This window comes from Tachypleus tridentatus, chromosome 9, assembly GCF_004210375.1.
Source record: "Tachypleus tridentatus isolate NWPU-2018 chromosome 9, ASM421037v1, whole genome shotgun sequence".
Taxonomy (NCBI): Eukaryota; Metazoa; Arthropoda; class Merostomata; order Xiphosura; family Limulidae; genus Tachypleus; species Tachypleus tridentatus.
In genome coordinates this window covers 41,496,327-41,640,505 of record NC_134833.1, presented here as the reverse complement: position 1 = coordinate 41,640,505, position 144,179 = coordinate 41,496,327, and the positions used below count along the sequence as shown (strand labels likewise).

The window sequence follows — 144,179 nt, the reverse complement described above, 5'->3', positions numbered from 1 at the left end:
CCCGCGCACGAAGAATCGAATAACGCTCGGTAAGTATACGGAACGCGCATTTCAATTGTTCATACCATTTAATTTTATCAGTCCCATAAACTGACCAACTACGACTTCTGGCGATCAACAGCTTAATGGCTTTCACATATTCGGCATCCCTCAATAACTGGTTATTGAAGTGCCAGAAATTAGGACCTCTGACAATTGGTCGCAGAGTAAGGTCGAAGCCCAATAAAGCGTGATCTGTAGCAGGAAACCACAACGTACGGAAACGTTGGACAGTCCCCTGCAAGGTAGAAGAAAGCAAAACCCTGTCAATACGTGACGACATCATCTCACCATTAACAAAACGCTTCCATGTGAAACCAGGTGTAGTCGGCGATATGAGTGAATGCGCATCAAGCAAATCAAACCTATTAAGAAACTGGACAAAAGCCGAACGGCTGGCGTCTCGGTAGAAACGGACCGGAAATCGATCGCGTGCCACATCCACCACACAATTAAAATCTCCCACAACAAGCAATCCTGTGCAACCATCCAAACAATACTCCAAGTTTTGGAAAAATTCCCGTCGCTCGGAGATATCGCGAGGAGCGTACACAGATGATAACAGATAAGACAAAGACTCGAAACTGAATTTGACTGTCAGAACCCTACCCACCCCATCAGAAGAAACGAATGTAACATTATCACACAAAACTGCTGTACCAAGATGGCAACCCCTTGTCGGCCAGAAGTAGAATTATTAAAAAAAAGCTACACCTGGCCAAAATTTCAGAACGACATCAGGAAAATCATCAGTAAAAACGTTTCCTGTAAACAAACAACATCAAAATTAGTAACAAAGTAATCCAGATAATAAGACAGCTTACTAATATTACGCAACCCATTACAATTCAAAACTCCCACCCTTAGTAAATGTACCATGCTAAAGAGAAAGTAAAGGTACAAGAATTGAAAGGAAACTGTCACAAACACAAAATAACAAGAATAAATGTAAAGATCTAAGCAAATATGCACAAAGTTCAAATAACAATAAATGACAGTCTTACACGAACTGAAACAAACAAACTGTCACAAAAAACACATTTAAGGCTGCGACACCGCCTTCGCCTTCGCCCGAGATATCCGTAGTATTGGCACGTCCGACACCCGTTTTCGTCCACTGCCCTTCTTAGAAGTGTCACCAGGAGACATTGCCACCACACTAGCATACCTCCAACGACGAGGAAGAGGCACCTCCACATCGCCGGCGGTACTCACACCACTAACCGGAAGTGGCGGGAAGTGACGATCAAAATTGCGACTTGCAGCAGGGGTGACTACTTGCCCGTTCCCTGGCCCCACCAGAAACCGTCGATCGTCGGGCAGAAACATCGTCCACCACCCGATGGGTAGCTGCAGCCTTCTTTGAAAGGGGAACCTCCGAATCAACGCGTGGACAAACAGAAATGGTGTCAACATCATGAGGCACTGCACGAGAGGGAGCAGCCGTGTCTACTTTAGCGGCGTCACAAGAAGTAGTAGGCGTGGCCACTTCAGCGTCGTCACTAGAGGAAGTTCGAGGAACAACAAGCTTGGGACAACGTTGACGGACGTGTCCCTGCATATGACAATGTCGGCATATAAATTGGGGGCAATCGCGATATAGATGATCCGCCCCCAAACATAAATTACATACTTTTGACTGGCGATCATGCTTCACTTTTACCAATACCGCCTTGCCCAAAGGATCAAAAACCTTTACTACGTACGGCAAAGAGATACACTTCTCACTAAAACACACACGAACATGGCGTATACCTAAGTATATGCCCTGGTCCCTCTTCCACACAATAGGGCTTTTCACCTCACAATCATAATCTTTAAGTTTATTTAGAATAATATCATCGTCGATATATTCGGGTACGTCCATAAATGACACAGTAATAGTACGTTTAGTGACACCATTAGCCGAACAGTGCACACCATTTACAGTTAGACCAGCATCTATAGCCAGGTCCACATCGTCGGGAAGAACAAAAGTTACCTCATATCCACCCGGGCGAGGAACTACGGCAGTGACCGAAGCAGCACCAAACGTAGAAATAACAGAATGGATAACGTCCCCATGGCTTGAAGTTGTCGTTTCCACAAAAACTGTACGACGCATAACTTCCATGACCTTCTTGGTTGATGAAGACATCGTCAAACAACTTGAAAAAAATACAAAATCTAGCAAAAAAAAAAGAACTACACGCTCACTAGGCTTAGCTGTTAAATTTACACTAAGGCAATGAGGAGCTCGAAAACACGTCTGTACTCGTTGACGAGAACCGGCGCTTTCAACGTGGTATGAACGATGACAGTTTAATTCTCTTTCTTATTTGGTGTTTTAAGTGTTACTCTAAAGAAAATCGTTGTCGCAGCCCAAAATTTCCTAGTTGTGAAATATAAGAGATGCTTTAGGAATTCACTTTTACTGGAGGACGCTGGAAAGTGGAGCCTGATAACTCTGGTTTGCGTTACACATCCCCGGAACTACACGAGTGTCATTTCGGGGGTATGGAAACTGTCGCTCACAGGCGTGTGTGTCATTCACATGGAACACTTAAATTGATCAATTTAGCCTCTGAGAACTTTTCTCAAACGTCTTTTAGTCACATGTTGGTGTTTATGTCTTCTTTATATTTCTTTCGGACCTACTTTCGCAAAATCTGGTATTTTACTCTCGTTACACAGGCCCACATCCCATCACTTACAGATGTGTGTGCAGAATTTAGATTTTAACACGAGCTTGCATCGGGATTAGAATTATTTAATATTCACCTTCTTTTATTCGTCATTTGGCTATACACATTAATTTACCTGTGTTTATTAACGTGTATTTTGGTTTCCATCGGGAGAAGTCGTGTGTACTCGCCTCCTTCTCCCCCTACAACAAAATAGTATTAAACGCTGGTTACCGTCTAGTGGGAGTGCCTCAGAAGTCGCTCTTTTGTCTCTCGCTAAAGAAGTGTATGGATATTAATGAAAGTACGTTGCAAAACTGGGAATAATTCTCTGACGTTATAGAAACAGAATGAATAAAGGAACAGCACCTGTCACACTCGGCTACTACCGTTCGCGAGTCGGAAGCGTGCCACGTACCGAGTTCCTACTTATCTGAAGACGTTTCCTTCGCGTTTTGCTTGCACTGCTATGTTTACAATTTTGCTTTTACTGTTTTGTAACTTTTTTTTCTTGTTGTTTCTACTCACCTATTTTGTTTTATACTCCAATAGCAAAGACTCTTGTCGTTATTGGAAAGTTAATTTTCAAATGTACATACATATAAAATAGATATTTGATTTATAAATAAGGTGTTCAATCGTCGGTGTCTCCGAGTGAAGTCTCTCTCTGCTGGGTTATATTTCTAGACAAAGTAATTTTACAAAACGTAGCGAACGAACGTTATGTAAGGAAACTCGAAATATTTGTCGCATCGCCTTTTCTGTGTAGCAGACAGATCCCTCGACAATTGCTTTTCTCAGGCAAAACGTGCACGAGCGAGACAATTTTGTGAAATAGGGAAACGTTTTAAATTCCATCTGTATAAGACTGCCTTAGATTGATGTGGGCTGGATCTACTCGTTAACGAAGTTTCTGTTTTGTAGACTTCGCACCCTTTGTGCATTCCGAAGATCGACCCGCGAAGATAGTTTATTTCTTTTCTCTCCAATATACGTCTGATTGGAGGAGTTTGGTTTAAAGTGAAATGGAACGCGGCTCACGCCACCTGCTTAGAGAGCTGCTACTTTTCTTGAACGATCGCAGGAAATGAATGTTTGAACTTCGTTTTCGAAGCGTGTTTTATCAACTGACTTGTTGATGGAAAAGTTGATTAGTTCCTATAACAAAATGTTTTCCCAACAGTTTACCATTATAAACACTTAGTATTAAGGCACTTCAATTGAGCCAACCACTTTCTTTCTCTCTTTCGGGAAGGATTTTTTATCTCTTAAATCAGAAATTGTGAAAAAAGTGAGAGGTATCGATCAGCTCTTTGCGAGACCTACAAATTTCAACGTGAAAAAAAAAAAAAAAAAAAGTCATCATCACCCGGTATTCCCAGGTGGTCACCCTCCCAAGTACTAACCGGGCCCGCCGTTGCTTAGCTTCGGTGATCGGACGAGAACCGGCGCTTTCAACGTGGTATGAACGATGACAGTTTAATTCTCTTTCTTATTTGGTGTTTTAAGTGTTACTCTAAAAGAAAATCGTTGTCGCAGCCCAAAATTTCCTAGTTGTGAAATATAAGAGATGCTTTAGGAATTCACTTTTACTGGAGGACGCTGGAAAGTGGAGCCTGATAACTCTGGTTTGCGTTACACATCCCGGAACTACACGAGTGTCATTTCGGGGGTATGGAAACTGTCGCTCACAGGCGTGTGTGTCATTCACATGGAACACTTAAATTGATCAATTTAGCCTCTGAGAACTTTTCTCAAACGTCTTTTAGTCACATGTTGGTGTTTATGTCTTCTTTATATTTCTTTCGGACCTACTTTCGCAAAATCTGGTATTTTACTCTCGTTACACAGGCCCACATCCCATCACTTACAGATGTGTGTGCAGAATTTAGATTTTAACACGAGCTTGCATCGGGATTAGAATTATTTAATATTCACCTTCTTTTATTCGTCATTTGGCTATACACATTAATTTACCTGTGTTTATTAACGTGTATTTTGGTTTCCATCGGGAGAAGTCGTGTGTACTCGCCTCCTTCTCCCCCTACAACAAAATAGTATTAAACGCTGGTTACCGTCTAGTGGGAGTGCCTCAGAAGTCGCTCTTTTGTCTCTCGCTAAAGAAGTGTATGGATATTAATGAAAGTACGTTGCAAAACTGGGAATAATTCTCTGACGTTATAGAAACAGAATGAATAAAGGAACAGCACCTGTCACACTCGGCTACTACCGTTCGCGAGTCGGAAGCGTGCCACGTACCGAGTTCCTACTTATCTGAAGACGTTTCCTTCGCGTTTTGCTTGCACTGCTATGTTTACAATTTTGCTTTTACTGTTTTGTAACTCTTTTTTTTTCTTGTTGTTTCTACTCACCTATTTTGTTTTATACCCAATAGCAAAGACTCTTGTCGTTATTGGAAAGTTAATTTTCAAATGTACATACATATAAAATAGATATTTGATTTATAAATAAGGTGTTCAATCGTCGGTGTCTCCGAGTGAAGTCTCTCTCTGCTGGGTTATATTTCTAGACAAAGTAATTTTACAAAACGTAGCGAACGAACGTTATGTAAGGAAACTCGAAATATTTGTCGCATCGCCTTTTCTGTGTAGCAGACAGATCCCTCGACAATTGCTTTTCCCAGGCAAAACGTGCACGAGCGAGACAATTTTGTGAAATAGGGAAACGTTTTAAATTCCATCTGTATAAGACTGCCTTAGATTGATGTGGGCTGGATCTACTCGTTAACGAAGTTTCTGTTTTGTAGACTTCGCACCCTTTGTGCATTCCGAAGATCGACCCGCGAAGATAGTTTATTTCTTTTCTCTCAATATACGTCTGATTGGAGGAGTTTGGTTTAAAGTGAAATGGAACGCGGCTCACGCCACCTGCTTAGAGAGCTGCTACTTTTCTTGAACGATCGCAGGAAATGAATGTTTGAACTTCGTTTTCGAAGCGTGTTTTATCAACTGACTTGTTGATGGAAAAGTTGATTAGTTCCTATAACAAAAATGTTTTCCCAACAGTTTACCATTATAAACACTTAGTATTAAGGCACTTCAATTGAGCCAACCAATTTCTTTCTCTCTTTCGGGAAGGATTTTTTATCTCTTAAATCAGAAATTGTGAAAAAAGTGAGAGGTATCGATCAGCTCTTTGCGAGACCTACAAATTTCAACGTGAAAAAAAAAAAAAAAAAAAGTCATCATCACCCGGTATTCCCAGGTGGTCACCCTCCCAAGTACTAACCGGGCCCGCCGTTGCTTAGCTTCGGTGATCGGACGAGAACCGGCGCTTTCAACGTGGTATGAACGATGACAGTTTAATTCTCTTTCTTATTTGGTGTTTTAAGTGTTACTCTAAAAGAAAATCGTTGTCGCAGCCCAAAATTTCCTAGTTGTGAAATATAAGAGATGCTTTAGGAATTCACTTTTACTGGAGGACGCTGGAAAGTGGAGCCTGATAACTCTGGTTTGCGTTACACATCCCCGGAACTACACGAGTGTCATTTCGGGGGTATGGAAACTGTCGCTCACAGGCGTGTGTGTCATTCACATGGAACACTTAAATTGATCAATTTAGCCTCTGAGAACTTTTCTCAAACGTCTTTTAGTCACATGTTGGTGTTTATGTCTTCTTTATATTTCTTTCGGACCTACTTTCGCAAAATCTGGTATTTTACTCTCGTTACACAGGCCCACATCCCATCACTTACAGATGTGTGTGCAGAATTTAGATTTTAACACGAGCTTGCATCGGGATTAGAATTATTTAATATTCACCTTCTTTTATTCGTCATTTGGCTATACACATTAATTTACCTGTGTTTATTAACGTGTATTTTGGTTTCCATCGGGAGAAGTCGTGTGTACTCGCCTCCTTCTCCCCCCTACAACAAAATAGTATTAAACGCTGGTTACCGTCTAGTGGGAGTGCCTCAGAAGTCGCTCTTTTGTCTCTCGCTAAAGAAGTGTATGGATATTAATGAAAGTACGTTGCAAAACTGGGAATAATTCTCTGACGTTATAGAAACAGAATGAATAAAGGAACAGCACCTGTCACACTCGGCTACTACCGTTCGCGAGTCGGAAGCGTGCCACGTACCGAGTTCCTACTTATCTGAAGACGTTTCCTTCGCGTTTTGCTTGCACTGCTATGTTTACAATTTTGCTTTTACTGTTTTGTAACTTTTTTTTTCTTGTTGTTTCTACTCACCTATTTTGTTTTATACTCCAATAGCAAAGACTCTTGTCGTTATTGGAAAGTTAATTTTCAAATGTACATACATATAAAATAGATATTTGATTTATAAATAAGGTGTTCAATCGTCGGTGTCTCCGAGTGAAGTCTCTCTCTGCTGGGTTATATTTCTAGACAAAGTAATTTTACAAAACGTAGCGAACGAACGTTATGTAAGGAAACTCGAAATATTTGTCGCATCGCCTTTTCTGTGTAGCAGACAGATCCCTCGACAATTGCTTTTCCCAGGCAAAACGTGCACGAGCGAGACAATTTTGTGAAATAGGGAAACGTTTTAAATTCCATCTGTATAAGACTGCCTTAGATTGATGTGGGCTGGATCTACTCGTTAACGAAGTTTCTGTTTTGTAGACTTCGCACCCTTTGTGCATTCCGAAGATCGACCCGCGAAGATAGTTTATTTCTTTTCTCTCAATATACGTCTGATTGGAGGGGTTTGGTTTAAAGTGAAATGGAACGCGGCTCACGCCACCTGCTTAGAGAGCTGCTACTTTTCTTGAACGATCGCAGGAAATGAATGTTTGAACTTCGTTTTCGAAGCGTGTTTTATCAACTGACTTGTTGATGGAAAAGTTGATTAGTTCCTATAACAAAAATGTTTTCCCAACAGTTTACCATTATAAACACTTAGTATTAAGGCACTTCAATTGAGCCAACCAATTTCTTTCTCTCTTTCGGGAAGGATTTTTTATCTCTTAAATCAGAAATTGTGAAAAAAGTGAGAGGTATCGATCAGCTCTTTGCGAGACCTACAAATTTCAACGTGAAAAAAAAAAAAAAAAGTCATCATCACCCGGTATTCCCAGGTGGTCACCCTCCCAAGTACTAACCGGGCCCGCCGTTGCTTAGCTTCGGTGATCGGACGAGAACCGGCGCTTTCAACGTGGTATGAACGATGACAGTTTAATTCTCTTTCTTATTTGGTGTTTTAAGTGTTACTCTAAAAGAAAATCGTTGTCGCAGCCCAAAATTTCCTAGTTGTGAAATATAAGAGATGCTTTAGGAATTCACTTTTACTGGAGGACGCTGGAAAGTGGAGCCTGATAACTCTGGTTTGCGTTACACATCCCCGGAACTACACGAGTGTCATTTCGGGGGGTATGGAAACTGTCGCTCACAGGCGTGTGTGTCATTCACATGGAACACTTAAATTGATCAATTTAGCCTCTGAGAACTTTTCTCAAACGTCTTTTAGTCACATGTTGGTGTTTATGTCTTCTTTATATTTCTTTCGGACCTACTTTCGCAAAATCTGGTATTTTACTCTCGTTACACAGGCCCACATCCCATCACTTACAGATGTGTGTGCAGAATTTAGATTTTAACACGAGCTTGCATCGGGATTAGAATTATTTAATATTCACCTTCTTTTATTCGTCATTTGGCTATACACATTAATTTACCTGTGTTTATTAACGTGTATTTTGGTTTCCATCGGGAGAAGTCGTGTGTACTCGCCTCCTTCTCCCCCTACAACAAAATAGTATTAAACGCTGGTTACCGTCTAGTGGGAGTGCCTCAGAAGTCGCTCTTTTGTCTCTCGCTAAAGAAGTGTATGGATATTAATGAAAGTACGTTGCAAAACTGGGAATAATTCTCTGACGTTATAGAAACAGAATGAATAAAGGAACAGCACCTGTCACACTCGGCTACTACCGTTCGCGAGTCGGAAGCGTGCCACGTACCGAGTTCCTACTTATCTGAAGACGTTTCCTTCGCGTTTTGCTTGCACTGCTATGTTTACAATTTTGCTTTTACTGTTTTGTAACTCTTTTTTTTTTTTCTTGTTGTTTCTACTCACCTATTTTGTTTTATACTCCAATAGCAAAGACTCTTGTCGTTATTGGAAAGTTAATTTTCAAATGTACATACATATAAAATAGATATTTGATTTATAAATAAGGTGTTCAATCGTCGGTGTCTCCGAGTGAAGTCTCTCTCTGCTGGGTTATATTTCTAGACAAAGTAATTTTACAAAACGTAGCGAACGAACGTTATGTAAGGAAACTCGAAATATTTGTCGCATCGCCTTTTCTGTGTAGCAGACAGATCCCTCGACAATTGCTTTTCCCAGGCAAAACGTGCACGAGCGAGACAATTTTGTGAAATAGGGAAACGTTTTAAATTCCATCTGTATAAGACTGCCTTAGATTGATGTGGGCTGGATCTACTCGTTAACGAAGTTTCTGTTTTGTAGACTTCGCACCCTTTGTGCATTCCGAAGATCGACCCGCGAAGATAGTTTATTTCTTTTCTCTCCAATATACGTCTGATTGGAGGGTTTGGTTTAAAGTGAAATGGAACGCGGCTCACGCCACCTGCTTAGAGAGCTGCTACTTTTCTTGAACGATCGCAGGAAATGAATGTTTGAACTTCGTTTTCGAAGCGTGTTTTATCAACTGACTTGTTGATGGAAAAGTTGATTAGTTCCTATAACAAAATGTTTTCCCAACAGTTTACCATTATAAACACTTAGTATTAAGGCACTTCAATTGAGCCAACCAATTTCTTTCTCTCTTTCGGGAAGGATTTTTTATCTCTTAAATCAGAAATTGTGAAAAAAGTGAGAGGTATCGATCAGCTCTTTGCGAGACCTACAAATTTCAACGTGAAAAAAAAAAAAAAAAGTCATCATCACCCGGTATTCCCAGGTGGTCACCCTCCCAAGTACTAACCGGGCCCGCCGTTGCTTAGCTTCGGTGATCGGACGAGAACCGGCGCTTTCAACGTGGTATGAACGATGACAGTTTAATTCTCTTTCTTATTTGGTGTTTTAAGTGTTACTCTAAAAGAAAATCGTTGTCGCAGCCCAAAATTTCCTAGTTGTGAAATATAAGAGATGCTTTAGGAATTCACTTTTACTGGAGGACGCTGGAAAGTGGAGCCTGATAACTCTGGTTTGCGTTACACATCCCCGGAACTACACGAGTGTCATTTCGGGGGTATGGAAACTGTCGCTCACAGGCGTGTGTGTCATTCACATGGAACACTTAAATTGATCAATTTAGCCTCTGAGAACTTTTCTCAAACGTCTTTTAGTCACATGTTGGTGTTTATGTCTTCTTTATATTTCTTTCGGACCTACTTTCGCAAAATCTGGTATTTTACTCTCGTTACACAGGCCCACATCCCATCACTTACAGATGTGTGTGCAGAATTTAGATTTTAACACGAGCTTGCATCGGGATTAGAATTATTTAATATTCACCTTCTTTTATTCGTCATTTGGCTATACACATTAATTTACCTGTGTTTATTAACGTGTATTTTGGTTTCCATCGGGAGAAGTCGTGTGTACTCGCCTCCTTCTCCCCCTACAACAAAATAGTATTAAACGCTGGTTACCGTCTAGTGGGAGTGCCTCAGAAGTCGCTCTTTTGTCTCTCGCTAAAGAAGTGTATGGATATTAATGAAAGTACGTTGCAAAACTGGGAATAATTCTCTGACGTTATAGAAACAGAATGAATAAAGGAACAGCACCTGTCACACTCGGCTACTACCGTTCGCGAGTCGGAAGCGTGCCACGTACCGAGTTCCTACTTATCTGAAGACGTTTCCTTCGCGTTTTGCTTGCACTGCTATGTTTACAATTTTGCTTTTACTGTTTTGTAACTCTTTTTTTTTCTTGTTGTTTCTACTCACCTATTTTGTTTTATACCCAATAGCAAAGACTCTTGTCGTTATTGGAAAGTTAATTTTCAAATGTACATACATATAAAATAGATATTTGATTTATAAATAAGGTGTTCAATCGTCGGTGTCTCCGAGTGAAGTCTCTCTCTGCTGGGTTATATTTCTAGACAAAGTAATTTTACAAAACGTAGCGAACGAACGTTATGTAAGGAAACTCGAAATATTTGTCGCATCGCCTTTTCTGTGTAGCAGACAGATCCCTCGACAATTGCTTTTCTCAGGCAAAACGTGCACGAGCGAGACAATTTTGTGAAATAGGGAAACGTTTTAAATTCCATCTGTATAAGACTGCCTTAGATTGATGTGGGCTGGATCTACTCGTTAACGAAGTTTCTGTTTTGTAGACTTCGCACCCTTTGTGCATTCCGAAGATCGACCCGCGAAGATAGTTTATTTCTTTTCTCTCCAATATACGTCTGATTGGAGGGGTTTGGTTTAAAGTGAAATGGAACGCGGCTCACGCCACCTGCTTAGAGAGCTGCTACTTTTCTTGAACGATCGCAGGAAATGAATGTTTGAACTTCGTTTTCGAAGCGTGTTTTATCAACTGACTTGTTGATGGAAAAGTTGATTAGTTCCTATAACAAAATGTTTTCCCAACAGTTTACCATTATAAACACTTAGTATTAAGGCACTTCAATTGAGCCAACCAATTTCTTTCTCTCTTTCGGGAAGGATTTTTTATCTCTTAAATCAGAAATTGTGAAAAAAGTGAGAGGTATCGATCAGCTCTTTGCGAGACCTACAAATTTCAACGTGAAAAAAAAAAAAAAAAGTCATCATCACCCGGTATTCCCAGGTGGTCACCCTCCCAAGTACTAACCGGGCCCGCCGTTGCTTAGCTTCGGTGATCGGACGAGAACCGGCTTTTTTTTTTTTTTTCTCTTTATTTATCCCACCTCAACGAGGGGGTATACACAGAAATACAACAAATAAAACACAAGTTAATGAATTAGCATGTAACAATAACTCTATAGATTACCATGCTGAAAATTACCACAAAGTTAATAAAATTAAGGAAAAAGAAATAAAAGAGGTAATTGGAACAGCAGGTAATCCAACAAACATTATAATGAACATTAACAAACAAGAAATCAATGGATCTTTCATTGGTAACAAAAATATAATGAAATAACAACTTATCTTAACAACGTACACAAGAAATAACCTTGGGCACCTTGGGTTACCAAGCTACCAACATAAGAATACACAGAATAAAAAACATTTAATGAGTTATGTAACAAAGATCTATGATAATGAAGATATATATGTCTCCGTACACGCACTTTAAACATGGAAATTAAATGAATGACGCGATTTCGTGCCAAAGAAACTGAACGAGCAGAACATATAACCTGACGTGCCAAACTTGTAATTAAACGGAATATGTTCCAGCATCTCCTGGGTAACGAAGGATGAGATCCCACTAAGAGGCATCTCCTCCATACCCAGTTTGATATGGGACATCAAAATAAAATGCCAATAATTTATATACATATGACCACAAGGGCTGTACAAAAGGACATTGGAAAAACAGATGGTCTATGGTTTCTGGCGCCTGGGAACAGAAAGTGCACAACCCTGTGGGATGTCTGTCCATATGTATCAGCTTGACATTTGTGGTAATCGCCCGCAACCAGAGTAAATAATCCACATCACAAACAAAAAAACCCACAAAAGAAGAATAAGCGTTTTTACGAATGCGTTTCCAGTCTCCAGGAGGAACAATATCCCCCCAGTAGAATGGAGCAGGGAAATTAGTAGCGAGTGAAAACTGTATATATCCCACCAGTTGCCGCAGAGATAAACCTTGAAAATGAACTCGATTATCGGAGTGGTCCAGAAAATATAAATCCACAACACATGTGGACGACGGAAGAGGAGCCGGCTGGGTAGACAAAATCGGCAACCACTCCACAGGCAACGCCTCCTTGAGCATATGAAAATGTGAAAAAATTGTGCGGGCATTGGCCAACGGGTCAGCGTCCGTACACATTTCAATCACTGCCCCCACCGGAAGAAAAGCAGGGAGCACCTCGTACATTAAATGACGGACCTGAACCAAACCTGCGTTAATAAATTCAGGAAAATGAAATGTTCGGTGGCGAACATCAACAATAGCCGGATTGAAAAACAAAGGTTCATCAAAATTTGGGGAAAGAGGAGCTGGGACAATCCCTTTATCCCCAAGAAGAACCTTCCAGGCATGAAACATTTCCTGAATATAGAAAGGTAACGATTTCACAAAACGTGGCAAAATACGGCATTGAAGAATCCGAAAGCTTAAAGAGAGATTACCATAACAAGAAAAAAATCCAGAAAGAAGTTGTCGCAAGGTGGAAGGACAAGAAGCATCCAAACAACGCTGCAACAACTTCAAACGGAATGCGAGTTTACGAGTGTTAACATCAACCAAGTTGATACCTCCACAATCATAACTCCGAATCAGAATACCGTATGCCACTTTATGTATACCTCCCGCCAAATAAAATCCAGTATACATTTGCGAAATCTAGCCTCAAACTGTCTTGGCAACGGGAGTATATTCAACGGGTACCATAACACCGATGCCACCAAGGAGTTCACCACAAGAGATTTACCCTTTAGCGACAAAGAACGAAATCGCCACGACACCAAGACACGAGATACCCTGCGCAATACACCCTGCCACGTATCTTGCAGCATGACATCGAAATTAGAGTGGAAAACTATTCCCAAAATCCGAATAGGATCCTGGGAAATTCTCAACTCACCAAGGACGAAGTCTGCAGAAGAGGCCAAACACCCAACCCACAAACCCTGACTCTTGGTCCAGTTGATCTTCCCACCAGTAGCTTTGCCAAAAGTTTGGCAGACATCCAACACATGCGGCAAAGATTCGGCGTCTCGTAAGGTTAAGGTGGTATCATCAGCATGCTGATAAGTAAGTGAAGGCGTGGTGAGTAGCACATCACCACCAATACCAGTAATATGTACATTATGGACTAACATATTTCGTAACGGTTCGACACTGAGAACGTAAAGTAGAGCAGACATGGGGCATCCTTGACGAATACCCCGAGTAATAGCAAAATCATTAGTGAGAAATCCATTAAACTTTACACAACTAGAAATAGAAGTATAGCAAAGACGAACCCAATGAACAAAAGTAGAACCAAAACCCATACGCAGAAGAAGTTGAAATAGATAGTCATAGGCCACCCGATCAAAAGCTTGCATCTGATCGAGCTTCAAAAAGATTCCACCCTGGCCGGTACGTGCTAAAGATTGCAATAGCAAAACGAGTGTTAATGGAGTATCAGCAACGTCCCGTCCAGGTATACACCCGGATTGGTCATCTGAAACTAAACTGGAGATCACAGACGAAAGGCGACGAGCCAGCACTTTGGCCAAAAGCTTATAGTCAGTACAAAGCAATGTCAAAGGCCGGCTGTTAGCCGCCAACCGTCGATCCCCCCTTTCGGGATAGGAACAATTACCCCAGAACACATTGTACGGAGCAACTGTGGAGAGTGAAACAGTTGAGACAAGACAGATAAAAAGTCGTCAACAAAAGAGGTAGAAAATATTTGAAAAATTCGGAGGTAAAACCATCCAAACCAGGAGATTTGCCCAGCGGTAAACTGTCTAAAGCAGCGATAACTTCCGGAACCGTGAATGGAGCATCACAAATATTAGCTTGTTCACTGGAAAGAGTTCGATCAACAAATGAGAGAACTAAATCTATGTCTGCCTGCAGAACGATATCCTTAGAGTACAGTGCGGAATAATACTGATGTAAAACAGCAGCGATATCTTCCACACCGGACACCTCCACACCCCTATCAGTGAGCATGGATCTAAACTCAATTCTGCTTTGACGGACCTTTTCCATACGAAGAAAGTAAGATGTAGATCTCTCACCCTCCTCAAACCAACGAATATGAGATCGAATCCTCGCCCCTCTATGGTATCGTGATCCAAAGTCTCCAATGCATCTTCAAGTTCATACAATTTGACCTTAGATCTACCAGGGAAACGGGTCAGTTTTCGAAGCTCACGATTGATGGACGACTCAAGCTGACATTTGCGAGAACGGGATGCCCGCGCACGAAGAATCGAATAACGCTCGGTAAGTAAACGGAACGCGCATTTCAATTGTTCATACCATTTAATTTTATCAGTCCCATAAACTGACCAACTACGACTTCTGGCGATCAACAGCTTAATGGCTTTCACATATTCGGCATCCCTCAATAACTGGTTATTGAAGTGCCAGAAATTAGGACCTCTGACAATTGGTCGCAGAGTAAGGTCGAAGCCCAATAAAGCGTGATCTGTAGCAGGAAACCACAACGTACGGAAACGTTGGACAGTCCCCTGCAAGGTAGAAGAAAGCAAAACCCTGTCAATACGTGACGACATCATCTCACCATTAACAAAACGCTTCCATGTGAAACCAGGTGTAGTCGGCGATATGAGTGAATGCGCATCAAGCAAATCAAACCTATTAAGAAACTGGACAAAAGCCGAACGGCTGGCGTCTCGGTAGAAACGGACCGGAAATCGATCGCGTGCCACATCCACCACACAATTAAAATCTCCCACAACAAGCAATCCCGTGCAACCATCCAAACAATACTCCAAGTTTTGGAAAAATTCCCGTCGCTCGGAGATATCGCGAGGAGCGTACACAGATGATAACAGATAAGACAAAGACTCGAAACTGAATTTGACTGTCAGAACCCTACCCACCCCATCAGAAGAAACGAATGTAACATTATCACACAAAACTGCTGTACCAAGATGGCAACCCTTGTCGGCCAGAAGTAGAATTATTAAAAAAACTACACCTGGCCAAAATTTCAGAACGACATCAGGAAAATCATCAGTAAAAACGTTTCCTGTAAACAAACAACATCAAAATTAGTAACAAAGTAATCCAGATAATAAGCCAGCTTACTAACATTACGCAACCCATTACAATTCAAAACTCCCACCCTTAGTAAATGTACCATGCTAAAGAGAAAGTAAAGGTACAAGAATTGAAAGGAAACTGTCACAAACACAAAAATAACAAGAATAAATGTAAAGATCTAAGCAAATATGCACAAAGTTCAAATAACAATAAATGACAGTCTTACACGAACTGAAACAAACAAACTGTCACAAAAAACACATTTAAGGCTGCGACACCGCCTTCGCCTTCGCCCGAGATATCCGTAGTATTGGCACGTCCGACACCCGTTTTCGTCCACTGCCCTTCTTAGAAGTGTCACCAGGAGACATTGCCACCACACTAGCATACCTCCAACGACGAGGAAGAGGCACCTCCACATCGCCGGCGGTACTCACACCACTAACCGGAAGTGGCGGGAAGTGACGATCAAAATTGCGACTTGCAGCAGGGGGTGACTACTTGCCCGTTCCCTGGCCCCACCAGAAACCGTCGATCGTCGGGCAGAAACATCGTCCACCACCCGATGGGTAGCTGCAGCCTTCTTTGAAAGGGGAACCTCCGAATCAACGCGTGGACAAACAGAAATGGTGTCAACATCATGAGGCACTGCACGAGAGGGAGCAGCCGTGTCTACTTCAGCGGCGTCACGAGAAGTAGTAGGCGTGGCCACTTCAGCGTCGTCACTAGAGGAAGTTCGAGGAACAACAAGCTTGGGACAACGTTGACGGACGTGTCCCTGCATATGACAATGTCGGCATATAAACTGGGGCAATCTCGATATAGATGATCCGCCCCAAACATAAATTACATACTTTTGACTGGCGATCATGCTTCACTTTTACCAATACCGCCTTGCCCAAAGGATCAAAAACTTTTACTACGTACGGCAAAGAGATACACTTCTCACTAAAACACACACGAACATGGCGTATACCTAAGTATATGCCCTGGTCCCTCTTCCACACAATAGGGCTTTTCACCTCACAATCATAATCTTTAAGTTTATTTAGAATAATATCATCGTCGATATATTCGGGTACGTCCATAAATGACACAGTAATAGTACGTTTAGTGACACCATTAGCCGAACAGTGCACACCATTTACAGTTAAACCAGCATCTATAGCCAGGTCCACATCGTCGGGAAGAACAAAAAGTTACCTCATATCCACCCGGGCGAGGAACTACGGCAGTGACCGAAGCAGCACCAAACGTAGAAATAACAGAATGGATAACGTCCCCATGGCTTGAAGTTGTCGTTTCCACAAAAACTGTACGACGCATAACTTCCATGACCTTCTTGGTTGATGAAGACATCGTCAAACAACTTGAAAAATACAAAATCTAGCAAAAAAAAAAGAACTACACGCTCACTAGGCTTAGCTGTTAAATTTACACTAAGGCAATGAGGAGCTCGAAAAACACGTCTGTACTCGTTGACGAGAACCGGCGCTTTCAACGTGGTATGAACGATGACAGTTTAATTCTCTTTCTTATTTGGTGTTTTAAGTGTTACTCTAAAAGAAAATCGTTGTCGCAGCCCAAAATTTCCTAGTTGTGAAATATAAGAGATGCTTTAGGAATTCACTTTTACTGGAGGACGCTGGAAAGTGGAGCCTGATAACTCTGGTTTGCGTTACACATCCCCGGAACTACACGAGTGTCATTTCGGGGGTATGGAAACTGTCGCTCACAGGCGTGTGTGTCATTCACATGGAACACTTAAATTGATCAATTTAGCCTCTGAGAACTTTTCTCAAACGTCTTTTAGTCACATGTTGGTGTTTATGTCTTCTTTATATTTCTTTCGGACCTACTTTCGCAAAATCTGGTATTTTACTCTCGTTACACAGGCCCACATCCCATCACTTACAGATGTGTGTGCAGAATTTAGATTTTAACACGAGCTTGCATCGGGATTAGAATTATTTAATATTCACCTTCTTTTATTCGTCATTTGGCTATACACATTAATTTACCTGTGTTTATTAACGTGTATTTTGGTTTCCATCGGGAGAAGTCGTGTGTACTCGCCTCCTTCTCCCCCTACAACAAAATAGTATTAAACGCTGGTTACCGTCTAGTGGGAGTGCCTCAGAAGTCGCTCTTTTGTCTCTCGCTAAAGAAGTGTATGGATATTAATGAAAGTACGTTGCAAAAAACTGGGAATAATTCTCTGACGTTATAGAAACAGAATGAATAAAGGAACAGCACCTGTCACACTCGGCTACTACCGTTCGCGAGTCGGAAGCGTGCCACGTACCGAGTTCCTACTTATCTGAAGACGTTTCCTTCGCGTTTTGCTTGCACTGCTATGTTTACAATTTTGCTTTTACTGTTTTGTAACTTTTTTTTTTCTCCTTGTTTCTACTCACCTATTTTGTTTTATACCCAATAGCAAAGACTCTTGTCGTTATTGGAAAGTTAATTTTCAAATGTACATACATATAAAATAGATATTTGATTTATAAATAAGGTGTTCAATCGTCGGTGTCTCCGAGTGAAGTCTCTCTCTGCTGGGTTATATTTCTAGACAAAGTAATTTTACAAAACGTAGCGAACGAACGTTATGTAAGGAAACTCGAAATATTTGTCGCATCGCCTTTTCTGTGTAGCAGACAGATCCCTCGACAATTGCTTTTTCCCAGGCAAAACGTGCACGAGCGAGACAATTTTGTGAAATAGGGAAACGTTTTAAATTCCATCTGTATAAGACTGCCTTAGATTGATGTGGGCTGGATCTACTCGTTAACGAAGTTTCTGTTTTGTAGACTTCGCACCCTTTGTGCATTCCGAAGATCGACCCGCGAAGATAGTTTATTTCTTTTCTCTCAATATACGTCTGATTGGAGGAGTTTGGTTTAAAGTGAAATGGAACGCGGCTCACGCCACCTGCTTAGAGAGCTGCTACTTTTCTTGAACGATCGCAGGAAATGAATGTTTGAACTTCGTTTTCGAAGCGTGTTTTATCAACTGACTTGTTGATGGAAAAGTTGATTAGTTCCTATAACAAAATGTTTTCCCAACAGTTTACCATTATAAACACTTAGTATTAAGGCACTTCAATTGAGCCAACCAATTTCTTTCTCTCTTTCGGGAAGGATTTTTTATCTCTTAAATCAGAAATTGTGAAAAAAGTGAGAGGTATCGATCAGCTCTTTGCGAGACCTACAAATTTCAACGTGAAAAAAAAAAAAAAAAAGTCATCATCACCCGGTATTCCCAGGTGGTCACCCTCCCAAGTACTAACCGGGCCCGCCGTTGCTTAGCTTCGGTGATCGGACGAGAACCGGCGCTTTCAACGTGGTATGAACGATGACAGTTTAATTCTCTTTCTTATTTGGTGTTTTAAGTGTTACTCTAAAGAAAATCGTTGTCGCAGCCCAAAATTTCCTAGTTGTGAAATATAAGAGATGCTTTAGGAATTCACTTTTACTGGAGGACGCTGGAAAGTGGAGCCTGATAACTCTGGTTTGCGTTACACATCCCCGGAACTACACGAGTGTCATTTCGGGGGTATGGAAACTGTCGCTCACAGGCGTGTGTGTCATTCACATGGAACACTTAAATTGATCAATTTAGCCTCTGAGAACTTTTCTCAAACGTCTTTTAGTCACATGTTGGTGTTTATGTCTTCTTTATATTTCTTTCGGACCTACTTTCGCAAAATCTGGTATTTTACTCTCGTTACACAGGCCCACATCCCATCACTTACAGATGTGTGTGCAGAATTTAGATTTTAACACGAGCTTGCATCGGGATTAGAATTATTTAATATTCACCTTCTTTTATTCGTCATTTGGCTATACACATTAATTTACCTGTGTTTATTAACGTGTATTTTGGTTTCCATCGGGAGAGTCGTGTGTACTCGCCTCCTTCTCCCCTACAACAAAATAGTATTAAACGCTGGTTACCGTCTAGTGGGAGTGCCTCAGAAGTCGCTCTTTTGTCTCTCGCTAAAGAAGTGTATGGATATTAATGAAAGTACGTTGCAAAACTGGGAATAATTCTCTGACGTTATAGAAACAGAATGAATAAAGGAACAGCACCTGTCACACTCGGCTACTACCGTTCGCGAGTCGGAAGCGTGCCACGTACCGAGTTCCTACTTATCTGAAGACGTTTCCTTCGCGTTTTGCTTGCACTGCTATGTTTACAATTTTGCTTTTACTGTTTTGTAACTCTTTTTTTTTCTTGTTGTTTCTACTCACCTATTTTGTTTTATACTCAATAGCAAAGACTCTTGTCGTTATTGGAAAGTTAATTTTCAAATGTACATACATATAAAATAGATATTTGATTTATAAATAAGGTGTTCAATCGTCGGTGTCTCCGAGTGAAGTCTCTCTCTGCTGGGTTATATTTCTAGACAAAGTAATTTTACAAAACGTAGCGAACGAACGTTATGTAAGGAAACTCGAAATATTTGTCGCATCGCCTTTTCTGTGTAGCAGACAGATCCCTCGACAATTGCTTTTCCCAGGCAAAACGTGCACGAGCGAGACAATTTTGTGAAATAGGGAAACGTTTTAAATTCCATCTGTATAAGACTGCCTTAGATTGATGTGGGCTGGATCTACTCGTTAACGAAGTTTCTGTTTTGTAGACTTCGCACCCTTTGTGCATTCCGAAGATCGACCCGCGAAGATAGTTTATTTCTTTTCTCCAATATACGTCTGATTGGAGGAGTTTGGTTTAAAGTGAAATGGAACGCGGCTCACGCCACCTGCTTAGAGAGCTGCTACTTTTCTTGAACGATCGCAGGAAATGAATGTTTGAACTTCGTTTTCGAAGCGTGTTTTATCAACTGACTTGTTGATGGAAAAGTTGATTAGTTCCTATAACAAAATGTTTTCCCAACAGTTTACCATTATAAACACTTAGTATTAAGGCACTTCAATTGAGCCAACCAATTTCTTTCTCTCTTTCGGGAAGGATTTTTTATCTCTTAAATCAGAAATTGTGAAAAAAGTGAGAGGTATCGATCAGCTCTTTGCGAGACCTACAAATTTCAACGTGAAAAAAAAAAAAAAAAAGTCATCATCACCCGGTATTCCCAGGTGGTCACCCTCCCAAGTACTAACCGGGCCCGCCGTTGCTTAGCTTCGGTGATCGGACGAGAACCGGCGCTTTCAACGTGGTATGAACGATGACAGTTTAATTTTCTTTCTTATTTGGTGTTTTAAGTGTTACTCTAAAGAAAATCGTTGTCGCAGCCCAAAATTTCCTAGTTGTGAAATATAAGAGATGCTTTAGGAATTCACTTTTACTGGAGGACGCTGGAAAGTGGAGCCTGATAACTCTGGTTTGCGTTACACATCCCCGGAACTACACGAGTGTCATTTCGGGGGTATGGAAACTGTCGCTCACAGGCGTGTGTGTCATTCACATGGAACACTTAAATTGATCAATTTAGCCTCTGAGAACTTTTCTCAAACGTCTTTTAGTCACATGTTGGTGTTTATGTCTTCTTTATATTTCTTTCGGACCTACTTTCGCAAAATCTGGTATTTTACTCTCGTTACACAGGCCCACATCCCATCACTTACAGATGTGTGTGCAGAATTTAGATTTTAACACGAGCTTGCATCGGGATTAGAATTATTTAATATTCACCTTCTTTTATTCGTCATTTGGCTATACACATTAATTTACCTGTGTTTATTAACGTGTATTTTGGTTTCCATCGGGAGAAGTCGTGTGTACTCGCCTCCTTCTCCCCCTACAACAAAATAGTATTAAACGCTGGTTACCGTCTAGTGGGAGTGCCTCAGAAGTCGCTCTTTTGTCTCTCGCTAAAGAAGTGTATGGATATTAATGAAAGTACGTTGCAAAACTGGGAATAATTCTCTGACGTTATAGAAACAGAATGAATAAAGGAACAGCACCTGTCACACTCGGCTACTACCGTTCGCGAGTCGGAAGCGTGCCACGTACCGAGTTCCTACTTATCTGAAGACGTTTCCTTCGCGTTTTGCTTGCACTGCTATGTTTACAATTTTGCTTTTACTGTTTTGTAACTCTTTTTTTTTCTTGTTGTTTCTACTCACCTATTTTGTTTTATACTCCAATAGCAAAGACTCTTGTCGTTATTGGAAAGTTAATTTTCAAATGTACATACATATAAAATAGATATTTGATTTATAAATAAGGTGTTCAATCGTCGGTGTCTCCGAGTGAAGTCTCTCTCTGCTGGGTTATATTTCTAGACAAAGTAATTTTACAAAACGTAGCGAACGAACGTTATGTAAGGAAACTCGAAATATTTGTCGCATCGCCTTTTCTGTGTAGCAGACAGATCCCTCGACAATTGCTTTTCCCAGGCAAAACGTGCACGAGCGAGACAATTTTGTGAAATAGGGAAACGTTTTAAATTCCATCTGTATAAGACTGCCTTAGATTGATGTGGGCTGGATCTACTCGTTAACGAAGTTTCTGTTTTGTAGACTTCGCACCCTTTGTGCATTCCGAAGATCGACCCGCGAAGATAGTTTATTTCTTTTCTCTCAATATACGTCTGATTGGAGGGTTTGGTTTAAAGTGAAATGGAACGCGGCTCACGCCACCTGCTTAGAGAGCTGCTACTTTTCTTGAACGATCGCAGGAAATGAATGTTTGAACTTCGTTTTCGAAGCGTGTTTTATCAACTGACTTGTTGATGGAAAAGTTGATTAGTTCCTATAACTGATGATGGAAAAAATGTTTTCCCAACAGTTTACCATTATAAACACTTAGTATTAAGGCACTTCAATTGAGCCAACCAATTTCTTTCTCTCTTTCGGGAAGGATTTTTTATCTCTTAAATCAGAAATTGTGAAAAAGTGAGAGGTATCGATCAGCTCTTTGCGAGACCTACAAATTTCAACGTGAAAAAAAAAAAAAAAAAAGTCATCATCACCCGGTATTCCCAGGTGGTCACCCTCCCAAGTACTAACCGGGCCCGCCGTTGCTTAGCTTCGGTGATCGGACGAGAACCGGCGCTTTCAACGTGGTATGAACGATGACAGTTTAATTCTCTTTCTTATTTGGTGTTTTAAGTGTTACTCTAAAGAAAATCGTTGTCGCAGCCCAAAATTTCCTAGTTGTGAAATATAAGAGATGCTTTAGGAATTCACTTTTACTGGAGGACGCTGGAAAGTGGAGCCTGATAACTCTGGTTTGCGTTACACATCCCGGAACTACACGAGTGTCATTTCGGGGGTATGGAAACTGTCGCTCACAGGCGTGTGTGTCATTCACATGGAACACTTAAATTGATCAATTTAGCCTCTGAGAACTTTTCTCAAACGTCTTTTAGTCACATGTTGGTGTTTATGTCTTCTTTATATTTCTTTCGGACCTACTTTCGCAAAATCTGGTATTTTACTCTCGTTACACAGGCCCACATCCCATCACTTACAGATGTGTGTGCAGAATTTAGATTTTAACACGAGCTTGCATCGGGATTAGAATTATTTAATATTCACCTTCTTTTATTCGTCATTTGGCTATACACATTAATTTACCTGTGTTTATTAACGTGTATTTTGGTTTCCATCGGGAGAAGTCGTGTGTACTCGCCTCCTTCTCCCCCTACAACAAAATAGTATTAAACGCTGGTTACCGTCTAGTGGGAGTGCCTCAGAAGTCGCTCTTTTGTCTCTCGCTAAAGAAGTGTATGGATATTAATGAAAGTACGTTGCAAAACTGGGAATAATTCTCTGACGTTATAGAAACAGAATGAATAAAGGAACAGCACCTGTCACACTCGGCTACTACCGTTCGCGAGTCGGAAGCGTGCCACGTACCGAGTTCCTACTTATCTGAAGACGTTTCCTTCGCGTTTTGCTTGCACTGCTATGTTGACAATTTTGCTTTTACTGTTTTGTAACTCTTTTTTTTCTTGTTGTTTCTACTCACCTATTTTGTTTTATACCCAATAGCAAAGACTCTTGTCGTTATTGGAAAGTTAATTTTCAAATGTACATACATATAAAATAGATATTTGATTTATAAATAAGGTGTTCAATCGTCGGTGTCTCCGAGTGAAGTCTCTCTCTGCTGGGTTATATTTCTAGACAAAGTAATTTTACAAAACGTAGCGAACGAACGTTATGTAAGGAAACTCGAAATATTTGTCGCATCGCCTTTTCTGTGTAGCAGACAGATCCCTCGACAATTGCTTTTCCCAGGCAAAACGTGCACGAGCGAGACAATTTTGTGAAATAGGGAAACGTTTTAAATTCCATCTGTATAAGACTGCCTTAGATTGATGTGGGCTGGATCTACTCGTTAACGAAGTTTCTGTTTTGTAGACTTCGCACCCTTTGTGCATTCCGAAGATCGACCCGCGAAGATAGTTTATTTCTTTTCTCTCCAATATACGTCTGATTGGAGGAGTTTGGTTTAAAGTGAAATGGAACGCGGCTCACGCCACCTGCTTAGAGAGCTGCTACTTTTCTTGAACGATCGCAGGAAATGAATGTTTGAACTTCGTTTTCGAAGCGTGTTTTATCAACTGACTTGTTGATGGAAAAGTTGATTAGTTCCTATAACAAAAATGTTTTCCCAACAGTTTACCATTATAAACACTTAGTATTAAGGCACTTCAATTGAGCCAACCAATTTCTTTCTCTCTTTCGGGAAGGATTTTTTATCTCTTAAATCAGAAATTGTGAAAAAAGTGAGAGGTATCGATCAGCTCTTTGCGAGACCTACAAATTTCAACGTGAAAAAAAAAAAAAAAAGTCATCATCACCCGGTATTCCCAGGTGGTCACCCTCCCAAGTACTAACCGGGCCCGCCGTTGCTTAGCTTCGGTGATCGGACGAGAACCGGCGCTTTCAACGTGGTATGAACGATGACAGTTTAATTTTCTTTCTTATTTGGTGTTTTAAGTGTTACTCTAAAGAAAATCGTTGTCGCAGCCCAAAATTTCCTAGTTGTGAAATATAAGAGATGCTTTAGGAATTCACTTTTACTGGAGGACGCTGGAAAGTGGAGCCTGATAACTCTGGTTTGCGTTACACATCCCCGGAACTACACGAGTGTCATTTCGGGGGTATGGAAACTGTCGCTCACAGGCGTGTGTGTCATTCACATGGAACACTTAAATTGATCAATTTAGCCTCTGAGAACTTTTCTCAAACGTCTTTTAGTCACATGTTGGTGTTTATGTCTTCTTTATATTTCTTTCGGACCTACTTTCGCAAAATCTGGTATTTTACTCTCGTTACACAGGCCCACATCCCATCACTTACAGATGTGTGTGCAGAATTTAGATTTTAACACGAGCTTGCATCGGGATTAGAATTATTTAATATTCACCTTCTTTTATTCGTCATTTGGCTATACACATTAATTTACCTGTGTTTATTAACGTGTATTTTGGTTTCCATCGGGAGAAGTCGTGTGTACTCGCCTCCTTCTCCCCCTACAACAAAATAGTATTAAACGCTGGTTACCGTCTAGTGGGAGTGCCTCAGAAGTCGCTCTTTTGTCTCTCGCTAAAGAAGTGTATGGATATTAATGAAAGTACGTTGCAAAAACTGGGAATAATTCTCTGACGTTATAGAAACAGAATGAATAAAGGAACAGCACCTGTCACACTCGGCTACTACCGTTCGCGAGTCGGAAGCGTGCCACGTACCGAGTTCCTACTTATCTGAAGACGTTTCCTTCGCGTTTTGCTTGCACTGCTATGTTGACAATTTTGCTTTTACTGTTTTGTAACTCTTTTTTTTTCTTGTTGTTTCTACTCACCTATTTTGTTTTATACTCCAATAGCAAAGACTCTTGTCGTTATTGGAAAGTTAATTTTCAAATGTACATACATATAAAATAGATATTTGATTTATAAATAAGGTGTTCAATCGTCGGTGTCTCCGAGTGAAGTCTCTCTCTGCTGGGTTATATTTCTAGACAAAGTAATTTTACAAAACGTAGCGAACGAACGTTATGTAAGGAAACTCGAAATATTTGTCGCATCGCCTTTTCTGTGTAGCAGACAGATCCCTCGACAATTGCTTTTTCCCAGGCAAAACGTGCACGAGCGAGACAATTTTGTGAAATAGGGAAACGTTTTAAATTCCATCTGTATAAGACTGCCTTAGATTGATGTGGGCTGGATCTACTCGTTAACGAAGTTTCTGTTTTGTAGACTTCGCACCCTTTGTGCATTCCGAAGATCGACCCGCGAAGATAGTTTATTTCTTTTCTCTCAATATACGTCTGATTGGAGGAGTTTGGTTTAAAGTGAAATGGAACGCGGCTCACGCCACCTGCTTAGAGAGCTGCTACTTTTCTTGAACGATCGCAGGAAATGAATGTTTGAACTTCGTTTTCGAAGCGTGTTTTATCAACTGACTTGTTGATGGAAAAGTTGATTAGTTCCTATAACAAAAATGTTTTCCCAACAGTTTACCATTATAAACACTTAGTATTAAGGCACTTCAATTGAGCCAACCAATTTCTTTCTCTCTTTCGGGAAGGATTTTTTATCTCTTAAATCAGAAATTGTGAAAAAAGTGAGAGGTATCGATCAGCTCTTTGCGAGACCTACAAATTTCAACGTGAAAAAAAAAAAAAAAAAAGTCATCATCACCCGGTATTCCCAGGTGGTCACCCTCCCAAGTACTAACCGGGCCCGCCGTTGCTTAGCTTCGGTGATCGGACGAGAACCGGCGCTTTCAACGTGGTATGAACGATGACAGTTTAATTTTCTTTCTTATTTGGTGTTTTAAGTGTTACTCTAAAAGAAAATCGTTGTCGCAGCCCAAAATTTCCTAGTTGTGAAATATAAGAGATGCTTTAGGAATTCACTTTTACTGGAGGACGCTGGAAAGTGGAGCCTGATAACTCTGGTTTGCGTTACACATCCCGGAACTACACGAGTGTCATTTCGGGGGTATGGAAACTGTCGCTCACAGGCGTGTGTGTCATTCACATGGAACACTTAAATTGATCAATTTAGCCTCTGAGAACTTTTCTCAAACGTCTTTTAGTCACATGTTGGTGTTTATGTCTTCTTTATATTTCTTTCGGACCTACTTTCGCAAAATCTGGTATTTTACTCTCGTTACACAGGCCCACATCCCATCACTTACAGATGTGTGTGCAGAATTTAGATTTTAACACGAGCTTGCATCGGGATTAGAATTATTTAATATTCACCTTCTTTTATTCGTCATTTGGCTATACACATTAATTTACCTGTGTTTATTAACGTGTATTTTGGTTTCCATCGGGAGAAGTCGTGTGTGCTCGCCTCCTTCTCCCCCTACAACAAAATAGTATTAAACGCTGGTTACCGTCTAGTGGGAGTGCCTCAGAAGTCGCTCTTTTGTCTCTCGCTAAAGAAGTGTATGGATATTAATGAAAGTACGTTGCAAAACTGGGAATAATTCTCTGACGTTATAGAAACAGAATGAATAAAGGAACAGCACCTGTCACACTCGGCTACTACCGTTCGCGAGTCGGAAGCGTGCCACGTACCGAGTTCCTACTTATCTGAAGACGTTTCCTTCGCGTTTTGCTTGCACTGCTATGTTGACAATTTTGCTTTTACTGTTTTGTAACTCTTTTTTTTTTCTTGTTGTTTCTACTCACCTATTTTGTTTTATACCCAATAGCAAAGACTCTTGTCGTTATTGGAAAGTTAATTTTCAAATGTACATACATATAAAATAGATATTTGATTTATAAATAAGGTGTTCAATCGTCGGTGTCTCCGAGTGAAGTCTCTCTCTGCTGGGTTATATTTCTAGACAAAGTAATTTTACAAAACGTAGCGAACGAACGTTATGTAAGGAAACTCGAAATATTTGTCGCATCGCCTTTTCTGTGTAGCAGACAGATCCCTCGACAATTGCTTTTTTCCCAGGCAAAACGTGCACGAGCGAGACAATTTTGTGAAATAGGGAAACGTTTTAAATTCCATCTGTATAAGACTGCCTTAGATTGATGTGGGCTGGATCTACTCGTTAACGAAGTTTCTGTTTTGTAGACTTCGCACCCTTTGTGCATTCCGAAGATCGACCCGCGAAGATAGTTTATTTCTTTTCTCTCAATATACGTCTGATTGGAGGAGTTTGGTTTAAAGTGAAATGGAACGCGGCTCACGCCACCTGCTTAGAGAGCTGCTACTTTTCTTGAACGATCGCAGGAAATGAATGTTTGAACTTCGTTTTCGAAGCGTGTTTTATCAACTGACTTGTTGATGGAAAAGTTGATTAGTTCCTATAACAAAATGTTTTCCCAACAGTTTACCATTATAAACACTTAGTATTAAGGCACTTCAATTGAGCCAACCAATTTCTTTCTCTCTTTCGGGAAGGATTTTTTATCTCTTAAATCAAGGTGGTCACCCTCCCAAGTACTAACCCTCCCAAGCCCGCCGTTGCTTAGCTTCGGTGATCGGACGAGAACCGGCGCTTTCAACGTGGTATGAACGATGACAGTTTAATTTTCTTTCTTATTTGGTGTTTTAAGTGTTACTCTAAAAGAAAATCGTTGTCGCAGCCCAAAATTTCCTAGTTGTGAAATATAAGAGATGCTTTATGAATTCACTTTTACTGGAGGACGCTGGAAAGTGGAGCCTGATAACTCTGGTTTGCGTTACACATCCCCGGAACTACACGAGTGTCATTTCGGGGTATGGAAACTAGAAGTATAGCAAAGACGAACCCAATGAACAAAAGTAGAACCAAAACCCATACGCAGAAGAAGTTGAAATAGATAGTCATAGGCCACCCGATCAAAGGCTTGCATCTGATCGAGCTTCAAAAAGATTCCACCCTGGCCGGTACGTGCTAAAGATTGCAATAGCAAAACGAGTGTTAATGGAGTATCAGCAACGTCCCGTCCAGGTATACACCCGGATTGGTCATCTGAAACTAAACTGGAGATCACAGACGAAAGGCGACGAGCCAGCACTTTGGCCAAAAGCTTATAGTCAGTACAAGAAAACAATGTCAAAGGCCGGCTGTTAGCCGCCAACCGTCGATCCCCTTTCGGGATAGGAACAATTACCCCAGAACACATTGTACGGAGCAACTGTGGAGAGTGAAACAGTTGAGACAAGACAGATAAAAGTCGTCAACAAAAAGAGGTAGAAAATATTTGAAAAATTCGGAGGTAAAACCATCCAAACCAGGAGATTTGCCCAGCGGTAAACTGTCTAAAGCAGCGATAACTTCCGGAACCGTGAATGGAGCATCACAAATATTAGCTTGTTCACTGGAAAGAGTTCGATCAACAAATGAGAGAACTAAATCTATGTCTGCCTGCAGAACGATATCCTTAGAGTACAGTGCGGAATAATACTGATGTAAAACAGCAGCGATATCTTCCACACCGGACACCTCCACCCCATCAGTGAGCATGGATCTAAACTCAATTCTGCTTTGACGGACCTTTTCCATACGAAGAAAGTAAGACGTAGATCTCTCACCCTCCTCAAACCAACGAATATGAGATCGAATCCTCGCCCCTCTATGGTATCGTGATCCAAAATACATTGCATCATCTTCATAACACTAAACTTTGTCTACCAGGGAAACGGGTCAGTTTTCGAAGCTCACGATTGATGGACGACTCAAGCTGACATTTGCGAGAGAACGGGATGCCCGCACAAAAATCAAAAATAACGCTCGGTAAGTAAACGGAACACGCATTTCAATATTTCATACCACTTAATTTTATCAGTCCAAAACTCTAAAATACATTGCATCATCTTCATAACACTAAACTTTGTTGGAAGACTTGCAGAATTACCAACTTCACTGATAACAAGCTGGAACCATTATTAGCAGGCACATTGATTTAATTGTCAGCATTTAAGTTTATCACGAGCTTGCATCAGGTTAGAATTATTTAATATTCACCTTCTTTTATTCGTCATTTGGCTATACATTAATTTACCTGTGTTTATTAACGTGTATTTTGGTTTCCATCGGGAGAAGTCGTGTGTACTCGCCTCCTTCTCCCCTTATTATTAAACGCTGGTTATTGTTGTTATTGGTATCTTGATTTTTATTGGCCCAACAGGGGGTTATAATTCACCCCTTATTACATTGGTACCAAAAATAGATACTTTCTATATCCAATGTTTCAGTTTGGGTTTTTTTTTCTCATAATGTATCTCTGTCAAACTCAGCCAACTCCTATCTTGCTTAACACTATGGCATAGGAAGCCTGATTGTTTCCTACCTTCCCACTACTTGGATGGCTCTTTCCCTTTTGGGAATATGAGCATCACTCAAATCCCTCCTGCCTTTGAGATGAGCATACTAGAGATCCTTCAATGGCCTTTATGTGATCAAGGGATTATAAAAATCAACTCACTGGTGTCTTCACTTTCTTTATTTGGAATCATTCTTCAGTCCAAAGAAGTTACTGTGTAAAGATTGCTGTATACTATGCCACTCATCAAGTAATTCATTTCTTCAATAATTCTTCACTTCAGGGATGGAGTGCATATCCCAAAAGTCAAGAATTCCAGGGTCTAATTATGGATAATGAAGCTTCCCTACATAATGTTTTAATCCTCCTTATTCAATAGGCAGTATCTTATGGCCTAGGTTTACTAAAGAGAAAACAATTCTCAGGCTACACTCCAACAATTCCACGATAGTGTCTTGCATTTTCTATCCAGGAAATACTTTGTTCATGTCTCCTTCTTTTCAAACCTTGTATCTCCTTTCTTGGAACTGCTCCTATCATATCACCATACTAGCTTCCCATGTTCGATGGGTGATGATTGTGGTAATAGTTCAATTGTCTTGACCCAAACAGATTCTCCTACTAGACTAGACGCATCACAAATTTCTGTTTGATTGACTCTCCTTTTCAAATACTGATTATTGGTGGGTTGGCCATTAAGTGAAATAAGCAGATACTGGCAGTTTGGTCTCCAGTATTTTACCTTTTGGAATTTGGCAACGGATGCATGCCTTCAGGATAGGACTGGATTACAGCTCCAAGCGTTCCGTCAATTTTCTGTGTTACCAAAGATACTAACTATGATTTGTTCCAGCCTTTGTCGAGTCTTTTTTATTGCAACATATTGGCAGTTATATCATGGTTTCTACTTCTATGTTATTTTTAATATTGTCCACCTCTTGAACTTCCTCTTTGGCCATCTCCTTGGAGACAGCCATGATTTTGCATGGTATATCCTGCTATCCAGAAGTGTAAGCTTCAGATATAAAGGTTGTACAGCTCTTTGCACAGCTTCAGGGTTTAAGGTTATCATACATCTGTCTCAGTGTTTGCTTAATTCTGTGATTGTCATTTGTCAGTGAAAATAGAACACATGTTGGTTATGGTAAAGTTAAAGAAGGTTAAACTCGCTTTGATCAAAAATAGCAACTATAACTTGTTTTTTGACCTAACTCTTTGGCCTGAGTTTATCTTCTACAATTGCTGTGTATATGGCAGACTTATCAATTACTATCCAATAATAAAGAAAAACATTATTTGAGTCTCCAGTACTCTCTAGCTTCTTCAAGCTGCTTTGGGTCTTTTTGAAATGGCCATTCCAGTTACCTAACTGGTATATTAAGATTATATTACATGTTCTTTCTGAAAACCTCTTTGTGACCTTAGTCCAATATTTCATATGTCACCTTTACTGAAAATACATCAACAATTGGGGTGGTTTCAACTTGCTGTTCACAGAATGTTTTATCATTCTATCTTCTTTCTCACACTGGTTCTTCTTACTTGAGACAGTGCTGACACTGGGAAGGAGATAAATCCTTTTTCTGAACATTATCCATCATTTCTATGAGTTTAATTGTTATGTTCAATGAAGGTCTTGAAGGTTTTGTTGCCTGCACTTAGTGCCTTTAGAGATGGTAAACGATGGCCTTTTTATTCACTGGAATTATTCAACTTCCCAGGATTTCTCTTATGAGAAATAAGAGTTACACTTATGAGGTGAGTAAGCAGTTTATCCATATTGCTTATTCTGAACTATCTTAGATGAGGAATCTTCTGCAAATCATCAGATTCATTACATTCCTATACCCTTAGTAGCACAACTGTATTGCCCACTGAAGGACATTGTGCAAACTGGTATATGGATTTCCTTTAACACTATTATCTCGCATAATTTGCATGATCTGGCAGTTTATTCATATGAGGGTTTTGACTAACTCTCTCTTGTTATCTTAACCACTTTTCTTAGATTACATGAAGGTGAGAATATCTAGGTTGCATCAGCGTTTGTAAAATGAGGTGTTCCATAAGACCACCTAGGGGATGATTGGGTGGTATTATTGTATTGTGTTGAACTAGTACTCATGTACTATCACGAATAAAGCAAAAGTGGCTACTGTCCATCATTGCTAATCATTGGTTTAAATAATTTGGGGTCAGTTTGTTTTTAATAATAAAGAATAAACATGAGAAACGAGAGAAAGTACTTGTCCAGTATTCTTTTTCCTTGCTATTGATTGTTGGTTATACCTACGCTTACATGTTTTTTCTAATGGTTGTAGTACATTAAATGCTTGTTTATTTAATTAAATAACATACCAAAGAACATTGGTTAATAACATGCAGATAGCAGAGAATTTCCCCATAACACTCAAAATTTCTATGGCTTTCTAACTATTTGGCAAGAGCCATTACAAAAGCATCCCAACTATTCATTGATCTTGTTATGGGAATGAAGTTTATTTTCTGAGAGAAATTGATATTCATCTGTTACGAATACAAACAACATTATACAATTTGTCTAATTTTGTACATTTTGAAAGTGTGGTGAATAAAATAAAGAAGGTATCTAAAAAAAATGTGCTGCTGTGAACATTAGGTAAATTCAGGATTTTCTTTAGTATTTCATAATAGAATTAAGAACTTAAAACTTGTATACTATTAAAATATATATTATTAGTGATGTGTTTATGGCATATTAATTGATATTTCACCATTAAAAAAAATCAGTTTAATAAGATTTTGAATGTAAGACACTAAAACTTGTCATACATGGAGAGAAAAGATCAAAGAGAATCCAGTACTTTTATTTTCTTCAAGATGGATGTTTGTGTTTTTTTTTATTAATGAATCGGCTAAAATGCATTGATAGTAGGCTTGTGACTTGTATATTACTTTCTTAAAAGTCCTTTAATTATCATCACACATTTAGTTAATCAGCTATTGATGTTGCCTTGTAAAGTATCTCATAATATTATTGACTAATTAAAATTAGTTTTTGATTATTATTGTTTGAAACATTCAAATACTCAAAATATTGCCATTATGATCCCTTATTATTATTTTCATACAATTCAAGGTTTTTCTCCTTAATTAATTTTCATTATAACTTGTTTGAACATTCCAATTATCCAACTTTTATGCCATGAATTAAACAGTCGAATGATTAATTTGTAAATTCTAACACTTTAGTATGTATGATAATCCAGTGCAAATATAAAAACAAATGTATTTAACTGTTGCTGAAGAATAAACATTACCACAAATAAAATCTTTTTTTATTTGTTTAGAAAAAATATTAATTACCAATTTTAAATAATTGAAAAATGCTAATTAAAACACCAAACTTCAAATTTGAACAGACCACTTAATTAAATAAAAAAAAGTGTTAAGAAATAAGAAGGTTGCATTTGTGTACTATTATTTTTCGAAGAATATTGTGCATCCTTGTCTTCCCTACAAAGAGAGTAGTTTTGATCCAAGTTACATATCACTTGCATATATATTGTCCACAGCTGTGCAAGACGTGTTATACAAAACTCACTGTGAATAATGATGTTTATACTGGAGGGCTGCTTGGTTAAAATAAGAGTTGTGTAGTAGCTGGACTGTCCTCTCCTTTCTGGCAAGCAGGGAAGGTACTGACTGATTCCTTTAGATTTTCTTATTATTAAATTAATTAGAAAAAAAATGTTATCATAACTGTTGTGAGATGGGGATTTCTGCGAGAACACTTAAGGTATTCTCATATATTTACAAATATATATTCACTGAACTGTTTCAAACCATACCTATTCTGTGGAAAACGCCAGCATCAGGAAAATGTACTGCCTTACTCAATGGCTTGCATTTGCTGGCCTTTAAGAATAGTGTTTTGCACTCATCCATTGCACTCTCTTCAGTAACAGTCATTTCCAGCTGGAAGACTGGAGAGGATCTGAGCACTTTCTTGAGGTTTCTGCAACGCAAATTCTCCTCCCTCTTCATTGAGTAAAGCATGGGACACCTTTCAGACTTAACCCGTTCCAGAAATGGGGCAGTGGTGACACTGTTTGTGTATTGCAGGTCACCCCTTGTATATGTCATTCATGTAGCTTGTGCCCTTCTTCTGCAGCAGTGTTCACCCTCCTTCTATCCATGTAACACAGGTGGCTTTGTTACATTTTCCCTCTTTACTTTACAAGTGAAGAATATATCCTGAATGAGATGAGATGTGGCCTTACACTGAGATTTACCTATGGAGTAAATGCTATAGGATTTCACATATCTTGGCTTGCCATTAAGTAATTTCTGAAAGATGCTTATCTAAATAAAATTTGTTCAGATCTTTCCAAAAGTTTTCTGTGAGATTCTAATTAAACTGTATATGTAAGTGGGGTATTGTCTTGCAAATTAATGCTTTCTTCACCTGAAAAAATATTTCTGATCAATACTCACCTATGTACACATTATCAGCCATCCTCTTTACGTCTTATGCAACTTTTCCACTTACATCATGAAAGAACAAAGTTTCATGAGTACAAGTGTATAGGGGAAATTATTGTGCATGGAGTTGTGCCATCCTCTTATTTTTGGAGGTCTTTGTTGTATGATGATACCATCACGGACTAATGCAATTCCTGTAGAATTAGGAGGGAATTGTCTCAAGGCTAATGGCATGCAAATATCTGGCAGTTGCACGAAAAGGTAGCTAAACTGTGTATGGGGAAAGTATCTGTTGGAAATATATTTTTAAATAAGGAAAATATCTTTCACCATGTACTGATTATTTTTATGACTGTTGTACAATAACTTTCTCATAAGATTTACCAAATGTGATATCACACATTGTATTGAAAACTGACTAAAACTATTTTGCTGAAAATAATTTTACAGCAACGCAATTTGAGAAATAGAGAGCGACAGAAGCAGGCCCAGCTTCAGCAGCAGCAGTTGCAAGTTTTGTCCAAGGTTGCTAAAGGAAGAGAAAGGTAAAACTGTAATTGTTATTGTAAGCTACTTCACTCATCTTTGATTACAAGTAAACTAATTGTGTAAAATAAAGTTTTTAGAAAATTAGATTACTGATGATTATATTGATTTTAGGAAAAAAAATTTAAATTATTGAATTATGTTGTTTTCGAGATAAAAATATATATATACTTGTAGGATTTCTACAGTAATATATTAACTGCTATGTAATTACAACTTCTTCAACTAGTTAAAAACTCCACAATTTCAATGACTAACTAATTTTAAGACTACAAAACTACAACAATGTAAATGAAAGGTCCACAGTGAAGTGTGCTGAAAGTATTATTGATTAGCTGAGAGTCATTTACCATAGAGGTAAATGTTAAAAATTAATATTACGTGAAATAAAAACCATTAAAATTAGTTTTATACCATTGATGTTTAGACCTTTTGAAAGGATGTAAGCCAAAGCATCGGGTATAACAATATTTGTCTGAAGTTGTTTGTCATCTTCATTGCAAATGGATTTAAAATAATTAGTTTATTCAGTCATGGCTTTTTATGTTTTGTAACTAGTAGACTAAAAACATATCATTAACAGGGATAGACTTCAACAGCAAAGAAAAATACAGAAACAAATGAAACAGAAATATGATCACAAAGGACAAATAACTGTGAAGAACCGTGATGCATCTGTAATTGTTCGTCCAGATTGGCAAGTGATAGAAGAAATGGACTTCCCAAGTTTGGGAAAACTCTCATTGCCTAATATTGGTGAAGGCAAGGATGTGTAAGTAGATTGAACTTAAATGAGAAACTAAATAATAATAATGTGCATAAAACATACTTTGTTCTACAATATATCCAACTTTCTAACCATTGTGTAAAAGCCTTTTGTCTTACCTTAAGCGAAATTTTCAAATTGAAGACCAAGTAGATGATACTCTGTACTGAAAACAATGTAGTGTTCTGTGTCATTTGATGAGTTTAAAATCTGGCTGTCAAATTAGTTTTCAGAGCTTTAGATAAGATTCTATATCAATTGGTACTTGCTCCCTGGAATCCAACCGAATGGTGAAAAGCAAAATTTCGGTGAGCATTTGAAACAGTTCACCTTTATTTATCCTTGAGATAAAAATTCTTACTTATTATAAAGCCTAAGGCTTAGACTTTATAATACGTAAATATTTGTATTTTAGGGAGACAAAAAGGTACATGAACAAATTTACCTAGACATTGCTTTGCCACATAAAGGTAATCTTCTGTCTAAAAGTAGAAAAAAAACAGTTATTCCTTAAAGAACTCCTCTGCATTCCTAGATCACAAAATTAATCTCTGTTGTTTGACTAGCCTTCTCAAAATCTGATATGACTAGTTTAAGTCTTTACATCACAGTTGAATAAATATGAATTACTAAGCTTATAACTTACTAGTTTCTTTGCACTTCTTGTGTCTAGGTCTTTTACAGCTCTCCATTTGCTGAATGATATATCTTGAGCTGTGACAAGATTTAAAATATTCTAGCACTTTCTGTACATAATTACCAAGATCTTTAACAGTTTAATTTCAAAAACTTTCATATATTTACATGCTAAACTTCATAACTGCCTAACATATTTACATGTTAAACAAATATTGTACTTGTTCAATTCTTATGAGAGCTAAAGGACTCCTTTGGTTTCTTAGCCCTAGGCATACATATATGGTTGACTAAGCTTTCTCTTTCTACTTTTGATATTTTGTAAATTCCCATAGCCTGACTACCTTAACCAGATCATAATTTGATTCCTGAATATTACTCAGTTGAATATTCAAAACACTGTCTAGTGTTTTTTGTACCAATGATGCGACTCGTAACTCGAGGGTCGCGGGTTCGCGCCCGCGTCGCGCCAAACATGCTCGCCCTCCCAGCTGTGGGGGCGTTATAATGTGACGGTCAATCCCACTATTCGTTGGTAAAAGAGTAGCCCAAGAGTTGGCGGTGGGTGGTGATGACTAGCTGCCTTCCCTCTAGTCTTACACTGCTAAATTAGGGACGGCTAGCACAGATAGCCCTCGAGTAGCTTTGTGCAAAATTCCAAAACAAACAAATTTGTACCAATGAACATCTGTATTGTTTTTTTATTCCATTTTGAACATTAAAGGTCATATTACACTCAACAGTTGTAACAGCTATACATACTTATTTCACTCAGCTTTGCAAACTCAGTAATCTCTCTTTTATGCAGTTGTATAACCCTCTGGCACAGACTCTTAAGTAGGTAAATGTTTGTATGATTATGAAATCATACCATTTACTATGGGACATTCTTGCTTGAGCTTATCTTTGTCTAAGCGTTTGTTGACTTATTTTTGTTCTTCTCTTTGTTCATCAACTCCCTGAAGATTGCCATGAGCATTTACTGTTTGATCAGTTCCACATAATAGTGTAAGAGCCACTATTGGTTCTGGCATGAGGCTATAGTCTTTAAAAATTTCAGTCTTTTTTTTTTTAAATCTATGTTTTATATTCTTTTGTTAGACTGTATATACATTTTTTTCAGGTTTGACAATTCATTTTCAGTATTTTTGGAATATTTAAGTTTTTCTCCATTTAAAAACGCTAGTTTTTGATTCTGCTCCAAGTTCATTACAGTCTCTCATGCTCTTTAGAACATTTACATCTTCTGATTATAGAAACTCATAACTTCACTGTTGTTGCTTGCATCAATGGCTGTATTTCACTAAATAGCATTTTTTTTTATAACTGCTCACTAAGCATTGCTAGAACATCATGAATATTTAGCATAAATGACACTAGCATCACTGTCTTATTTTATAAAAAGTATTTGTGCAAACCATGGACAGTAGCATTTTTTCTTTTGCAAACTTTGAAAGGATAACTAGGACTGAGTTAAAACTCGTACACAGCTTCAACGGCATTTGAAGGCCCAAGTTTTCATATGCTATGTCACTCTTTTATTATAGGTTCAGCTTCACCTAACAGTTTTTGAATACTGTTAAGTTTTGAAGTACAATTACTTTTGACCCATTCATGAAACATGAAGAGAAAAGTACTCTGTTTTGAGTGTCGAACTTTTTAATTGAGTCTGTCACAGCTAAGTTTAGGCAATTGGCAATACAGTATATTTGTTATGCAGAGGCAGAATACTTTGATTCTGTCTGCACAATTATGCCTGTTTTTTAGCTGTGACTGTTGATGCACCATCTGTTGCTAGCAAAACAATCTTAGCTAGGTCAAGCTTGAGGTTGGTGAGGCACTTTATCAGGTGACTTGAAGTGATGTGAACTTTTCCATCTTCAGTAGCTACATTTGTTAAAAACTTTGTTTCTGTTTCACCATTTTCACATATCTTAAACGCATTATGTTTCTATATTGACAAATCTGTGCTTTCATCTATCATCATTTCATGTGGCTTGGACTGAAGGAGTTCTTTATTTAAGTGACCTCTGAACAACTCTATTTATATATGACTGCATATCTTTTATTGTTAAATAGCTTAAACTTTTATATTTGCTCCATTAAAAGTCTGTAATTCAAATAAAGTGTTGACTTTATCAGATGGTCACTCCTCCTATGGTACATAAAGGATTGTACAAAACAATATACTGTCATCACGTAATACAGAGATTGAAATATTTTCCCTGTCAACATCACTGCCATACATTTTCCTTTTCTGCCCAGATTTCTTCAGGAAACTTTTTTCAGCCTACTGTTGTTCTGAATACAGCCCATGCTTCTCAATAGTGTTCTTCTGAATATTAGGTTATATCCCTCACTCACCTGTAACATTTTGCAACAAGTGTGAAGTGTTTACACTTTTCTAGACTTGTTATTACAGACAATTCAGTATTGTTTCGCATGTTTATAAGCATTTTTTGACAATGTTTAGGCCTTAAGTATTGTATCTGATGTTACAAACATAACACATGCTCAAAATGAGAATGTTAAAAAAAGAAAATGAATAGTTGACTTAAAATTATATAAAATAGAAATATAACATAAATTACGCAACAAAAGGACAAACATAAATATAATGCTTAAATCATCACATAAAATAATTAAACATCAGCCTGTTTAAAGTTTAATTACTAGTTTTCACAAAAAAATTAACAATGGATATTGCAGCTAAGGAAGGTTAATGTGACAACATTCTTTGAGTCCAGTGAAGCTTGACTGCTATTCAGAATATAACCTGCACTACTAAATAACTATTCTTCAGAAGTACTGGTTGCTAAAATTGCTAGATACCTAACTGCAAATGTGCTAAGTTGCAGTTACAAATGAGCATTATTTGCCCAGAATCTCAGTGGGTCATCTCATAGAGTGAGTGGTCACTTGTATATTCATCACTTGTTTTTCAGCAGTCATTTCAGATGGTCTTTGTGTTGTACACATGTTGTTTTATTGTAAATAGACATCAACAGCTTTAAACAAACAGTTTTCTTTTTTCCATGAATTTTTTGCACATTTTTTGTGGTTGTGCAAAAATGTTTCTCTTTTGCATGTTTTGCCACTTCAAGCAGTACTGGACTATCTAGTAAAACATTAATTGAAATCCTGCATTACACATAATGTTTTATCTAAATATGAGATTAATAAAAGAATGTTTTTTTGATCTTAACCAGATTGCTCGTGCTAGGGTAGCTTGAATTATTATATTGTTAGTAATGAGAACTAAGTTATATATAAAATTTACAGTTTGTGTTGAAAATTATTTTGTAGATATTTTTAAGAGTGACAGACATGAACGTTTATTATTTCATGTACAGGTGATAAAATTTTATACAGTAAACACATACAATACTTGTATATACAATACAAGTATCAGTGGTTTTATATATTAAAAAAAAATATTTTTAGCAGTTGTATCTTTCACTCTTAAAGTTCATGAATTGTCATGGATTTTTTTCAAATGTATCTTGAAAATCACTTCTTTTGGAAAGCTAAACTTAGATAAATAATTGTTTTGTTATAGTTATACATGTGGAGCTGCAGAGTTTTATGTAAAGACCAAGAGATTGTATTACTTGTAGAAGAGAATTAATCGTTTTTCACAAAGTGACTACAACTGATGATCCCGTTATTCGACAGGTGTTGTCTTTAAATTTTTTTCAAGAATTTCATATATAATAAATATCTAAGATATGTAACTTTTGAATTTTTAATTGACCAAGTATACAGAATCACTGAAAATAAACTATAATCTGTGTTTGTATATATATATATTTTATATATGTATATATATTTCTTTAAAGTTAACGTATAAAGAAAAACATAATTTAACAGAATGTTCATGTTTTGGAATATACTTTTTGTGGTTTTCAGTATTTATTTTATAATGTAAATATAATTTATGTAGATAAAGAAATAAAGAGACTGCTTATTTTCCATCTTAAAGATTTGCTGTTTATATTGTGTTCTTAAAATTGTTTCTCTTCCTTTTTTTTTCTTTCTTTTGTAAAAACCATGTAACATTTCAACTAATGATCCAAATTTAATATGGTTGATGAACTCTATTTCCAAAGTTCTTATAAAATACTGTTTCCAACTGTAAAGGCCCAGCATGGCCAAGCGTGTTAACGTGTGTCACTCGTAATCTGAGGGTCGAGGGTTCGCATCCCGGTTGCGCCAAACATGCTCGCCCTTTTAGCTGTGGGGGCGTTCTAATGTTACAGTCAATCCAACTATTCGTTGGTAAAAGAGTAGCCCAAGAGTTGGCGGTGGGTGGTGATGACTAGCTGCTTTGCCTCTAGTTTTACACTGCAAAATTAGGGATGACTAGCACAAATAGCCCTCGAGTAGCTTTGTGCAAAATTCAAAAACAAACCAACTGTAAATTATATACTTTCACATAATTATCCAGTAGTGTTTATTTCTTGTATATATGGATCAAAGGTTCCAAGAATTTATTACTACTTACATTTATCTTAACCTAGTCTTTCAGAATCTTATATAGCTGCATTACTATAAATGCTATTTTCATGGGATGAACTTTATAATAATTTTGATTCTTGTCTTGTATTTTTCAATTTATAGATCAGATGACTTTGCTTTACATTTTGAAGAATTGTAAAATATCTTATGATTACTTACTGGTATAGAAATAAAAGTTTTAGATTATTTGTTCCTTGTCTGCCACAAGTCACTTGTTAAAATGCATGTCATGTAAATATATTGGTAAAATGATAACAGCTTTCAATTTTAATAAAGCTTCTACCGAACTAAAAAAAAAATTAAATTCTTATACTTTATTTCAAAAACAGAAGGAAATGTTTTTGCAACTGATGATGTTATTGCAACACTGATGCTACATGTTCTGTGTATACTTGGGATATAGTTGTTCAGGTAAGCTAGGTGTCTGTAACAAACCAGATTATTTCTACAAATATCATGTGCATTAGTGTGCTGATTTATAACTGAGTTAAAATTTAGATTATATAACTGTCTCAATTGGTATATTACTGTGAGACCATTTCACACCACAAGATTCACATCCACTCTGTTTTTTATATTGTAACATTTCAACCTGGTAGTTATACAGATATATTTTTGCTTCTAGTAATATATATTATTATATTTGTAGCATATATTACTGAAATCATGACTCATTACAGTTGTTCATGTCTCTTATGAGAGCATAAGTTTAAGGAGTGTTTTTGATCAAATCCATTATACATCTAAAATGGATTTACTTTTCATGTATTTTTTTGTGTTAGAAAATTAAAGTAAGCTACAAATAAATAGCATAATATTGTCTTTAGCCAGATAACTACCTTTGCTGATTTGTTATTTTCTACATTGTTTTATCATGACTTTTGCTACTTTGATAGCTTTGTTCTCTAGTAATTTGATTAAATGTATTCTGTTTATAATTTTCATCTTTTTAGAGAGTAGGAAACAAACTTTTCTTTAATAAAAGAGATGACTCGGAATTTGGTAAATTGTGTATATGGTAAAATGCTACATATTTTTCTTTGAAATATCATATTATTCTTAAAGATAAGCAATTTCTCATTTTTCTAAATCTTGATGAATGTTGTGAAGAAAGAAATAATAGTTGTGGAATAGATAAAAAAAAACTGATATTTTTTAATGCAGAACTGTAGCATACAAAGTGTAATTTTTTTTTCAACTTTGGTTATAGTGTATATATTACTGAAAGTATACAAATGGAATTAGAATTCACTGAGCTTTAGCACTTAGCCAAAGATATTCATCTTTTACTGATATTCGTGCTGCCAAATTTTGTTTTCAAAATCTTGTCATAAAACAGCTCAATAAGATTTTCTTCTTCAGCAAAGGGAAATTCAGATGGAGCTTTAGCCTTGCATGGGTCTTGGATCCATGCAAACTTCTCCATATCTTCTGGAAAGTAATTTTCAAATCAGTCACTGAGCTGTGTTAGGTGCTCCCCCCAAAAACAGATTTTAGTTTGTGGGTCAAATCAGTTTCATTGGATGTAACAAACTGCTGGAAAGTGGGGAATCAGTTTTGCCATCATCTTTTATTAACTACCTTGAGCTGGTAGTTCACGTGGTGTCTGACAAATGTTAATATCATGGTGTTTCACTTGAAAATTTGAAACATTCCGTGGCACAAAGTTTGGGAAACACCAACCTAGTTGTCTTGTACCATAAAATGACAACAACAACAAAAGATAGAATTGTAGTCAGTCCAGGGGTGTAGATTTTTTACACCTGATGGGGGTGTGTGATTTTGCAATCACTTATGTGGACTGTTCAATTTGCAAATTGGTTATCTCTCATTACATGAACCTGAAAGCTGTAAACATGCAGTCACAGAGTAATCCTGTTACCACGAAGCATGCCTATATTAAAGATATACATTTCAGCTACTGAAAAAGCCTACATCTAGGCCTAATTATGTAATTTGATTGGAAAGAATACAAGAACAAACACACAATTTGTAGGCCTCTGATGCAATAAAACAATTCAACAGACCAAACTGTAGGGGGGGTGATTATATGCACCATACCCCCCACCTAAAATGAAGGGGTAATGTATACCCTCCATCCCCCTAAGGATCTACGCCCCTGGTAGTCACATGGTGATATCAAAATAATCTTCTTTGGTGAGCAAGGCAAATTTGAAAAAATTGGTTGCAAAGTTTTTATTCACATTGGAAATGATTAATGATGACTGTACTGGATTGACATGCAACACCTTTGCAAGAATTCAAACTTATATTAATTCTTTAAAATTATTACTGTAAAGAATTCTAGCAATTGTCATTTATATTACAAAAGCAGAGTCCCACAAGTCCTGGAATTTTACGCACTTTGAATGATAGGTTTGGAGAAAGTGTGACAGGACTTCATTTAATAACTGTTTTAATTTCAAATACAAACATGTTGCTTGCTTTTTTTCGTGGGATGTTTTAAGTGTGGAAGAAGGTTTATAGAATGGTCAGTACAAAGCATCATTCGTGCTCTGTATGACAATATTCATAGTTAAAACAGTATGTTGTTATGATATATTCTTGATCTAGTTTAACTTTCTATTGTGTGGATTTATCATTTTATGTCAATTTGCTGATGAATTGTACTAATAATAGTATATTTTATGCAGCGAAAATGATAATTAACTACACATTGTTTCAATATAAAAAAAAATTGTCTGATCATTCCCTAGAATTACTTATAAAATAAGTAACTGAAGTGATATTTTCTTTTGATTGAAGTGCTGTTGAAAGGTTTTTAGATAAAGTAATAAAAAAATCTAAATCGTTAAACCTATATTTTGAACTTTCAGTTAAAATGTTATAGTGGTTATAATTTTTATTTTATAAATTTTATAATTTTTGAAGCTAGAAAATCAATTATATTGTCTGAAAGCTTGGATTATTTTCTTTTTTGTATCTGTATGTCATAGTGCTCTTTTCCCTTATTTACATGGATTGTAAAGTTTTAAAATTTCACTTAAGACACCTTGAGGCTATGTGGTGCTTATGCCTTGGAACATTGTAAATTAGTGAAAGTTTTGTATTGTTTGTGTTGCACAGGAAAGTTTATAAATTAACTTAATGACATCATGTTTATAGTTAAGACAAGATTTTATGTGGATGGAAAGATCATTAAAACAATAACTAAAATGGTGTTTGTGATATTTTTGATACATGGTGTGTGAAGTTATCAATTTTTGACTTATTACATTAAATGACAGTATATTTTAAATTGTGTAATTGCTTACTGCTTGTGTAATGTGTGAATACAAAGAAATAGAACTGCTAATTTTAAAGATGAAGTAATTATAGAATAAGCTTTATGAGTAAGTTTATGGCTTTATTTAGGATGGTGGAAGCACATTTAACATATAGTTATACAGAATGGTGCATTCATATTTATTCTCTAAAGCTAACTTTGTTGTGATTATATGCAAGAATGAGTGAGGATATTTGTGCCATAAAAATTTGAGTATTTTATATTAAAACTAAAGATATTGTTATTGTGCCATTAGAGTTTGACTTCTGCATGCTGAAAATATTGTCTAAAGTTTATAGAGAAGACTGGTTATATGCAGAAAATAAAGGCATGCAAAGATTTTGTTATGGTGTCTGCTTGTTGGTGTGATGTAGGAATATGGGTTGCTTGATTGCATTTTATAAACTCTTCTATGTAGATGAAAACTAATATTTTACATTTACCAGGAGAAATAGTGATTAAACAGATGAAGTCTTTCTTGCCAGAACAGGAGAGGTACTTTATTGCTTATGATATTTTGAATCATATCTGATAAAATTAAAAGTAGGCCTGTTATTGTCAGAAGATGATGAAAGGTTTTATTTTATTGGTTGTAGTCATGACTTTTTATTTAATTCAGCCTTTGTTGTGACATCATATTTATTTTAATTCATAACAATTTAAATCTGATATTATTGCTGTTATTTTTCATAATAAGGCCTTGACTGATAGGCCTTTGGAAAATATATTCTTTGACCCTGCATGAAATCACTCTGTGAAAGTTTGAAAATGAGGCCAGATATTTTGATATGAGAAAACAATGGTAAATTAAGAGAAGTTGCCAAAAATGTTAAAAATAGTCATTTGAAACTAAATGGAGAGAAATGTTAATGATTCAAGAATGTGGAACAAAATTTTGAACTTTAAAGACAGATGCTTGGTTTCAGCTTCATGTACATTTTAACAAGAAACATATGAGCCTAAATTTATCAAAGTAGAGGTGACATTGCTCTTGCAAGCAGAAAAATTAAGTTAAATAAAGAAAATGTATTGTAGGTTCAAGATGATATAGACTAGATACGAGGTTATGTAAAGATGAGTGAATCATAATAAAATTATTCCCAGTGGCTTAATCGTTTGTCTGAGGGTTTAAGATGCTAAAAACTGGGTTTCAATACCTGCAGTACGTACAGAAAGGTTTGCCCATTGTGTTGCTTTGTGCTGAATAACAAACAAATATTGGATAAAATACAAAAATTTGAAAAGAAGCTTGTCAATGTTTTAAATATAATTTCAAAAGTAACATTACTTAAATATCTTGCATTTGTTAAAAACAATAACTGTTGAAAGTAATAACATTTTTTAAGAGTTTTGAGATGAGAATTAAGTTGGTATGTTGATTAATAAATCAACTAATAAACTTGAAGTTAACAAGGGTGGTGGGAGGAATTTTTATACATAATCCTATCAGATTAAATATGTATTTTTAGAGCATTCTATACTCTCAGGTTTCTAAACAAGTAATTTTTTTTAAATATTTTATCAAATTGAGTTGTCATGAGTGGAACAAACAACATCTTTCATTTTTTCTATTAAAAATTTGAAGTTTGTTTTTTTATTTGGTGGCTGACTGCTTCAACAGTTTCTACTGAAATTATGATAAATTTAAAGTAGTTTGGTTTTTATATAGTTTTAAAAGTGTATAAAAATATGCTAATACTGAAAGAGTAAGACATTGTAAGCTTTAGTAATAATTGTTTAGCTAATTCCTCTGACACCTGAAAAGTGTTAGTAGAGTTAGAATCATTAATTACAATTTGAACATATATTTTCTGGAAGTAAAACCAAAATTGTGAACTGCTTTAATTGTTAATGCAAAAAATATTATCTTAAAGCTGTATAATGTTTTATTTAAATTTATAAAAGTAGAAGTATATTGGTAAAAAAATTTTGCTCTAGAAAAAAAATCGTGATGAATAATATTTGACAGGCATTACTTAAGTTACGTTAATTTAATTTCTCCTCTGTTAACTGTCAGGTTGTTTTTCTTTTTTCCATATGTCAGGTATTAAGTATATATAATATTTTGTGGATTATATTCTTGTTTTTCTGTTACCACAATGTTTCTTAGTTAATATAAATGTCTGAAAACTTTGGATATTAAGTTCCTGTTAAGAATAAAGTTGTTCATAGTACTACAAAGAGTACGAAAATCAGTACTCTTGTATTTGTTCTCCTTCTTAAGCTATTATAAGAGTCATCAGCTATTAAAAACACAGTATTATATAAAAGCTGCTTAAAAAACAACAATGGTATTATGAATTTTGATTTATATCATATGGAAATATTTCAAGTTTGAAAACTTATTTTTTATATTGAAAAACTTCTTCTATACATTCATCTATTATATTATTCTTCTATACAGTATCTGATATGATGGTAAAACCATTTACAAATGGTTGGATTTAGAATTCTTCTAATTCAGTAAAATTCACAACATTATTCTTACTTTGTGATTTATTCAGATAACACAGATTATTAATTTAATATACGTGTTGTAAATTCCAATAGTTAATATTTATAAGGATAATATCTCTTACCATATAAAAAGGTTTATTACAGAGATTATGAATAAAACTTAGCTGTGTCTCAGTCTTTAACATGGTGATGATGAGCAACTGCTGATACTATAAAATAGTAATAATGATAACCTCAAGTTTATTTTTATGCCAAATAAGAGTAACATAATCAGTTATCTTATATGTGTCTGCTACTTGAGCGTATTTTCACAAATGCTCATTTGATACATTGCACGCAATACATGATCAGAAAATATCTGTAAATTATGCTTATGATCATCATACATGTGAATACAAAATGTACATCATTGTTGCATCATCCATTGAATGAATCATTAAGCTGTTGGGTTAATGTGGCCCACTCTTCTATAAAAGATATTGCTAGTTCAACAAATACTGCTTGGAGTTGTATTACTAGTAGTTTACCCAGAGTATTTCATACTTGCTCAGTTAGATTATATTTCAGTTAGTCAGTGTTATGTTCTTGTAGAAAGTTGCTGACCAGTTGAACAAGATGGATGGATGCATCATCTTTTTTAATATGCATCTGATGAAATGCACATCTACATGGCAACACTACTAGTTGTAAGACTGTTTTGGTATTTTATAACATTCATTGTGGCATATCATGGCACATTAGTTTGGCCATCAAAACTGACAAATGTCCATATCAGTATACTATCACTACCACATGTATGTTCTCATTCATGAATTTGTGGTTGAATGTATACTGGCTCCAGAATTCATTTGTAAGGAAGGTATTCATCTTCATATTATTTGACCAATCCACATGTTCTTGACACCACTAAAAATGGATTGGTTTGTGATAATAGATTAAAGAAACTCATATAGATGGTAAGTAGTATAAAGGCCGACATTATGAAGCCTGAACAATGCAGTTACTACTCTTTAAACTGTTGATTCAATTAGGAAGTTGAGATCTCCTACTTGTAATGAGCATATGTCAAATAAGAATGTTTTACAAAGGTTGTAAAACAGTTGTCTGCCTCTTTTCAGGTTTCTGGCTAACTGTATTGGTGGTTTTAAAGGAAGTTCATTTCCTGCTAACTACATTTTTGAGGCTTCTAGCTTATATGCAATAACTTTTTGAATTTTACCAGTTCGTAACAAACAAGTTGCTCTCCACAGCATGGAAATTCTCAGTCTTTCTAGGAGCCCTGACATGTTTCTTTACCAATATGGACCTACCTTATTCACTTTATATTGTCCAGATTGTAAGTAAAAACATGTATTCCCTTCGCTCTTGTATACAACTAAACTGTGAATATCAGCTTATACAGCTGGTCACCAGACATTTGTTTTGTAAGAAAATTAATATGCTTTGTTTTTGACAATAACTTATTAATGGTTATGCATTGTTATAAGTCAGAATATAGAACATTTTAATGATACCTTAATTGTCTTGAACAGTATAGTATTTGTAATGTAATACAAAACGAGAAAACATTTAACTCCTGCAGTAATGCTAAGTTCCCATTAAATATGTAGGAATTTTATTTTCGATTTCTATTTTTGTAGGCTAAAATTCAAATAACTAGTGAAATATAAAATTCTGTAGTCATACCTTAGTTTTGTCAGGTGATGCAGTTCTACCTGAGTGTTGCTAGAATAATTGTATCTTTCTAAAGTGTTCTGGTGAAGACGTGTATCTTAAAAACTAAAAGGTAAGAATACTTTAGGTTGTATTTTTTCACTCCATCCCTTCCTCTAATGACTCAGTGGTCAGTGGTAAGTCAAAGTTTATAACATTAAAACCAAGTTTCAGTTCTGTGGTGGATATATCTTAGATGGATCATTGTGTAGACAAATCTTTTTCATTTTTATATTTAATATTTTGTTTGTATATAATCATACACAAATTCCCTGTTATTGTAGGATAGCGGTGAATATTTGGATTTACAACACTAAAATTAGCAGTTCAATTCTTCATGGTGGACATAGCAGATACTCTACTGTGGCCTTGCTCTAAGAAAACAGTGATTATATACACATTGAAATGCAATATATTTTGATATACTACTTTTAGAAATTACACGAACTTTCAAGGAGTAGATATGATGTTATACATGCATACACAATATTTATTAAACATTTTGCTCTTTGATTTGGTAATGTTTACTGAAATTGAACACAGAAAATTTTCTCTTACCAAGTCTTGTGTACCTATTCTAAATTGTTCTTACATTACAGAAGATGGAAATTTCATGTTTTACTTTTCTGTGGTTTGAGATCACAAAGACCTGCATATTCTTCAGACAAATTACGTTCCCAATTTGAAAATGATGAATTGCTACTTTTTAAGTATTATAGAAGTAAAACTTTGTTAATGCACTTCAATTCATTTTATAGCAACAATTGTTTTATGAAGCATAAATGATTGGAAGTAATGTTTGTTTTATGTGTCATACATAGCAGGACATAAGGATGATTCATTCATAATTGTGATAAAGTTGTCTTATATAATAAACTGATGTCATTCGTATTTTAGATCTATTGACTGTCAATAAGACAGCTGCAGAACCTCCTCATGAAGAAGGGACTAATATCAACTCTCCACGAAGTTTGGCTCTTGAAGCAACTTTTATCAATCACAGTTTTTCTCAACAAGTTCTAAGAATGGTGAATTATTTCTGAGAGTTACTCCAAAAAACAGCTTTGAATGAGTTGTGCACTTGAAACATTGCTATATTTATTAAGACAATTTCTCAAAAAAGTGTGTAAATCACTGAAGCAAAATATTCATAGTTAATTTATTAGTTTCAATGACTTTTAACCAGTCATTTATTAATTCATATACAAAACTGCATGATACACCTAAAATATGTTAAAAGAGCATTAATGCATTTAAGTGTTGTTAGGTTATAAAATATGAATTGCTGGAAACAAGTATAAATACAGGCATTAAAGTTATGGTTAATTGTTACTTAGAATTTAAAATGGTAAAATAGTTAAATTTCACTTGATTATTAGAAAAGTGTTAAATAATTAAAATTTTAACCATACACACACACACACACACACCTTTATATATTTCTTTCTATGTTTGAAACATTAAAATTAAAATTGCTTTTAATAATTTTAGAGAATCTGTAGTTGTCAACGTCTTTTTTTAAAGCTTTATTTTACAAATGCCTTTTGACATTTTGGTTTGTTTGTGTTAGGTTTTTAATATCTGAATCAGGACTTCTCAGTCATTATAGGGTTATTCAGCATAATAGATAGAGGTAGAGATACCAACCATTGCGATTTGAGCGTAATCATTACGATTTTGGTGTATACATTACGACTATACGCTCATACAGACAAATATTATGACTTGTTGCAACTCCCAAATTATTATGTATTATACAGGCCTATACAATAAAATTATAAATTGTTCCTCCAGGGCTTAAAAGGGATGAAAAGAAAATTTCTAGTGAAATACAAATAAATTTCGATAATAAATAAAAGACATAGTCCAAATGGCTACTTGCTTGACTACTTGTTTGTGCTTGAAACAATAAAAAAATATTTGTATCTCTGACGTCTTCCAATAGTCTGGGTGCGGTACTTCTCCATACTGGGTACGTGGGAGAATCCATAGTTACGTCATCAGTGCTTGTCAGCCAATCAGCGCTCGCGTAGATAGGTATTTCTCGTTTTCTAAGCGGCATAGAAACACCAATGCGATCATTCACAATTTGGAAAAAACGAGGCCTCATTTACCAGATTGTCTTGTTTCTGGCAAATCTAAAACTGTGAATCAAAAATTTACGAAAGAGTATAGTGCAAAATATCTGGTCATTGCATTTAAAGTCAGTGACAATCGTGCGTTTTGTACAGTTTGTCACATCGATTTTTCTATGGCACGTGGCGGGATAAACGATTGTTCCAGACATACAAAATCGGCATCTTACCAACAAAAGGCTGAGTCCAAGACAAAAACGATGCAGATAACGACATTTATGAGTAAGAATTCAGAATATGAAAAATAATTTCAAAATAATTTTTTAAAATTTTATTTATTAAATACACAAAACGGTCATAAATGAGCAATCTATAGCAGTAATAAATAATAATAATATTATAATAAACAGCTTTAAGAGACACTGGTCAGGCCTAGTAGCCGAAAATGATAAAGGGCTCTGTCTACAATTATTACTGTTCAGTCATTTGAAAGAGTTAGCATCTCTGTAGAGGTATTAAAGTATTACTTGATTAATTACTGTCATGAGTTCAGATTGTAATTGTCAGTTCAATTCCCTTGATCTCTGCAAAAATAAGACTTGAGTATTAGTATTAGTATGCAATAGTACATAAGCACAGCAGTAACAATTTGTTGCAGGTGAAACAAGGAAGACAAAATAATGATTATATCAAAACAAAATTAAAAATTCCACTTTAACAAAGTATATGGTTATTATCTCTTAACTTGCAGTAGAATTATAGCAAAAAAGGTAATTTAAATTAATGAAGACCAAACTTTATTTTACAAATCTGATCTTTTAGCACCAAAACTTTATTTGCTATAGTCTTTTAGTTGCTAACCAATCAGAAACTTTTTGTAGGTGTAACATATACTGTAGAAGATTAAGGATGTTGTATTTGCATGACATAATAAATGAGATGATTTGGTAAACTGTGAAAATATTTTTTGTAGTATTTAATGAATGTTAGGTAAATATAATTTTTTTAATCATAGGTATTTTATTTTCTACACTGTATCTTATTTTTTATTTTATTTTTAATAGCTGCTTTAGATTTTCAAAATTGATACAAGTTTGTCTTACTTCACTGTTACAGTATATAGTATATAAATGAAAATCTATCTTATTAAATGTAAAATTTCTGTCTCCTATATATTACACTATAGTCACTTAAATTTAAAGTCTAATATAAAAGTCATTTCTATAAATTTCATAATCAGTGTGCAATAGGCATAAACTATATCATTATGTGTAAAATAAAATATTCAATTTTATATACTTTTGCTGTTTTGTTTTTATGAGAATGCAAAAATTCTATAATATGTGCTTCAATGTAATTTTTATTGTGTTCCTGAATTATGTATCACACTGTTTTGTTTTAACTAAACAGAATGAAGAGAATTTGATAATCCAAATCCATTTGTACAAGGTGATGAAGAAGTGGATATGGCTTCTGTAGCTTACAGGTAAGTTTTCTAAAGAATTTAAAAAAAAACTCCATGCAAGTGGGGTTAATAGAATTTAGTTTTTGAAAGGAAGGCTCAACAGTAAATTCATTTTCAGTAGTTTTTACTGTCTTTTTTTAAAAATTTCTAAATGAACAAAAAATTTTCTTTGTATAGGTTAGTTTCCTATAGTCACATACATCTAATTATGAATAAGTTATTTTCTTCTTATATTACTAAATTGTTCTCCTGAATTTCATTATAATATTGTATGTTTTGAAATTAATTGGTTGTAGAATTCAGGTCCATTGATTCCTAAAGATAAGTATATGCATCTGTAAAAACATAACCAATTCACAAAATGTGTTTTAAATATGTGTATGGAACTTTGGCTATTGAAGTTGGAAAAAGAGAAACAAACATTTGCAAAAGCTGAAGAATCCCAAAATATCATAATGTTAACTCAGAATGTAGGTTCCTAATGCATCATCCAAGAACTCTAGATTAGATATATCAGTAATAACTTTTAGTATACAAATATCTTAAGTATCTCATTTACTTGTTCACATTTTTTTACTACCTGCCAACTCAGTAGCATCTTGCATCCTCCAGGAGAGTGATGCAGAAACATAGTCAAGCAAGTATAAGCTTTTCAGAGTGGTATGTCATTTCATATCCTGTTTACATGGATGTTAACTAACTAAATACAGAACAGATTCATGAAGATCTTCTGAATGTACATGAACAAAGATAAATATTATTTTTTGGTAATGGAAAAGTGATGTGTCAAATATCTTTTTATTCATTGACAGTATACTTTCACAATGTTGCAACAAACTGCCCCTCACTAACAAAGAAAAATATGTAAAATACTAAAAAAATTAACAGAAACTTGTTTTTGTAATGGAGGTGTCCAAAATTCTCAGTTTAGCTCCTCCCTAAATAATTGATTGTCCCTCCCTTTCACAAATGCTATTTCCAGGTCTGCATAATTATCTAATTACTTTTGTTCCTAGATAGTTTGTGTTATTTCTTAATTGCTTATGTTGTAAAAGTACAGAAAATGGTCATTATTCCCTTTAAACTTTGCTTGTGATGTGGATAATGAAATTTAGAAATTAACCTATTTTCTATGTGAAAATGGGCGAATTTGCACATTTTCATTTACATAAGGTCTCAATAAAACAACATGTAAATCAAGATTTACATGTATTTATACTAAAGTTATACAAAAATGTTTAGAAGTGAGTAGTTTTTTCGAGATTTGCTACTGTAATGTTAAATCACTTTGACGTATCAGCCCCCAAATATATTCTCCCAGTATGTTTTCGTTATACATTCCCAGGCCACAAAAGCAAAGTTTGAAGAGAAAAATAAGTCTTTTCCATTTAGGCATAAGCAATTGGGAAATACTTTCTGCTCAGGAACAGGAAAAAAGTGAACATTTTGTTACATAGTGTAATTGTTAATTTAAAGAGGGGAATAGGGATATTAAAAAGAAGTATAGAAATGAGTATTAAAATGCAAATATTATGTTTTCAAGCCTACAACTAGAGACTTGAAGTAAAAAAACTGGGTTTGGAATTGTGTTTATATAAATATATATAATTTATGCATCTTGATTCAACTTGTTTCTGTACTTTTATTTTGATAATCCCTATTCCCTTTTTTTAAATTAAGTTTCTTAATTATCTTGTTTCTTAAGTTTTTATGTCCATTTATGAAGAATAAATTTTCAAAGTACATTAAATGCATACTCAGTTTGTTGAATTAAATTACATGTTTTTCAATAATTTACTGGTGTATTGCCTTTTTTTCCTCCCACCATTATTTACTGATCCAGGTGGTTCTGTGCTCCAGGTTTCATGTTCAACAAGTTTCAAGTGCAGAGGAATATTCTTACAACAGTGTTGCATATATTGTGTATTTATGGTCATGCAAGTCAACTCTGATTGAAAAATAATCAACTTTTGAAAAGGTCATGGACATTTGTAGCATTCCAGTAGTATAATTTAGGTTTTGGTGTAAAATATGAAGCCAATTTTGAAACCTAAAATACACACCATTTCAGTAAAGTGCTAAAATCACTAGAACAAATCATCAGTTACAAGAGTGAGGAAATCTGCTATGATAATTGTCTACTGTTAAAAATCTTGTTATAATAGCTGTAAAAAAAAACATCTTCAATGAGATGAAGTACAACAGTGAATCTGAAAAACAATGAAGAACAAAGAATTTAGAAATGATAAATCTTTAATGCAGTAGCTTCCAATTAATAAAATATAAGTTGCACAAATTATTTTTCAATTAATATAAAACACTGGATTTTTTCAGTGGTGTAAAGTGAAGGACTTGGAGAAATTCTGCAGGACGAAAAATAAGGGTGCTTGAATTAAACATAAAACTACTGTATGACATTATAGATATTAGTACATACAGTTTTAATAGTATAAAAACTGTAACAAACATAAAATGGTTACGAGACAAGTTCCTGGAACTGAGCTGTAGTGAGAGGATTTACAAAAGACGAATTGAGTTAGTTGATTTGATACACATCAGAAAAGCTAGTAACATTACAAAACAAAAACTGTTGAAAGTACAAGTCCTTGCAGTATAACATTTAATTTGTCTTTTATATACAAGAATCAGGTTCAGATATTGGAATTTGAGATTTTCACCTTTGCAGGTTGTATGTATAGATAATTCTTCTGCATTTAGTAGATAAAATTGCTCATCTCAAAAGCTGCATAAAGTAAGATATAAATATTTTGTTAGTTGCGATAATGAACGTCATAAAGGTTTTTTCCATGAGTTTTGGTTGCATCAGAATGGACATGATATTTAATATTTTATTTTATTAATTTAACATATAATTGTAGATCAGAAAATACATAAATATTTGTGTCTTGTCATTATATTGGAATTTCTCTTTATGAATCCATCAACAGTTGTTGTGAAAATAAATTTAAACTTGAAATTATTTCATTTGTTAGTTTGAAAATAAACACGTTTACAATTTATGGTTTTAGAAATTTTAATAGCATGGGTTTTATGTATGTGATTAATAACTCAAATTAAGATAAAAAAATTAGGTAGATGTTTTGTTTGCAATGCTCAATGAAGAAAATATCAGTTGTTCATCCTTACTATTAAAAATTGTGAAACTACAAGATATTAAACAAATTGCAAGTTTTTATCAGTTTGACTATGTTTTTCTAAAACTATTATTCCATTTTGATTATTGTATTTTCCTCTGTAAAATCATTACCTCTTATATGTAGCTTGTACAAAAAAAATTAATTGTAGATGTATTTTTTGAAAATAAAAATGTGTATTTCATACATTTTTCAGACATGTCTCATGTATTCATGTTCGAGATTCATCCAAACATGCTATTCTTGGTACACAACAATTTAAACCCAAGGAATTTGCTGACCAGATTAACCTGAACATGGACAGTGCATGGGACATCTTATGTCATCTCATTGATAATTGTATGAAGCTGAAGGAAAGAAAGTATCTCATAATGAAAGATCCAAACAAGGTAGCTTAAAGTTTTAGTATGGTATAAAACTCCAAGTGAGAAATGTGCAAGTAGAAATTTTGTAAAGATGACTTCAGAATACATGAAGTGTTGTTGTGGTTCTTAAATTGACGTTGTTTATTTACTTTACTATTTATTTACTAATCTTTTCTCCCTAAGATTTCAATAATTCTTTAGTAGGTTTGATAAACTAATAATAAAGTTAATATATTTTGTGTTCAGTACAATGCTAGTTTTTAAGTTGTTTTAGTAATAAGTCACTTGTGTACTTGCAGCCTGTTATTAGATTGCATGACATTCCTGACAACACCTTTGAAACAGAGGAGGAAGAGGAAGATGACAATGATGATGAGGATGAAAAGGAAGAAGAAAATGGTAGACAATAATTTCAAATATAAATATAGTAATATTAAAAGAAATAATAGTAATATTAACCATGAAATGTATGGAGGAATTAAAAGCCTTGATATACATTTGGAATTAGTTTTAAGATTGAGTTTGCAGAGTAAGTTAATTAAACTTAAGGTAACTTAGAATCTTCGAAAGAGCAGCTATGTAATATGATGATTTCTGACTTCATTGGCATTCACTTTATAATAAACTGATCATAGGTTGCAATGAAAGTATTGTATATAGTCACTTAGTATTTCAAGGAATGTTAAGGGTTTTTTGTTTTGTTGATTTTGAAACACAACGTTTGTCTGTGTGTTTGTGAATTTATGCCATGTTTGTTATTTAATTTCTTAAACAAGTTTTTGGTTACATATTTCCTCTGCTTCAGACTGCGTCAGTTGCTTATTATGAGTCTTTAAATATGGTGATTTATTAAACACCATTTGTGGCAAGGGTTTATTATAAATCTAATTCCTTTATGATTACTGAAATGCTAAGAACTGGTTTTGTATATACTCTTTGTTAGACATTCAATTTCAACTTTGGTTCATTGCATCTTGCATTTTATTTGGGGTTGCATGTTAAAATTGTATCAAAAACATTGATGGTTATCTAGGAATATATTTTGTTTGAAAAGGATATGAACAAGTCTTAAATATTTCAACTAAAAAACTAAAAGTTCTTGTTTCATAAATATTGGGAAATATTTGGCTTATTACACAGTACTACTTATATATTGCACACCATCTTTAAACTTAGATGATTTATACTGTAGAATATTTTGCCACAGTTTACTCTTAAAAAAGGCAGAAATATTAACACCAGATTCAGTTCAAAACATATTTTCAAAATGTGATTCAGAAAGTTTTTATAACCCACAGAAAAATCATTGTTATTTACGATTTTTCATTGGAAATTGGCAAGTGAGAATCATAATTTTTAAGTTTTACTCAGTTTATAGTTTCAGCTTTTTTTCACATGAAAACTAATATAGTAAACAGTACATGTATGACTATCATTTTTGTTCTACAGATATTTAGTACATATTGAATTATTAAAATGTACAGAAATTTTTTTGTTGATAAGAGGTGTTGAAACCATATTTAAAGTAGGAATGAGCATACTTCTGGAAGTCATGTACACCTGAATTTTGTCACTCATATTTTGTTGAAATATGCTTGATAGAGAACAGACTGCAATTCCTCTTGTTAAGCAAAACTACATGCAATAAGATTTTAGGTTCTGTCTTTCACAGGGCATTCTACAACATTTGTAACAGCTCTTTTGAATTCATGTTGGGGTCCAAAGTTGTCTGAGTGTATTTTAACTTCGTGTGTGGTGTAGTAAGTTTGTTTTCTGTAAATTTGAAATAATGCAAACAGTGTTCAGTAGTTCAGAGTAGCATAATATTCCGAAACATTCATGATTTCTTTCTTTTTTTTAATTATAACTAGTGGACAATGTAAAAGCTTTGTTTAAAACAAAGATTGAGTTTTTTCCTTCTTACTTCTTGATATGCAAAGGAGCCCATAAGTTGAGGTGCATTCTGGTACTTGTGTGTGTGTTAAAAAGAATAATGCAATTATATGATAGCTTATTTTTCAATACATGGTCCAATTTTTTCTTTGTGATTTCTATTGTAATTATTACCTTCACCTCAATGTACAGCTGGTTTCACAATGTCTTGCCCTTGCTAGTAAGGAATGTTCACTGCCTGAGTAAATGGATTTACCAAAGTATGATTGACATATTTTGTCTCCCCCTCACAAAGTTTCTTTACAAATGAAACAACCTTTCAAAATCACTTGAGCTAATTGTCTTTGTAATGAAATAACCAAATTTCATGTTCATATATGTTTTCTAAAAAAAAAAAAATTTTCAGGTACATTTGAAGTTATTAGTTATTGAACATATGGGTCACTCTAACTTTTGGGACAAGAATTACATCAAAGTTTCATCAAAAAGTGCATATTGTTTGAAAGTAAAGCTATGAGATAAGATAATCATAGCTAAATAATGTTTCCAGTATGTAAATAGGATAAGATAATCAATTTTTTTATTTACCATGATTCATACTCTGTTGAAAGCACCAGTTTCTGTCTCGGAGTGAATCAGGCTGCTTTGTATCTGGTTGATAATACTTGCTATTTTTGGTGGCTAATTTTATCTATGCATGGGAAAAGCTGCATTTAAATGCCCATTTTCTGAGTTGCAAATAATGATAGTGTGGATAAGTTAAGTACTATGAATGTGATGTAGAGGACTATTTGTGCAGGTTTCTGTAATTGCACATAGTGAGAATGCACACGCAGTTATGGCTGAGTGATATTCTTCTCTACTGAAGGCTGTTTGTTCCTACTGGGGTTCACCTTGCATTGAAATGAAGATTATAAAGTGTGTGTGTGTATTGGCTTTGAATTCTTGTTTAAAAAAAGTGGCCTCTCCAGGATCTACTGGCTGGTCTTGTTGAGCTAGGGTCAACTGAGTACCAGTGTTAGGCTTTCTCAACAGGTGTTGTAGATATTCTGTCTGATGCTGATGTAAGAGTATAGTGTTCATGAAGCCTTGGTATTTATATAGTTTACTTGTTTGGCATTGTAGTGCATCCCCTTGTAGAACGTCATGATGGGTGGAATGAGGGTGCACCGAGTATTGTTTTTTATATTATGGACCCCCCAAATTCTAATAAAAATAGCTCATTGGTAAGTGACCACACATAGAAAATTCTGAACAACAGTCTCTACTCCATTCTGTACCTGTACCTCACTTTATCATACTCCATTCCTTGTCAGACGAAAGTCTAAAATTCACAAGAGATTAGAGGAACTTACTGGCTTGATGCAGATAGCCTAGTTGCTTTGTGCCATAAAACATGAAACCAACCAACTTACTGGCTCTCCAAAGTCAGCCAAGAAGCAACGTTCTGAGAACATCTTGATGTAAACATCTACCCCAACACACAGTGAACTCCTCTTGAACTCAAACACTGAGGTTACTACCCATCTCACTTTAAATTCCTCATGAAGTGATATTGTTGATAAGGGTTTGAAGAACATCCCAAAGTTAGAGAACCTCGTAGGTTTCTCCTACCATTTCCTTTTTTACTTTTTTCCTTGTATGTTACTTTTTTCATATAGATATTAGTAGGTCTCGCAAAGAGCTACTCAGTACCTCTCACTCTTTTACAGGTTTTGATATAAGTGATCCAAAAATCTAAACGCTGTGGGCTCAAGTGAAGTATCTTAGTAGCATGTGTCTATAGTCGAGCTCTTTTGGTAAGACAATTTTATCACGAGATCACAGGAACTAATTGTTTAAGAGCTAGCGACAGAAACCTCATGCAGGTAACGAACGAAAAGCAGTAAGTATGTTGTAAATTAAACACTCTTCCCAAACATATTATAGATCAGAAGCTTAAGGAAGAGGGAAGGGACGATACCCAATCTACCATTTTATGCGAACACTAACAAAAGTAGCGGCTCTAAGCAGGTGTAGCGAGCGGCGTTCTCTTACATTTTTAACCAAACCCACCATTCAAAGTTTATTTGAAAGACAAAAATAAAAACCTCCAGAGTTGTTCTCCGACCTTCGTAATGCACGTAGAGTGCAGGATCCACACAACAGAAACAAGGTGACACCGACGATTGCACACCTTATTTAGAAGCAAATGTGCATATATATGTGTGTGTGTGTAGCTACTATAGAGAATTAAATTTTTCAACAACGACAAGAGTGATTGATATTGCGATATTGAACAAAAAGGCAAGTAGAAAACCAAAAAACATTACAAAACAGTAAGAGCAAATCTGAAAATTTTACAGTGAAAGCAAATGTCTTCAGCATAAGTGGCAAATTGGTTTGCAGCACGCTTCAGATTCACGAAGGGTAGTAACCGAGTGTGACAGGTGCTGCAGTAGTAACCGTTGCAGTTTGATACACACACCCTGTTTTTTTACTCATTCTGTTTCAATAACGTCAGAGAATTACCCCCAGTTTTTGCAATGTACTTTGCTCAATATCCATATACTTCTTCAGCAAGAGAGAAAACAGCGACTTCTGACGCGCTCCTACTAGAGGGTAACAAGCGTTTAATACTATTTTGTTGAAAGGAAGGAGGAGGTGAGCACGCACGACTTCTGATCAAAATACGCATAAATAAATACAGGTTAATTAATGTGTGTAGCCAAGTAACCAATAAAACAAGGTGAAAATTAAATGTAATAAATAATTATACTCCTGATACAAGCTCGTGTAAAAAACTAAATTCAGAAAACACATCTGTAAGAGATGGGAAATAGGCCTGTAACGAGAGGAAACCACCATATTTTGTGTAAGTGAAAGAAATATAAAAAAGGAAAAAAATCCTAACATGTGACTAAATGACGTTTCAGACGGATCTCGGAGACCTAGATCAATTAAGTGTTCCACGTCGATGACACACATGCTTGTGTGGGACAATTTCTAACTTTGAAATAACACTCGTTGTCGTTCCCTATGTGTGCGTGCGTGTACACACACTACAGGGTGGCCCGTAAGTCCCTACCCATCCATATATCTTATGTATCCAGTGTATCTGTGTGCTGTCCCTCATTTCATGTACCCACGTACTTGTCAATACGTTCTTCAAGTGTAAATGGGCTTACATCGGCCATATTTCTCTGAAAAAAGGAAACATTTATAATACATGCGTAATTGAATATAGTACAACATATGGATGGGTAGGGACTTGTAGGCCACCCTGTAGAGTTATTAGCACTCATGTTCCACTTTCCAACGTCCTTCACAAACAGTGAATTTCTAAAGCAACTCTATATTCCACTACTAGATAAATGAATACGAAATTTTAATCTGGGCTAATGATATTTTTGTAGGTTTTTTTTGGAGATGGGAGAAATGCTTAAAAGCCCCGATAAGAAACAAAAGTAAACTGTCATCGTTCATACCACGTTGAAAGCACCGATTCCCGTCATATCCCCGATACTAAGCAGGTTGGGCCTTGTAGAGTACAGACATGATTTTCATGAGCTGTGTCTAATTATTGTCGAAACCAAGATTTTGTTCATCATGTTGATGATGATTTGGACTTTGATTGCTCTGTAATCATATTGTGTCCTTCTCGAAGTTGTCCTGATTTTCGAGCGGACATGAAAGAAGCACTGACAAGTATCGTAAGTATTTTGGATATTGCAGCGAAAGGTACTTTGCAGTTTAATCACCTGTGGTCAGTAATATTCAGTTCAAATGAAATATGCGATACTGTATTGAAACGTGGTATACTTGAAGTTAAGGATCTTCGTTATGTTATTAAATCCTTTACAGATTTCATTGGTTGCCGTACGAAGTGCCGGATCGCTGGATTGTGGATTTTTTGAGTCGTGATGGAGAAGTATCATCCATAACAAGAGAAAATAGTGTTACCGAGGGACTGGAACATTCATTTTCTAATATTCATCAGTTTATACTTAATTTATATGATAGTATAACTGTTAATGATCTACCTCACCTCGTAGAATTTGGTAATATCCCATCTCTATTAGTGATAAAAACCGATCACCCCTCTGTTTGAGATGTAAGCAGATTGGCCACGTACGTCTTTGGTGCAAGGAACTGTTTTGTCAGTGATTGTTTTACCTTCGGTCACGAGGTATCTACATGTCCAGGTAAGAGTTACATCTCCTGCATCTGGTATAGTGTAAGATGACGTGGATGTTAATAACCCGGAGGGTGATACTCAGCACACGCATGTAACAGATTCAACTCAAATACCTGCAGAATCAATGCAAATAACTACAGATTTACCTGGAACACTAAAGCAGATCCTGACATGATCAAGGATTCCTCTGTGAGTAATATAACCCCTGCAGTCAAGAGTCAGGATATGAAGACCTGTCAAAATACATCTTCTGAGAGTGTTCTTGCTCCTACACATGTGGGACACTCTAAACCAGGGGTTCCCAACCGGTGGGTCGCGACCCCCCAAGGGGTCGCGAAGCCTTGGCAGGGGAGTCGCGTAGCCTTGTTAGAAGTAGATTGGGATAACATTAATTTTATTTCATCAATTACATTTTCATGTCACGAGTGCCAAAAGGTTGGGAACCCCTGCTCTAAACGGAAGGTGCTTCTCTGTTTAGATAAATGTCAGATTAAACATTTTAACAGTAATGAGAACGAGAACTCTGGATTTTTAATTCCCAACACGTTTGATTTATTACCTGAACCATACTGTAATAATCACATTAGTGATGAAGTGTCTGTATCAAATACTGAGTTAAATTAATTATTCATATTATTATTACAATGAAATCATTCCATTATATTACTATTAATATAAATAGTCTGTTTCTGATTTATTTCATCAGCATTTGTTACTACAGTGTTATGATATTGTGTTTGTGCAGGAAACCCATTTAATTGCTAGACTTGCGCCACGTGTTGAATGTTTTCTAATTCTTATCGTTGTTTTTGGAGTCATGAGGCAAGTCATATTTGTGATGTTGGTATTTTTATACATAATCGATGTAACGCTCGTGCTATTCACACTGGCTGTGATTTTGAAGATTGTGTACTTTGGCGTGATGGGTTTTGGCATACGATTATACATATTGTTTGTATATATGCCCTGACGGGTGAGATTGATCGAAAATTTGTTTTCCGGAATCTGCATCAATATTTAATGTCTAGTCGCCCCCTTATTGTTGGTGGTGATTTTAATTATATTTCTGACCCACTTTTAGACAAATGTGAAGGGAAGTTTTTAGGCGGTATGGTCGCTTATGAAGATTTAAAGAATGTTATGTGTACCTATTCATTGTGTGATATTTAATAGAGGTTACATCTCAATTTAAAGGAATTTACTTGGACGAATGGATCTATTTCAACTCGTATTCACCGCTTTTTAGCTTCAATTCAACTTCATCAAGGCTCAGTATTTTGTCATATTCTTCCTTGTACATTTTCTGATCATGGTTTAGTGGAACTTTGCCTTTATAATATTTCAACGATTTCTGTTGGACCTGGTTATTTTATGTTAAATACGTCTACTTTGTTGCATGATTCCTTTACTAATGCTCTTCTTAATCTCTGGTCTGTATTTGCTTCAGCTCATCCTGATTTTCGTTGGTGGTGTAACTTCAAAACAGCTGTCAAGCTCTGGCAATTCGTATTTCAAAAGCAATTTGTCAAGAACGTCTATCTCATATTAAAGAGCTACAACACAAAATAAAAACTGTTAATTTGAATCCCCTCTTAACTAGCGATGAGACACGTATTAAATGTGTTTTGCGTAGTGCTTTAAACGATCTATTACAGGCCTGTTTGCGAGGTGCAATATTTGTTGTAATGCAAATTTATTGTCGGATCGAGAAACGGTCACAAATTATTTCATTTGTCGGGAACGTCACAAAGGTGAGCGAAAATGCTTATCTTCTTTGACAACAGACAGCGGAAAAATAACTGGTACGTCGAATATTTGACCTGTTGTAGAATCTTACTTTACTCATTTATTTGCTCGTTACAATTGTGATTCTTCCTTGGTTCCCTATTTTGTAAATAACTTGCCTCAACTTTCTTTCACACACAATGATAGATTGGCTGCAACTATAACGTTTGTCGAATGCTATATTGCTTTAAAATCGATGGAAGGTGGGAAATCGCAGGTTTGTATGGCTTACCTAAATTATTTTATATTCGTTATTTTCACTTATTTGGTGCTAAATTTGTTCAGTTACTAAATGGTGGTTTTTCACCTGATTTTGTTAGAGGTGTTATTACGCTTATTCCCAAAACAAATCATGATTGTACTTTAATTCAAAATTGGCGCCTATTACTCTTTTGAATGTTGACTATTAAAACTTTGGTTCAGATTTTACACTTTGTTTGCGACCCGTCTTCGCTGACGTCATTAGTCGCAATCAAGCTTGTGCCGTTTCCGGTCATCGTATCAGTGATCTACTACATCTCATCCGCGATGTTATTATGTTCGAGAACGCAAAGTTAACTTCACTACTGTGTCATCTTGATCAGGATTATGCATTTGACCACATATCACACGATTATCTGTCAGTGTCGGCTTTTCGGTTACCCCCTGTGTTTGTTAATTGGATTCGTAGATTATATCTATCTGCTGAAAGTTGTGTTGGTTAATGGTTTTTCATGGATTTATTTCCTACTCGTAGATCGTCCGTCAAGGTTGTAGTCTATCCATGGTCTTGTATGTTTTGCGTTTGGAACCACTTTTGTGTAAGGTAACACTTTATTTTGGCTGTTGTGGTCTTCCTATTCCTGGTACTGCTGAGTTTGTTGCATTTGCTGATAATGTATGGTTTATTTGTCGATCTCGAGACAGTGTACATCGTGTGTTTTCGTTACTTGATTTATTTTGTTCTTTCTTAGGAGCAAAGGTTAACCATGAAAAAACATTTGGTTTGTTGTTAGGATCGTGGGTGTCGATCATCTTTGACTTGTATCCTTTTCAGTGGTCTTGAGACAGTATTTAGATGTTTGGAGCTCTGTTTGGTGTAATCTCTGGTCGTGCTAACTGGGAGCGTCTTCTTTCTTTTTTTCACACAAATCTAAAGGATTCATTTTATGCTCACTTTTCGTTGCAAGAGAGAGCATTGTATTTTCATGCATTACTTTGTTTCAAACTGTGGTATATTGGGGTATATTTCCGATTGAACAATCATATCTGGCTGTTCTACTTAATAATCTTTCCAAGTTTATCTGGAAAAGTAAAAAATCGCTTATTCGTTGAGATATTTTAAATTTACCTGTCACTAATGGCAGATTGGGTGTGTGTAATGTGCAACTTAAATTACAAGCTTTGATTTTATTTCATGTAATTGATCTTAGTACCAGGCATGGGTAATGAAAATATTCTGCAGGATTTTTGTTTGGATTTCATTTGCGTCATTTATGGTTTGAATTTCTCTCTAATACTTTACAGCATTCTCCTTTTCATTTACAACATTTTTACAATTGACTGTTGGAGCTTTACAGGGAATGCTGTTCTTAATTTCGTGATTTTGACTGGTCGAAAGCAATGCTTAAAATCATTTATCGCAAACTTTTAATGGTATCTGAGACACCTTCTGTCTCCTTGTTGTATCCAGGTTTGGGATTAACTTGACAATGGAAGTATGTGCAACATACTACGTATCATCCTCGAGTTTTCAATCTTCATTTGAAATTATTACACCAAATCTTGCCCACTCAGTCATTTTTGTTCAGGCATCATATCATTGAATCTCTGTCGTGTCCTTTCTGTTCCTTACATGAGGATGGTGAACATTCAGTTTTATACATGTCGTGTAATTTGTCCTGTGTGGAAAAGATATGTTACTTTCCTCAGTTGTTGCTAAGAAACAGCATATAAAGAAATTTAGTTCGTTATGACTGTAATATTGTGATACTGGAAATGGAATACTGTTCCTGGCTGTGTCGTAATGATCGCCCTTTTAATAATACTATACATGATGCAGATTCGATATGGTATTATACTTGATAAAACATGCAATGTTTTCCGAGATACCTCAAAGTATGAACCATGGTGGCGAGTGTTTTCATTTTCGAAAGTAAAGTTGTTAATTTTGTTTTTATGTGTATTAACTGTTTGATAATTCGAGAAAATTCCATGTTTTTTGTTTATGATGAATGTAAATTTTACACATACAACTAGAACAACAGATTGTAAAAAAACTACTAATACCTTTTAATATTACTTTAACTACAGGATGTAAGTAATAGATACATATTAAACATAAATGTCTCGAGTGATTACTCTTAACCGGATACTAGTTAACGTATGCAATGGTCAGCTCTAGTTACACGAGCTTGATACCTCCTGTGCATTGACTGTTTCTCACAGAACACGGTAAACCTATTTAACAATGGACAGAGGACTGGCGACCAGAGTAGCAAATGTGTTGTAACTGTAAGACATACTGTTGACTGTCACATGACATTCAGTAAATCTTGTCGATTACAGTTCTCTTCCAGGCCACGTTGACGACGTCTGGCTTAATTTGTCACAGTCATGAGATATGCACACAACAGAGTTTATTGATGCTCACAACCTCATGTCCCTTACATTTATCTTCATTTATCATCTGTTGACAAATGGATGTTTCAACCCGATAATGCCATATCTGCTTTTACATTTCTCTTACTCGACTTCAGCACCAAGTGACTGACAGCTTTATGGTTTTGCTTAACTGACATAAGATGGTGCATTTACTTTCCACAAAGTCATTTCCAATATATAACATACCCCCAACCCCTGACAGTCAAAAATCATAATCTTGAACATAAACTCTAATATTAAAGTTAAATTAATACATTGTGATCTGTTGGCCAACATCAACTCCAAGTGCATGCACAAGACACTGTAATGCATTCAACCATCTGAAGAGTCAGTAACATTTTCTTCAAGGATGCATACCTTTGCTTCGAGTTGTACATAGTTGCCCCTTACTTTTTTCGCTTTCACTGCATGAACATGATTATCATCCCCTGGATGAGTATCTATGACTCTTTCCAACTCCCACTGGCCACGTGGGGCATTACCATCAGTCAACTTCAACAAGTTGGCTTTACACACTTGGTAAGCTATCTGTGCCTCATCGTGAATACGGACAAAAACTCTTTCAACCAGTGGTTGTGTACATGATTAGCAATTTTGTCTGTCCCATCGCTTCCTGCTGCTTATTTCTTGATGTGCAACAAAGTCAGGAGAAACAGCAACTTTTTTTCCAAACGGGAATTGATTTGGCATGAGTTCACTATAATTCATTCAAGTCTGCTCTGTGGGGGGTCAGTGGTCAATTATTTATCACTGCTTCCACTTCAACCAATGATGTCCATAGAACTGATTCACTAACATACAAATCTTTGATTGTGGCTTTCAGAGCTGTCTTGATGAATCTAACTGGTCTTTCCCAGGCATCACCAAAATAAAGTATCAATGGCAGATTAATGCACCACTTGATTCTTCTCAGAGCTAAGGTGAATCAAGATACTGTGAGAAATTACCTATTTGCATCCACAAAATTGGTTCCATTTTCACTGTAAATTGTAGATGGATGGCCTCTTGTGCCAATGAAATTGCACTAAACCAAAATAAAGTTATCAATTTGAAGTGAATCTGCAACTTCTAGATGAACAGCTCTTGTAACCAAGCATGTGAACAGGCAACCCCATTGTTTGTGCAAACCTCTACCATCACGAACCCGATAAAGGCAATCCCAGTGAATTAGAAGGGGCCTGTGACAACAGTGGTGACATTCAGGTAAGACTGCTATAACAAAAACTCTTGGGCTAATCCTCTATCTTTGACAATAGGGACAATTTATTACATGCAGCTTATCTCACATTTATTAGTCAATACTTCTGTTGCAGTTGTGCAATTAAATGTTCCCAAACACAGTGGTTATTGTTCACGTGAAAATCATCAATGAATAGTTTTGTGATTGCATGTCTTTCTGGCAGCAACAACTGATGCCAAGCCTACATTGAAATGCGAGCCATTTGCAGCAATTACTACCAACTCTAAAATATCTACCATCATAAAATGGCATATGAGGTAACAGAGAACTCTTCACATCACTTTGTTTTGTAGCTGTTCAAATTCAGCTAAAAGCCTGCCTTGTTGTGCTTGTCAAATTAAACAGCGTTGCTTCTTCATATTCCTCTGGTTTGAGGCTGGTCGATCTGATAGGTGCTAATTTAGTTCTTGGTAGTACTGACATGAAATTGCATATAGCACATAATATCTACGATGTCTGAGGAGTCTTCTCCATTTGGAATATTTCTCAGGATTAATAACAACATTGACAACTGTGACCTTACTGAGTAAGACATTTTCATTTTCTCCTTTGCAGATAACCATGGTTGACTTTGCAGGCTTGAAATCAGGGTCATCATCACTTGGTTCCTTTGGTGTCTTCATAAAATCAGTAGGCCACTCAGCTTCATCTGGATGAAGGAATTTTGGTCCAGTGAACCATGAAGGTTCAGATGTCAGCTCCTCAGCCTTTAACCCTCTAGGAAAATAATTGGTTGTGGTCATTTCAGAGGGCACATACTTCCATTCTGATGGATGTGACGTATCTAATATTTCTGATATTTGGTTTGAAATGAAAGGCTTGAATCTCTTAATTTCATTGTTCAAATAGCAAAGCACAGTTGAAGAATCAATCCAGAAAATTGATTGAGTGATGGGAAGATTCAACTCAATTACGAATGTTCAATTGGCATACAGACAACAGTGCTCCTTGGAGTTCTAAACATGGGATAGATGGAGCCCTCTTGGTAGGAGCAACATGTGTTTGGCTGCTAGAAAAGCACTTGCAACTATGTTTTCTGCATTTGCATAGTGTAGATAACCAACTTTCTCAAAGGACACCTCTGATGCATCTGAGAACATACGAACTACCATGAAATCGGAATTTGCAGATAGCCTTTCATGATACCTTGATAAGTCAAAATGCCAAAGCTGATCAACTTCAGCCAACCACAACTTCCATCTTTATTCCAAGTCATGTGGAAGGCTGTCATACCAGTCTATGCTCCATTGCCATAACTCCTGACTCAAGATCTTTGGTCACAATGTGTAAGGAGCAACAAATCCACAGGGATCAAATCCTCTGTTGCCATAACTCCTGAATCAAGATCATTGCTCACAATGTGTAAGGAGCAACAAATCCACAGGGGTCAAATCTTGAGCTAACAAAGCTCACTAATCCTCTATTAGTCTGTGGAACATCCTTCATTTTTGGGTTGAAGACAAAGGCATTTTGGCTATGTCCCATCTCAGACGACATAGAGCCTGCTGTACTGGAAGTTCATCCAATGGCATGTTCATATCTTGCAACTGAATTGAGGATTTTGACAGAATTGCACAACCATTTACAAATATGGAACCCACCCTTCGACAGCAGGGTTTGCAAGCTCTTTGACCAAACCCACTGCTTCATTCATGGTGTCCACTGACTTGATGAGGGCATCCATGTAGAAATCTAGGAGTAAAGTTTCTATGGTTTGCAAACTAAGTATTCACGTTATCCTTACCTGTGCATTTCAAAGCAAAATTAGCACAGCAAGGCAAGTCCTTTGCACCAAAGATGTGAACTAACATTTTGTATACTTTAGGAGTCCCTGGCTTATTAATGTCCTCTTTCCACAGAATCTTAAGACATCCAAATCCTTCTCTGGAACTCTTACTTGATGAAACATCACTTCCACATCTGCTACAAGAGCTGTAGGATGGAGTCTGAATCTCTGAAATACCACAAAAAGACCGTTGAGTAAATCAGGTTCAGTCAGGAGCTTTGCATTAAGTGATGTGTTCATGTGAACAGATGCTGCATCAAACACTATCATCTGTAGCTCTCCAGGTTTGTTGGGGCTGGTGACCTCATGATGAGGTAAGTACCAGGTATGTGGCGAGCTGTTTTCAACTTTTTTGTCAGTTTCCTAGCATACCCCTTGGAGATATAGTCAGTCATTCACAGTCTTGCTAGATGTGGATCCAAAGTTGCTGTCATTGTAAATATGCTGCTGTGCTGCAGCAAAGTTCTTAGGTAACTTTGTGTCACTACTTTGCCACAGCATCCCAATGTCATAGTGACTGTCTATCAACTTTATTGTGCTATCAAGTTTAGAATGAGCACGTCTATATTCAATAGACAAAGATGATTTGTCGGTGGAAGCAACACATACAGACTATCTTCCAGAACTGCTGTGTCTGCACATTGAGAAGATTATATTGAGCAACTGTAAAGTTGACTACTTTAGTTTCAACCTATTCTTGTGCTGTACCCCTATGACTGCCCACCCGAGCAAAGTATGAACTGCCACTTTGCATTTTATCACCAATTCTGACTTAAATTTGTATGAGTTTGTGGAGTACTAATACCAATCAACCAACATCTCTACTTGTCCTGGCGTGATGCTCTAGGTATTTAATCCTTGTGTGTGTTCCATCTCTGGATAAGCACACTGGGGAAATGCCACTGAAGGTGCCAGTAGCTACAGTCCATGCATCATCGATATCTTTTCTGCATCCAGTTCCTTGCAGCTTTTACACTAAATGACATTACAAGACTCTTGCACAGTCTCTGAGTTTAGAGTTCTCCTAGTGAGTCTTCTGCACACCCTTTAAAGTGAGCTCTTTTGCAAGATCATTTTGAATAAGGGACAGTTGACTTGATGAGTCAAGAAGGGCAAATGTCTGAAATACACGTCCATTTATTCCATACATACTAAAACTGGAACTATTTGAAACTAAACCCTTTCACTATTATTACTATTATTGTTTGCAGCATTCACTCGTATTTTGACAGTCATGTTTCGACCATTTGGAGTAGTGCCATTTTTCTACCTATGAATGTAGGATTTCTTGAAGCAGGTAACAAGGTATGATGTGCAAAATTTGACTCTGCACTGAATTGAGGGTAGACACGTGTCCACTATGCAGGCAGTTGAAACAGAGTATACGTTGCTTGATGAACTAATGTTTTGCATCTGTAAATATGTTCAGAAACTGGGCACACTTGCATACTGAATGCATGTCTGAACATACTGGACAGAGATTTGAACCTGGCTTATCAAGTCTTTTCAACAATAGCACTAGATGACAGTCCTTTACTTGTAGATTGTACAGTGGTGCTGAACGTCATCCTCTTCCCTCTGTTCTGTGGTTTGTTACTTTGTAGATGGGTATCCATCCTTGTGAACTTTCTCACACGAAATGGTTTTGCATAAGGATTATAATCAGCATCTACAAATTTCTTCATGTTCAGAAACTGGGTACACTTGCATACTGAATGCATGTCTGAATATACTGGACAGAGTTTTGAACCTGGCTTATCAAGTCTTTTCAACAATAGCACTATATGACAGTCCTTTACTTGTAGATTGTCACATTGGTGCTGAACGTCATTCTCTTTCCTCTGTTCTGTGGTTTGTTACTTTAGAGATGGGTATTCATCCTTGTAAACTTTCTCACAGAAAATGGTTTTGCATAAGGATTATAATCAGCATCTACAAATTTCTTCTACCAGATCAGAAGATCGATTAAACTAGGTTCTCGGACATGAGAATTCCATTTGACAGTCTTGTCAGATAGATGTTTTGCTTCTCTCAAAGTATCAGAATTATATAAATCAGAGCTGTAATGCAACTGTCTTAATGTCACGAGACAATCTCTATGCTCATATAGAACTGTTTTAGAGCAGAAAAATCACCAATCGCAACAGCAGGTCTATATGTGATAGCGTTGCAATAAGTTCTTGCAACTCTGACTGTGACCAAACGCATTTTTCAGTTCTTGTAATACCCGAGTATAACTGCAGCCACTATAGCCAAATCCTTTTATAATGAGCTTGCTTCTCCCTTTAAATTGGACTGAAGAAGAACCATTCTCCAGTTGTCAGAAATACCAAGCCAGCAGTGAACTTGTATGTGGAATTGTTCTACAAATTGTGGCCACTCCAAAGCTGCACTGCTGAACGTGGGCAAGTCCATAGCAGGCAGGCCTCGCTTGCTAACGAGCTTAACAATAACTTCTTTAAAATAGTCTGCAGATACACTTGAATTATTGTGAACAGTCTCAATTCCAGGAATGACTATCAATCTTGGCATTGATAGACTCATTCTCAACATTCATGGCTGTTGGAGATATACTTGGCACCTGCCCACAATCTGCAGTGACAGGCAGCTGCTGTCCTTGGTTTGGCATTATATGTGCACCACCATGATGCTCTTGCTGATGTGTGCTTACTGATACAAGCAGTACTGCATTGTTAATATCAAAGTTTGAAAGTCATTTTTCTGCCATGCTTTTGAATTATCAGAATTAACCACTTGGTCTTGTACACGTGTTTGATCATTCTTAGGCATTAACCATAGACGCTTATCTGTCTTTGGATCGACCTGTTGGTCCATAGTCTTTTCAATAGTCATTTGTTGACTTGTTCAGATGGTTTTATATCAGCCTAGTTCATAAGAACTACGCTTCCTTCATTTTCATGCTGTAGTGGTGCTTTTACTAACGAAAAATTAATCCCCTAGGGTGCTCAAAGACTAAACAGTCCTCCTTCAACTCCGCACATGGTAGGAAATGGGAAAAAGAATCATAACTGAATGATTAGATATTAGGGTCGAGGTTTAATGAGTATAATTTTAGTCACGTAAATGCTGGTCTGGGAAGCAGGCTGGATAAAATATGAATGATACATCAAACTCAAATGGCCCAATTCAGGGCTGAACATGGATCAATGGATCAAAGTGCCCTAGCAGGGATCTACAGATCCAATGCCTAAGATATAGGTGTGGGAAAAACGGGAGTACCCCGAGAAAACCCACTTTCACTAGACAGGACTGAATGAAGCCCGCCTAGTGCCCTTGAGATGAGCTGGTCCTGGGAAGTGAATTATACCTGAAACGAGACTGAAAAAGACATAATAGATTAGTAAAATGACAGATGGAAAGAGTTACGATGTGTTGGACTGATTCAGGATAACATTGTATGGATAAGTATTTACACTAAGATTTGGGAGTGGCTGCTATGTTCTTGAAGTTGGAGGTGAGTGAGTTGCAATGAGTGGACTTTTTGTAGTATTTTGTTGCAAGTTTGATGAATCGTTGAGAGATTGGCAGGATTTTAGTGTTTCTGGACATATGCTGCCGACGTGTAGTGTGGTAGATGACGTGCAAGTCGTATTACTCGATTTTGAAGTCTCTGTAATAATAATAATTGGTTCTTGTTAGTGTTGCATGTTACCATGGCTTCATATTCTATTAGAGGTCTAATGAATGTTTTGTAAATATATAATGTGGTTTGAGATCTGCAACTATAGAAATAGTAATTCATTTTACAAAGGTACGAGATTCTGATTAAGACTTTCTTCCTAATGTTTTTGAAATGAGAATTCCAAGTAAGTTTCGTGTTGATTGTTAGTCCGAGGAATTTAGAAGTATTAGAGAAGGAGATAGGGGTGTTATAGATTGAATTTGGCAGGTTTTACGCATTTTAATCTCTTGTTAAGTCTGCAGTGGAGGAATATAGCTTGGGTTTTAAAGGGATTAAGTGTAACTTTCCATTTATTGCAGCAGTGAATGATTTTATCTTATGCCTCTTGTACTTTTTTAGCTACTAGTGGGGGGCCCATGAAATGCACTATAGAGCAATGTCATTGGCATACTGTGATGCGTGAGTGAGTGACATAGTCAGCTGTGGTAGGTCATTAAGAAAGAGCGTATACAGTAGGGGACTGAGGACTGATCCCTGTGGGACACCTGCATTAAAGATGAATAACTGAGTTAGGTTTGAATTGATTCTGACTTTAGCTGTACGGTTTTCTAGAAAGTTGGAAATCTATCTAATGAAAGTGGGAGGTATTTTGAACTTTATGAGTTTGTATTTTAAAGTGTTGTGCCAGACTGTTTTGAGAGCTTTTTGTACATCTAAGAATACAGTGAGTGTAGCTTGGAGTTTGTTGAATGCCGTAAAACTTATTTCTATGAGCCGTATAAGGTGATCTGCAGTCTGTCTGTTTTTACAGCCTGCATTCTGAATATTGGACAGAATATTGTAATTTTTATTTCCAAAGCAATCTGGTTCTGATAATTTTTTCCAATAAGTTGCCAATACAATTTAATAAACTAATTGGTCTGAAATCACTAAGGTGTTGCGAGTGAGACCCTTTCTCGGGGATTAGGGTAATGATAGCTGATTTCCATGCACTTGGTAAATAACCAGAGAGGAAGGAGAGATTAAACAGGTTAGTAAGGTGTAAGAGAAGTTCATTGGATGCAATTTTTAATATTATGTTTGGGATGCAATCTTCCCATGGGGTTTTGTTTTTAAGTTTTCTTATATGTGTCTTGATATCTGCCATAGAGATTGAGGTTGTTATACCATTAGTGCTGTGGATATTAGTAAGGACAACTGGGAAGTTGAGTGAAAAAGTTTGCTATTGTTTGTGATGATTGTGTTTACTTTGGTCTCGTGGTGTTTGTTAAAGTTTGTGTATAATGGAGTACAAAATGTGTGCTGGAAGTATTTGGCAAATAGGTCAGTTTTTCCTTGTCACTGTTAGCGGTACAGTTATCATATGTAATTTTGCCGGTGTAAGAGTTTGCGCGGCATATATTCTTAAATGTTTTCCAGAAGGCAGCTGGGTTAGGTTTGAGATAATCAAGTTTATTATTGAAGTTGTTCCAGTTTTCTTTCTGCTGTATTCTTATGAGACGTTCTATATTGTTTTTGACATGGTTTATTTGTTGATTTAGTAATGGATTACATGTAGCGATGAATTCACGGCGAAGTTTTCTTCTTGTGATAATAAAAGTGAATTTCGGTGGTTAGCTTCCAGATGTTAGCTGTGTTTTGTGTTGGTTTTGTTGGGACTACACACTATATTGTGTTTGTTATGGAGTTTGAATTTTTTTGATAATAACGTTCCATTTCTTGATTGATTGATTTAATGTTTTATGACACAAAGCAGCTAGGCTATCTGCACCAAACGTCCAGTAAAAAGGTAAAAATAAAGTAAATGTAGTAAAATACATAAAGGAAATGAAGGTAAAACAAAACATCATTGAAAATCAAAAAAGTGTAAAACCAATGTTGACATCTAGTCTACAATGTTAAGAGAGAAAGGCAGAGTGAAAGAAGTTCTAAAGAACTTACTCTCGCAAAATGGTAATGATCATAACCCGCCAGGAAGACTAACAGAACATTCTATTTCACCTTTAGTGTTTGCAAGTTTTAAGTGTTTGGGGAGGAGTGTGTCTATAATTTGGTTAAAGGACGGCCAGTTAACTTTAGTTTGAGTGATTGGGTGTTTGAGTAGGTGTAGTTCTGCTGGGGTGGATCCAGTTTGGATTACTTATTTGAAAGGATAATGGGTTATGATCTCTTCTGATGTTATCGTGTACGTTAAAGTTATGTGTAAGGTGTATGATTGAGAGGGTGACGATCGCTAGATCAATAATACTCTGTGTTCCATTGTGATGTGTAGGTGTTGGTGAGTTACTATTAATTAACAGTTAGATTACATGTATGTACGAAGTTAGCTAAGATTCTGCTGGATGTGTTTGTGGTATATCCATGAAGTGCTGGATGCGACTCGTTAAGGTCGCCGAGTATGACTACGTTATTAAATATATTGATGACTGTGTTGAGAAATATGGTATCAGGGGTAGACTGGGGGGATATGTATATAGTTAAAAGGGTGATGTCGGGTAATGATGGTGACTTAATGTTACAGAAAATATGTTCATGGTGTGTAGGTATATTGTGGTCGATCGAGTTGATGTTTAAGTTGTGGTTGTGTAAGAGTGCAATACCTCTGATTTGAGTGGTTTTAGGTTTGGAGATAGTCTTATAATTGGGGAGTCGGAAATAGTTGTTGTTGAGTAGTTTCAATAATTTTGATAATGGAGGCATCTACTTTAATGGCTAAGTCTAGAAGTTCATATTTTTTAAAATTAAGTGCACCTTGAATGTTAACATGCAAGAAGGTGAAGTGATTTATAGACTTACCTATTCGGGGTTGACAGGAAGTCTGCCAGCGATGAGATTCTCGAGAATATCAAGTGATATTCCTCAGACCTTTAAGTGATTTGGGGCTGCTTTACAAACCTTTCCGATAAACTGTTGCCGATTTAGAGTAGTGTAGGTGGAATAAAAAAGAACTGCAATGACGAATGCAATGATAACTGCTAGTTTTAAGACTTCCCAATTGAAGGGCTGTTCTGTTGTAGATGTGTGTTCGTTCCATGGCAATTGTGGTTGAGACTTCAGTGTCAGCATAGCTGCAGGACTGCTGCTGCATGCTTGTTGTCTGTAGGTAGATACATGGAATTTGCCGGGGTAGTGTGGGGAACTGGCTGCTGGACGGTGGTCTGGGTTGTGCACACATCTGCCCTGATGCCAGCGACGACCTGAAACTTGAGGCAGCCTCAGACACATGCCACATGCTGGCCTCCACAGTTGCTGCACATTGTGTCGTATCTATCTTTTGGGCAGTTATTAACAGCATGGTCTCCTGGACAGCAAACACAGCGAGTTTTGGCAGTGCAGACAGTCTTCGTGTGGCCAAAGCGATGACAGTTGAAACACTGTATTACATTTGTCTCTGGGAAGTTGGGTTCTTCTACCCTAAATCAACAGAACCAAAGGGTTATGTCATTCTGTAGAAAGGTAGTTGTGCTTGCATAAGATCATTGATGGTGACTTTAACTAGGGGCATGAATTGTTGTCTTGAAGGATCGGATTCTTAAGAAGTTAAGAGAATATAACCTCGCGCAATTATACTTCTTCGTCAATTTCAATGGTCCGAGGTATCAATAGGTATACCTCGGATGACTATGGTTTTCCTCGAGGTATCCATGGGTACTCGTTGGGTCAAGGAGATTCTGCCAAAGGCGTTCAAGGGCCATGTCTTGAGCAGTGGCGTAGTCTCTGGGACTTTCACTTTTGATTAGGATACCTCCGCGAGGTAGGCGACGAACGTTGCTAAACTTGACGCTCAAAAAAATTCAGAGTTCAGAAACGATTTGATGTTGTCTTAAAATCGAGGGGATACCCTCCACTATGATTGCAGGTGGCATCTTGATGGTTGTAGAGTTTGTCGTGGTGTTAGCGTTCTCAGTAGTTTCAATAGGACGTTGTTTAGAGTTGTCAGTTCTGACTGAGCATACTGAAGATGCTGTGAGGGTGGATAGATCATCGATTGAAGTGTTGGGGTCCTCGTCGAATGAAAGTGCCGCGCTAGCGGCGACTACCAGTTGTACACGTTTGGTGCTCATCAGGAGTGGGCCATATGAGTGCATAGATGGTCTGACTTTCTTTGTCTTGTGGGCAGTATTCTTTGTGGCTGGTTGGTGATTGAGTGAGAGTGGACTCCCAGGGTGGGAGCTTAGCTAAGTGGTAGTCTCGATAATGGGAAGAAAACGTACAGTGTATCTAGTGTTGAAACTCTACTATAGATCAAAGGCAGTAGGTAGCCCTGTAAAGGACATAAATTCGTTGATTATGGCATAGACCAAGGAAAGAGCATTTACTAGGTCGACTGTTACAGATGGCGACTAGTAAGTGAGTGTCATGTAATACCTTTTACTAATGTCTGAAACCCTCTGGCATTTAACTGTGCTTTCTCTACACTTCATTTTCTGCCATCAATTCAGCTTTCTATTTCAATTTTTCTGTTTCCAAATCAGCTCACTCTCTATTTACCATTATTCTTCTTTTTGCCTGTTCTAGTTTGAGGGCTACTTGTTCAGCTTCTAGCTTGAGCTGACAAAATTGAGAGAATGCTGACTGTGACAGTATGCTGCCACTATTTAATGCAAAACCTGATCAAATTCTCTCTCTTTGTCTTTCAGATAGGCAGTTTAAACTGTTAATATACAAGATGTTCATTTGGTTCATAACAGCTAAGGAGTCACGAATATTTTCGTCATGAGAACTTAGTATTGTCTTTGAAAGTCTATCATGAACTGCTCATGTAGACACAGACATTCCAAGCCTGCAGTGTAAGTGGATTGCATAATTTTAAGAGTTGATATATTTTCAAACTTCTGTGTGACTCTCTATACCAGACACGTATATTACCTCTGGTACTCCTAACAAGACGACCACCAGGATGAGATTTGCTACCATGAAGAGGTGCCCTTTCAGTCACATTTGGCAGTTAGGTGGCGTGATTCATGACTATCACAAATTGTTAGGTGATATTGCTTCTGTGTATAAAAATTAACACAACACTGATATCAGTATATTCAGATTAACTTGAATGCTGTTCGAAACTGCAAGTGCACCAAGAATCAACAGTGGCTACATACAAACGTGATACATATGATATTCCCTCGTATAGTTTTACACATCACAGACAAAATTTATGCAATAAACCTTATAATGCTGGTTACTGTAATAGACTATAACCCTCATTTACTTAGTACTAAATGTTTCAATCACTTAAAGATATATCAGTGAATCAATATATTTTCACGAGTCTTTTCAGTTATACCATTTTGTTTGCAATATATGTAAATTTTATACATACAATTAGAACAACAGATTATAAAAAACACTAATACCTTTTAACATTACCATAACTATACCACGTAAATAATATAGATACACAGGAAACTTAAATGCCTCCAGAATCATCACTCTTAATCAGATACTTTGTACTTGTACGATGGTTGGCTCCAGTTAGACAAGGTTGATACCTCCTGTGCATTGGCTGTTTCTTACAGAACAGGGTAAACCTATATAACAATGGACAGATAGTTCAATTCAGCCAGACAGAAGACAATTTCTCATTAAAACGGATGAATTGATGGTTACGTTGTGTGGACTGGTGACCAGAGTAATGAATGTGTTGTAACTGTAAGACATGTACTGTTGACTGTCACATAACATTAAGTAGATCCTGTCAATTACAGTTCTCTTCCAGGCCACATTGACGACGTCTTTTGTTTAGTTTATCACAGTAATAAGATATGCACACAACACACAGTTAATCAACCAAACAATTTATTGATGTTCATGAAGTTATGTCCCTTACATTGATCTTCATGCGATGCCATTATTCTAACTGGTAGAAACACACACTTTATTGACAAAAGGTTGTTTCACCCTAATAACGCCATGTTTCCTTTCATATTTCTCTTCCTTCATTTGAGTGCCACATAGTAATTGACAGCTCTGTAATTTTGGTTTTGCTTAATTAGTATAAGATGGTGCATTTGCTTACCACAAATAATACATAACTGTGATTGTTAACAAGATTCTTTCATGGTACTGTTATTACAATTCTCTGGAATGTGTATAGTTGTTGACTTGATTTCAATCAATGAAAAAAGCAGCATCAGGCCTGATTAGTAAAGGTGCTCCAATAGTAACCGTTGCAGTTGGAAACGCACATCCCGTTCCTTTACTCATTCTGTTTCCATACACTTCTTTAGAGGAAGCAGCGACTTCTTAGGCGCTATCACTAGAGGGTAACAAGTGTTTAATACTATTTTGTGGAAAAGAAGAAGGGGGCACGCACGAATTCTGATCAAAATAAAAATACACGAGTAAACGCAGGTTAATTAATGTGTATAGCCAAATGATCAATAAAACAAGGTGAAAATTAAATGTATTCAACAATTCTATTTCAGATACGAGCCCGTGCAGAGAACTAAATTTAGTAAACACATCTGTAAATGATGGGAAATAGGCCTGTAATAAGAGGAAACCACCATATATTGTGTAAGTGAAAGAAATATAAAGTCGTTTCAAAAGAATCTCAAGAGGCACAATTGATCAATTAAGTGTTTCACGTTGACACAAACGCCATTATGCGACAGTTTTTAACCTCGAAATAACACTCGTTGTTCCATCAGTGTGTGTGCACACAGTAGTTGTTAGGACTCGCGTTCCACTTTCCAGCATCCTTCACAAACAGTGAATTTCTAAAGCAACTCTATATTCCACCAGTACATGAATGTATACAAAATTTTCATTTGGGATAATGATGTTTTTCGGGGAAAGGAAAATACAAACAATATTACACTGTCATCATTCATATGAAGGCAAAGCCTTCGACTGTGACTCAGCATAGTTGTCTGTAAATAATCTCCTATTATGTTTGGTGTAAATAAGGTATTTTGGACATTATATGTATCATATACATGGTGTATTTGCTACTAAATGATAATGACATTGTTCATATCACTACTGTTTTTGCACTAGATTAATCTGTTTTTCATAACCTTTTTGAAGTACTAAAATGATGCAGTCATTTTAAGTGGGGGTATTGGATTACAATGGGCTGCATAATGTCAGCAAATTGTCTTATTTTCGCATTACTTTGCTTCTAATTTTGATGTGGTATGCTCACAGGAAACGTTTTTCACTTACGATTTTATTGAAATTATCATGAAGTATTGGAAAGGTACTCTTTCTGTGAATAATTCAAATATTGGAAGACGGGGGGCTATCTTGTTACAGAGATATTTGAGAAACAATGTTTATATTCATTCCTCTGATGGGATGGGTTGGGTGTTAACAATAAAATTAACATTTGAGACACTTTCAAATTGTCTACAGTATATGCACCTTGTGACATTTATAAATAAGGGAGTTTTTCATTTTTTAGAACAGGAGTCACCATACTACAGCCCTCGAAGTCATTTTGTCTGGCCCGCGAGCAGTTAATAGCTCGGAAATAAAGTGACATTTCATCAAATGATAAAAAAAAAACAAGATTGTCACATGCATTTTTAAACAGTAGGAAAATTCTTTTGTCCTTGCTGCCCGTTTATTCATATCGAGGCATCTAACTATGAAAGCATTAGGATTTCGAAAACAAGTGCAGACTTAACCCTGTCCTATCGACTCATCTTCTACGGTTACCACTTCAGCAAGCTCATTTCTCTTAGTAGTTGGGTTACGAGCTTTTTATAACTCGTTCTTAGGTAAGTTTTGTGACAAACGTACGTTTCAATATATCTTGTTCATGCGTTCTTGGACCAGTATAATATTTTCTCACAGTGTTCTATGTTTTCATTTTCAGATCCTGTTTTTTCACCCATCGTTATGGCTGCTTTTAAAAGAAGAAAAGTGGACTCTGAATGTTGTGCTTTCAATGAAAACTGGGGAGAAAAGTACTTCTTTGTGAAAACAAAAAACCAGAAGGCTACTTGTGAGATATGCACCAAAAGTGTTGCCATTTTGAAAGAGTACAATCTTTGGCATCACTATGAAACAAAACATCTATCAACATACTTGAAATTTTCAGGAAAGTTCTGTTCTGAGAAATTTGAATTCATGAAAGGTGTTTCTGAATCTCAAAAGAATCTCTTCACAAGAAAGTGTGCAGAAAATGAATCTGTCACTAGTACAAGTTACAAAATAGTGAATAGGATGGCAACTTCATCAAAGAGTGTATGGTGGAAGTAGCAAATGAGCTGTGTCCTGAGAAATCCAATTTGTTTGAAAGTATGAGCCTTTCAGCAACTTCAGTTGTATGCAGAGCAGAAAAACATGGACAGAACATCGCATTACTGATACGTCAAAAAGCTAGAAACTTCCTATGGTATTCTCTGGCGCTGGATGATTCTACTGATATCTCGAGTACATCATAACTTCTCGTGTTCATTCGTGGAGTTAATTTGGACTTTCAGATCATGGAAGAGTTGGCATCAGTTTGCAGCATGCATGAAAGAACAACTGGAGAAGACATTTTCATGGAAATACATAAAACTTTCCAAGACTATAACCTTCAGTAGAATCAGCTTAGAAGTGTAACAGATGATGGAGGAAAAAACATGGCTGGAATAAAGAAGGGTCTGGTGGGGCTGATCAGGAAACAGTTGGAAGATCAACTCCCAAGCGCTCTGTTCATACACTGCATCATACATCAGCAAGCACTCTGTGGAAAAGACTTGGATGCTTCTTGCATATTGAAACCAGTCATTTCTGCAGTGAACTTCATTTGGGGTCATGCACTCAATCATTGCTAGTTCAAGGCGTTTCTTGAAGAAATTGATTTGGATTTCTGTGACTTCACTTATGACACAGAGGATAGGTGGCTCAGCTGCGGTAAAGTCTTGTCTCATTTTTATAAGCTGAAAAAAGAAATAGATATATTTCTTATCGAGAAATATAGACCCAATCCACTTCTCTCAGATCCAACCTAGTCGTCAAAGTTGTCATTTTTGGTTGACATCACATCACAGGAATGAATTGAACTTGAAACATCAGGGGAAGAATAACCTTGTCTGTGATCACTATAGAATCATTAAAAAATTTCAGAGAAAGCTGTCTGTCATTGTTTGAAGCGCATTTGGAAGGAGGAAACCTCTCTTATTTTCAGTGTTTCAATGAGTTTTATGCTGCTATCACAGAAGATATCAACCTGAAGTTTCAGAAAAAGATTATTGGCAAATTACATAAGCATTTTTAGAGAGATTTTCGGATCTCGACAGAATCGAAAGTGACATTCTCCTTTTTCAGAATCCTTTTGATTGTGTCATTGATGACGTGCCAGTGGAACTTCAGCTGGAGGTCATCGATTTTCAAGGAAATGACTTGTTGAAAGCGAAACACAGAGGGAAAACTGATCGAATTTTACAGTTGCATACTAGTCGGGCATGTAGAATAGGTCTGCCTGCACCCCCTATGATCCTCTGAAACCAACTTTTTAAAAGTTTTTAGGATACATTTGAAGATTAAATACATTTCCGGTTGCGCTTTCATGGTATGAGGGGGTTTTCGGGCTCTTTTCAAAATGGCTGCCACTGAAAATCGTAAAATTACACAATATATATGAAATGATCATTATTTGCATCCACTTGGCCTTTAATATTTAAATTGCTGTTATTCACTTATGTATAAAGCACAAATTGGACCAAAATATGGAATTTTGAAATTTTGTGACATGGCAGAAATCGAAGATGGTGGCCAAATTTTCGTGCATTTTCGCAAAATCGCTCATAACTTTTGAACCAGTTAACGTATAAAGTTGATTTTGGTGTCTAACCATATGTTTTACCACATAAGGAATTCAATAGAACTACAACACTGGTTTACAAAGAAATTGAGGCAAGCACAAAAATAGCTGTTTTAACCTAATTTGGGGGTGCTGAATTCAGATTTGAAATCCGTTTTTACTCATCACCTCTAGTTTTTTAGATATGCATACTGTACATTTTGTACACACTGTACATAAAGGCGTATATGCATTCAGGGTTAATTTCTAATATTGTGTGACTTATGTCTTCTTTTTAGTTATTATGCAATAAATGTAAGTGATAGCATTACATTATATATATATATATATATATAGCTATATATCAAGACGGATTTTGGCAGTTAAGCGTAGCCAACATGTCTCAATCAACAGCCAGTAGTGCACTGGCAGTCAGCAGGAGGTTGGTGTCCCTCGACAATTGTGTTACACAATCTTTTGGGTATGTATTTGTATTACAATTTCCAATGACGCACATAATTATTATTGCCTTACATATGATTTAATTTTACTTTGTTTTTTTTTCAGATTCTCCAATGGCTTCAAGCTCGTCAAAACACTGAGGATGCCTCAACAAGGCCAATTCTTTGAAAGAATTAACTTTGGAGAGAGCCACGAAGCTATGCAGATGATTGTTATTTTTGTCTAACAAATATAACTGGTTTCAATGCATCTTCTAGAAGAAAGATCAAGTATCCCAACCTTCCATCTGCTATGAGACCCGTTCCCCATTCAGATGATCTTCCTGTCCCATCACCTCCAGTAAATAAGGATCTTCTTTCCTCATCAGATGAAGAAATGCCTCCAAGGGAAGATTCTGCCAAGTCAATCTCTTATTATTCAGGAACAAGTGGCAACGAGCCACACTAGATCACGCAAGAAGACCTGAATGACATTGCTCGTGATATGTATCTGTCAAAACAGCAGTCAGAGCTCTTGGCTTCTCGGCTTAAACAGTGGAACCTAGTACAGGAAGATGTAAGGATCACCAGTTTCAGGAATCGGAACAAAGACCTTGCTTCATTTTTCGACATGGAAAACAAGTTGTGCTACTGCACAAATGTACCTGGCTTGTTCACTTTCCTTGGTTTGCCACATAATCCTTCAGACTGGCGTCTTTTCATAGACTCTTCCAAGCGAAGTCTCAAGGCTGTGCTTCTGCACAATGGGAATAAATATCCCAGCATTCCCACTGCACACTCTGTCCATCTAAAGGAGTCCTATGACAATATAGAGCTTCTTTCAAAAGCTGTTAAGTACAACCAGTACCAGTGGAGTCTGTGTAGGGACCTCAAGGTCATTGGTCTTCTTATAGGTATGCAAGCGGGCTTCACAAAGTACTGTTGCTTTCTCTGTCTCTGGGATAGTCGAGCTGTATCCCAGCATTACAAGCAGAAAGACTGGGGTCTAGAAGCACTTTCGTTCCTGGCAAACACAGCGTCAAGGAGAATCCTCTGGTTGACATGAAGAAGGTGCTTCTTCCTCCTCTTCACATCAAGCTTGGTTTGATGAAGAATTTCGTGAAGGCCATGGACAAAAATGGTGCTGCCTTCCAACACTTGTCTACTGTGTTCCCAGGTCTCAGTGCTGCTAAGCTCAAAGAGGGCATCTTTGTCGGACCTCAAATCCGAGAAGTGCTGAAGGATACTGATTTTGAGGAGCTTCTTACCTTAAAGGAACTGAGAGCATGGGAAGCATTTAAGTCAGTCTGTAGTGGCTTCCTTGGTAACCCACACGTACCAAATTACCAAGCCTGTATTGAGAAGTTGCTAAAGACTTATGAGGATATGGGATGCCGAATGTCACTCAAAATTCATTTTCTCCATTCCCACCTCAACTTCTTCCCTCCAAACCTTGGAGCAATGAGTGATGAGCACGGAGAAAGATTCCACCAAGGCAAGTGGAACCCCAGCATGATGGGAGACTTCTGCTGGATGCTCTTGCGTGACATCCCCGGAGGCAAAATACACCAGATCATCTAAGAAAACACACTTCTCACCGGCTGCAGTACTATGAATTGTGTACATTGTGTCATCCAAGTATATTTATTCTGTCAATGTTCTTTATCTATCCTATTTTATCTGTAATAAGCTGCTGCAACTGTTGAAATAAGCACGTCTATACTCTGTATATACTAAAATGAGACTATTTAAAAGCCAGAAAACTAGAGGTGATAGAGCAAAACTGTTTATAAATTTGAATTCAGCACACCCAAATTAGTAAAAAACACCTATTCACATTCTTGCCTCAGTCAAAAAATATTTTTTGTAAACCAGTGTAATTACCCAGCACGCAAGGTGACGTTGAATAAACGTTGAAATGAGGTTGGAAAGGTTGAAGAATGGTTGAGGTTGGATACTCAACGTCTAACCAACGTTGAGAATTGGTTGTATGGCCAACCATGCTAACTGCGTTGAGAGTGTGACGTTGACTAAACGTCGGAACAACGTCTGAATATTGACGTAGCCAATGGCGTTGAATATACGACATATAATCAACGTTGAGGACTTGTGGTATGGCCAACCATTGCAGTTACGTGGAGCGACAGACGTTGATTCATCGTTGCATCAAAGACAAATTATCCACGTGAAAAACACGACATTTATTCAATGTTGAGAACATGTAGTTTTGCTAAACGTTCAAATATCGTTGAGTGACAGACGTCAGGGGCGTAGCTAGAGAGTTATGAAAGTATATACGGTGTAGGGAGAGCCCCGCCCACCCACCCAGGTGACAACAAAATTTTACTGCAGACAGGTTCATAAACTGTAGGCCTATATGAAAACTTGGAATTCAACCATGAATTACTTAAATTACCATGTAATTTTCGAGTGACAGGCCTTAAGCGTTTAATTTTTATTTATTTATGTTTAAAACTTTCTGACGACTTTCTTTTACATGTAATGCCGATTTGCGAAAAAAATAATCACCACTGCTGCAAAACCAAAAATGTCATAATTAAAAGTTCTTCTTTCACTGAACAGTGGCGAATCCAGGGGGGGGGGTTAGGGGGTTTAACCTTGCCGGGAAAAATTACCTTTTTTTGCAGTATATTTCGTGATTTTTTTATATATATATATACAAATGGCTGACTAGCATGCCACGTAGATTTTGTGCTCAATGTAAAGTTTATATTAAAGTTGGTGATAAAGCCCTTCATTGCTCTGGTGAGTGTCAAAAATGGTATCATTTAAGATGTAAGAACTTAACTGAACAGGATTTGGAATATTTTAATGAAATTGGGAAAAGTTATGAATGTGATTTTTTGTATGAGAAAAAGAAAGTTAAGCCTAAATAGTGAATCTCCATTAAGAAGGACTGTGTCCATTTCGTTAGAGGGGGAGACAGTGAATCTTGTTGAGAATAGTGAGCTTGATTTAAATATGGGGGAGGCAGATATGAAGTGGCTTAAGACAAAAGTTACTGAAATTTTGTCAAGACTTGATGACTTTCACTTAATTAAAGTAAAGGTCGAAGAATTAGTGACTTCTTTTCAATTTTATTCAGAGAAGGTAGAAACTGAGTGAGGATATCACAACTTTGAGAGCTGAAGTTAAGGAGTGTAAACAGGAAAATAAAACATTAAAGCATGAAAATGAAGAATTGTGGAAGGAGATGGCAAGTTTTCGGAGGAAGATGTGTGACGCGGAACAATATTCTTATAACTATAATGTTTTGATTGGAGGTATTCCCAGAGAATCCTAATGAGAATTTGCAAGAAGTTGTTGAGAAGATTACAACTACTTTTGGGGTTGACTGTGCTCCTACAGATATTGACACTGTTCATCATATAGGAAAGAAAACAACTGAAAATAAGAGTCCGAGACAGATTGTTGTTAAGTTTTGTCGTAAGCAAATTAAATTTGATCTGCTTAAACTTAAGAAAACTAAATTTCGCTCTCTTAATACTAATGATATTAAGGTCTGTAATGAATCTTATCCAGTTTATGTTAACGAACATCTCTCCCCATATTATCGTGATATTTTCATGCAAAACGTAAACAGAAAAATCTTGGCTATAAAGTTCTTTGGGTATCGAATGGTAATATTCTTATTAGGAAATCAGAAACTACTCAGCCCATTGTTTTACGCTGCTTGATTGATCTTAATAATTTATAAACACTGCAATGGCTGATGATTTTGATGATATTGTTGGTGTTACACCAACTTTGTCTTCTCTTTCTGATTTACCAAATGTTTTTTTCTGTTGGTCATTTAAATTTAATACATGTTAACATTCGAAGTCTTACTCAAAATTTTGACCAATTTCTTGTTTTTATACAATCAAGCGTTGTTAAATTTCATATAATAGCTTTTTCTGAAACTTGGTTTGTTGAGGATGGATTTGTTTCCTTTTCGATTCCAGGTTACTCCTTTTATTCTTCATCTTCTGGTCTAAATAAGGCTAGTGGAGTGGCAGTTTTTGTTAAATTTGAGATACTGACTATGATAAAAGAAGTACAGTACATTAAGTCTGATGCTTTAATTTTATTTTGTATGATTCAAAATAAGAAATTTAATCTCTTTGTTGTTTATCGATCTCCTAGATTGCCTGTATAAATTATCTTATTATGGTTTTAGAGGCATTGTTTTTGATTGGTTTTTTTCTTACTTTCACAATAGAAAGCAATCGGTTTGTATCCATAATAATTATAGTGATTGGCTTACAATTAATGTTGAAGTACCACAAGGTTCTGTTCTGGGCCCTTTATTATTTCTCATTTATATAAATGATATTCTTTACCAACAGTTTTTGGAGATATCCAAGCCTATACCGATGATATTGCTGTTCATCTAATTAATAAAGCCATTATTTCTAGTGATCTTAATAAAATTAAAAATTGGCTTTTTTTGTAATGGCTTATCCTTAAATATATCTAAATCTTTTCTTCTTCAGTTTAACCTTTATGGTGTCATTCCAGCCTTTCCTTCTATTTTTTATCATTCCAGTGATTGTTATACTTACCCTAATTGTAAGTGTCCCAAATTGACTCAAGTTTCCTCTGTTAACTATTTAGGAATTATTTTAGAGCGAAAATTAAATTGGCAATTTCATATTAATTCTTTAGTTAATAAATTAAAATATAGTTCTATGCTAATTTTTGAACTTAGTCATTCTGCTCCTTATTATATTTTGTTAAGTGTATATTATGCTCTCTTTCAATCCTTCTTACAATATTGTATTTCAATTTGGGGTGGCACATATAAGACTTTTTTAATTCCTATTCACAAGTTGCAAAAAAGTGTTTTCTCTCTTATTTTTACCCATAGGCTTGATACCGATTTCAGTAAATTGAACTCCCCTCTTTCATATGATAAACTTTATTTATATTTTTTAGCTTTATCTACATTGCATGTTTCTTTTAATAGGCCTTTTAAAGTCACTTCATATTTTACACGACTTCAATCTTTTTTTCCAATTAATGTACCCACACCACGTAAAACAGTTACACTTGATCAATATCTTTATTTGGCACCTCGTATTCATAATTTTATTCCTTATAGTATAAGATCTTCTATTAATCGTGTTAATCAAAAGAAGTACTTAAAACAATGGATCTTAAATACTGATGATAATATTCTGGGAACTTTATTTTGATTTTGTAAGTTTTGATTTTACTTTATTATGTGTTTAACCATCACAGGACGAGTTAACTCTTTGTTGATGGTTTTATATTGTTATTTGATTTTTTGTGTCTAATTTATTGCTTAATAAATTTATTATTATTATTATTATTATTATAAACCCCCTCCTCGGGGCCTTGTTCATAGGGTTTCTCCAGGTCCCATAGTCTGAACCCCCCCTTTCCAAAATCCTAGATCCGCCCCTGCTGAAAGATCACTTTTGCACATAAACTAAGTATGAAGTTGAATTCAGAAACTAGTAGTACATACATATATATTGATCACATCCTTTAAATATAGTCAAGTAGAGATACAACGCATCAATATGAACACTTTCAGGGACGTATATTACCATTAAACCATGTATATAGACAAAAGTTGCGAGGGCGCGAAAGACCCGGGGGGTGGGATATTGAAAATTTTCCAAAATTACATTATAAATGGGCTAAATTTAAACATATTGAAGCTTTTAAACATATTGAAGCTTAGGAGAATGAAATTTATAGGACTGAAATTATAAGATATATAATTCTGGACAGCCTTTGATGTTAAGGCAAATGCCTAATGGTAATATACGCCCCTGACTTTGAAAAATGATACTGTAAGGAAAGTCAAAATGCTTTCAATGCTCTCTTCCTTAAAAAGCCATTGTTGTACACTATCAGTACAGACAATAATGCTGATTGTACTTCATCGTACGGGCAAATAGGAACATAGGAACTATATCTTAGGGCAGATGACTGCAGAGACAGGGATGAATCTGTGGCTGGAGCAATCTATTATGACGAAACGGTAAAGATGCGAAGGAAAAATTTTGGAAAATGACCTTGTTTTGCCATTTCACCCAAACTTCTGTGTTGGTAATTGATCTCTCCCCTCCCCTGACGGTTTTTTCATCTGACCATCACCAGACGGGTGCAGAGGGTTATCTATTTTCAAAGTGACTAACAGAATGGGTGGTTAAAATAGCAAACATCATACTCGGTTTTGGAAATCTCCCAAGACTGCTGTCAGACATAAATTTTCATTATTAAACTGATCGCAGAAAATTGTGGAATGTTGGCCGGAATATTTTGATCAGATAAAATTAATGATTTTTTACAATGACAACTATTTAAATTAAAAGTTTCTAGAAACTTAACATCAAACACGATGCCAACACACATTGAAGATCGAAGATTTGGAATCTTTACTGCAGTGCATGGTATTTTTTGAAAGAAAAGTATTTCTGTACAGAATTTCACCAAAATCTATTATACAGGCAAGTATTTCCATTCAATAATGAACGAACGATATAAAATAGGGCAGCCTAAAATACTACCTTTTTTTTGCTTGTCCAACCTGCGTCAGGAGGAGAGTCCCCCCAACCAAACTCCGCCGCCTATAACAATGATGCTAAAAGGCACAGGATAGGCCTAATTCTATATAGGGACTACCCTAGCCAATAATAATTATTATAGTCTTTATTTGTCGATAAATTGAAGTTGGTTGCAGGATTAATATCCCCTTCCCATATGATAGACAATTTGTCATGCATGCATAATCGCGAGGGTAGATCTACCAATTTAAAGTTTTCATAGGCGGCGGAGCAGGGGGGGCCAGGGTGGTCCTGGCGCCCCCAACATTCCATGGTCAATATATAAATTTTGTGTTATCTTGCTCCTTTAGCTTGCTAGGACGCAATTTTTTCCTTCGGCGCGGATTTATATGATTTTCCTTGTCTACCTGGATGGTAAACATGCGTTGCCAGCATGTGTAAATTGTTAATGCTCTTTCGGTATTATTCACAGGTGTGTGAGACAAAACAAAAGACCCTCTTCTATATATCAATTCCCATTTACATATATTTATGAACACGATTTAACGTCAAGCATGAGACCTTGTGGGATTGGGGACTTTTTTTTTTTGCTCATCGCATCCGAGCGTAGAGGTTGCACCACCCCCCCAACCAAAATTTCGCTCCGCCGCCTATGGTTTTCAAACATAATTTTGCGTATACCTTTATCGTTCCTACTTGCATTGGTATACGTGGACGCCTTATTGTCTTAATTATATGTTCACTTCTGTTTATTTTCACCTAGTTCTATTTTTATTAGGCCTACATTCTTAGGATTCTGTTATTGAAAGAAGACAAAAAACAATTTTTAAATGAAATATAATAATGAAATTACGCAGTGCATGAATCGTTTTGAGTTCTCACCCAATGAATAAATCAATATATTATGAATCATGGGTTAAAATACAGTAGCAAATTGATCAGCACTTTGCATTTGACAACCGCGGCATGGTTCCCGCGCCCGCCATTATAGATCGCCGTGCGTGCAAACGTGACACATTTGGTATTTCGCATCACGATCTGTTTAGACTTAGTTTGGCCTTGCGCAGTCCAGCTCGTGTCTACAGGCTGAGCGCGGTGTGCACCAAAGCGATGCGGGTGGTTATCTGATATCGCTGACCTACTAGTATCGCGCGCAAACCGTTGATAGCCTTTGTGTTAGCTGCGTGGTCACTTGCTGAAGGAGACATTGCTCGTTAAGCACGTTCAGTACTGCTACCGTTGCCATCAAAGAAACCTGATTTTTAATTCCAAAGGTTACTAGTACCAGGTAAGTTAGGTCCAGTGAAATTAAGTTTTGCCTTTGGATATTTGAAGCATTGCTTGCAGGTTTTGTGTATCCATCTAATTGGATAGAAACGGTATTAGTCAAACTGCATGTTCAAATTGGTGATTGTTGAAATTCAAAAAGATTGTGATTAAGGTTGTAGAAGATTGGTTTGATTAATCACAAACATCGATCTTGACGCCATTTCCGAGACTTCAAACCTACCTAGGGGCCTATTTAATGTAAGATATGCCGATCTTCCGATTTCAGTTGATTTTTTCACAAACTTGAGAAGAAATTTCAGTACTTTTTTAATACTGGTACTGTAGCTCTCAAAAGGCTACATCATAGTAGTATTAGGCATTGTTAAATAATGTAGCATAAGAAGTTTCTGATTCTGGGAAAAAATTTGCCAATCTACCCAAGGCTATAGAGTCTATCTAATTTGTACTGGCTCTCTGCTTGGTTCCAGTTGCTTACTCCTGTGGGCATTGTTTTCCTCCCTCTTCAATTTGCACTGTTGTAGGCCTTTATTGTTATTGAAACATACAGAGCATCTTATTAATAGACACCCAAAGTAATTTTTTCGCTATATCTAATTGTTAGCTTAGATAGTTATTGTTACAAGTAGTTTTCTAAAGTTTCAAATTAATAGTATAATAGACTTGCTGTCACAGCTGTGAAGGGCAACAGGACATTAGTTTAATGGACTTAAATGCTTAATATTACCATAATTTTGGCCATTTTGCCCTGTGACTATGTGATCACTACAAATTCAGGGTCAGGGTTCCCATACCTCCTATTTCTGGAGTTCCTTAAAATTTGGCTGCATCCTTGCACATCTTGAAATTTGCAATTTCTTCCTGCTGCACAAAGAAAAAAGTATTTAACCTTTGAATTAGAACCATTTAGTGAAGATCAATTGAAATATTTCAGTCCATTTTAAATTCCTTATTAGTCATAGGACTGTCATGAAATACAGAAACCATGTCTGGAAAAAGACCAGCTTCTGAGAGAGGTATGGGAACATCACAGTGGAGCCTAAAAAGGAGAGCTAAGCAAAAAGCTGAGGAATATATTCTAGAAATTTGTGAAAATGGCACTGAAAAGGAAATGCATGTGAAAGAAAATGAATATTCAGTGTATGAGGAAGCCCATGCTTATGTTAACAATAGCGGGAACATTACTTTTTGGAAGGGGTGCAGTGAAGATGGTGATTCTTCACCTTCAAAAAATGCAGGGAGTACAACTGTGGAAGTGGAAAGTGAAGGTGACATTTCATGTAATACCATGTCTCAAGCTGAAACAGATGACAGAGATTTATACGGATTCATGATAGGCCCCAGTGATCAGCCTTGTTTAGGTGATATTATGGCTCAAGAGCCAGTGAATAGGTTTTCTGATGATGATCACAATGATGATGAAGGTTCTGATGGAGAACCTGACTTGGCTGATGAAATAGGGTCTTGGGCTGCAAAACACAAAATTACACACAGGGCACTTGGAGACCTTCTCCACATTCTTTGCAAAAAAAAATCCAAGTTTGCCAAAAGATCCTAGAACTTTGCTTAAAACAAGCACTAGCATTACAGTTAAGCCTACTGCAGGAGGGTTGTATCACCATTTTGGAATATCTAAAGGAATTAACCAAATGCTGTATCCTGAATCTATTCCAGGTGTAAATTTGTTGCTCCAAATTAATATTGATGGGCTGCCATTATTTAAAAGTTTTAAACTGCAGTTTTGGCCTATTTTAGGAATGCTGGACCATAAGGGCTTGAAACAACCATTTTTAATAGGCTTATTTGCTGGTAATTCCAAACCCCAAAATTTGGATGAATATATGAAAGATTTTGTGGAAGAAATGAAATATTTAGAAAGAGTTGGATTGAATTTTGGTGACAGACATTTCCAAATACGGATATCAGCAATAATTTGTGATGCTCCAGCAAAGGCAATGATCAAATGTTGTAAACCCTACAATGGATATTTTGGCTGTGACAAATGTACACAGGAAGGGACATGGTACAACAAGGTCACTTTCCAAGAGACTGACGCAACCTTAAGGACTGATGCAAGCTTTAGAGACATGCTAGATGAAAATCATCATACAGACATTCCATCTCCCTTGTTGGAGTTGGATATTGGTATGGTAACTCAGGTGCCTCTAGATTATATGCACTTGGTTTGTTTAGGTGTGATGCGACGTCTTCTTTTGTATTGGATAAAAGGGTCACTGACTTGCAGGTTGCCAAGTAGATCAGTGTTGGAGATATCTGGTAGGTTGTTAGCTTTGGCACCTTATTCTCCAAGAGAATTTGCGTGCAAACCCCCGTGCATTAAGTGAGATAGACCGATGAAAAGCTACAAAGTTTAGGCAATTCTTGTTGTACACTGGTTCTTTTGTATTGAAGGATATATTGTCTGATACATTCTACAAGAATTTTGTTCTTTTCTCTGTAAGTATGTACATTTTGACCAGTCCACGTTTGTGTACTCATTATGTGGATTATGTTAGAGAACTTTTGGTATTTTTTGTGAGAGAGTATACACAAATTTATGGCCACCAAGAAGTTGTCTACAATGTCCATGGACTTGTCCATCTTGCCGATGAAGTGAATAGGTTTGGACCCCTAGATAATATATCAGCTTTTCCATTTGAAATTTTCTTGGCAAAGTGAAAAAAATGGTTAGAAAACCACAGCATCCTATCCAACAAGTAGCTCGCCGAATTTCAGAGTCACAGAGCTTATTTAGGGGATCTGCATGTGACCAAAATTATCCTCTTTTGAAGATGGAGCACAGCAATGGTCCTGTTCCAGAATTATTTGAAGTTTACAACCAGTATGGCCAACTCTTTTTACCAAGATTTTGTATCACTTTGGATCAGGCATACAATTGTGTGCTACTTAATGGAGAAATATGTATTGTGCAGAATTTGCTTGCCAAACATGGCCAATCTGAGGATATTTTCCTAGTTGTTAAACAGTTTGCAGAGGTAAATGACTTTTTCAAACACCCTCTGAGGTCTTCAGACTTAGGAATTCATCATGTTTCCAACCTGAAACCTGAATTAGTTGTGGTTTCAATTTCCAGATTAAATGGAAAATGTGCTCTCTGGCCTAGCAAGTCAGGCTATATAGCAGTTCCACTCAATCATACAAATGAGTAAATCAAATGCAGTGATGTGTCATATCAGGGGTTATTCTGTACACTTCAGGCCCTTTCCTACTAAAGAGAAAATATTTTTTATTTGGTTTTTGGTATTTGGTGAAGGGGGAATTTTTTATTTGTGTATGGGTGTATATGTGTGTCGGGGGGGGTATGTCAATTATAATAATTCTGCAAGGGAACAGGGGCCAAGGTGCTTTATCAGCTTCATACTTATGTATGAGAAATACCATAATGTTCAACTGACTAACCTGTAGAAAGGGGGAACTGTTATGATGGAGCTGTAACATTCATGTCACATTACATCTATGCAGCACAGGGTTTTCATTAGCTTTTACATAAGGAGGCAAGTTGAAAACTTCAGTAGCTAGGTTAAAATAGGTCTGTGTCTGTATATTTAACACTGTGAGGAACAAATTTCAGTGCTGGTAAATTGAACTGTATCACTCTGTAACAGGCAGTGAACCTGTTTACTGGCATTAAAAGCAAACCCTGACAGCAGCTTATAACAGGGGCCTTGAGAATATGCAGTTTGACTAATTTGGATGTTCAGGAGATATTTTGGTATTTGTCTGAGTCCATTTTACAATTATAAAGTGAAAAAGGATAAGGTAATTTCTTCTTTAGCAAAGACTGAGTGAACAGATAATTTTATGTAGGTAGAGCATATACATTTACACAAATGTCACATCTGCAAGCAAATTTTGACATTGATATATTTTATGAATATTACTGTAGTATGTTTAGTATTTTAAATGGAAAATTGTAAAAATTAGAAAATCAGGTTTCTTAAAGGCAGCATAGTTACATGGCTAATGTTGACAAATCCAACCAAATGGAGGTGGAAATTAGAGAATATGTGATAGTAGTGTTCACAAAGGACAATGAAGTTGGGGTGGCACCATCAGACTGGCTATTGGATGAATGCACCATTAAGTGGCCGAACAAAAAAGGTCAAAGCCTGAATAAAGCTGTTCTGGACAGAATGCCTCCAGAGGATCATTGGATGAGTATGATGTTAGAGTCATCTATTCAGTTGGTAAGTTGAAAACTACAATAATACATGGTGCATGGAAATTTATTTGTTTCCACTTTGTGTCCATATAGATCTTAGTAGAGGACGTGTTCTGTTATAAAGTATCTGTCTAGCAAAAACATCATGAGGTACATTCCATATATGTCAACATAAAAAAAATCAAAAAATTTTAAAACCTGTCCTTATCATAATTACATATGCATTTTAAGTAGTGGATGTGAACTGCATGTTGAGCAAGTACATGTAATGTTTAGTGAACCTATGAGATGTTGGCAAACTGGAAGAATGACATCTGTTCCTCCGACGTCTGTTAGCACACTGACACAGGCATGCATATACAAAGGTTTCTCAGGCCCTGCTCAGTGGAAGTCTACCTCTGTCTCCTGAATTTTTCAGATTTGAATATTTGAGTGACAGAAAAGTGATATACCTGTTACTTGAGACTCTTTTGTCTTTACAGATGACTATGTTAAGGTGAGAGGGAAATTAAGTTCTGCAGAGGACACCTCTTCTCTTGAAACAGATGATCCAGAAGCTAAAAATTCTGAAAATAGACCAAGAATTTGCACCAGAAAGAGAAAGTATGCTTTGCTAGTGACTGCAGTTTTAAACAATTTGTCTCAAACTATCACATTTTCAAGTTAACACATACTGGCTAAGAAAAATATACTCCAATTACTTTATCTCAAAACTATATGATAGCGGTACCTGTAAAATGTGAAGCTCACATTTGTTAGGGTTCAGCACTCGAATCACACACGTATAAGTAAATTGTAAATTGAAATTAAAGGGATGGAATGAGAATTAAATCAAGCCATGTTTTTTTTTTTCACTTTGCTAGAGCCTGACATAAATAGACAGATAGGGTGACCTTGCAGGAACAGTCTCAGCTTAAAGTCAATATAAAATTGTACATTTTGTAATAGAACTAAATTTATTCATAATATTTGAATCTGATTTTATATTATGATGGGTGGTTGGTGAACTGCAAGACCATGTCAGCTGAGTAGGTCTATATATTTTTAGAGTAAAAGATTCTTATTATGGGACCTCTCACAAGAAAAATGAGTGCATACTTGCCTTAGGCTTGAATTACATGTATATGTAGTTACTTGATCAAGGTGCCACTTAAGAATGAATGAAAATGATGTATACAAAAAAAAACAGAAAAATAGCACTGTATTTTAAATGACAAACTTATTTTCAAAGTGACAAGCTATTTTCAAATTGAATAACTTTTTGGGTCACTTTAGCAAAGCAATATTAGCCTTCTAGATACATTTTTGTAAAAAATATGCTTCTTTTTTGTATAGGCCCACACAGAGATTAGTTTCTGAGTCTGATAATGAGTCTGAGGCTGATGGGGAGAAGAATCAGCAAGTTCAGAATTCCAAATCACAAAAACACAAGTCTGCAATATGGTCAGATGATCATGTGGATTTGGCTCAGCTGACCATACCTAAGCCACCAGAGCCAATAAGCAATGCTGGAGGGCATGTGATAGTGACCCCAAAAAGAAGATGTGTGTCAGGTAATCTACACAGTAAAATGTTACTCTAATGATAACGGTTGCAGTTTCATTCAACATTTTTATTAAACTACAAGTGCATCTTCTGGTTTAAGCTTTGCCATACACTCCATAATGTTGATACCATAACTGTCATCTTGCCATAGAATTATGTCCTTTTCCATTTTGTAGGTGAAGTCAACAGAATCCAGAGGACACTAACACCCCTGACAAACCATGGTAATGCATTTTTACTTTAATCACTGGTAGACATAGTAATAGTATACACTCCTGTTCAGGGCATTCAGTAGATACAGGGCATTATGGATATGAAAATTTTTTTTAACCTTCTGAAATGTTTTATTTGCCTCATTGTATATCTGTTAAACATGAAAACCCTGCCTAGTACTGTATCATCATGACAGGGCCACAGCCAGGCTTAAAAGGTGACAAAATATGACATGTTCTTCATGCAATGTAAATGCACGTGTTGTAGATCTCAATGGAAGCTCTCTTGTTGATGAGAACCAGCCGCCATTAGCTGGGCCCTCTGGCTCAGGTTCATCTTCAGGTACAATTACTTGTGTATAAACCAAGAGCAAAATTTGCCATATTTTATATAACATCTTATTAAATATTTTTGAGAAAGGTATTTTAATTTCAACAAAGGCAGTTTCAAAATTTACAAACGTAGTTCTGTGTAACAGGGGTAGATACAGGGTTTGCTTAAGGAGGGTGCCAGCCTTCTCCAAACCACAAACCAGTATTTTTCCACTCATAAGCACTACTTTGTTAGGTGAAGTTAGAAACTGGAAAACATACAAATTGTACTTTAAGCATACAGGCACCCAGTCTTTAGGCCATCAATTTTCATGGGGGGGGGGGCAAGGTGGCACAAGAATGCACCACAACCCACCACCACCCCCAATCTGCCACTGTAATTAACCTGTTTTAATACTGGTATTTATGTGCTTTTTATTTGACCACAATGAAGGGCAGGGAAAATATATATTCTTAAATTCACCTACCTTCTGTGGGTTTTTTTGTTTTGTTGCCAACATTTCAAAGTATATCTGAAAGGTTCTGAAATGTTGTGGGTTCTGCAGATGTAACTGGAAATAAGATGTACCTGATTAACCTTATATGTAAGATATTAAAGAGTGGCAATAATTTAACTTGTAGAGATGCATGACAGTGATACAAGTAGGAGCTCCTCACCACAAAGAGAAATACACCCTGCCATTCACAGTACACCATATTCTGGTATGTATACACATACATTATTTTGTATTATTATTGTTAGTGTTAGTGCTGTTATATTACAGTTAGTGCTGTTATATTACAGATATATTGATATGCTGCATCTAAACACATACTTTTGGTGTTACATCTCTCTGGTACTTTGAGATACATTTTATTAAACTCATTCCAAGGAATGTAGTAAAGTAGAAAAGGCAGCAAGATGAATCATTTAGCAGTATGTTTCCCCTCTGGACAATCTGTTGCATACCATAACCTATCTAAAATTTTGGCCCAGATTAATTAACCTGCTCTTCTATATACTGTATATGTGTATCTGCAGGTCCTAGAAGAAAGGTGACCAGCACTCCTCAGGTAGCTTCAACTCCCACCAATGGTAAATATGAATGTTTGTGTGGATTTGTTAAATGATTATGATGTATGCCAGAAATGATAGGCAGTGTACATTAAAAAAATGTGAATGCCTGTACAATGCTGAGTTTCCATCGCTTTGGGTTGGGCTAGGCCCCCAGAAAACCTAGATTTACAGACTCCGGGCACTGGAGTTAGTGACTTGGACCATTTTTTTCTTGGTCTGGCCTAACTTGTAAATAAGTGTTTATTTTTCATGTCAGAAATTTAAACTAAGCTTCATTTAGTTTGTAGCAATATAGCAATCACCAGAATCAAGCAAGTAATTTGTAAATTTATCATGATAGAAGTCATACTTTTATTGTTTTTACAGTTGCAGCCAATATAAACACATTATTAATAAATGGAATTTTCCATTTTTAAATAAAAAGGTGCTGCAGGAATCACACAGACAGAAAGAAAAATTCTTCAGGTGCTAGCAGAGCTACAACAAAAAAGTGGACATGAATACAGGCCTTCTGCAGACTTTGCTGAGAGGTCGGCCTGCCAGCACCAACTCATCCATAAATCTGTCTGTGTGGCCACAGGGTCTCCCAGCTCTGCCGCTTAGTACAATGGTGGGTTCAACACCCTGAATGACAAAGTTATGATTCAGCATAATGCAGATGCTGTCGTAAGTAAATCTGAATTAACTAGATTTTAGGGAGAATAAAGGGATTTACAGTAGTGTATGTATGTCAAAGGCAAATGAATTGTATGATGACCTCCTCAACGGATGCTGAATGTTTCTGAGTTTAAACTATCATGGTTTCTATGCATGAACATTCATTCTGTTTTACAGGTACTTTATCCATAAATGTGTTCCAGAGATCTTACCTTTGAATTCAATGAAAAGAATGATGAATATTAAAGCATACATAATAATCAGTTTATGGAAATGTATTTTCAATATAAATTATGTGCATCAGTTAACACATGATAGATGCAATTTTCATTCTGGAAATATCATGAAATTTTGTAGGTGAGGAAGCTAAGTATGAGGGGTGGTGACAGTGTGGATGCTGTCACAAGAAATGTACTAACAGGTCTAATGACCAACAGCCTTGCCAGCCAGTTCAACTGGATGGGACATGAAAGGAAAAAAAGACAAGATGATGGGACCTTAGTTACCATACCAAAGAAGGCCATATCTACAACAAATTTGTTACAAGTCATTAACAGTAAGTGTCATTAACTGACATATTTGTCAGTCTTCCTTCATTTGCTAGATATTCAGAGCAAATTAAGTTCCTCTGTCAGACACTTAGATGGAAATTTGAAATCTTCAGCTATTGTCTCCTTGCATAGACAGTAGGTTGAAAATTTTTAATGATATCAGATAACATTGGGCATTGGGTGAGTGTGATGCTGAGTGACCTTGACTAAATTCCAATGTCACAGAATGTTGTTTTTTCTGGATTTTTCAAAGCTGGGGTTGTGACATGAATAAGTTGCAAAGGTTTAGAGATAGGAAAGTCAAATTTATATCAATTATGTATCTGGCCAAATTCTCAAATGTGTGTGATCCTGCATGTCCTTCACTTACTTTTCGAGGTTACAGCAAGGCTGGAAAAAGCAGTATTGCATAGAAGTTCGTGATGCAAAATGCACCTGCTGATCAAACCATGTGGTAAATACATGTACAGCTAATCAATTGTGATTAATTATTTTCAAGCCTTGTACAGGGTGATGTTCCTGAACTTGTTGAATTTTGGCTTGTGACAAGGATAAGTTGCAAAAATTTCGAGCTAGGACAGTCAACTTAACATTAATAATGCCTCTCATCCAGATCTTAGGAATGGAAATTAAAAACAATCAACTATCTCATCAAGATCTTGGCCAACTTTAATGATGAGTGATACTGACCTACTTTTCAAGGTCATAGATTAATTTAACTGAAATGTTTAAAGGTAAGCTTGTGGCATATGTGATATGGGATATATTGTTACAGCTTTATGCAGGGAGGGGATATTTTTCATTTGTATGTCTCTTCAAGATCTAAGCAAGGTTGATGATGATCCACTCTGATCTACTTTTCAGGGTCACAAAGCAATTAGAATTATTTTCATTGGTGACATGGATAAGTTATGGAAGGTTAGAAATGGGACTGATCTTTATATCAGTTCATCAGTTACCATTCTTAATTGTTTTCAGTGGTAGGCTTGGGACATGGATCAGTTGTGGAGGATAAGAGTTGGAGGTGTAGAATTTGTAACAGTTGTGTACTTTATCAAGGTCTTGGATTAGCTTTATGATGAGTAACCTTGAGGTGGTTTGAGATTTTGAGACTTTCCTTTACTGGGGCACGAGGGCTGAGGGGCGTTGCACTGGCCTGCAGTGCATTTTTATCCGTATGCTTCAACTGACAAAACAGTAATCCAAAAATAATGGGTGAGAATCTGCTTTATTCGACCTACTTTAATTAAAATAATAGTTTCAAAGGCAATATTTAGATAAATAAGTGTAAATAATGGGACTTTTCTTTGCAGGAGCTGTCAGGGATAATCCTGTGGCTGAGATGGCATCAGATGATGTCATCAAGAAGACTGCACAGAGCTGGTTCAAATATGCTGCCTCTAGGAAGCAGGAAAAGTGGAAGAAAGAAAACTTGGTACAGTGTGAGGACAATATAGGGTGTCAATACACATGAAACAGTTATTCTGTCAGATCCAAGATGACCAACTGGATTTGCACAAAATCGTCTGGATTTGCTACCAGTGACCAAGAAGATGTTCATGGACACTGTTTTGTCATATTTCATGCAAATCACAAAATAAAGTGACATGCATCAATGACAATAATGGTCCTTGCACCCTGCTGCATTTCTTATAATTCACCTTGTAGACTTATGAGAAATCGCCATCTACACACATCAAAGTCATCCCATGCTTTAGCTTATAGGAGGCAGTCAACCATAATTGTGGACAAAGTTTTCTCAGAGATCTGTGATAGGAATTTATTGCAACTTGGTACACTGTGAAGGCAAAATGGAGTATCAATGCATGTAAAACAATTCTGATAAGATTCAGTATGGCTGACTGGTCACGCAAAAGATGCAAAATAAGTGGAATTTGTTACCAGTGGCCATGAGAATGTTTACGGACATTGTTCTGTCATATTTCATACAATATACAAATTAAAGTGATGTTTATCAGTAATAAATTTCACTAATGCTTAAACGTTGTGTCATTGTTATCCTTCAAGATAAAGACTAAGTGAGCTGACCTTTCCTCCCCAACTCAGTGAAATTTGCTCAGTGAGCTTGTTTGGCCAAGTCTTTCCACAAAAAAAGTTACAAATCTCCCTTCACACATCAAGCTTTTAGAACCCTGATGTTACTGGAATTAGCAAAGTTGTAATACTATGTATCTGACTGATTCTTGATACTCTTAACCACTATCTATAACTTATTTAATCTGTTGCAACCAGTGCATGTTTTAGCTTAGTAATGTTTGTTGATTCTTGTATTAGTATGGGAGCAGACATTAATAAGCTTCTCAGCTTGCGTCCAATACCCATTGGTGTTCATTATCCAATAAAATATTCACAAACAAGCAAGCAAAGTTATATAAGGTCTTGTAAATGACCAAATATCAACGTTTAGCCAACGTATTCTCAACGTCATACATACCTAACTACACCATTGCAATCAACCTTTCTTCCACGTTGATCAACGTTTTTTTCAACGTCATGCCTACTGTACCCAAAATGTTCTGAGCAACGTTGCTTCCACGTTGGTCAACGTTTTTTCAACGTCATGCCTACTGTACCTCAAATGTTGGGAACAACGTTGTGAAGCAACGTTGATAAAACGTTGAGCAACGTGGAAGCAACGTTTTTTCAACGTGGACTCAATGTGCACATCAATGTTTATTCAACGTTGATGATCAACGTCTTTGCAACGTTATTTGCCAACGTTGTTTCAACGTCAAATCAACGCTTTTTGCTGGCTGGGTAGAATGATTCATCCAACCCTAGCCATATTAGCAACATATTTACTGTGCACAATGAGTGCAAAGTGATTCGGAAAATGCCCTGTTATTCCACTCTATACTCAAAGCTTCGTACATTTGATTTCCAACATTTTTCTGAACTAGGTACATAACAAATGACCTTATTCAGCAATTTTTTAGAAATATTTTGTACAAGTCTACACTGAATAAACACTTGTTAAAAAATATTTATTTCTGGTCACATATGGCACACACATGTACTACAGATCAGTAAAACAAAAATAACATAGTAATCTAAGATATACAAGTTGCAATATATACATGTATAGTAAAAACACTAAACATGACAAATAATGCATTGCAACATGTCATTTTAAAATATCTTTCTTTGCTATAGGTGGCATAATTACCAACCGACAGTGGTTAACAAGACTCACAGACTTAGAGCTTTCCCTATTCCTAGCAGTGTCGGTGATCTAATATTGTAGTTGTAGAGACACTTTAACATCTGTCTGCACTACCATGCCCAGTTTAATAAAGTGCTAGGGAATGTGAACTATACTAGAAATAGTAAATTACTGATTGAAAGAAGTAAATGCAGAAAACATAAAAATGACTTAGCTGCTTGGTATGATCAGTAATTTAGTGATATTTTACTTGTTAACCATAAATATGCAAAAATAGAAGCTCAAAACCGTAAGTATAAGCTTGCGCCACTAAAGTCAAAGTTACGTAGGGAGAACAATTATTTGTCAAAAGATGCTCAACGTGATCTTAAATATGCCTGTTTCTTAGAAAAACAAATAAACGATATACAGCTGGTCAGTACTGAAGAGGCTCTAGTTTGGTTATGTATTAAATGGTTTGAATTAGGAGAAAGGAGCACAAAGTACTTTTTTCATACAGAAAATAACAGAGTAAGAAATACATTTTGAAACTGTATGATGAAAATAATGTGCCTTGTACAGCCATAACAGATATTTTAAACTGTATATGCTTATTACTGGAACTTGTATGGATGCAGCAATACTCGACAGAAACTTCATGTTTATATTCGTGCCTAAATTAACTAAAAAATCGTCTTCCATCAATTGTGAACTTTGCAAAACTCCCATTTCATCAGAAGAAATGTTAAATGCCTTGAAAGAAATTAAAAGTTCAAATATCCTGATCTCAATGGTTTCACCATAGAATTTTTTATTGTAGATGAATATGTTAAAGTTGTTAAATCAGTTGTACTCACAAAAATAGGTACTACCAATTATGAGTAAAGGAATAATTGTTTTGCTCCTAAAGTAAGCGACAATACTAGATTACAAAACTGCAGACACAACTCTGCTATCTGTCTCTTACAAAATTCTATCCTGTGTTCTGACTTTGCGTCTCTCACGTGTTATTGCCAGTGTCTTTTCTATAGATCAAACATGTACTGTTCCTTGTAGGGATATCATTACTAATCCACTGACGTTGCATTTTATAATGGATTATTTGGATTTAGAGGGTGAGATTATAGTCTCTGTTGATCAAATGCAATCATTCGATAGAGTTGATCATTGATACATATTTGCAGTTCTTTCTTGAATGAGATTCGGTACCAATTATTGTAATTACATAAGATTGATATACCAACATCACTGGTCTCGTTAAATGTAATAGATATCTGACAAAGGAATTTATTATTTCTAGTGGGATGAGACAGAGGTACCCTTTGTTGACATTACTGTATGTTCTCTGTGCAGAACCTTTCAGAGAAGCCTTGATACATAACCTGCAAATTAGAGGTATTTCTCTCAAATACAATCTGTTTGACTTCACTGGTATACATGCATACGGATGATACTCAGATAACAGTGTCTGATGCTGACTCTCTTCCTGCCATACAAGAAACATGTAACGATTATGAACAGGCATCTCACAGCAAAGTAAACTGGGAAAAAAGTAAAGGTATGGGGTTTGGTTCATTACCTGATAACTAGGAATTACAGATTGGTAAAATGGCTATTGGAAATGGACCTCTAAAAATTTTTGGTATTCAATTCCATTGCAATACAACAGAAAACCCATGATCTGAACTAGAAAGTATAGAGTCAAAGAATAAGACATGTCATTGAAAGGCATAGTTATGGTTGTGAACTCGTTAGCTTCCAATACCGTTTGGTATTATCTAATGGTTTTACTGATGGAAAACATTTATCTGGCATTTAAACAATATTTCACTGTTTATATGGAATGGTAAAATACACAAAGTGATTTACGAAGTTTCGGTTTCTTTGAAACACAAAGGTAGTCTCAATTTAACAGACGTCCAGATGAAAAAGGCAATTTTCAGGTCAAAATGGTTCTTCAGATCAGCAGATTATAATACATTTCCATCTCTGTTTATCCTCTTTGCCCATCTTGTAAGTAAGTAGGGCAATTGAAATCTTGGGCAAGATGTTTGGTATTGTGACATTCTCCCAAAACTTGTGCTGAATGTTCCTTTTTTTTTTTGTGAAGTATTGAACACATTTAAAATGCTCAATAACTGTCGTCAAACATTCCCAAATTGTTTACTGGCAACCACTAGTTCTCAATGTTTTTGTTACCACTAAGGGATTAAGTAGATTCTATAATAAAAATTTTATTCACATAGGACTGATTTAAAGGGCTTCACTTACGAATTTCTCATGTCAATTTCCCTTAAAAACCATTATCAGGTTATGTCAGTATGTATTTGAAAGTGTGCTACCTGTTCAAGTTAGACACTATTACAAAGAGTTATATGAAGCTATTCCAAAAGAATGGAAAGACTTAGTCGAAAGAGAGATTCTCTAATTACAAGTATGACACAATTTACTTTTGAGGTGTTCAATCCAGATAGAGTAGACGTTATTCACACGAACGATTTACATACCAGAACTACATCTTCATTACAGAAGAAATTACTGCTTAGAAAGATATTTTAATAGATACTAACTGGAAAAAATACATAGATACTTATCACCTTTTCAGGGCTTTGCCTTTGCTGATAATTTGTTTTTCACAATTCCATAGACAAACAATAAAACTTGTTCACATGCAAAAAACGCAACACCAGTTTATGTACACTATGTGGTAAAGACACAGACAGTGAGACATATTGCCTGTGCCCAATGGTTCAACATTTATGGACAGTAGTTTCTGACATTTGCTTTATCACTCAAAAAGCAGTACCAATATACCAGAAAAAGCAAATTGTCGTACAAGGCTTCCTAGATGGATTATGAAAAGATGACAGCCTACAATACATGTTTTTGATCACTTATGCTAAATATTGTATAATGACTGTCAGGAAAATTTGTTCAACCAAAAATATTCATTTAAATCTATTTTCCTTTTATTAGGTTCAGTTAAGAGAGGAAATAAGTATTATATATGTTATTCATAATAATATTGATGCTTTCTTTCAATTTTATTCTAAACTTGTTCATCCTTGTTCAGAACACTACATAATTTTATGTCCTTTCCTATAAGCTATTAGAGATATTATGAGGCACATTTAATTGTACAAAACTTTATTTGACATTTGTGCATGTCTTATTTGTAATATATGTGATCATGAGGCCTCTTCAGGAGTATTCTTCAATAATAAAAAAAGCCTGCTCTCATCCAATCCCAAAGGTAAGCAGCATTGGGTCAAGTTAGTACTTGGGGGTTGACCACCTGGTAATATTGGGTAATTCATGATGACGTTTCTTTAATCTCTTCCCCCAATAAAAATTAATAGGTTTCTCAAAGAGCTTCTCCAAAATATGTTTTACTTCTTCACAAGTTGTGATGGAAGATACACAAAATCTCTTTGGTATCCAACCCAAAACAAAGAAAGGCTCAAGTAAAGTGCCTTAACAGAAGCTGTATATAATCAAAAACTATTGGGAAGACATTTTTACCTTTCGATCATGGGAACTGATCCCATTTTATATCAGCTAGAGTAACCAATGAAAATAAGCAAGTAAATTGTCAATTAGGAATGCTTTTTCCAGAGGGTTTAGCAAACAAAACGGAATTTAAACTATCATTCCCTGCAATCTTTAAGAAAAGTAGCAGCTCTCTAAGCAGGTGGCGTGAGCTGCATTCCCTTTCACTTTTAACCAAATTCCTCCATTCAGATGTATATTGGAGAGAAAAGAAACTATCTTGGTAATGCACAAGATCTACAAAACAAACTCCCTTAACAAGTAGATCCAGCCCACATCAATCTAAGGCAGTCTTATATACAGACATAATTTAAACTTCTTCCTACTTAACAAACTTGTCTTGCATGTTTTAACTAAGAAAACGAAACTGTCGAGGAGGTTTCTCTGCTACACAGAAAAGGTGATGTGACTACACTTGAGTTTCTTTACATAACGTTTCCAATGTTTTATTAAAATTACTTTGTCTAAAAATAGAACCAGCAGAGAGAGACTTCACTCAGATATACCAACAATTGCACACCTTATTTAAAAACAAATGCTTCTTGTACGTATATATCTATTTTATATATACATTTCAAAATTATCTTTCCAATAACAACAAGTCTTTCTATTTGGGTATCAAAAAAAAACGTGAGTAGAAACAACAACAAAAAAAAACTTACAAAACAGTAAAAGCAAAAAGTTGAAAATACAACAGTGAAAGCAAAATGCAAAGGAAAAGTCTTCAGATAAGTAAGAAATCGGTAAGTGACACGCTTCCGACTCGCGTACGGTAGGAACCGACTGTGACAGGTGCTTCAATAGTAACTGCTGAAATTTGAAGCACACACCCTGTTTCTTTACTCATTCTGTTTCTATAACATCAGAGAATTATCCCAAGTTTTTTTGCAATGTACCTTTATTGATATCCATACACTTCTTCAGCAACAGACAAAACAGCAACTTCTGAGACGCACTCACTAGAAAGTAACAAGCATTTAATACTATTTTGTTACGCACGACTTCTCCCGATTAAAACCAAAATACACGTTAACGAACACAGGTAAATTAATGTGTATAACCAAATGACGAATAAAACAAGGTGAACATTAAATGAAATAAATAATTCTACTCCCGATGCAAGCTCGTGTTAAAATCTAAATTCTGCACACACATCTGTAAGTGATGGGATGTGGGCCTCTGTAACGAGAGTAAAATACCAGATTTTGTGAAAGTAGGTACGAAAGAAATATAAAGAAGACAAACACCAACATGTGACTAAAAGACGTTTGAGAAAGTTCTCAGAGGCTTAATTGATCGATTTAAGTGTTCCATGTCAATGACACACACGCCTGTGTGCGACAGTTTCCACCCCTCGAAATGACAATCGAGTAGTTCCGAGGATGTGTGACGCAAACCAGAGTTATCAGGCTACACTTTCCAGCGTCCTCCAGGAACAGTGAATTTCTAAAGCATCTCTTATATTTCACAACTAGGAAATTTTAGGCTGCGACAACGATTTTCTTTTAGGGTAATATTTAAAACACCAAATAAGAAAGAGAATTAAACTGTCATCATTCATACCATGTTGAAAGCGTCGGTTCTTCTTCTCAGGTGCAGACGTGTGTTTTTGAGCCCCATAATTTGCTACTTCTTATATTTTGCTATGCCTCGTTTCTCAATATTAATTGTTTCTTATGTAAAAAATAGTTTTTGCTGTTTTTTCGCTGTGTAGTAGCGATGTCTTCTTGAGATGGGACAACTATTTTCTTTTAGGGAAGAACTTAAAACACCCAATAACAAACATATTTAAACTTTCATCATTCATACCACGTTGAAAGTGCTGGTTCTCGTCATCGAGTGCAAACATGTCTTTTTTTGAGCTACTGATAGACTTGGTGTGTGTTTACTTAAGCCTAGTGAGTGTAAAGTTATTTTTTTTCTGGTTTTGTGCTTTTTGGAATTTGTGTGAAGATGTCTTCATCAATGCAGGTTATGGAAGTAATGCATTGCAGTGTTCATGGAAACTTCAAATTCAAGCCATGGGGATGTAATCCATGCTGTTATGAATACGTTTGGTGCTGCTTCCGTTACTGCTGTTGTTCCTCGCCCGGGAGGTTACAAGGTAACATTTGTTCTCCCTCCTAATGTGGACCTGGCTATCGATGCTGGTCTTGTTGCTAATGGGGTACAATGTTCTGTAAATGGTATAACTATGCAAACTATTACTGTGTCTTTCATGAATGTACCCGAATATATAGACGATGATGTTATACTGAATAAGCTTAAGGATTTTGATTGTGAAGTAAAAAGCCCTATTCTTTGGAAGCGTGACCAGGGCATATATTTAGGTATACACCATGTTCGTGTGTCGTTTAGCGAGATATGTACCTCTTTCCCTTTTGTAGTGAGTTTTCAATCCTTTGGGCAAGGCAGTTATGTTAAAGGTGAAGCATGATCGGCAGTAAAAAGTGTGTAATCTATGTTTGGGGGCAGATCATTTATATCGCGATTGTCCCCAGTTCATTTGCTGTCATTGTCATGTGCAAGGGCATTTCCGGCAACGTTGTCCCAAGCTTCTTCTTCCTCAGCCGTCCTCTAGTGACGACGCTGAAGTGTGCACGACTACTACTTTTCGTGTCGATGCTGAAAAGGCAACGGCTGCCCCTTCTTGTGCCTTTCCTGAGGACGCTGACAGACTTTCTGTTCGTCCACCTGTTGATTTGGAGGTTCCCCTTTCCGGGGAGGCTGTAGCAACACATTGGGTGTGGAGGATGTTTCTTCCAGGCAACCAACGGGGCCAGGGAATGGGGTAATAGTCATCCCCCTGCTGGAGGACGTAATTTTGAGAGCCATTTCCCACTACTTACAATCAGTGGTGAGAGCACCGCCAGCTATGTGAAGGAGCCTCTTCCTCGTCATTAGAAGTATGCTACTGTGGTGGCGATGGACACCTCAAAGAAAGGTAGTGGACGAAAACGGGTGTCAGACGTGCCAATACTATGAATATCTGGATATCTCGGGCAAAGGCGGTGTTTCAGCCATAAATGAGGTTTTTGTGAGAGTTTGTTTGTTTCAGTTTTGTGTAAGAATGTTATTTATTGTTAATTGTACTTTGTGCATATTTGCTTAATACTTTACTTTTGATCTTGTTACTCCTGTGTTTGAAGCAGTTTAATTTGCCTTTACATACCTCATTTTTGTATTTTGCATGGTACATTTACTCAAGGTGGAGTATTGAATTGTAATGGGTTGTGTAATGTTAGTAAACTGGCTTATTATATGGATTACTCTGTTACTCATTTTAATGTTAGTTTACAGGAAACGTTTTTCACCAATGATTTTCATGATGTAGTATTGCAATTTTGGTCAGGTCTTGCTTTTGTTAATAATTCTCCTACTGGACGACAAGGGGTTGCCATATTGTTGCAGCGGTTTTTGAGGGATAATGTTACATCCGTTTCTTCTGATGGGGTGGGTAGGGTTTTGACTGTAAAATTAACTTTCGAGTCTTTGTCTTTCCTGCTATCATCAGTATATGCACAACACGATATTTACGAGCGACAGGATTTTTTTCCAAACCTTGGCATATACTCTGGATGATTGCACAGAATTGCTCTTTGTGGGGGATTTTAATTGTGTGATGGATGTGGCACAAGATCGATTTCTTGTTCGTTTCTCTCGAGATGCTAGTCATTCGGCTTTTGTTCAGTTCAAAACGAATTTTGATTTACTTGGTGCGCATTCTCTCTTATCACCGACTACCCCTGGTTTAACATGGAAGCGCTTTGTTAATGGTGCGATGGTATCGTCTCGTCTTGATAAGGTTTTGCTTTCAGCTACCTTGCAGGGGACTATCCAACGTTTAAATACTTTGTGGTTTCCTGCTACTGATCATGCTTTGTTAAGCTTCGAGCTTACTCTACTGCCTATTGTCAGAAGTCCTAATTTCTGGCACTTCAATAATCAGCTGTTGAAGGATGCCGAATATGTGAAAGCCATTAGGCTGTTAATTGCCAGAAGTCGTAGTTGATCACTATATGGGACTAATAAAATTTCTTGGTTTGAAACATTGAAATGCGCGATCCGTGCCCTTACCCAGCGATATTCGCTTCTTCGAGCACGAGCATCCCGATCTTGCAAATGTCAGCTTGCGTCATCCATTACCCATAAGCTTCGACATTTGTCACGTTACACTGGTAGGTCTAAAGAAAAATTATATGAACTTGAAGTTGAATTGGAGACTTTGGATCACGATACAAGAAACGAGGATTCATTCTCATATTCGTTGGTTTGAGGAGGGTGAGAGGTCCACCTCTTACTTTCTTCGTATGGAAAAGCTCCATTAGAGCAGAACTGAGTTTTGTTCCATGTTCACTGATGGGGGTGTGGAGGTGTCCAATGTGGATGATACCGATGATGTTCTACATGAATATTATTCTGCACTGTACACTAAAGATATTGTTCTGCAGGACGACATCGATTTTGTTCTCACCTTTGTTGATCAAACACTCACCCATGAACAAGCTCATATTTGTGATGCTCCATTCACGGTTCCGGAAGTTCTCGCTACTCTAGACAGTTTACCGATTGGCAAATCTCCTGGTGTGGATGGTTTTACGACAGAATTTTACAAATGTTTTATACCATTTTTTGTTGATGATTTTGTGTCTCTCTTGTCTGACCTTTTCCACTCATCACAGTTGCTCCATTCTATGTGTTCAGGGGTAAATGTTCCTATCCCGAAAGGAGGGGATCGACGGGTTGGCAGCTAACAGCCAGCCTTTGTTGTTTCTTTATACTGACTATAAGCTATTGGCCAAAGTGCTGGCTCGACGCCTTTCGACCGTGATATACAGTTTAGTTTCAGCTGACCAGTCTGGGTGCATACCTGGATGGGATGTTGTTGATACCCCATTAACTCTCATTTTACTGTTGCAATCTTTAGCATGTACTGGCCAGGATGAGATCTTTCTGAAGCTCGATCAGATGCAAGCTTTTGATCGGGTCGCCCATAACTATTTATTTTAACTTCTTGTGGGTATGGGGTTTGGCTCTACTTTTGTTTATTGGGTTCGTCTCTGCTACACTTCCATATCTAGCTGTGTCAAGTTTAATGGATTTCTGACTAATGATTTTGCTGTAACTCAGGGTATTCGACAGGGCTGTCCAATGTCAGCTTTACCTTATGTTCTTAGTGTCGAACCATTGCACAATATGTTAACTCAAAATGTTCATATTACTGGTATTGGGGTAATGTGTTCCTCAACACGCCATCCCTTATTTATCAGCATGCTGATGAAACCACGTTGACCTTATGGGATGCCATTTATTTCCAGCATGTGTTGGATGTATGCCAAACTTTTGGTAGAGCATCTGGGGAGGATTAACTGGACAAAGAGTCAGGGGTTGAGGGTTGGGAGTTTGGCCTCTTTAGCAGACCTTGTCCTGGGAGAGTTGAGAATTTTCCAAGATCCTCTTAGGATTTTGGGTATAGTTTTCCACTCCCATTTCGGTGTCATGCTGCAAGATACGTGGCAGGGTATTTTGCGAAGGGTATCTCATATCTTGGTGTCATGGCGATTTCGTTCTTTCTCGCTTGAGGGTAAATCTTGTGGTGAATTCCTTAGAGGTATCTGTGTTGTAGTACCCATTGCAAATTCTCCCGTTGTGAACACAGTTTGAGGCTCGATTTTGCAAATCTATATTAGATTTTATTTGACAGGGAGGTATACATAAAGTGGCATACGGTATTCTGATCCACAGTTATGATTGTGGAGGTATCAACTTGGTTGAGGTTAATGCCCGTAAACTTGCATACAGTTTGAAATTGTTGCAGCGTTGTTTGGATGATTCTTGTCCTTCCACTTTGCGACAACTTCTTTCTGGATTTTTTTCTTGTTATGGCAATCTCGCTTTGGGCTTTCGGGTTCTTCAGTGCTAGATTTTGCCACGTTTTGTAAAGTTGTTGCCTTTGTATATTCAGGAAATGTTTCATGCATGGAAGGTTCTTCTTGGAGATAAAGGGCTTGTCCCAGCTCCTCTTTCCCCACATTTTTGATGAACCTTTGTTTTTCAATCCTGCTATTGTCGATGATCGGAACCTAACATTTTATTTTCCTCAATTTATTAACGCAGGTTTGGTTCAGGTCTGCCATTTGTTGTAAGAGGTGCTCTTATGTTTTCCTCCGGTGCACGCAGTCATAGAAATGTGTACAATTGCTGACACCTTGGCCAATGTCCGCACAATTGTGTCACATTTTACCATGCTTAAGTAGACGTTGCCTGTGGACTGATTGACGTTTTTGTCCAACCAGCCAGCTCCTCTACCATCGACCACACATGTTGTTGACCTATATTTTCTTGACCACTCCGATCACAGTGTTCATTTTCAGGGATTATCCCTGAAGCAGTTGGTGGGTTTTTACAGTGTTCACTTGCTACTCATGTCTCTGCTCCATTCTATTGGGGGGATATTGTTCCACCTGAAGATTGGAAACTCATTCGTAAATTGATTGATTGATTTAGTGTTTTATGGCACAAAGCAGCTAGGCTATCTGCGTCAAGCCTCCAGTAAAAAGGTGAAAATAAAGTAAATATAGTAAAATCCATAAAAGGAAATGAAGATAAAACAAAAAGTATAAAACCAATGACACCTACTCTACAATGTTAAGAGAGAAAGCAGAGTAAAAGAAGTTGTAAAGTACTTACTCTAGAAAATGGTAATGAACATAACACGCCAGGAAGACTAACAGGTAAGTTCAAGAACCACCGTTAGTCACCTGAAGTTGGCCTTTCCAGTCCTGGTTCTGGGTTATGTGTCATAGCAGCCATTATCAAAATGTAAAAGAATAGAAGTTTTTAAAGACACATAGCAAAATCGTAATAATGAGTTGCCAAATGTCCAGTAAAAAGATAAAAGTCAAGTAAATGGAGTAAAATTTGTAAAAGTAAATGAAGGTTAAAACAAAACAGCAATTAAAACAGAAAATGGCGTAAAAACCAATGTTGACATCCAGTCTACAAAGTTGTAAAGGACTACCCATAGCAGAATGGTAATGATCATAACCCACCAGGAAGACTAACAGGTAAGTATAAGAACCACCGTCAGTCACCTGAAGTTGGTCTTTCCAGTCCTGATTCCAGGTTGTGTGTCATTATGGCCAGTACTAAAAGGTGAAGTATTAAAAGTGTGAAATGATATGCAGAAAAAGTGTAATAACAACTCGCCAGGATGACTAACGAGTAGTTTAAATGGATAGTTCAAACAGCAGCTTTAGTCACCTGAAGTTGGCATTTCCAGTCCTGGTGTCGAGTTATTTAATGTTCTGGCCATTTTCCAATATCAAATTGAACGAGAGAGAATAAAACTGTAAAAAAGGAACCACAATTAAAAAGGTGTAATGAATAAATAGGCAACACTTAAATGAGATTAAAAAGATTAATGGCCATTAAAAAATTAAAAACATTATCAAGGTGGACAGTGTCACTATCACCAATAACACTGTCGAATGTTACAGATAGACCCTGGGAAAAAATATGTTTAAAATATTGCTGTCATTGAGAATTGTAATGATGGCAAGGAAGTAAAACGTGGCTGATAGTGAGTTAAGTGTCACACAAACTACACATTGGTGCATCAGTTCCAGATAAAAGAAATTGATGAGTTAAAAAACTGTGACCAATGCATAGTTTAGTTAGAACAACTTCCTCCTTCCAAACTTTACGGAAGCCAGATGGCCAAAGTCCAATATAGGGTTTGATTTGAAAAAGTTTGTTGTCGCATTGCTCACTGAAAGTGGACTGCCAGCTGGCACGGAGCCAAGCCATGAAGACAAGACCATAGTCCATGTACAGAATAGGCACAGGGGTGATAGTGCCGGAGCAGATAGATTTAGCTGCCGTGTCTGCTAGCTCATTCCTGCAAATACCAACATGGCCAAGTATCCAGAAAAATTGGATAGAAATAGCTGTTAATGAGAAATGGGCCAGTTGGTTTTGAATATCAGCGAGAACAGGATGTGACCCAACGTGAAGCGATTCCAGGGCCAGTATAGAACTAAGCTAATCAGTATAAATAGTGCAGTTGGAGTACTGCTCAGCTGCAATATGATTTAGGGCAAGAGATATGGCATACAGTTCAGCAGTGAACACAGAAGCTGTACAAGGGATGCTGCACGCAACTACTGAACCACAGCAAACCATAGCAGAGCCCAATGAATTACCTGATTTGGAACCATCTGTATAAACGGGAACTGAATGAGTGTTCGAAAGATGTTCATTAAATAAAAGACGGTACTTCCAATCTGGAGTATCTGCCTTTCTTAGGTGACTGAAAGAAAGATAACATTTTGGGGCTGTAATATGACATGGTGGGATGGGCTGACCTGTGGAATCTGCAATGTTGTCCAAGGACAGACCCAATTCATCCAATTACGCCCAGATGCAAAGGCCTAACGGAAAAATGACAGATTGTGTTCTGAAAAAGTACGGCCCACCGAGGAAGGAAAACACACCCCCAAGTAGGATGCTTTGTTAAGGAATGAAGTTTCAAAGTATATTGTAAAGAGTTGCAAACAGCAAAGATGCAGAGAAGGTTCATGAGATTCAACATATAAGCTTTGAACTGGAGAGGTACAAAAAGCCCCAGTGCAGAGTCGAAGTCAGTGGTGATGAATGGGTTCCAGCATCTTTAAGGCCGAGGCTCTGGCAGAGCCATAGACCATTGATCCATAGTCGAGTTTTGATCGAATAAGAGCATGATATACCTTTAACATCGAACATCGATCTGCTCCCCAACTGGTAGAAGAGAGGACACGGAGGATGTTCAGTGCTCTTGTGCATTTGACCCAAAGCTGCTTTAAGTGTGGTATAAAGGTCAGCTTACAATCAAAGATAAGCCCCAAGAACTTGGTCTCTGGGAACACTGGCAGCAAAACTTCACCAATATGAAGTTCAGGATCAGGGTGGATACCCCATTGATGGCAAAAGTGCATGCATACGGTTTTAGAGAGATAGAAATTAAAGCCGTTCTCCATAGTCCACTTCAATACACGATTGAGGGCAGTTTGAAGTTGCCGCTCAATATATCTCATGTTCGACGACTGACATGAGATGTGAAAGTCGTCAACATACAGCCCATTCGCAATAGTGAGAGCGAGTTGTTCAGTGATGGCATTTATCTTTATACTGAAAAGTGTGACACTCAAAACACAGCCTTGAGGGACTCCAAGATCATGTACAAAAGAACGGGAAAGTGTCGAACCCACACAAACTTGGAATCTCCTGTCCATAAAAATATTTTAATAAACATAGGTAAATGGCCACGTAACCCATATGTATGGAGGTCTTGCAAAATGCCATACCTCCATGTTGTGTCGTAAGCCTTCTCAATGTCAAAAAACTATTGATAAAAGATGTTGGGGTTTGAGAAAGGCTTCTTTCATAGATGTTTCAAGACGAATTAGGTGATTTGTGGTGAAGTGCTGTCGTCAGAACCCACACTGGGTGGGCGAGAGGAGGTTGTTTGATTCAAGGAACCAAACAAAACGAACATTAACCATCCTTTCTAAGGTCTTACAGAGACAGCTCGTCAAAGCAATTTGACGGTACTTTGAAGGAAACTTGGGATCTTTCCCTGGCTTAGAGAAAGGTAAAATAACAGCCTGGAGCCAGGCATCAGGAAAAACATTCTCCTGCCAGATCCAGTTAAAGACAATCAGATGGACATCAAGAGAAGAAGGAGATATATGGTGCAGTATGTCATAATGAACATCATCTGGTCCAACAGATGTACTGGCAGACCGATGAAGAGACATTTTCAGTTCCACCAGCATAAAGGGAAATTATAGTCAAAGAAACATTCAGTTCGAAAGGAAAGAGGTGAACGCTCTGCCCGAGTCTTGATGGCCAAGAAGGCAGAAAATCAAGCAGAAGTGCTAGATACCTGGCAAAAGCTTTCACCTAGAGTATCAGCGATGCTCTGGACATCAGCCACCTCCTGACCATCAGAGAGTAAGATCGAGAGGGGGACCAAATTGTAGGGCCCATTAACCTTTCGAATCCTGTCCCATATGATCTTGGAACTGGTGGTAGAAGATATGCTAGTTGTGAACTTAATCCAAGATTCCTCCTGGCTTTGACGTCTTACCCACCTAGCATGTGCACGGGCCCGTTGGAAAGGGACACGGTTTGAAAGTGTGGGATATCTACGAAAAGTATCCCAGGCCCGTTTATGAGCCTTCTGTGCTAAGTGGCAAGCAGAATTCCACCACGGACGAGGATATCGCGGAAAACGTGTCGAGGTTTTAGGAATACACTGAGCAGCTGCTTGTATAATACAGCCAGTTACTGCTGCCACACAGTCGTCTATTGATGACTGATTTACGATGGCAGGATCAAGTTCTGCGAGAGCAGTGAAAGTAGTCCAGTCTGCCTGATCCAGTTTCAACCGGGGCACGCAGGTATACTGGCATCGACCACAGCCAGTATCTCTCAAAAGGATCGGAAAATGATCACTGCCTAGTGGATTACTGTCAAACCTCCATGAAAAATGGGAGAATAATGAAGGGGAGCAAACCGAGAGATCAATAGCAGTAAAGGACTCACTAGGTGCATGAAAATAAGAGGAAATACTAGTATTGAAAAGAGAAAGCTCGTTATCAGAGAGCATAAGCTCCACTGATCGACCTCTCCCATCAATAACAGCACTTCCCCAAAGGGGATGATGTCCATTAAAATCCCCCAGGATTAAAAATGGAAATGGCAACTGTTCAACAAGAGCATCAAGGTCTGATTCCTCATATGTCTCTTCAGGGGACAGGTAGAGAGAACAAACAGTGATGGTATGACCCAAGAAAACACGTATGGCTACGGCCTCCAAGGGTGTGTTGAGTGATAAAGACAGGGAGGGCACATGCTGATCAACCAATAGTGCCATTCCTTCATGTACTCGTCCATCACACAGCCTGTTATTTCTGTACAGAGAAAACTGCCGAATGGAGACTGTATCTGCAAGTTTGAGAAATGTTTCTTGTAGGTAAAGACAAACAGGATGGGAAGAAGCAATCAGTGTTTTGATATCATCCAGATTAGAACGTAAACCTCGACAGTTCCATTGTATCAAGGTGGCCATTTTTAAGAATGGGTAGGTAAAGTGGCTGGAGAGCCCTTCTGTTTTCGACCATGTCTTTTTTCCCTTACTGTCCTTAGTCGGAGGAGGTCTATCAACCTCCATGGATCCTGCCCTGGGTCGAGTGGGCAGGTCTGTTATTGGAAGGGGATTCCAGTGACTGAGGACGTAAACGAATGATTGTTTTGCCTCGTGTGGTGGGAGAAAAAGATGAATCAGAAGAAATGCTTGTATTTGAAATTGAAGGACGTGGATCTTGAGGTTTATTGGAACGTATGGGAGGAACAGAGATGGGTATGGAAGTCGATTCATCAACCTTTTTAACCACGAAGGTCAAAAGGCTTTTCATTTGTTTTGTAAACGATTGTCTTGGAAGCACAGAGAGATCTGTCTGCACTCCCACTGTAGTTGTGGAATAAAGTGCAGCAACATATGTCCGAAATGGAGTGGTGGGCAGCAATTTCCGAGCCTAAGGATAACTAATGTTATGTTTCGTTTTCAAACGCTGCACCTCTTTTTCCTCCAACCATTTTGGACAAGAACAAAACTAAGAGGGGTGAGAACCATTACAGTTGATGCAATGTGGGTCCATGTCACATTCATATACATCATAGTCCTTGCCCCCAAAATGAGCACATTTCAGGGAACCACGACATGAAGTCTTTAATTGGCCAAATCTCTGACACTGGAAACATCGGAGATGGTTTGGAATGTATGGCCGAACCCTGCAAATGAGATAACCTGCCTTGATGGTGGCAGGTGCACGTGATGAAGTAAATGTCAAAACGAGGGTATTTGTTGGCAGTGTAACTCCATCTTTGCGAGTACAAATGCGAATCACTGCAGAAACTCCTTGAGTGAAGAGACCAGCGAGAATCTCTGACTCGGGGACATTCTTCAAATCCCTCTCAACAACTCCTCATGATGAATTCAAAGTAGCATGAGGTGTAACCTCAATAGGTATATCCCCAATTCCCTTTGAATTCAAGAGGAGTTCACAGTGTTGGGATGTGGATATTTCAACCAATACGTCTCCAGAAACATGTTTCTGTTTCACAAAATTGTCTCTCTCGTGCTCGTTTTGCCTGAGCAAAAGCAATTGTCGCGTTCCATTTCACTTTAAACCAAACTCCTCCAATCAGACGTATATTGGAGAGAAAAGAAATAAACTATCTTCGCGGGTCGATCTTCGGAATGCACAAAGGGTGCGAAGTCTACAAAACAGAAACTTCATTAATGAGTAGATCCAGCCCACATCAATCTAAGGCAGTCTTATACAGATGGAAATTAAAACATTTCCCTATTTCACAAAATTGTCTCACTCGTGCACGTTTTGCCTTTGAAAAAGCAATTGTCGAGGGATCTGTCTGCTACACAGAAAAGGCGATGCGACAAATATTTCGAGTTTCCTTACATAACGTTCGTTCGCTACGTTTTGTAAAATTACTTTGTCTAGAAATATAACCCAGCAGAGAGAGACTTCACTCGGAGACACCGACGATTGAACACCTTATTTATAAATCAAATATCTATTTTATACGTATGTACATTTGAAAATTAACTTTCCAATAACGACAAGTCTTTGCTATTGGAGTATAAAACAAAATAGGTGAGTAAAAACAACAAGAAAAAAAAAGTTACAAAACAGTAAAAGCAAAATTGTAAACATAGCAGTGAAAGCAAAACGCGAAGGAAACGTCTTTAGATAAGTAGGAACTTGGTACGTGGCACACTTCTGACTTGCGAACGGTAGGAACCGAGTGTGACAGGTGCATCGATAATAACTGTTGAAAACACACATCGTATTCCTTTACTCTCGTTCTGTTTCTCTAACATCAGAGAATTATCCCCATTTTTTGCAAAGTACTTTGATCAACATCCATACACTTCTTTAGCAAGAGAGAAAACAGCGACTTCTGAGGTGCTCTCGCCAGAGGGTAACAAGCATTTAATACTATTTTGTTGAAATGAAAAAAGAGGCGAGTACACACGACTTCTTCCGATCGAAATCAAAATACACACTAATAAAGACAGGTAAATTCACGTGCATGGACGAATGCCCAATAAAAGAAGGATGAACATCACGCACGTATATTCCGGGTGTGCTAGTTGTGCACCGCACAGCCAACAAAATTAAATACGTAGCGAAAGAGTTCATCAAAAGGTAAGTATACTTTCTTGAATTTTTTTTAGAAAATGAAGTATAACATTACAGTCTTATGTTTTATTAGAGCCCTCATATCGCACTTCCTCTTCTAAATAAAGATTACTCTGCTAATTTAGTGAAAAAATATACATCGCAAGTCGTGCTGTAGGAACGCTGAACACCTTGATGGGCAGAGTCTTGCAGCTGCACTATGCCTCTCCCCGTAGCCTACTACAAAGAACGAAGGAAGATGATTGGTCGAAAAACAAATCAGTGTGCTACTCGTCGAGCGCACCTCGTACCATCTGTCGTTCTCTGTCCTATTTCTAGGATTCTCTTCAGCCTTCGTCCTTTATTCTCGCTTTCTCGCTGATAACGGAAAGAAGTCTGGAAGGAAGGTTCCTTCCTTTTTTTCTACCAATTGTGGAACATTATACTTTTCAAAAATTAACCGTTATCAGTATGGAAAATTATATTAATGAGTTGTTACGTTCTCCATTTTCCACAAAACATTATGCAGACAAATTAAGAATTCTTCAAGCAGGCAAGCCTAGGCAGTCTCTTCCAAGTCTGGTATCTATGCACAAAGATAAGAAAAATGAATATGTTCGACACTTTTCAGAGTCTCAATATACCATTAAATGGCTAACAGGATGTAAATTTCGATCCAAACTCTTTTATTGGCCGTGTTTGTTATTTTCAACAGAGAAGCAGGTGTGGAATCAGCAGGGTTATACAGACTTAAATCATTTAACTGTAGCACTTCAGAAACATGAAAAGTCTCGTGTACGTCTTCAGATGTGATGTCCAAATCACAATTATCAACAGTGTTGTGGTTTGTTTGTAATGGAAAAGTTTTCGAAAGGTTCATTGGTTTCTCTGATGTCAGCGTGGATAGAACTGCTGACGGTCTTTTTAGTCACGTTGTTGATATCGCCAAGGAATTTGAGATAGAAAATAAATTGTTCGGGCAGACGTATGATGGCGCGAGTGTAATGAGTGGTCACATGAATGGATTGCAGAAAAAAGTGTTGAATAAGTATCCCTTGGCGATTTTTACTTATTGCTACGTGCATGTTTTGAACCTGGTCTTGCAGCAAGGTCTTTTCAGCATTAAGGAATGCAGAATTTTTTTCCAAACCTTGAGTGGATTATCGGCATTTTTTGCAAGTATTCAAAAAGATTACAGGCTCTGCATGAATATGTAGGCAGAAAATTGCCTTTGTTGCACCCACGAGATGGAACTTTACCTCTCGTTTGACAAATACTGTACAACAAAATAGAGTTCATTTAACTGAATTCTTTACAAACATGATTGAAAATCCTGAAAATTGGGATACTGATGCTACTCCCAAATTGCGCGGGTTTCTGAATTTTTTGGAAGAATTTCAAACAAAGCTGCTTCAAGATATTTTCTAATGTTTTCTTAAACTGATACTCTACAACATTCTGCAGAGCAAGTTCTATGACATAATGTATTGTTGCAGTAAAGTCCAAGAGGTCTCAAGGCAAATACAGTATGACAAATAACAATTTTGATGATTTTTGGAAGGCAGCTTCGTCTAATGAAACCAGAAGCACAGAACCTGCATGCAAAAGATCGAAAGGTTGCATGTCTGAGAAAGATTATTATCTTCAGCTATACCACAAAATTGCTGATAACACTGTATCGCAAATGGAGTCAAGATCTTCTTCCCTTTCTAAGTTTGACTTTCTTAACCTTCTTTGGCACAAAAACTACGAATATAAAATCGTATTCACAGATAACTTGTTCGAGGCATTACACCGCCGTTATGGGTTAATCTGTGATTACGATCGCTTCAAAAATGAGCTCGCCGTTCTATACTCCAGCCCTGAGTTCTCAAAGCTGCAAATTTTTGAATTGATTGAATTCATTGTCCAAAATGATCTTGCAAATCCCTTCAAAGAGGTTTTCAAAATGGCAGAGCTGGTATTAACTATACCAAGCAACACGGCTTCAGCTGAACATTCTTTCTCTTCTTTGAAAAGAATCCACACTTGCTATCTCACCACACAAGGCCAGGAAAGGATGTCAAGCCTAAGTTTGTTGTCAATCGAAAAAAATCTCTTCGCAGAATTGAGACAAGAGAGAAGCTTCTACGATGATGTCATTGATCAATTTGTTTCACAGACAAGAAGAATTGAGCTGATTAATAAATGAATTAGTTTTCTTTCCTTTTATGCTTTGCATTAACTTAGTCCATTGTGAGGTTTATAATGGCACTAGGTTTTTTATGCCACACTTTTCCAAATGTCTATAGAATTAAGTTAATTTTAAATGAGCGAGAAAAAATTTACGTTTTTTCCTTATATTTGTATGGATGCATATTTTTATTTTCAATATCAAACTTTTGCTTACTACAATGTACCTTAGGTAGCATCCCACCCAAATACAAAACTCACGGTACACCACTGGTGAACATTAAATGTAATAAATAATTCTACTCCTCACACAAGCTCGTGTAAAATACTAAAGTCTACACACACATCTGTAAGTAATGGGATGTAAGCCTGTGTAACGAGAGGAAAATACCAGATTTTGTGAAAGTAGGAAAGAAATATAAGATGCGACTAAAAGCCGTTTGAGAAAGTTCTCAGGTCTAATTGATCGATTAAGTGTTGCACGTCAATCAATGAACACACGCCTGTGTGCGACAGTTTCCACAATTCGAAATGACAATCTTGTATTTCCGAGGATGAGTAACACAAACCAGAGTTATTAGGACTAAAGCTAAACTTTCCAGCGTCTGAATTTCTAAAGCATCTCTTATATTTCACAACTAGGAAATTTTGGGCTGCGACAACGATTTTCTTTTAGGGTAATACTTAAAACACCAAATAAGAAAGAATGAAACTGTCATCGTTCATACCACGTTGAATGCGCCGGTTCTCGTCCTCAAGTGCAGACGTGTTTTTTCTAGCTCCAGATTGCCTTAGTGTGAGTTTAGTAGCTAAGCCTAGTGAGCATACAGTTATTTTTTGTTTCTAGTTTTCGTGCTTTTTGCTATTTGTTGGAATATGTGTTCAGCTCCTCAAAAAATTATGGAAGTAATGCATTGCACGGTGTTTGTGGAAACTACAAATTCAAGCCTTGGGGACATGATCCATGCTGTTATAATACGTTTGGTGCTGCTTCGGTCACTGCTGTTGTTCCTCGCACGGGAGGTTATGAGGTAACTTTTGTTCTTCCCGCCAATGTGGACCTGGCTATAGATGCTCGTCTAGTTGTAAATGGTGTGCACTGTTCGGTTAATGGTGTCTCTAAACGGACTATTACTGTGTCCTTTATGGACGTCCCAAAATATATAGACGATGATATTATACTCAATAAACTTAAAGATTCTGATTCTGAAGTGAAAAGCCCCATTGTGTGGAAAAGGAACCAGGGCATATATTTAGGTATACTCCAGGTTCATGTCTCTTTTAGCGAGACCTGTGTTTCTTTGCCATATGTCGTGAAACTTTTCGACCGTTTGGGCAAAGCAGTTATGTTAAAGGTGAAACATGATCGCCAATCCAAGTTGTGGAATTTGTGTTTGGGAGCGGATCATTTATATCGCAATTGTCCCCAGTTTATTTGCCGTCATTGTCATGTGCAAGGACATGTTCGGCAACATTGTCCCAAGCTTGTTGTTCCTCAGCCTTCTTCTTGTGATGACGCTGATGTGGCCTCGCCTGCTCCTTCTCGAGACGACGATGACTTAGCCACGGTTGTTCCTTCTCGTGCAGTGCCTGAAGAAGCTGAAAGACTATCTGTTCCTCAACGCGCTGATTCAAAGGTTTCCCTTTCAAGGGAGGCTACAGCTACCCCTTGGGTGGATGTATCTTCCAGGCGACCAACAATTTCTGGTGGGGCCAGGGAACGAGCTAGTAGTCATCCCACTGCTGGAGGACGTAGTTTTGATCGCCACTTCCCACCACTTACGGTTAGTGGTGAGAGTAGCGCCGGCAATGTGGTGGTGCCTCCTCAGCATCGTTGGAAGTATGCTAGTCTGGTGGCGATGAATCCTGATAACACCTCAAAGAATAGCAGTGGACAAAAACGGGTGTCGAACGTCCCGATAATGCGGATATCTCGTGCAAAGGCGAAGGCAGTGTCTCAGCAATAAATGAGTTTTTGTCTTTTTTTCCCTTTTGTGCCAGTTTTTTTTTTTTTTGTTTCATTTTAGTGTAAAAATGTTTTATTGTTTATTGTACTTTGTACATATTTGCTCAATTCTTTACGTTTGTTCTTGTTACTTTTGTGCAAGATACAGTTTAACTTAAATTCTCGTACCTCTTTGTCGTCTTTTGCATGTTACATTTCATCAGGGTGGGAGTTTTGAATTGTAATCGGTTGCTTAATGTTAGTAAGCTGGCTTATTATCTGGATTACTTTTGATGTTCTTTGTTTACAGGAAACGTTTTCTACTGATGATTTTCATGATGTAGTACACAAATTTTGGCCAGGTATAGCTTTTCTTAATAATTCTCCTACTGGACGACAAGGGTTTGCCATCTTGTCACAGCAGTTTTTGAAAGATAATGTTACATTTCTTTATTCTAATGGGGTGGGTAGGGTTTTGACTGTAAAATTAACTTTCGAGACTTTGTCTTTCCTGTTATCATCTGTACATGCTCTTCACGATATTTATGAGAGACGGGATTTTTTCCAAACCTTAGCCTATAATTTAGATGATTCCACGAAATTACTTATTGTGGATTTTAATAGTGTGGTGGATTTGGGACGCGATTGAGTTCCTGTTCATTTCTCCCGTGATGCTAGTCGTTCGGCATTTGTTCAGTTCCTCACCAAGTTTGATGCACTTGATTCGCATTCTCTCTTATCGCCGACTACCCCTGGTTTCACGTAGAAGAGCTTTGTTAATCGTGAGATGTTGTCGTCTCGTATTGATAAGGTTTTGCTTTCATCTACATTGCAGGGGAATTTTAAACGTTTACGTACGTTGTGGTTTCCTGCTACAGATCATGCTTTATTAGCCTTCGAGCTTACACTGCTGCCCGTTGTCAGAGGTCCTAATTTCTGGCACTTCAATAACCAGTTGTTGAGGGATGCCGAATATCTGAAAGCCATGAAGCTGTTAATCGCCAGAGGTCCTAGTTGGTCACTATATGTGACTAATAAAATTTCATGGTATGAAACATTGAAAGGCGCATTCCGTTCACTCACCCAGCGATATTCGCTTCTTCGAGAGCGGGCAACCCGTTCTCGCAAATGTCAGCTTGAGTCGTCCATTACTCGTGAGCTTCGAAAACTGTCCCGTTACCCTGGTAGGTCTAAGGTAAAATTATATGAATTTGAAGATGCATTGGAGACTTTGGATCATGATACCATAGAGTGGGTAAGGACTCGTCCTCATATTCGTTGGTTTGAGAAGGGTGTGAGATCTAAGTCTTACTTTCTTCGAATGGAAAAGGTCCGTCAAAGCAGAATTGAGTTTCAATCCATGCTCACTGATGGGGTGAAGGGTCTGATGTGGATGGTATCGCTGGTATTCTTCATCAATATTATTCAGCACTATACACTAAAGATATTGTTCTACAGGATGACATCGATTTCGTTCTCACCTTTGTTGATCAAACTCTCACCCATGAACAAGCTCATATTTGTGATGCTCCATTCACAGTTCCGGAAGTTATCGCTGCTCTAGACAGTTTACCACTGGGCAAATCTCCTGGTTTGGATGGTTTTACCTCCGAATTCTACAAATATTTTCTCCCTCTTTTTGTTGACTACTTTTTTGTCTTGTCTGAACTGTTCCACTCTCCACAGTTGCTCAGTTCAATGTGTTCAGGGGTAATTGTTCCTATCCCGACAGGAGGGGATCGACGGTTGGCGACTAATAGCCGGCCTTTGACATTGCTTTGTTCTGACTATAAGCTCTTGGCCAAAGTGCTGGCTCGTCTGTGAACTCCAGTTTAGTTTCAGATGACCAATCCAGGTGTATACCTGGACGGGACGTTATTGATACCCCGTTATCACTCGTTTTGCTATTGCAATCTTTAGCATGTACTGGGCAGGGTGGGATCTTTATGAAGCTCAATCAGATGCAAGCCTTTGATTGGTTGGCCTATGACTATCTATTTCAACTTCTTGTGCGCATGTTTTACTTTTGTTCATTGGTTCGTCTTTGCTATACTTCTATTTCTAGTTGTGTTAAGTTTAATGGATTTCTCACTAATGATTTTGCTATAACTCGGGGTATTCTTCAAGGATGCCCAATGTCTGCTTTACTTTACGTTCTCACGGTCGAACCGTTACGCAATATGTTAGTTAATAATGTTCATATTACTGGTATTGGAGGTGATGTGTTCCTCAACATGCCATCCTTTATTTATCAGTATGCTGATCATACCACTTTCACCTTACGGGACGCCATTTCTTTACCGCATGTGTTGGATGTATACCAAACTTTTGGCAGAGCTACTGGGGGAAGGATCAACTGGACCAAGAGTCAGCGTTTGTGGGTTGGGTGTTTGGCCTCTTCTGCAGACTTTCTCCTGGGTGAGTTGAGAATTTCCCAGGATCTTATTACGATTTTGGGTATCGTTTTCCACTCCCATTTCGATATAATGCTGCAAGATACGTGGCAGGGTGTTTTGCACAGGGTATCTTGTATCTTGGTGTCTTGGGCTTTCGTTCATTGTTGTTCGAGGGTAAACCTCTTGTGGTGAATTCCTTGGTAGCATATGTGTTGTGGTACCCTTTGCAAATTCTCCCGTTGCCAACACAGTTTGCGGCTCGATTTCGCAAATGTATACTGGATTTTATTTGGCAGGGAGGTATACATAAAGTGGCATACGGTATTCTGATCCAGAGTTTTGATTGTGGAGGTATCAACTTGGTTGATGTTAATGCCCGTAAACTTGCATACAGTTTGAGATTGTTGCGGCGTTGTTTGGATCCTTCTTCTCCTTCCACGTTGCTACAACTTCTTTCAGGATTTTTTTTCTTGTTATGGCGAATCTCGCTTTGGACTTTCGGATTCTTCAATGCCAAATTTTGCCACGTTACCTTTGTATATTCAGGAAATGTTTCATACCTGGAAGGTTCTTCTTGGGGATAAAGGGATTGTCCCAGCTCCTCTTTCTGCACAAGTTTTTGATGAACCTTTGTTTTTCAATCTAGCTATTGTTCATGTTCGGAACCGAACATTTAATTTTCCTGAATTTATCAACGCAGGTTTGGTTCAGGTCCGACATTTGTTGTACGAGGTGCTCCCAGGTTTTCTTCCGGTGGGGGCGGTGATTGAAATGTGTACGGACGCTGATCTGTTGGCCAATGTCTGCACAATTGTTTCACATTTTAATATGCTTAAGGAGGTGTTGCCTGTGGATTGGTTGACGGTTTTGTCCAAAAAGCTGGCTCCTCTCCCATCAACCACACGTGTTGTAGATTTATATTTTCTGGACCACTCTGATAACCGGGTTCATTTTCAGGGTTTATCTGTGAAGCAACTGGTGGGTCATTTACAGTGTTCACTAACTACTAATTTATCTGCTCCATTCTACTGGGGGGGATATTGTTCCTCCTGGAGATTGGAGACGCATTCAAAAAACGCTTATTCTTCTTTTGTGGGTTTTCATGTTTGTGATGTGGATTATTTACTGTGGTTGTGGGCGATAACCAATAATGTCAAGCTGGTACATATGGACAGACATCCCACAGGGTTGTACACTTTCTGTTCACAGGTGCAGGAAACCATAGACCATCAATTTTTCCTATGTCCTTTTGTACAGCCTTTGTGGTCATATGTATATAAATTATTGGCGTTTTATTTTGGATGTCCCATATCTAACTGGGTATGGAGGAGATGCCTCTTAGTGGGACCTCATCCTTCGTTACCCGGGAGATGCTGGAACATATTCCATTTGATTTCTAGTTTTGCATGTCAGGTTATGTTCTGCTTTGTGGTATTTTCAGCATGGTAATCTGTAGTTATTGTTATATGCTAATGCAATAAATTGTGTTTTATTTGTTGTATTTCTGTGTATACCCCTTCGTTGAGGTGGGATAAATAAAGAGAAAAAAACAAAAGCCGGTTCTCGTCCGATCACCGAAGCTAAGCAACGGCAGGCCCAGTTAGTACTTTGGAGGGTGACCACCTGGGAATACTGGGTGATGATGACATTTTTTTTCACGTTGAAATTGGTTGGTCTCGCATAGAGCTGATCAACACCTTTCACTTTTTTCACAATTTCTGATTTAAGAGAAAAAAAAATCCTTCCCGAAAGAAAGACAGTGGTGGGCTCAATTGAAGTGCCTTAATACTAGGTGTTTATAATGGTAAACTCTTGGGGAAACATTTTTGTTATAGGATCTAATCTACTTTTCCCTTCAGCTATAGAGGAAAAATCCGTGGAAGTAACAAACGAAAATCAACAAGTGAGGTAATTAAACACGCTTCCAAAACATATTCTTGATCAGAGGCTTGAGCGAACAAAACGTAATTCAAACTATCATTTCCTGCGATCGTCAAGAAAAAAGTAGTAGCTCTCTAAGCAAGTGGCGTGAGCCATGTTCTATTTCACTTTTAACCAAACTCCTCCGTTCAGACGTATATTGGAGAGAAAAGAAATAAACCACCTTCGCGTGTCGATCTTCGTAATGCACAAGATCTATAAAACAGAAACTCCCTTAACGAATAGATCCAGCCTACATTAATCTGAGGCAGTCTTATATTCAGACGAAATTTGAAACGTGTTTCTATTTCACAAAATTGTCTCGCTCGTGCTCGTTTTGCCTGAGCAAAAGCAACTGTCGAGTAGTCTGTCTGCTGCACGAAAAAAGTGACGCGACTAAACTTTCGAGTTTCCTTAGATAACGTTCGCTAAGTTTTGGTAAAATTACTTTGTCTAGAAATATAACCAGCAGAGAGAGACTTCACTCGGAGACACATGACGATTGCACACCTTATTTAAAAACAAATGCTTGTACGTATACATCTTTTATATGCACGTACCCTTTGAAAATTAACTTTCCAATAATGACAAGTCTTTGCTATTGGGGCATAAAAGAAAAAAAAGGTCAGTAGGAACAAAAACGTTACAAAAGAGTAAAAGCAAAATTTTAAAATATAGCAGTGAAAGCAAAACGTGAAGCAAACGTCTTTAGATAAGTAGGAACTTGGTACATGGCACGCTTCTGACTTGCGAACGGTAGGAACCGAGTGTGACAGGTGAATCGATAATAACTGTTGAAAACACACATCGTATTCCTTTACTCTCGTTCTGTTTCTGTAACGTCAGAGAATTATCCCCATTTTTTGCAATGTACTTTGATCAACATCCATACACTTCTTTAGCCAGAGAGAAAACAGCAACTTCTGAGGCGCTCTCGCTAGAGGGTAACAAGCGTTTAATACTATTTTGTTCAAAGGAAAAATAAGAGGCGAGTACACACGACTTCTTCCGATCGAAGTCAAAATACACATTAATAGAGACAGGTAAATTAACATGCGTGGACGAATGCCCAATAAAAGAAGGGTGAACATTAAATGTAATAAATAATTCTACTCCTCACACAAGCTCGTGCAAAATACTAAAGTCTACGCACACATCTGTAATTGATGGGATGTAGGCCTGTGTAACGAGAGGAAAATACCAGATTTTGTGAAAGTAGGAAAGAAATATAAGATGTGACTAAAAGCCATTTGAGAAAGTTCTCAGAGGCCTAATTGATTGATTAAGTGTTGCATGACAATCAATGCACACATGCGACAGTTTCTACCCCACGAAATGACAATCGTGTACCTCAGGGGATGTGTAATGCAAACCAGAGTTATTAGGACTCAGGCTACACTTTCCAGCATCCTCCAGTAACAGTGAATTTCTGAAGCATCTCTTATATTTCACAACTAGGAAATTTTAGGTTGTGACAACAATTTTCTTTTAGGGTAATACTTAAAACACCAAATAAGAAAGAATGAAATTGTCATCGTTCATACCACGTTGAAAGCACCGGTTCTCGTCCTCAAGTGCAGACGTGTTTTTTCTCGCTCCTTATAGCCCAAGTGCGAGTTTAGTAGCTAAGCCGAGTGAGCATACAGTTAATTTTTCTTTCTAGTTTTTTTGGTTTTGCTATTTGTTGAATATGTGTTCAGCTCCTCAAACAAGTATGGAAGTAATGCATCGCACGGTGTTTGTGGAAACTTCCAATTCAAACCATGGGGACGTGATCCATGCTGTTATGAATATGTTTGGTGCTGCTTCGGTTACTGCTGTTGTTCCACACCCGGGAGGTTATGAGGTAACTTTTGTTCTCCCTGCTGATGTGGACCTGGCTATTGATGCTGGTCTTGTTGTAAATGGTGTACATTGTTCTGCTAATGGTGCAACTAAATGCACTATTACTGTTTCGTCTATGGAAGTACCAGAATATATAGCCGATGATGTTCTTCTAAATAAACTTAAGGATTTTGCTTGTCAAGTAAGGAGCCCTATAGTGTGGAAGAGAGACCAGGGCATATATTTTGGTATACGCCATGTTCGTGTGTCTTTTAGTGAAAAGTGTATCTCTTTGCCGTACGTTGTGAAAGTTTTTGGTCCTTTGGGCAAGGCGGTTATATTAAAGGTGAAGCATGATCGCCAGTCAAAAGTGTGTAAGTTATGTTTGGGGGCGGAACATTTATATCGCGATTGTCCCCAGTTTATTTGCCGAAATTTTCATGTGCAAGGACATGTTCGGCAATGTTGTCCCAAGCTTGTTATTCCTCGGCCTTCTTCTTGTGACGACGCTGACGTAGCCACGCCCACTCCTTCTCGTGACGAGGTTGACGTGGCCACGGTTGATCCTTCTCGTGCAGTGCCTGAAGACGCTGAAAGACTATCTGTTCGTCACGCGGCGATTCGGAGGTTTCACTTTCATGGGAAACTACAGCTACCCCTTGGGTAAATGTATCTTCCAGGCGACCGACGGTTTCTGGTGGGGCCAGGTAACAGGCTAGTAGTCATCCCCCTGCTGGACGACGTAATTTTGATTGACACTTCCAACCACTTACGGTTAGTGGTGAAAGTACCGCCGGCGATGTGGAAGTGCCTCTTCAACGTCGTTGGAAGTATGCTAGTGTGGTGGCGATGAATCCAAGTAACACCTCCAAGAAGAGCAGTAGACGGAAACGGGTGTCGGACGTCCCGATACTTAGGAAATCTCGTGCAAAGGCGAAGGCGGTATCTCAGACATAAGAGTGTTGTTTGTTTGTTTTTATTTTAGTGTAATACTTTGTACATATTTGCTCAATTCCTTACGTTTGTTCTTGTTACTTTTGTGTAAGATAAAGTTTAATTTTAATTCTCGTTCCTGTTTGTCGTCTTTTGCAGGTTACATTCACTCAGGGTGGGAGTTTTGAATTGTAATGGGTTGTGTAATGTTAGTAAGCTGGCTTATTATCTGGATTACTTTATTACTAATTTTGATGTTTTTATACAGGAAACGTTTTTTACTGATGAGTTTCATGGTGTAGTACTGAAATTTTGGGCAGGTATAGCTTTTGTTAATAATTCTCTTACTGGACGACAAGGGGTTGCCATCTTGTTGCAGCAGTTTTTGAGGGATAATGTTATATTCGTTTCTTCTGATGGGGTGGGTAGGGTTTTGACTGTAAAATTAACTTTCGAGACTTCGTCTTTCCTGCTATCATCAGTATATGCTCCTCGCGATATTTATGAGAGACGGGATTTTTTTCAAACCTTAGCCTATAATTTAGATGATTGCACGGGATTACTCGTTGTGGGGGATTTTAATTGTGTGGTGGATGTGTCACGCGATTGATTTCCTGTTCGTTTCTCCCGTAATGCTAGTTGTTCGGCTTTTGTTCAGTTCCTCACTAAGTTTGATTTACTTGAAGCGCATTCTCTCTTATCGCCGACTACCCCTGGTTTCACGTGGAAGAGCTTTGTTAATGGTGACATGTTGTCGTCTCGTATTGATAAGGTTTTGATTTCATCTACCTTACAGGGGACTGTAAAACGCTTACGTACGTTGTGGTTTCCTGCTACAGATCATGCTTTATTAGGCTTCGAGATTACACTGCAGCCCGTTGTCAGAGGTCCTAATTTCTGGCACTTCAATAACCAGTTGTTGAGGGATGCCAAATATGTGAAAGCCATTAAGCTGTTAATTGCCAGAAGTCGAAGTTGGACAGTATATCAGACTAATAAAATTTCGTGGTATGAAACATTGAAATGCGTGTTCTGTTCACTTACCCAGCGATATTCGCTTCTTCGAGCGCGGGCATCCCGTTCTCGCAAATGTCAGCTTGAGTCGTCCATTACACGTGAGCTTCGAAAGCTGTCCCGTTACCCTGGTAGGTCTAAGGTAAAATTATATAAACTCGAAGATCAATTGGAGACTTTGGATCACGATACGATAGAGGGGCGAGGATTCGTTCTCATATTCGTTGGTTTGAGGAGGGTGAGAGGTCTACCTCTTACTTTCTTCATATGGAAAGGGTCCGACAGAGCATAATTGAGTTTCGATCCATGCTCACTGATGTGGGTGAAGAAGTGTCCGAAGTGGGTGATGTCGCTGCTGTTCTGCATCAATATTTTTCTGCACTATACAGTAAAAATATTGTTCTGCAGGACGACATCGAATTCTTTCTCACTTTTGTTGATAAAACTCACCCATGAACAAGCTCATATTTGTAATGCCCCATTCACGATTTCGGAAGTTCTTGCTGCTCTAGACAGTTTACCGATTGGCAAATCCCCTGGTTTGGATGGTTTTACATCCAAATTTTACAAATGTTTACTCCCTCTTTTTGTTGACGACTTTGTGTCTGTCTTGTCTGACCTTTTCCACTCTCCACAGTTGCTCAGTTCAATGTGTTCAGGGGTAATTGTTCCTATCCAGACAGGAGGGGATCAACGGTTGGCGACTAACAGCCGGCCTTTGACATTGCTTTGTTCTGACTATAAGCTCTTGGCCAAAGTGCTGGCTCGTCGCCTTTCGTCTGTGATCTCCAGTTTAGTTTTAGATGACCAATCAAGTGTATACTTGGACGGGACGTTGTTGATACCCCATTATCACTCGTTTTGCTATTGAAATCTTTAGCATGTACTGGCCAGGGTGGGATCTTTTTGAAGCTCAATCAGATGCAAGCCTTTGATTGGTTGGCCTATGACTATCTATTTCAACTTCTTGTGTGCATGTTCTACTTTTGTTCATTGGTTCGTCTTTGCTATACTTCTATTTCTAGTTGTGTTAAGTTTAATGGATTTCTCACTAATGATTTTGCTGTAACTCCAGGTATTCTTCAAGGATGCCCAATGTCTCCTTTACTTTACGTTCTCACGGTCGAACCGTTACGCAATATGTTAGTTAATAATGTTCATATTACTGGTATTGGAGGTGATGTGTTCCTCAACACACCATCCCTTATTTATCAGCATGCTGATCATACCACTTTGACCTTACGGGACGCCATTTCTTTGCCGCATGTGTTGGATGTATACCAAACTTTTGGCAGAGCTACTGGGGGAAGGATCAACTGGACCAAGAGTCAGCGTTTGTGAGTTGGGTGTTTGGCCTCTTCTGCACACTTTCTCCTGGGTGAGTTGAGAATTTCCCAGGATCCTATTACAATTTTGGGTATCGTTTTCCACTCCCATTTCGATGTCATGCTGCAAGATATGTGGCAGGGTGTATTGCACAGGGTATCTCGTATCTTGGGCTTTCGTTCATTGTTGCTCGAGGGTAAATCTCTTGTGGTGAATTCCTTGGTAGCATATGTGTTGTGGTACCCGTTGCAAATTCTCCCGTTGCCAACACAGTTTGAGGCTCGATTTTGCAAATGTATACTGGATTTTATTTGACAGGGAGGTATACATAAAGTGGCATACGGTATTCTGATCCACAGTTATGATTGTGGAGGTATCAACTTGGTTGAGGTTAATGCCCGTAAACTTGCATACAGTTTGAGATTGTTGCGGCATTGTTTGGATGCTTCTTGTTCTTCCACGTTGCGACAACTTCTTTCAGGATTTTTTCTTGTTATGGCGAATCTCGCTTTGGACTTTCGGATTCTTCAATGCCGAATTTTGCCACGTTACCTTTGTATATTCAGGAAATGTTTCATGCCTGGAAGGTTCTTCTTGGGGATAAAGGGATTGTCCCAGCTCCTCTTTCCCCACAAATTTTTGATGAACCTTTGTTTTTCAATCTGGCTATTGTTCATGTTCGGAACCAAACATTTAATTTTCCTGAATTTATCAAAGCAGGTTTGGTTCAGGTCCGACATTTGTTGTACGAGGTGCTCCCAGGTTTTCTTCCGGTGAGGGCGGTGATTGAAATTTGTACGGACGCTGATCCGTTGGCCAATGTCTGCACAATTGTTTCACATTTTAATATGCTTAAGGAGGTGTTGCCTGTGGATTGGTTGACAGTTTTGTCCAACCAGCCGGCTCCTCTCCCATCAACCACACGTGTTGAAGATTTATATTTTCTGGACCACTCTGATAACCGGGTTCATTTTCAGGGTTTATCTGTGAAGCAACTGGTGGGTCATTTACAGTGTTCACTAGCTACTAATTTATCTGCTCCATTCTACTGGGGGTGATATTGTTCCTCCTGGAGATTGGAGACGCATTCGAAAAAACGCTTATTCTTCTTTTGTGGGTTTTCATGTTTGTGATGTGGATTATTTACTGTGGTTGTGGGCGATAACCAATAATGTCAAGCTGGTACATATGGACAGACATCCCACAGGGTTGTACGCTTTCTGTTCACAGGTGCAGGAAACCATAGACCATCAATTTTTCCTATGTCCTTTTGTACAGCCTTTGTGGTCATATGTATATAAATTATTGGCGTTTTATTTTGGATGTCCCATATCTTACTGGGTATGGAGGAGATGCCTCTAAGTGGGACCTCATCCTTCGTTACCCGGGAGATGCTGGAACATATTCCATTTGATTACTAGTTTTGCACGTCAGGTTATGTTCTGCTTTGTGGTATTTTCAGCATGGTAATCTGTAGTTATTGTTATATGCTAATGCATTAACTTGTGTTTTATTTGTTGTATTTCTGTGTATACCCCTTCGTTGAGGTGGGATAAATAAAGAGAAAAAAACAAAAGCCGGTTCTCGTCCGATCACCGAAGCTAGGCAACGGCAGCCCGGTTAGTACTTTGGAGGGTGACCACCTGGGAATACTGGGTGATGATGACATTTTTTTTCACGTTGAAATTGGTTGGTCTCGCATAGAGCTGATCAACACCTTTCACTTTTTTCACAATTTCTGATTTAAGAGAAAAAAAAAATCCTTCCCGAAAGAAAGACAGTGGTGGGCTCAATTGAAGTGCCTTAATACTAGGTGTTTATAATGGTAAACTCTTGGGGAAACATTTTTGTTATAGGAACTAATCTACTTTTCCCTTCAGCTACAGAGGAAAAATCCGTGGAAGTAACAAACGAAAATCAACAAGTCAGGTAATTAAACACGCTTCCAAAACATATTCTTGATCAGTCTTGAGCGAACAAAACGGAATTCAAACTATCATTTCCTGCGATCGTCAAGAAAAAGTAATAGCTCTCTAAGCAGGTGGCGTGAGCCATGTTCTATTTCACTTTTAACCAAACTCCTTTGTTCAGACGTATATTGGGAGAGAAAAGAAATAAACCACCTTCGCGTGTCGATCTTCGTAATGCACAAGATCTATAAAACAGAAACTCCCTTAACGAATAGATCCAGCCTACATTAATCTGAGGCAGTCTTATATGCAGACGAAATTTGAAAGGTGTTTCTATTTCACAAAATTGTCTCGCTCGTGCTCGTTTTGCCTGAGCAAAAGCAACTGTCGATGAGTCTGTCTGCTGCACGAAAAAGGTGACGCGACTAAACTTTCGAGTTTCCTTAGATAACGTTCGCTAAGTTTTGGTAAAATTACTTTGTCTAGAAATATAACCAGCAGAGAGAGACTTCACTCGGAGACACATGACGATTGCACACCTTATTTAAAAACAAATGCTTGTACGTATACATCTTTTATATGCACGTACCCTTTGAAAATTAACTTTCCAATAACGACAAGTCTTTGCTATTGGGGCATAAAAGAAAAATAAGGTCAGTAGGAACAAAAACGTTACAAAAGAGTAAAAGCAAAATTTGAAAATATAATAGTGAAAGCAAAACGTGAAGCAAACGTCTTTAGATAAGTAGGAACTTGGTACGTGGCACGCTTCCGACTTGCGAACGGTAGGAACCGAGTGTGACAGGTGCATCGATAACAACTGTTGAAAACACACATCGTATTCCTTTACTCTCGTTCTGTTTCTGTAACGTCAGAGAATTATCCCCATTTTTTTGCAAAGTACTTTGATCAACATCCATACACTTCTTTAGCCAGAGAGAAATCAGCAACTTCTGAGGCACTCTCGCTAGATGGTAACAAGCGTTTAATACTATTTTGTTCAAAGGAAAAATAAGAGGCGAGTACACACGACTTCTTCCGATCGAAATCAAAATACACATTAATAGAGACAGGTAAATTAACATGCGTGGACGAATGCCCAATAAAAAAGGGTGAACATTAAATGTAATAAATAATTCTACTCCTCACACAAGCTCGTGTAATATACTAAAGTCTACACACACATCTGTAATTGATGGGATGTAGGCCTGTGTAACGAGAGGAAAATACCAGATTTTGTGAAAGTAGGAAAGAAATATAAGATGTGACTAAAAGCCGTTTGAGAAAGTTCTCAGAGGCCTAATTGAACGATTAAGTGATGCATGTCAATCAATGCACACATGCGACAGTTTCCACCCCTCGAAATGACAATCGTGTACCTCAGGGGATGTGTAACGCAAACCAGAGTTATTAGGACTCAGGTTACACTTCCCAGCATCCTCCAGGAACAGTGAATTTCTAAAGCATCTCTTATATTTCACAACTAGGAAATTTTAGGCTGTGACAACAATTTTCTTTTAGGGTAATACTTAAAACACCAAATAAGAAAGAATGAAACTGTCATCGTTCATACCACATTGAAAGCACCGGTTCTCGTCCTCGAGTGCAGACGTGTTTTTTCTCGCTCCTGATAGCCTTAGTGTGAGTTTAGTAGCTAAGCCTAGTGAGCATACAGTTAATTTTTGTTTCTAGATTTCTTGCTTTTGCTATTTGTTGAATATGTGTTCAGCTCCTCAAACAAGTATGGAAGTAATGCATCGCACGGTGTTTGTGGAAACTTCCAATTCAAACCATGGGGACGTGATCCATGCTGTTGTGAATACATTTGGTGCTGCTTCGGTTACTGCTGTTGTTCCAGACCCGGGAGGTTATGAGGTAACTTTTGTTCTCCCTGCTGATGTGGACCTGGCTATCGATGCTGGTCTTGTTGTAAATGGTGTACATTGTTCTGCTAATGGTGTAACTAAATGCACTATTACTGTTTCGTTTATGGACGTCCCGGAATAAATAGACGATATTATATTAAATAAACTTAAAGATTTTGATTGTGAAGTGAAAAGCCCTATTGTGTGGAAGAGGGACCAGGGCATATATTTAGGTATACGCCATGTTCTTGTCTCTTTTAGCTAGACCTGTGTTTCTTTGCCATATGTCGTGAAAGTTTTCGACCCTTTGGGCAAAGCAGTTATGTTAAAGGTGAAACATGATCGCTAGTCCAAGGTGTGTAATTTGTGTTTGGGGGCAGATCATTTATATCGCGATTGTCCCCAGTTTATTTGCCATCATTGTCATGGGCAAGGACACGCCCGGCAACGTCCCAAGCTTGTTGTTCATCGGCCTTCTTCTGGTGATGATGCTGAAGTGGCCACAGCTGCTCCTTCTAGTGCTGTGCCTGATGACACTAACAGACTATCTGTTCGTCCATGCGTTGGAGGTTCCCCTCTCAGTGGAGGCTGCAGTTACCCATTGGGTGGTGGAGGATGTTTCTTCATGGCAACCATCACTTAAGGTCTTTTATGGGTTTTGAATTGTAATGAGCTGCATAATGTCATCAAATTGTCTTATTTTTTGAACTACTTTGTTGTTAACTTTGATGTGATTTGCTTACCGGAAATGTTTCCCACAAATGCTTTTATAGAAGTTGTAATGAAATATTTGAAAAGGCACTCTTTGTGAATAATTCACTTAATAGAAGACAAGGGGTGGCTATTTTGTTGCAGAAATATTTGAGAGACAATGTTACTCTTGATTCCTCTAATAGGGTTGGTTGGGTGTTAACGTTAAAATTCACATTTGCAAATTTGTCCTTCAAATTGTAATGTGTTTATGCACCAGGTGTCATTTATGAACGACAGGAATTTTTTCATTCTTTAGACTATACCTTAGATGATTGCTTGGGATTATTGGTCGTAAAGGATTTTAATTGTGTTATAGATGAAATGCATGATAAATTTCCTGTTTATCATGTGATACCAGTCGCCTAGCTTTTGATCAGTTCATCACAAAGTTTAGCTTATTGGATGCACATTCCACATTAATGCCAACTACCCCTAGTTTCACGTGGAAACTATTTGTGGTAAGTTGAACACTTCATGTCTTGAAAAGGCATTGATTTCGGCTAACCTGCAGGAGGCTATCAGCAATTTCCATACAATGTGGTTTCCTGGTACCAATTATGCTTTAAGCTTCCAACTTTATCTCCAGTTGTTAAGGGTCACTATTTCTAGGATTTTAATCTGTTATTGAGGAATGTAGACTACATCAATGCCATCACACTCTTGATAGAAAGAAGCCATAGTTGGTTAGTACATGGTAGTGATAAAATTTCCTGGTATGAAACTTTAAAAGTGCAATTCATGACCTTGCCAAGCGATATTCGTTTCATAGGTCGCGTGACTTCCATTTTTGCAAATATAAGCTAGAGCATTCCATTACCCATGAGCTACACAAAGAGTGGCAGCACCAAGGTGGGCTTGAGCTCCCCCAAATGAGCCAAGCACCCCTTACCCCCAATATTATCTAAATATATTCATAACATATGGAAAACACAGTTGTCATTGTTGTTTAACAATTTACATCAGAGACAAATCTGTAGAACTCAACGTCTTCATTAAGACAGAAGTATGTGTGTCATGCATCCCATAACAACGTACTGAATGCACTGAAACTCATGCACTGCATTGCCACTCCCTATGTAATGCCATTCTATCTTGAGCTTTGACAAAGATTAGACAACCACGTTGATTTCAAGTTACAACAGATCATCGGGGATTTTACTTGATAAACCAAAGGTTTCACAGGTATTTACTCATTAATTTCATTTTTCTTTTATTGAAAAGTAAAACATTGTATGCATGTATCAGTGTATTGTGTTTAGGTCAAAACTATAAAGCATTTAGCTGGTGTTGTGTCCTCTGTGAGATCATTTTGCATTGTGTATCAGCCATCCAAAGTTGTACTGATGATTGTGGCATACACATAAAATTGTGATTACAATCCAATTAATGTTATACTTATGATTAGATAATAACCTTACATGTAAACTGACCAAATAATATTTCTAAACCATTCTAGAATGAATTTTGAAATTGTCATTGGGCTATTTAGAAGTGCCTAATTTAATGTAATATAGTAGCTACATTATTGTAACAGGTGCTTGTCACACTTACGATAATAAGAACAATATCACAATCACAGATTGGCCTGTATGAATAATGTGAACTTATAAAGAAACCAGCCTTTCTGTGAAGGTCAACTGCAATTTAGACATTTTGTTTTGGTGCTACTATGACGATTCAATATCCAGGCTGCAGGTTTGCTTTGTTCGAGCGTGTGATTCCTGTCTCGAACACTTTAAGTGTACAATCACCAATATGCTGACCATGGTATATGCTCTGTGTACAGCTAATGATTGGCTCAGTCTGATTGAGATATAGATGCCAACTGCACGTCACGACCTGCTCACTCCCATTAACTGCCCACAGTTTTATAACACTCCCTATCAAAGCTGTGTTTGTATTCCCTAATTTGCCCTGTAATTTTACATTATCACTACACTCTGATGAAGTACTTCTGCTATATGGTTAAAGATAAACTCTTTCTCTAACAGTATTTCATGGACGTTATGCACTTTCATGTGCTATTAATATAATTTGGTGATTTCAATGCCGCAGAGCAGTTGTTTGTAATGTTGAACTATGTTTAGTTGTTATTTGTTCCTTATTCATGAAATAACTAAATAGTATGTATATCATTTTCCTTAGATTTCGATATTTACAATGAATATCCTTTGCAAGCCCTAATGCCAATATAAGGAAATTCCCATTCGTTTCACATAAACTAACAACTTGGAAGTAAGAAGTGGTACTAGGCAATTCATTTTCAAACAAGGACATCAACACATAAGACAAGAGTCAGACATCACCCATCAAAACAAACCAGTCATACTACATATAGGGTTGATTATGCAACACTACCTGCTACCCAAAAAGAGGTAGCAAGTAGATGGTCCTACAAACATGTGGTGCAAGTGAGAAGGACAGTGGTGATTGTGATGGTGAGAATGCAGACAGGACTAGCATGGGATCCCAGCCTCAAGAGGGCACCACTCTCACCCAGGGTGAAAAACTACCACCAGGACCCAAGGACCTGAGCCAGCTTCCAGATGGTGGTCCTACCTGTCCAGCCACAAAATACAGCAGCCAGTCAAGGTCATTCAACAAGAATTGGCATGATCAACACTCGTGGTTGGAGTGCTCTGTGACCAAAGATGCTGCATTCTGCTTTGCATGAAGGATCCACCAAAATCTGGTGCTTCTCAGGGACCTATTCCACTACATCACAGATCAGGATATCTCTGCTATCTTTGTATCCCTCGATCAGAGCAAAGCTTTTGATCAAGTTCACCATGGGTTTCTGTGGTTTGTTCTGGGGAGGTGTGGCCTTCCTTCAGTTTTTGTCCAGTATGTTCCTTGAGAACTTCACATCGTTAGGTTCAGCACTGGCCATTGTCCATCGTTATTCTAGAGCAAGTGCTGCCCAGCTGAATATTCCCAAGTCTCATGCATGGAAGTTTGGTAAATGGGCCTCGTCTGCCGACTCCCCGCTTGGTCTGGATTGGATCCCCTCCCCAATCACTTGCTTCAGGGTTCGTTTTCTCGTGAGCCCTGGGACTACTTGGGAGGGGGTGATTCAACATGTTGGATTGGCAGTGCACGATTACCACTACTGTCCCGTTAACCTGTTTGATAAGACAGAGGTGGTGCAGGGGAGGATCCTCCCTTGGTCTGGTACCTGGGAACTGTCCTTCCTCTGGATGACTGCACTGCATAAGCCATCCACTGCCTTGTCTTTGCCGTCCTGTGAAGTGATAAGCCTGAGGTGGTGTCTTGGCTCTCCTTGACACTGCTGCCTCACAGGGATGGTCTGGGCATCCCACGTGTCCAGACCGTGTCTTTCCCTTTTACTGTTTACCACCTTTCACTATCTTTGGAAAGTCACCACTGTTGCAAGCTTGCGAGATTCTTGGTTGGCATGGGGCACAGGCTCTTTGATATTCCTTTGGGCCTGTGGACACCTATGTGTTTGGACCCTCCTTCTGGTTACGTCGACACTGCCGCGATGATCCGGCGGTGTCGTCCCGTGTCTGCTGATGTGCTGACGGACTGCTATTCCCTCTACCACCTGCTGGTCCTCCAATGTACCCACAGGATTGAGTGTCACCACCCTGCTCTGCCGTGGAACATTGTTTGGGACCACATTGCACTACACCATGTTAATAGCTACCTCCAGGCTTTCAACTGACATGTTGTGCATAACATCCTGCTGGTGAGGGAGCATTCCTACCTGTGAAACTCTTGTCCGAGTTGTGTCCAGTGTGTCATGCCAAGGTGAAGTCCGTCTTGCACAGGTTGGTTCTCTGTCTGACGTAGATGGAGATCTGAGAATGGGTTTCTCGCCTTTTCCAGGTCTCGCCTCTCTTGGCCGAGACCATACTGTACCACGTATTTGTCCCCGTTCCCAGCCACCTGGCCTTTTCCTTTCAATACACACTTACCATCTTTAAGTACGTCATCTGGCTTGCTTGGAACAACTTGGTCTTCAAGCAGGCTCTGATGTCGTACTTTTCGATACTGGGAAGGGCCAGATATAGGCTGTTACTCTGCCTTGAGGCAGACTATCAGGGCCTGGATCAGAACATAGGACATATTTGGTGTAAACCAAATACAGCATTCCAGGGAAAAACCTCATACCAACTGTGAAGCATGGAGGTGGAAGTGTCGTGGTTTGGGGATGCTTTGCTGCAGCAGGACCTGGTCAGCTCACGATCACAAAATCCACCATGAATTCTACTGTGTATCAGACTGTGCTTGAGGAACATGCAAAACCATCTGTAAGAAAATTAAAGCTGAAGCATAACTGGACCCTGCAACATGGCAATTACCCGAAACATACCAGTAAATCCACAAAGGACTGGCTGAAAACTAAGAAATGGCGAGTCCTGGAATGGCTGAGTCAAAGCCTAGATCTCAATCCCATTAAGATGATGTGGGGTGACTTGAAATGGGCTAAACATACAAGAAACCCCTCAAACATCTCACAGCCGAAAGAATTCTGCATTGAGCAGTGGAGCAAACTTTCTTCAGACCAATGTCAGACTGGTAAATGGCTACAAGAAGCATCTCACTCCAGTTATTTCAGCCAAAGGGGGTAACACTAGCTATTAGGGGTTGAGTGTCCTAACTTTTCCTCAGAATATGCATTTTTGTAGAATTACATTTACAGGGAATCTTGAAAAGTCTTCAGTTTTAATTGTTTAGTTATATTCCTATAATTTCTCAGTATTGTTAAAAATTGAGATTAAATATCTATATACCCCAAATTGTTAAAAAAAAATACACAGGCTTTCATAGGGTGTCCTAATTTTTTCACGACTGTATATTTTGATTATTCACATTTTTTTTACTAAGTGGATCTTTACCAATTTTATTATTTGTTTGAGAATACTGGTAGATTGATTTAGCATGGTGTTCAGTTATACTCTGAATAATGTTTTAAGCAGCTACAAGTATGCTTAATTGATCATTTTGTTTAATTGGGAGACTTCTTTGATTTTATGATATCACTTCATTTTCTCCAATAATATTACTAGTATTGTTCTAAATGCTAGTTAATAATTATTTCCTGTGTAATTCCTTTCCTTTCCGTGATGACGAGAACATATGTATAATTCCTTTCCTTTACCAGAGTTAAAGCATGTTTTTGATATTACATTTTTGATTATGACAGTTTTGTGTATTTTGTTTTCATAAAGAAAAAAAAACAGCTTCTCGTGTGATACCTGAAGCAAAGCAACACCGGCCACAGTTAGAAACTGATAGGTCTCACAAAGAGCTACTCAATACCTCTGACACCTCAAATTCTGATATGAAAGATCCAAAAATGCAAATGAGATGAGCTCAAATGAAGTGTCTTATTAGCATGTGTCTATAATCGAACTCTCTCAGGGAGATATTTCTATCCCACAATCACAAGAACTAATTTTTCAAGAGCTCGTGACAAAACCTCACAAGTAAACAAAAATCAACAAGTATGCCATTAATTTAACACACTTCTCAAATGTTTTTTAATGAGAATCTTCAGCAGAAATAACAATAATAAAAACGGTATCCGACGGTAAATAATATCATTCATGCCACGCTTAATGTAGCGATTCTTGTTACACAGTTAAGACGGGTCTTTGAGCTTCATCGATTTAAGTTACTGCTAACTTTTTCAGTTGTTTTTATTGTGAGTTGTAAGATGAACTTTTACTTAGGAATGCCATTATATAAATAATATTAGGCAACAGTTTGCTGTTGCAATGCCATTGTTTTAATTTTTACAGCAAAGGTCTTGATGATAAAACATGGGACAGTCTATTAAGTAAAAGCATAAACTAGTTCTTATTTACTGGTGTTCTTTCAAAACATTGGATGTATAGTGGTTTTCATTGCTTAAAGTACAAGAGAAACCTGTTAACTGGAGTGTTAGACATTCTTATTCACCTATACCATGTCTTATATTCACAAGAATTAGAAAATGCTGTAGTTCAATTACACTTGTATCTTATTAATTCCATATACAAAATATATTCGCTTCATTTCATGATTTTTGCAAAGAAAATATTTTGTTCTCTGTTTAAAATTACAATGGGAAAAATTCGTGGAATAGCGTTTTAGAAGTGGTAAATTTTTTTTTGTGTGTACTGTGATAAATCATTCAGTCAAGCCTAAAGGAAAGATGTCATCGTGACTGAAAAGGTCATTTTATATTACTGTTTTTAATTAAAAAAAAATAAGTTATTAAATACACTAAAATTACAGTGAATTACTATTTTTAAACTGCTAAATCCAGTGGAGTTCTGTTTCGTTAATTGAAATTCGACTAATTTAATTCACTTCTATTCAATACACTACTACTAAGATGTAATTAATCCAGTTTTTTATATGTAGCTTACAGCAGTAAGAGAGAAAAATAAAATAATACAAGTTTTAAAATACTTTCTGTAGCATTATTTTAATTATCATAACTCGCCAGGACGACTAACGGGTATTTCAAACATCAGCGTTACCCGAAGTTGGCCTTTTCAGTCCAGGTTCCGAATTATTTGGCGTCACGGCCATTTTCTAATTTTGTATCGAACTAATTTTACTTTTATTATGAAGCATCCAAGTCTGTGTCACATGTATATAATACGCTTATAAAATAAAACAAGTATATTATTTTCACTATAACTACGACTACTTACTTTAACCCAACTTCGAAGCACAGTACCTTTGTCCGTGTCAGTGCGTCAGTCTTATTGAAGTCTCGAGATTACAATTTACATTTTATTACATGAAATTTTCTTACCTTTGGATGAAACTTAAATGATAATCTTGTTTTATGGATATCTTCTACCTCTGTTTTACTGACTGAAACTAATTTACAACCAAATTCTTCGATGAAGATACTAATTTTATTTAAATGTACTTACTAACTTCATACCCAAAGTGTTTCAACCTAGCAATCTACTCTAGTTGCCTTTTAAATGTCGAACTGTAGGAACATGCTCATTACACCATAGGGCCGCAAGGATACATTTAGAATCAGGAGGGGACAATAAATTCCCGAGTCATGATATTTTACAGTTATTTTGTCACAGCACCATTGATTATATTAATTAACAGCATATTCAAATACAAGCAAGTAAATAATAAACAAAATTTATATTTTATCTATTTGAAAAATAATACATTTAAACGATTATTATAGCATATAAAATATTCTAAGTACTTAAAATACATATAAAATATTTTAAAATATTACTTGGATTTGCGAAAA

At 37.3% G+C, this 144,179-nt stretch overlaps 2 protein-coding genes, 9 non-coding genes and 2 pseudogenes across 13 annotated transcripts; 3 read left to right on the top strand and 10 right to left on the bottom strand.

The window, feature by feature from the left end:
* Positions 1-4,059: 4,059 nt before the first annotated feature.
* LOC143227611 (5S ribosomal RNA) lies at positions 4,060-4,178 on the bottom strand. Its single transcript, XR_013015041.1, has one exon. It is a non-coding gene; the product is annotated as a 5S ribosomal RNA (ribosomal RNA).
* A 1,724-nt stretch (positions 4,179-5,902) lies between these two features.
* LOC143227610 (5S ribosomal RNA) lies at positions 5,903-6,021 on the bottom strand. Its single transcript, XR_013015040.1, has one exon. It is a non-coding gene; the product is annotated as a 5S ribosomal RNA (ribosomal RNA).
* Positions 6,022-7,743: 1,722 nt separating this feature from the next.
* On the bottom strand, positions 7,744-7,862 carry LOC143227609 (5S ribosomal RNA). Its single transcript, XR_013015039.1, has one exon. It is a non-coding gene; the product is annotated as a 5S ribosomal RNA (ribosomal RNA).
* A 1,726-nt stretch (positions 7,863-9,588) lies between these two features.
* Positions 9,589-9,707, bottom strand: LOC143227608 (5S ribosomal RNA). The gene has a single exon (XR_013015038.1). It is a non-coding gene; the product is annotated as a 5S ribosomal RNA (ribosomal RNA).
* A 9,088-nt stretch (positions 9,708-18,795) lies between these two features.
* LOC143227607 (5S ribosomal RNA) lies at positions 18,796-18,914 on the bottom strand. Its single transcript, XR_013015037.1, has one exon. It is a non-coding gene; the product is annotated as a 5S ribosomal RNA (ribosomal RNA).
* Positions 18,915-20,632: 1,718 nt separating this feature from the next.
* Positions 20,633-20,751, bottom strand: LOC143227606 (5S ribosomal RNA). The gene has a single exon (XR_013015036.1). It is a non-coding gene; the product is annotated as a 5S ribosomal RNA (ribosomal RNA).
* Positions 20,752-22,483: 1,732 nt separating this feature from the next.
* Positions 22,484-22,602, bottom strand: LOC143227605 (5S ribosomal RNA). The gene has a single exon (XR_013015035.1). It is a non-coding gene; the product is annotated as a 5S ribosomal RNA (ribosomal RNA).
* Positions 22,603-24,322: 1,720 nt separating this feature from the next.
* LOC143227604 (5S ribosomal RNA) lies at positions 24,323-24,441 on the bottom strand. Its single transcript, XR_013015034.1, has one exon. It is a non-coding gene; the product is annotated as a 5S ribosomal RNA (ribosomal RNA).
* Positions 24,442-26,167: 1,726 nt separating this feature from the next.
* Positions 26,168-26,286, bottom strand: LOC143227603 (5S ribosomal RNA). Its single transcript, XR_013015033.1, has one exon. It is a non-coding gene; the product is annotated as a 5S ribosomal RNA (ribosomal RNA).
* A 5,154-nt stretch (positions 26,287-31,440) lies between these two features.
* Positions 31,441-55,803, top strand: LOC143227353 (eukaryotic translation initiation factor 3 subunit D-like; annotated as a pseudogene). The gene is made up of 10 exons (XR_013014990.1): positions 31,441-31,515; positions 34,672-34,766; positions 35,351-35,539; positions 39,729-39,844; positions 41,004-41,098; positions 41,641-41,689; positions 49,041-49,171; positions 54,383-54,435; positions 55,035-55,227; positions 55,503-55,803. The product of XR_013014990.1 is annotated as a eukaryotic translation initiation factor 3 subunit D-like (transcript).
* A 9,507-nt stretch (positions 55,804-65,310) lies between these two features.
* On the bottom strand, positions 65,311-143,893 carry LOC143225128 (uncharacterized). Of its 2 annotated transcripts, none has more exons than XR_013013635.1 (2): positions 143,709-143,893; positions 65,311-81,918 (listed from the first exon to the last, which is right to left on the bottom strand). XR_013013635.1 is itself a non-coding variant. In XM_076453980.1 (2 exons), the coding sequence occupies exon 2, from the start codon at positions 67,682-67,684 to the stop codon at positions 67,337-67,339; it is 348 nt and encodes a 115-aa protein (XP_076310095.1). In that variant the 5' UTR covers positions 67,685-72,066; positions 143,709-143,886; the 3' UTR covers positions 65,311-67,336. The 2 variants fall into 2 exon arrangements, 1 of the variants encoding a protein (XP_076310095.1); XM_076453980.1 differs by having other exon boundaries at positions 65,311-72,066; positions 143,709-143,886.
* On the top strand, positions 91,260-93,548 carry LOC143227352 (uncharacterized; annotated as a pseudogene).
* LOC143227351 (uncharacterized) lies at positions 94,356-99,080 on the top strand. Its single transcript, XM_076458806.1, has 8 exons — positions 94,356-94,557; positions 95,026-95,164; positions 95,897-96,114; positions 96,283-96,330; positions 97,273-97,353; positions 97,673-97,726; positions 98,133-98,374; positions 98,723-99,080. The coding sequence occupies exons 1-7, from the start codon at positions 94,356-94,358 to the stop codon at positions 98,309-98,311; spliced, it is 921 nt and encodes a 306-aa protein (XP_076314921.1). The 3' UTR covers positions 98,312-98,374; positions 98,723-99,080.
* Positions 143,894-144,179: the final 286 nt, after the last annotated feature.

Bases quoted from the DNA above. Each gene is read 5' to 3' on its own strand.
- LOC143225128 (XM_076453980.1), bottom strand. From the start codon at position 67,684: ATGACCACAACCAATTATTTTCCTAGAGGGTTAAAGGCTGAGGAGCTG.
- LOC143227351 (XM_076458806.1), top strand. From the start codon at position 94,356: ATGGCTAATGTTGACAAATCCAACCAAATGGAGGTGGAAATTAGAGAA. The intron at 96,115-96,282 runs GTAATCTACACA...TCCATTTTGTAG, and splicing joins AAAAAGAAGATGTGTGTCAG to GTGAAGTCAACAGAATCCAG. The intron at 96,331-97,272 runs GTAATGCATTTT...TTTAACTTGTAG, and splicing joins AACACCCCTGACAAACCATG to AGATGCATGACAGTGATACA.